The following is a 144,179-nucleotide window of genomic DNA, read 5'->3' as shown; positions in this document are numbered from 1 at the left end:
GATGCTACGCGGCAGTGACTGAGTGCCCGGCAGCAAGACAACAATGCTACCGTACTAATGGTCCTGATGCTGTGCTGCCTGCTGCCGATGATGATACTCCTCCAGTCAGCTCGCATGCACTGCACCGTCCGTGATGCCTCCCCTCCCCCTTTTCTGCCACCCTCCCTCTCTCTCCTCCTCTATTTCTCCTCCCTCTCTCTCTCCCTTTCTCTGCACACACGCACGCACACAACCAGTCAGTCACGCAGTCCTGTGCTCGGCAGCACAGGGGGGGATCCTGCTGCTCTTTCTACCTCTTCTGTTGCCTCGTCCTCTGCACACCCCGGCGTCGTTCCTTCTTCTTGGCTCCAAACGACGTCTCCCCCTTGCTGTCAGAAGAGCTACAGAACGCTAGCTGGTACGAGTACAATCTGATCGACGAAGGCACCTGCAGACTGCCTGTTTTCTTGCACGCCCTCCCCCCCCCTCCTGAGCATGCTTCTTTTCGCGGCTCAGCGCCCTACCCCACCCCGCCACCACCTCTAAAGAGAGAGAGAAGAGAACAGATGGAGGGGTATAGAAACAAGTGGCTGGTAGAAATAGAGGACTAATTATCTAACTAACATGAATCATCTAATCTTATACCAGGTTATTTCTGTGGTCATCAGAGAATGATTGTGGAGAAACGTGGCCGTGCAAGTCATGTCCCTCCCGACCGTCCACCTCTCCACCAGCCCCGCTTCCCTCACGTTTTACTGGCACAAGGCAATGAGGAGGAATACATCACAAACATGAATGCTTCATAAAAACTGCATGCCCCTCCCCGACACCAAATCTCTCTCCCTCCATCTCTCGCCATCCAACCATCCTTCTCTGTATTTCTCTCTCTCTTTACATCACTCTCCCTATAACCCCACATATCAAACCACGAGAGCGAGGAGAGCATGAACGGGTGATCTTTGGGGCAGCATTTTATAGAAAATGCTAACCATTTACCAATCTGGTAGGCTACTGTATGCTGGTTAATAGGACACAGAATATGAACACAAATACAACATCCTTGGCGTTCATTTAACTCCAAGATGTGTACAAAGGGAACTAAAACGGAGCTGGTCCGTTTGGTTACGTTTGTAGTTTGTACACACCTCAAAGTCAGGTAGTCAGTTTGGTATATTTTGGTTTATTTCATATAATTTGAATATTATGTAGAACATGTAGTTCCCGTCAAATTTCTCAAGGTTTGGTTGAGCTGCCGATCCACCATTGTCTGATTTGCTTACCGATATGGGTGGGAATTGTTTAGGATCTGTCCACGTCAACATGGTAAGCGGTGGTAGACTGTCTGTCGTCTGTGTCAGCGACGCGTCGGACATGAAAGTAACCTGTGTCAACATAAAGATTAAGGCTGTCACGATCGTTACATTTTAGTTGATAATAATAAACTGTCAAATAGCAATTAATGATTGATGTCGTTTTTTGAAAAAAATAATTTCCGTTTGGCTTCAGGCTTTGTACACAAACATTGCACAGGGCAGATACAGTATGACTGACACCATAACTTTGAACAAATTCTACTGAAAGAAACAAAGAAATTACTGATAATAACAATAAATGATGTAATTATGGTCAGATAAAAAACTTCCAATTTTCCAATAATAAAGAAAATAGCCAATCTAACAGACCAAAACTCATCACAAGAAGACTCATTGTGAGCTTGTAGATCTTCCATTTTCACCATTCTTTTGAAAATGTATGACAATCTTTCAACATTGCTTAAATTCTGTCCCTATATGTAAATCATGAATGCCAGGGTCAAAGTGGATAAAATAGTGTGGACAATGATGTGGAAATAAGGACGGAAATATGACGTTTCATCCAGCTGTTTTATATACAGCAGATGAAAGGAAAGAATCCTAAAAATTGTGCAAAAATAACTGTGATTATCTCAATTCATTGCGATCAGGCGATTATGTAATAACTGTGACATGACCTGACCTGACCAAGGGAGTAAGAATGTTGATTGTGGATACTCCACGGGTCATTTACATGTAAGTACACAGACAATGTGTCCATGGCAAACACTTGGTCTTGTCTGTGGAACATTTGAGATTATTTTTGAGCTATTAGTGTAGATTTTCGTCTTACACAACCATTAAATTCCCACTGACAATGAATGGAGAATTTACGTCATATGTGGACGAGCAAATCGACATGTTATGTCAAGATGTACGATGATAAGAGCACCCCTCACTTCACACCCTTCACTTCAGTTCACACGGGTGGGATTTTTTACACATCATTTAAATGTTCATATCATAATGACTCTTCGATGTCTCCCTTTTGACGGATACCTGTCCATTTAAATTCTAGACGGGCCCGCCCCAAAGCTATTAGTGCAGCCGCACCCGGTGGCCGGCAAAAACTAGAGTTCTTAACCCATTCTGACCTGAGATCAGATTCATACGAGGTTTCCACTGGACAACACACTGGTCTTGATTAACCCATTCTGACCTGAGATCAGATTCTAAAAAATGTCAGTAGCTCTTCGATTTTTCAAAAATAGCAGACCTACAAGCTCGTATCGCGCCACTCGGTGGCGCGATATGAGCTTGTAGATCTGCTATTTTTCAGTAGCTAAAGCACGACATGATGCTAACACCAAAATGGGTGCCCGGTCAGAATGGGTTAACAGGCCTGAAAATGAAGATCTTATCCCGCTTATGCCAAAGCGCCAGCGCTCGCCCAGCAGTCTGCTGTCACCCAGGCGGATGCGTGCGCGTGACCTCGCCCTTTAGGGTTCTCGCCCTCGGGCGTCTTACTGGTTATACGCTGGTTTATAAGGCGATGTGACGTCATTCTGTGACGTCATGCTGTCCTCCGTGGAAACAGTAGGCCTACTATACCAATAGTGGTTTCTCAAATGTTTTATTTGCATGGTTCCATTTGTTTGTACACTCAGTTACAGACCTCATTCAGGGCTCTCTCTTTGTGTTTCGGGTATTATTATTGTCCACTCATTTTGTATGGCTGTGTCAAAAATGGAATTTTAACAAAAAATGTCCAACCCCAAGCCAGCATGGCGATGACCCCGACACTGGCATAGGATGCCTCCATTAAAAGCCTCACCTGAAGATCTGCTGGTAGTCTAAATTCATTCCCTGGTCACTTTATTCCCAAGATCCAGACATTTCCTGTGAAGAAGAAAGACCATTATTAGAAGGTGCATTTTGAATGCATACCTAGTGTATACTTTATTATTATTTATTACAATTCTTTGAATAATTGACTACACTAGGACCCCAATGGAAACAAGCCTCTTCTTGGATTCATCCTTTTAGCAGACCTTGTGATGTACTGTACTTCCCTGCATGTGCCTGTTCATGCAAACTGTAAATAAATTATAAACAATAAAGTATTCAAAGTATTCGGTTTTGTATCAAAGTGGTTTGCGTTTACCCACACAATGCTACATTGGTATTTGGCGTAGGCCTACATACGCATATTTAATAATAATAATGTTACATGTAGGCTATCTCATGCAGCCACGAAACAATAAAAACAGGATGGCGACTTGCCTTCTTATTAATACACGATATATGAATGCGACATTATCAAAACCATAACCTTTAAATAGATATCTAAACAAATACTATAACGTTGTGTAGGGATGTGGTAGTGAAACTAGTTTGGAGATAGGCTATGGATGGTAAAAAAAAAGGTCTACGGTATCAGACCTCCACAGCTCCTATGTGGCTCGATCTGGACTTCTAGAGGCTAGGCTACGTCTTCTCCTCAATCTCCTGCAGTAGCTCTGGTCCGGACTCCCTTTGTTGATATTTAGGTATAGCAACTATAACACAAGTTAAAAAAGAACCTTACCTGGACTGGCTGGCCACATGCTGCTCTTGGTAGAGAGCAGAAAACAATCTTAATCCACTTTAAACGTCAGGCGCAACTTCAACCGCGCAAGCAGAGTGAACGTTACAAGGAAGTGGGCGGGGCTGACAGACAGGTGTTCATTTAGCCTATTGATTATGTTGCATGGCCTTTTAATATCACCCTGGAAGTCTCTACTAGTACTAAACTAACCATGTCACGCACTGACAGGAAATGCACGATTCCATAACTGCGACCTTAAAAACTGCAGCATAAAACAGCTGATAAAATAATCTTCCAGTTTATGCTCTTTCAGATTAAATTTGGTGATGCTTTTTAGGAGTTATCATCATTGCTGGAGCATGTGTTGCAAAATTAATTTCCAATATGAACAGACAACCTATCATCATCATTTTCCCAAATTTGACCTGATTAGCAAATAAATCTAAAATGGATCCATGAACACTGACAGCTCAAACTTTTAAGATTTAAGATTTTGTAAAACATAAATGGTGCATTTATATAACGCTTTTATCTAAAGCGCTTTACATATATTGTGCCATTCACATTGTGTCCTTCACAGTATTCACACACACACATTCATGGAGGAAACCATGCAAGGCACCTGACCAACTTGCTCATCGGGAGCAATTAGGGGTTCAGAGTCTTGCGCAAGGACACAAGGGGGGCACATATAACATCAAGCTTGTTTCTCATACTCAATATTTACTTCCGACAAAAATAGCAGCAGATCTACAAGCTCACAATGCTATTTTCAGTGGATGCAGCTAAGTTTAAAGCAGGCTTCAGTCATACATGACCATTGAATACTGAACGTGGTCGTCCTCTGTTGGGCTGACCGGTGCTTTCATCTTGTGCCTCCCATCCTGTGGCATCCTTTAGGTTTTCTGACCACAGGTTCACTGACCTCTGGTGGCTCCATCACAGTGTCATACAAGACCACGTTAGCAGTGTTGACCTGGGATATCATAATACAATATTGATTGATTGAAATGTATCCACTCACAGGTGCAGTTTTTTATATAGTAAATCACAGGTAAAACAGTTATTTAATTTGTCGGTTTATGTTCAGGATAACTGGTAAATAGTGCATTTATACTGTATAGCGCTTTTATCCAAATCACATGATTTTGCATTACACCCATTCACACATACATTCACACACAGCGATGGCGGAGGAAACCATGAAAGGCACCATGCAACATGCATTTTCTGATCATTATCTACTCCCGTCCCCATGTAAAAAGAAAAAAAAAAAAGTATTTCTTTAGACCAGAATGTCAGATTACAGATTACATGGGGAACACAAACCATGCTTCCTGCTGTGACAGTAAAAGGCAAACAGCACCACCAGCAGGAGGAGGATGGAACCAACAGAGACACCAAGGTACAGATGGGACTGTGGAATGGAATCTGAAGAATCTAAAAAAATAAAAACCATTAAGATGATAAATTGAAACAAATAATTAGGTGCATAGTGAACTTGTCCTTGGTAGACAAAATACTCATACTGTATTTCTATTACTATCAACTACTGTATTAGCCTGACAATCATGTCATTTGATTCACTTCATCATTCACATTTTTAATGGCCGTGGCTAGCGATTCAGGGGTGGGAGCCAGGATACTGTTGTGTTGTTTTCTATCCTAGAAATAACAAGTATAATTTCAAAGGTAACTGATAAAATCGTATAGCATGAGAATAAGGAACAACATTTCAGCGTCAAAATGTTAATCATTTGCAGCATGTGAGGTGCCTTGCAAATGTCCTTCATGAATATTGCTCCTACTTGTAGCTGTATGGCTAGTAGAAGCTGTATTTTTGCCTACACTGGAATTCCCAGACGTATTCATTCACTGAAAAATACATTAAAAACAAATGTCCATTGCTTACTCTTAGACATGATATATAAAATGAAAGCAAATTGTGGTTATTAAATTACCGCTGCACGTGTATTTCAAACATTTATTATTATTTGTATCTTCTTCAGTTGTGAGAATGTTAAAGGTATAGTTGGTTGAAGGCAATAGACGTTATATTAATTTGTAATGTTTATGAAAAATGAATACATGTCTGCAATAATGCACAACATACATAACATAGATGGAGATACATTTCCTGCAAAGGCTACAGTATGGCTTTATATCATTTGGGATCACATTGGTTAATGGCGCCCTTGGGACTTTATACAATTGTATTTTTCCAAGAAATTAACTATTTATGACATTTAATCATAGCAGCAAGCTCCAGTTTCTTTCCTTTCCCCCCCCCACATCTTAATATAAAATACTCAACATTTGCCTTACTTGTAGGGGTGGTCTTTGCATCTTTCTCATCTGAAAAGATACATCTGTTAATAAAACATCTACATGTATTCATTTATTAAGAAAAACTACAAATTAAGCCCTCGCCATTCATGGAAATAATGGCCTAATTTCACTCTGTCCACCGCTTCAACACATAGTTCCACTTCCACAGAAAATGGAAGCTGTGATGGAGTTACTGATCCGTTTCTTCATTTGGACTTCTTGGGAAACCCTCGTACCATCGTCACATGCAGTCACCATTTCTGAATTCACCACTTTTCAAGTGATGTGGTTGATTGTTCGTGTAAAAGTAACACGTGGTACTTTTTTGGTCTCACATCGCAGAGTGAAGAAACCGTCTGTTGTCTCCACATAGAACATTTACCAGTAGGTTTCCCAATGGGATCTGTGTGACAATTTAATGCAACAAAAAATGTTTAATATCCAAACAAAATCTCAAGAGTTCAGTTTACACATTTAATATCACTTAAAAAATGTGGTAATTTATCACTTCCTGGTACCACCAAAAGAAAGTTGCTTATAGGTTCACTTCTCTTTGATGTGATAGTTTCTCCATTTATGTCATGCATCGTGGTAGGCTATAATTAAAGATAAATGAATAAATAAAGATCTAACTTCTTCTGGTTCTGCTGAACCTTACCACTCCAATTTCATTTTTCTGCAAGATTTTCTCTTTTCTTTTTGGTTTAGCATCGTTGTCCTAAAATTCACATCCAATGAAATAAATTCTTGACACGCAACGCATTGTGATGCAGGGTGTAGCGATGTTGATGTAAGTCGGATCTATAATGATTTCTGGAGCTGGGACAGCATCTAGAAAGAATCAATTCATGAAGTTTGAAAATGTGCCTCGTTAAAATGTGTTAATTGAACAATATGTAAACTCAAATCTTAAATTTGTACAAATATACTGTATATACATTTTAAAGCAAACATTTTTTTTAACTCAAATCTTTGCTTATTGGGGTCTCTGGAACTAACTATTGATCGGTGGCCAAATAATTTACATATCACTTTGAGAATTTCAATTCTTCCTTTCAAGTGTCTTCCATAAACTGTGATCTGCTGCACTCCCAGTATTCTCTTCTAACCTAGCTAAACATCATCACATGGGAAATGGACAAGTGTTTATGCTCTGCCCGTCAATCTGAGTGTTTGATGTCATCGTTTATTTTTTTGTAGGGCGCCATTGAAAAAGAGACCCTGGTCTCAATTGGATTCCCCTGAAATAAAGGTTTCAATCAATCAAAACATCCATGATGTGAGAATGTCACTATACACTATAGCGAAGGCCACAAATTAAAACTGCTCATATCCCTTCAAAGATTAAAGTTTAATCTGAATGATACAGAATATCTTGGAATATAATGATGGAATTGCAAAATTAGTCTAGGTACAGACCATACAGAGGGAGGAATAGTATGCGTTATATTCTTTCCCATGCATTAAACTTTCACTCTCTGCTGAAAAGAAGGAGAAAATGCCGACTTCATGTGTATGGGAAGGCCCTTAATTGTCTTCTACGCCAATGTTTCCCAAACAGTGGGTCAGAACCCATTTGTGGGTCATGGACCATTTTGTTTAGGGCCGCAAATCAAGTAAAAAAGAAAAAAAGAATCTAAGAAATTCTATAAATTAAAAAAATATATATATAATTAAGAAGTAGTGAAGATAGCCGATCTACAAGCTTGCGTTGTGAGTAGTTTGAGTCCCAGGCAAATGTCTAATCTCTGGAGCTGATACATTTGGGAACCAGTCCTCAACAAACCAGTAGGGGGCAGCAGCGACAAGGACTACAGTACAAATGGCACTGGAAATTGGCAGAATGACTACAATATATTAAAAAAAGAAAATAAATCTCTAAACTAGACACTTGTAAGTTAAATAATCAAACATAAGGTATGACAAACAACAAATACGCTTGAGTGTTGAAGTGATTTTCAAACGTTTTAATTTCAAGGACCAAGCTCCATAAGTACAGTGTACAAATGGAGCCAAATTGACCTGTACTGGGGTCCATTTGGTTCCATTCGTACACTGAGTTATAGAGTCCATTTGGAACCCCTTGACAAAGTCTGTGGGCCCCATTTTGAGAGCGGGGGGGGGGGGGGGGGGGCTTGTTAGGAAAAGGCCCTGCCCAATGGTGCTATAATAGTTCTCGTCATTTGTGTGTCAAACAACAAGACGTTCTTGAGGAACTGCACAGAGGCTACATTTTGGAATTCAGGTAAGAATATCATGTAAACAGGGCGTTTTGGTAACAGACTTGGTATGCGGTATGAGGTATCAGTATAGGGCAGGGGTTCCAGCCCAAACTATTTAGAGACCGCAAAGACAAATTTGTCTCCCTGGGACCCAAACTAGTATAAATATCTTTAACCTCACAGCGTGCCATTATGTGATGTGTTGTGTCGCTATTTTCACAACTTCTCTAAAGTCTTTGATTTGTGTGTGTGGAATTGATTAGATTGTTTTGGCAAAATATTTGCCTTCTCCAGATGTTTTTTTTTTTTTTTACTTGTATATTTGTGACATTTGTATTGTGGTAGCCTCGGAAACCCAGATGTTTTTATGTAGTACTGTGGGGATGTTTCCTTTTTTTTAAACTAAGAAGAAAACTCATGCAAATGAGGAGCTTACTATAAGCCAAATCTATGAAGTGAGTGAATCAGAAATATATCAAATATGGAGTACGTTGCACTTCATTGACTGACCCGTCACAGTGCAATTGTTGTATTATATATAGCATGGTCTTTAAATTCAAAGTGTCGCAAATTCAAAATACAAATCATGGCTGATGGCCAGTCACTGTGTGAGAGACAGTCAAAATGTGTGAATCTTTGCACTCTCTCCCCAGGCTTGGCTTTTCCCTTCCAGTCATCATGACTATTAAAGCTATGTATAGAGTAGCTATTCTGGTAGCAGTGTTTGGAGCGGCCAGTTCGGATTGGACCAGGAGAGTCACTGTTAATATCAAGAATCATTGCACTTCCCATAAACTCATTAACTCATTAAATAGCAGATCTACAAGTGCACAATGCCACGCTTGGCTCATATCTCCTAGCTTAAAAAAAAAAAAGTATAATATTCTTTAAAAAAAAGTAAAAACAAATCCTTTGAGAGGCCTTTAAGTCATCAGGCTGAGGTAACTTGTGAGCCACTCTGCTACACTTAAGACATGATGGCTGCTTTTTTTGTAATTCTTGTCAAGACTGTCATCAATAGCTGACAACATTCAGGCGTATTGTCTTAAATACATCAGGCACACAGTATATGTACATGAATATCTTAGTTACGGTATGTAAATTCCGGCACAATTATTCAATGCACAGTTCCTACAATATTGGCCTGAAGTTAACTGTACTTCCTCCAGTAACTTGATGGGACAAAGGTACATCAATCCCTAAGTTTGTTAGTCTCTTTTTAGAAAGACTTTGCTTCCATTTTAACCACTTGACCACCTAGCATCCCTAACCTGTTAGACTGACGATAGGGTATTGGTTTACCTATGATCCTACATTACTATTTTGATGCATTTGATGAATTACCTTGTGTTATTGTTTACTGTAAGTCACTCTGTAGAGCGTCTGCTAAATGCCTAAACAGTAAATTGTATATTCTTGGGGGAACAAGACAAAAAAGCTGATCTACAAGCTCACAAATGTGTCGCGTCGCAACACACTGTGATCTTGTAGGTCAGCAATGTTACATAATACATCTTTGTGTGTGTGTGTGTGTGTGTGTGTGTGTGTGTGTGTGTGTGTGTGTGTGTGGGGGGGGGGGTAATGTTTTATCAATGTAACAATTCTGATCTCCAGTATTGCAATTACTTTGACCCTCAATGGTAAAAGTCATACATAAATGTACTTTTTTTTCTCAATGCAGCTGCATTGCATTGCTACTTCTCCATGTTACTGTTAAAATTAAAAAAGGGAAGTATTGTAATAAGGGCTGCATCTTCCTTGGAGAATAAAAGCATAAAAATTTGTAACTTGAAATTGTATGTGTGAATTGTATATTGTGTGCTTGTGTGCGTGTGTGCGTGTGTGTGTGTGTGTGTGTGTGTGTGTGTGTGACACACACACACACACACACACACTGTGTGTGTGTGTGTGTGTGTGTGTGTTAATCATTATTATTTTCATGAACCCTAAGGAAGCTTAACAAAACAAAATAAACTAGCTGCCCTGTCATTCTGCCCAGAACAGGTTTCACACTTAACTCACTCAGATTTGAATCAGCAGCTTGTTTACATGATGCAGACGCCATGAATCTCCAATGACATCTCTCTCTGGCCCTACAATGCCCTGTTGCACAAAAGAGTTATGTACGGTATGTTCACACAACGGCCACAGATATAAAGATAGGCCTATCTGTATCTTGGCAAAGTTTCACCATAAGAAACACGAACACACAGGTTTGGACAAGTCTTTCACAGCAAGGAAAGTACAGGCAGTGTGATACTGAACTCAGATACCCCTTGTATTGTTTACTCAGATGCAGAGCATGAGAGAGGCCATGTGTGCACAATAACACAATAGAAAGTATAGGCCACACTTGATTAAGTTGTGGCTATACGTCTTATAATAAAGTGTGGCCACAACTTAATTAAGTCATGGCCACGACTTTAAAAATAAATCTTCACCATATCCCTTTAGGGGCTCCGTAATATGCAGTACCTGGAAACATGGACACTTTTGGTTTCTACTATGGTTTTTAGAGACCCGTAAATAAATGCTTCCATCGTTACAATTCTATTCTCATCATTATAAATAATGTGGTCTGTGTGTTTGTATTTGCACCTGCATGTGCTTCACAGAATGCTTTGTTCTCGCTTAAACTCTAGATCGATTCCACATTTGATAAGGTGTGTGTGCGTCATTATCAGGGCCCCGCCTGCTCAGTTGCTTTAACAATATTTTCTCCATATACGAGTAACGTGATAACAATAGAAACAGTAGAAGCAATGCATCTTGTTCAGATTGAGGATTTCCTTGATGACAAACAGGGCTATGAAAAGGCCACGGTCATCAAAGTCATCAATTTTGATCAATGTCGTTGGATAGGCCTAATTGTAAGCCAAGTGACTAAAAATGCGTGCGTGCGTGACTGCATGCATGACATGTACTGTATGTACCGGTACATGTCTGCATGCTATATAGATTATATTGCTATATATAGATTATATATTTGCTATTATGTATACTGTATTTGTTTGTTTTCACAGTCAGATAGACAGAATAGGTCACACGTAACCTGGTGGAGATTTGCACTCTCCTTTCTAGTTGTGGTTGTTGAACATCTAAATCTATAATTTACTGAACAAGCTTGGCTCATTTCTAAACCCATCAGTCGCCTTGTCCCCTGCTGCCCTTGAGCATGACTTGCATTGTGTGCGAGCATGACGTTGGGAATCAGCCAGGCAGCCAGCTCTGCTGCTGCATCCCATTTACAGTCTATTGTGATGGCACTAAAATAATTAAGTACAGTACTTAAGTAAATGTCCCTAATTTGTCCCTATTCTGGGACATTTGGCAAAACATTTGGCAAAGAATAGACAATCTACATTCTACAAGCTAAGGTATTAAAGTGTACAGCGAAAGCATGAGGAGGGCTTTGTATAGAGCAGACAGGTGAAAGAAGCACTGCATGGTTTCTATATTTTGTAACGAACGCTCCTCTCAACCGGCCAGTCTCAATCATAACAGTACGTTACATAACATTGGGCGTCTCTATTACACGTTTCCTGGTCATGTGACCTGAGTAACCAATATATGACAGCAGCGTGTGTGGCAGCCAATCAGGACTAGGTCCTCAGTATGACTCATGTATGACTAGGTCTTCTACATCTCATGAGCTTTCACTAGTCAGGTCTTAGAGTATATATGAATAGAGAAGGCACCCAGAGGAAAAACGGAGGCGAAATGGACATAGTGGCCGAATGAAGGTATTGCAGTTGGCCCCAAACACATGGTCCGTTGACTGTCATTGTGCACGTTCACGACGGACGAACGCTCGTGTGCGTTCGTGCGCGTTCAACAGCAGCGCGTTCATGTGTTTGGGGCCACTCACTATTGCAATCCATCCCAGAATGCACTCTGTTCCTACCCAGAAGGAGGAGTGAAATCGCCTCATGCACTTTTGAGCAACTTAATGCAAGTGGATCTCTATTCATATATACTGTACTCTAAGAGTCAGGTTGCACCTGACAAAAAGGGAAGCAACCAGCATGTTGTCATTATTATCAATATCAATCAATAACAATAATGATTAAGCAGATACATATTTTCCAATTATTTCACAAACGGCTCCAAATAGAATCCAACTTTATATGATCATATTAGACAAACCATTATTCAATGATTACAAAAGTAGTGGTTTAATTGTCTCTTAGCTGCGCTTTCACACTTTAAACTGTAGATGGCAATAAAGTTCCAGTAGATGAACAAAGCAAGGCACTCTCATTCTAGGAGGTACTCTCTCTCAATTTCTCTGCATTGAGGGGGGCGATTCAGTGTGTCATTTGGTAGCTCAAAACTGCACTGCACCTATCCAGAAATAGAGTGAGAGGAAGAGCAGGAGAGTGAGTGAGTGAGTGAGCGCGTGTGTGCGTGATAGACAGAAAGTTGAGACAGTATAATGTGTGCATATTTAGAATAATTATATATCTCCACATTTTAGGAATTTAGTTCATGTTATTTAATTACACGTACAGTAGTTTAAATTTAAAGGTGAGAGCACAATCAAATTCTGATTTGCTCAGATTTGTTTTATTAATCATCCCAATCACCTATACAAACAATCATTGTGCAGCAAGCACTGAATTCCCATTAGCAAGTTAAACCTGATCTGGTCCACTTTGAAGTCACTCAGAAGTCAGATGTCACTGAAATCATATAGTTGTGTGTTTTAGCTTGTGTCAATACTATTATAGTTAATTGCACTCAGAATATCAAGACTCAAATGACTTGTCAAATGTTGCCACAGTTTGAGAAAGAAAACCCCAATGTGTGCAAATTTATGAAATCAGTGGTCATGTATCAGTATCACTTGGAACCTTTTAAACTGTCCCGTACGGCATTTCCCGTTTAAAAAATTCATACTGACAGAAGTTAATGTAACTTGTAAATAACTGTAAAACTAAGAATATGTTTTGTTTAAATTCAACATCAAATTTCTGTCATAAAAATCTCCAAGATGAATTATCCTTGTTCCAAGTGAAAAAAAAAAGCATTATCTGACCTGTCCTATCGTCTCTCAGTCCTGTCCATCCTCCATTTCTTCACATTGTTATTTTATGAAGTAAAAATGCCACAAACAGAAACTTTTAAATAAGTGACATTATCTTGAATGATAGATGGAGACGTCTGCATAAGGCATAAAAGCCTGTCAGTAATTTGAAGGATTTTATTGAAACAAGCCGTTACGTTAAAATTGTAAATAAATATATATTATATATATAATTTTCCAGGCTGAACTGAAATCTGAGATTGAATTAGACGAGACAAATATCTATGCAGTGTACTCTCTCGGAATGACCTTTAAAAGCACATTTAAAAAGCAAGTGGAAATGTAATTAAGGCTAATAAATTTATGCTTATCAAAAAGGCAAAAAATGGCTTCGGGGTCAAAGAAAATAATCTCTGTGTTCTTTTTCCAGTCCGATGTGGCACACTTGACCACTTGTCCATTAGTGAGCTATTGATCATTATAGAAGCAGGCATGCCACAGCCCACTCTGTGAAAATCAAAGTGCTGGGGGGCACAAAAAGCATTTGGCAGGAGGTCAGAAATTATCTCAGAGTCACCGCTGTGGGAGCCAAGACACCACAATACTGCAGAGCGGCTTCCTGTCAAAGGAGAAGAATAATGCAAACTTTCTCTCCATCCCGTCTGAAGTGCTGATGAGGGGACTAGCGCGTTTTTTGGAGATTCTGCATCATTTGTAATATGGTCTCCTTTTTCATCATCAAAGCCCTTTTAAAGAATGGCTGATGACGACCCCCAGCACACCCCATTGGTATACTGCAGGGCAGCATTGGAGTTTCTGCGAAGGCAATTTGCACAGGGAGAATTATGTATGAGCTGCTTTGAGAGGTGTCGATTAGAAATCCCATGCTCTCTCTCTCTCTCTCTCTCTAAACCCAGACCAATTCCACTCTGTCACTTTTTTTTTAGCTGCCTGCCTGCAGCCTCGCCTCATCCTCATCCTGCCAGGAAATCTGCTGACCTCTGAGGCTTAGATTACTCAGCAGCCTCTGACGGAGCAGGGCTCCGGAGCATTTGAGGACACGGCTTGCACCGGCCGGCACGATCAATGCACATCATCGACTGAGGCCCCACTTTTACAAGAGTTACATTACAGTAAATGTGTTTGCTTTGCAGTGGTTCTTGCTAAGAGCGACTGCAAACACACTGTTCTTTAGATTAGAGGAGGCGGTGCGGCACGGACGTCTGATCCCCTTCACCTGGCTGGCACTAATATATACCCACGGCATGACAATGCAGAAAATGACGACGATGACAATGTTGGAAGCTTATACTTTGGGTCGCTGTTCGTTGCCAAAAATAACACAACGTGCAGCCGGTGTGGTGTGATTTTGATTTGTAGGCCATTAGTCCTGCTGCAGGGGACATTCCGTTTCGGCTTTACCCAGCTGATGGTTGCTCAGATGGTCAAGAATAATGATGGGTGTTCATTCCTAAACCCTGGAATACCCTACCCGAGTTTATTTGGCAAGCTGATACTATCATATCCTTTAAATACCGGTAATCGCTTTTGAAAACATATACTGCATCTTGAGGAAAGCCTTTTTGTAAAGCCCCCGTCCATATTATGTAACCACCCTTTTCTCTTCATAGCCTAGTAATCCTCTAGTAATATTTTCATGTCGAATTTCTCTATCAGCTTTTACCCGTTGAATCTACAGTTGTTAATCTTCTATTAGCATTCTAAATTGTGACTTAGTTTTTGTACATGAAAAGGGTTGAAAACCACTGCACAAGCTATGGCTGCTATGTGGGGCGTTATGACATGCCATGACACAACATTGCATCGCATGGTTCGCATCGCATCACATTACACAACACAATAATAGTCCATGGCATAACATGCCATTGCGTGACAGTATACTGTATAGAATAACAGCTTAATAAAACATGGGACAGATTCATATTGATTAGATTCGACACTATACAATATACCCATGATTGTCCTCCTCTGTGGGAAAGCAAGCCCTTAACCATTCTTTTCTATAGACTACCGGCGTAGCACCTAGGCTGCAAATGCAGACTTGACAGCGTGTCACAGGTTCGAATCCCGATCCCCGACGACGACCTTTGTCACTCCCCATTTCTCTCCCCGTTTCCTGTCAGATTACTGCCCATAGTGTCCTATAGCAATAAAGGCAACAAAAGCCCAAGAGACCCAAGTCTTTAAACATGGAGTGCCGTGATGTTTGTATTTTTCCAGTTTTGCATGTGTTTATGAGGTGACAGTACTTCATTAGACCCCTTGGTGTGGTGTTATGTGCAATGATGTCTTCCCTTTGTATTTAGGGTTTCTTCCTGGAGGCTGAAACCTTGACGTGCCAATGAAAAAAAACAGTGATTGACATTACAATATCACCCCCTCCCCTAACCCCTCCCACTTTATCATACAACAACAGCTGTGGGTGCAGCTTCAGTTCAGGTGGATCACCACCCGTCACCACCCACCAAGCAAACCAGGCATACTTAATGAACTGGTGGGCGTGTCCACATAAAAACAACATTTTAACAAATACTGTACACGTTTTTGGAAAAAAATCACGGCACTCCATCTTTAAGACAACCATGAACGGAATGACTCGTACGATTAAGACCTCATGTGACCCGGGCTGGCAGAGGGCCATGCTGAACGAACCCACTGACCTACAAAAGACCGCAACCCAGAACATATAGCATTGCATAGCAACGGAAGAATATACTGCACTTAATACCACCGCGATGGTCCACCGTCCGTATATTGATGTGTCCCTCATGCGCTGTCATCGCTGCTCCTCCATTAGTCAGGAAGGAAAATGCATCCTGGGATATCAACACCATGTGCGGAAAAAGGAAATCTCTGAGCCATCCTGTCAAAGGTAATGGCGTGACTCTTTTCAGTCTTTCATTCCAATAATTATTAAATGTATACAATGTCGAGCGGGGGAAGTATAAATCAGGCTTAATGTCTACACTCTGCTATCCTGCAATCCAAGTCTTTTTCTTCCCTCCAGTTTCCATTGTGAACCAAATGGATTACACATGGATTTACATGTTATATACTGTATTATAGGGATGCACTTTTGTTGTTTTTATTTCCCCCTTTTGTGCCAGGGAAACAAATACATATTCAATACAAGAAATAACTGTTCAGAATCTACAGCTTGGTAGGCTGCAGATAACCAACACTCTAACATAGCCAACGCAAAATGTATGCTTATCGACGACAGATAAATATCGGCTAATGCCATCGGTCTGTCAGTTTTATTTACCGATACCGATACTGACTGATCGCTAACGGCAAATATCGGCCGATACCAATATGTGGCCAATACATATATATAAATAAATAAAGGGATGCTCCAATGTATCACACAATGACACAGCAACAACAATATCCTAATAACTATATTTGTATAGTATCGTATTTATTTTAGTTATCATATTGAAGAATCAATTTAGTTTTGGGTTTTTTTCTTTTGTTTATGGTGGAAAGCATTCTTGTCTCTTCTTATATTTTGATATTTTTTAATATGCACATTTAAATTAAAAAGGAAAAAATACAAATGCAGTGAAACTTAACCCACTCAAGAAAGCGAGTTCCTGGTTGAATACGTCAAATAGTGGCACGCGCACACACACACACACACACACACACACACACACACACACACACACACACACACACACACACACACAGCAGAGAGAGAGAGAGTTATAGTGAAACAAGGAGAGGGAGGGGCACAGGGAGGCATTTTTTGGAAAAGGGAGACTATGCAGTACTGCACCATCTGGGCGTTGGCTCAACATTAGGGTGGACACAGAGGGAGGGGGGATGAGACGGGAGCGGGGGAATTTGGGGGGGTAGGACCAGGAGGAGAATTGGAAGGAGGACCACCAGCAGCAGGAGGAGTATACAATGAATGAGAGGCCGGGAGAGGAGCAGGGAGATAAAAGTCTACTTGATTGAATCACTACCTTGACGAGGAGATTGTTCTTATGGACTAAAAGGACTTACAGTGCAATATGCCTTAAATGTTTGTATTTTATATAGAGTATTATGTCTTTTGTTTTAAATGCACTGAGCTGGATCGTTGTCTTGTACAATGACAATAAAGATATTCTGATTCTACCCTCTGACTGACATGGCCTCTGTCTGCAACATCTTCAGAGTCAGGAGGTGAAGCCAGTTCAGCAGCAGCTTGTGCACATCAGACAAAACCTGCTGACTGAACCCATCTTTCAAGAAATATACACTTAAGCACGGTATCTCACACACACACACACACACACACACACACACACACACACACACACACACACACACACACACACACACACACACACACACACACACACACACAATGATAGCTACCCCTACCACAATTGTTACTCTGAAATGCACACAGCATGAAACCTACCCCTACCGCAATTCTTACTCTATAAAGCGCACAAGGTGAACTTTAGTGCTCTATATTGCACAATTGCACTTTTCATGTTTTTATCGCTGGTCCGTGTACAAAATCTTGTGCTACTGCTGCTGCAGTAGGCTACACTATAATATATATGTTGTTAAATGATGTATCGCGTCCAGCACTGTTTCTCTTATTATTATCCAGCATGCTGGAGGTTCTGCTATACTGCTAAATAATGGTTACAACGAGTCAGTAAGTCACTGCTCTAGATTTGTACCATAATGCCTAATATTGCCTACAGCAGTTACAGTAACTGTTACAGTAACGGTTACAAACCACCACTGTACTATTAACTACCTATAACAATACTATAATATAGCAATACTGTAATCTTTTGAAAATAGCACATGTACAAGCTCACAATGTGTCGCATCATGATCTAGTATTTAAATTGGCAAAATGTATATACTTGTTCTTGCAGGGTTGGCACTGCACCACGGACCAAGGCCAATACAAACATGCATAAGATAGCAATAAAAAGATTATAGTAATACATAATAAATGTAGTGCTGAAATATAACACAATAACAACAATGCACAATGTAAGGTGTCTTTGTTAGGCGCTGTGTGCTTTGTTATACTGTGTATGGTGTGTGTTAGGTGCTGTATGTGCATGTTCTGCATTGTATGCGATTGTGCATGCACACGCGCGCGAGACAGGCACAGGCGAACATTGTTCATAAACCTCGTTGTCTGGTAGACAAAGGTGTACAGAAGCCTGCTATTCCAGGTCATCATTATTCCATGACTGTTGTGTCATCCACAAAACGAATCGCCAAGCTGTAGCTCTCTGTGGCAATGCAGTCATGGCTGTTGTACAGTCGGAGAGTAGGGGCTCAGGAGGACAGGAGGAGGCAGGTACCAGAATATAATGGTAGATGACTTGAAACAGAAGGGGACAGGGAAAGGGACAGGTTGATTATGTATACATGTCACAGTACAAGAGGAAAGTCCATGGCAATCTCGCTAGTAGTTGCTGGAGATATTTAGTTTGGTAGTAAATCACTGACAGATAGATGGACTAGGACATACAGTAGGTATGCTTATAGAGCCCTGCTGTTAGTAGTGGGGAAAACCTTTATGTATGCATGGTACTATGAACGTGGTGTTCTGAATCATTTAGTAGACCTACTACAAATGTTTCACAGTTGAGTAAGCCATCTCTTTGGATAAGGCCATAAAACACAAGGTCATGCAAATCTAGAGCACTGGTACTGACTGAGCCTGAGCCTATTTGATGAGACTGACACAACCTGCAGAGCATGGTTTCTGTTTGATGAGACTGACACAACCTGCAGAGCATGGTTTCTGTTTGATGAGACTGACACAACCTGCAGAGCATGGTTTCTGGCTGGATGTGTGTTTGATAAAAGGATGGAGTGGCAAGGCTATTACTTAGATCAGGAGTTCCGAAACTTTTCCATGCCCCCTTTTTCAAGGACCCCCAAATATAGTGAAATGGCTTTAAAATGAAAATGGCCAGAATAGAGAGTATGTGCACATGAGTGGCAAAGTGAGTGTAACGTTGTTAATGCAATCAGATAAGAAAAGAAAATATCTCACCTGCAAGCTTACATGGTATTGTGAGATCTGCTATTTTTGCTATAGTATCAAATCTTTTTGAAAATGTTTGAAAAACTTTGCCAATAAGAAAGAAGTTCGGAGAGGTTTATTGGCGGTATCAGCCGAGAAAGCGGCTATTCTCAATGTGGTACAATGGATTGCTGGGGTGGAGCAAAACACCGGGCCCCCACCTTTGAATCCCTGTAGCTTAGATAATCAAATGGACCAGGAATATACTACAAATTGAATTGTATTCTTTATTAAAGACATGAAGAATATAATTATCCAACCCCCAGTTTTTTGGCACAATAATCTGTCGTGTCACCTTTATTCATGAAGTGTTTAAATACAAAAACAGATTAATCACAAAAGTCAACCAAAAAATAAGAGTGAGGAATAAAAGTCTCCGGCTGCATTCCTTCTGAATGCTGAATGTCACGCCTACCAAATAAATGCATTTATATTATTTCTACACTGCCGTATTGATACTTTTTCTTAAGTACAAAATGTGAGTACTTTTCCAACCACTGAGAAATATATAGTCACACTTGAATTGATCTTCCCATTGGATTGTCCGACTCACATGCTGTAAAAAGAACAGCAAAGGATTGCCTCATCAATGCAGTAGCAGTTTCATCAGCATATACAATACTTTTAAGAAGTAGAAAAGAGGTGGGATGTTAAGAGATGTTCGACTATTCAGGTATGGCAAATCACCCTGGGTGCAAATAACAAGTAACAGTACTGCCATTTTTGTGTCAGCACTATTAGACTGTGTGTGTGTGTGTGTGTGTGTGTGTGTGTGTGTGTGTGTGTGTGTGTGTGTGTGTGTGTGTGTGTGTGTGTGTGTGTGTGTGTGTGTGCACATGCGTGCATGTGCATGCATGTGTGCGTGCGTGCACACATGCGCGAGTGGGCACGCTAGCTACATTTATGTATGTACATCCACAGCACACGGAAGAATGCATGCTCACACAATAGGTCTGCTTAGGTCTGCAGAGTGGTATCTGTGTTTAAGCTAGTGATTTAGTGCATGTGTCTATGTTACAGTGTGTGTAATATACAGTACTATATTTACTGTATGTGGCATTAGCATTTTCATTATGATGTTAACCTCAGGGCCAGAATGAAAAAGAGGTTAGCCTGGGATAGCTCATCAATATTTTAGGGCTGATGCACTCATACACTGAGGTTGGAGACAGCACTGTACTCAATGCATCAGCAACCCCAGCACTGTAGAAAAATCACATGCTGGGAGGCTTTATCTAGAATTGTATCAATTAATCTAGTGAATCTGAATCTATGAATCTGGTTTCTCATATTTCCCCATTAAAAAAAAAATCACACCCGTGTGAACTGAGTGTTGCAACTCCCCTCTCTCTCTACCCCCTTCCCCCCTCCTCTCTCTCTCTCTCTCTCTCATTAGCAGGCAACAGTGCAGCACTGTCTCTCTCTCTCTGTTTCTGGCAGCCCCTACTGGTACTCATACTGGTGCTCATTAACGTCACATAGGTGAACCAACACGGACATTGCTGTTCCTTGGAGTGGTTGCACGGTTTGCACCACTCAAAAAAAAAACACACCTCAACATTTAAGATTGCTAATGCAGTACCATCGCATCGCGTCACATTCGTGTATGTCATTCGCAGGTGACTTTGTCAGACTCAGCACGAATTTGCGTCCTTGCATTGACTTTACACGTAATTGTGCTGCGCACTGGTTCTATTGACACTGCACTTCCGCGGGCGTAAATACAAATAACAAGTTTGAAGGCGATTGGTTGAGTGGTTCTCATACGATGAGGACGGTGTCACCGACTGCACAATTAATCAAAAAATGATTGCGATCTAGATTTAGACACCTATGCAAACTCATTTCTAAATTTGAGCAAAAGTGCAGCATTGTTTGCCTGTCCAATTCATTTTAGTTACGCTTATGTTTTTGCTACAAGACAGAGCATTTAACCAATAACTTTCCGTGTAAGATTTCCGTGAAATTGTGCACGCACATTCCCACTAGGCAGAGGAAGAAATGCCACGTGAACATTTTCAACTCAGCCTCATGGTGGCGCTATAACTAGCCAAAAAGTGTTTTACCTATAACTGCACAGATCTGTGGATAACTTTGTATGCCAACTCCCTAGAGGCCAAGGAAAAACCTTTGCCTGGAATTTTTCACATCTGCTCTTTATAGCGCCACCAGGAAGTCGACATATGTAAAACACATTTTCTAATATTACTCCTTCAAATTTATCCAAATTTCATGCAAATCGGTACACATGCTCTCCATAGTCATGTGATCAAGACGCGTTTGTTTGATTTCTCATAACCCACCTTCATTGCCTACGATTGGCTTCTAAACCTTTCAGGAGTAGCCCGCTTTGTACAAATTGCCACAACTACTCAACGCAGCTTCCGATTGCGGTGAAACTGCATGCATATTCCCACTAGGCTGAGGAAGAAATGCCACTTGACAGTTTTCAAATCAGCCTCATGGTGGCGCTACAACAGGCCAAGCCGTGTCACAACAGGCCAAGCTGTGTCACACACACTCGTGCACGCACACGCACGCATGCACACACGCACGCACGCACGCACACACACACACACACACACACACACCAATGTCTTCATCGTTATGCTAACGTGCTGTCTTCATCAGTGTACTGTATAGTATGTCAACCCCACAGATGTTACAGTTAATTTCCAAAGTGATCAAATTATTTTGTGCAATTAAATGGTCAGCTCTATAATGATACAAAGTTGAGTATGTGAATACCAATGATAGTAGGCCTACCGATTCAGGATATTGTTTACTAATTAATTACATTGTTTCGGTACTTTGGTGTTTAAACTTTAGAATTCCCATACTTCATCTAGTGTGAACTCTAAACAACTATATCTCCTCTCTCTCAATTCAATGCAATTTAAATTAAAAACTAAAATGCACTAAACCGCGGCGAGTTCTCCGGATACCATAGGAGCTATGGCACAACATAACTGAAGTTAAGCCAAGCAGATCCTCTAATAGAGGGGCTAGCCTCTGGAGGTGGAGACATAGCGTAAAAATGTACAAAACAAATAAATCGGTGAGAAGTTGACAAGACAGGATCCAATCATGTTCTGGATTTCTGGCTTCATGTGGCCAGTCGATGACATCATAGTCACTTATGACATGAGTATAGGCCTGCTGGCAGCACGGACCGTACACTTTGGCGGTGATTGGTCCAGCGGTTTGTGACATTAGAAAGACTGCACCAACTCACACAGACCCTGTTCTAAATCATTAAGACCTGAGGCATGCATATTCTAAAAAATAATCTTCTGAAACACCTATGTTTCTCTATCACTAGTTCATGTCAAGGACCCCAAAAATGTATGCAATTGGCCGCCAACCCCCAAAATAGTTTGTTCTAGGGACCCCCCAGAAGCAAAGATATGAGTTAAAAACATTCACTGTGAAATTATATATTTAAAAATTAGCAAAAGTTCTCGTGATTTTTCAGAAATAGCAGATCTACAAGCTCACTCTGTGCTGTGCCATGAGCTTGTATATCTGCTATTTTTCAACAGCTTAAGTTTAAAATAATGGTTAAAGTGGTTAAAAGCTACGGTGACAGATACGTTCCAGGTCTTGCGTTCCTTCAGGAGAACCTAGTGGTAAAAAGGTAATGATATGGCATGTCAAAGTGCAGGAATGGATATCTACTACCGGCAAAGTTGAACTGCAACGGACCGCCTCCAAACTGCACTCTGGCCTTTCCCTCGACCAATGTGAAAGTGACCTGCATGATAACGGACTCTATGGAATAGGCACTGCTCCAGCCCTCCTTTGTGAGGAGCTCCATGCACAGGGCGTCTCTTTTAATGACGTAGTTTCCATAAAGCACAGGCGAAACTACCCGCAACACTGGCGGATCAAAGGGGAAGTTATCTTTAAACGAGACGTTTAGTAGGATGTAATCCTTTCCCTCCTGCTCCTTGAGGACTTGCAGGTCCCGGTGTAAAGGGCTGTCTGGGTCCACCGTCCTCAGCTTGACGTTCCACTCGTAGAGGCTGTCATCGACGAGCTCCACGGAATAGACGCCCGCCTTGTGACTCGGGGACCTGTAGATGTCTCTGAGCTCCTTTATGAGCCGGTCAGAGGCCTGCACCGAACCGGACACGGTTCCGCTCAGGTGATCTCGCCTCCGGTTCATGCGGAGCCGCTCCAGGATCGCGAGGTTCTCCTTTTCGATGCCGTCGTCTTCCGAATTCTTCTCGCCATCCATTGGCTCCTCCCCATCCTCCTCTTTTGAATTATAGTCGTCCGGGTCAAAGTCCAGGTTCAGATCCAGATCATCCAGGTCCAGGTCTTCTATGTCTGTAGATCGGTTCTCCTGCTTGTCCTCCCCCTCCTCCTCCTCCTCCTCCTCCTCCTCCTCGGATGTGACCTCATAGGCGGTCGAAGGCCCTCGTTCCTGTCCTCCGGGGCCCGCTGCAGGTAGGGGCTCGTCCAACAACTTCACATCGCGGTGCTGGGGAAGGTCGTACAACTGACAGAGGTCACAGATGAGGTTCTTCAGCTGATGCACGAGCAGGGTGTTGACACTTTTCACATCTTCCAAACGCTCCAAGACTTGCGCCAGGTTTGGGTCATCGGAGTCCACGAACCACACCGGAGGCATGGAGGGGTAGGATTCCGTTATGTTGCAATGGATGATCAACGGTTTCTCTCTGGTCAGGTTGAACTGGCATCTCAGCTCGTCGGGCTTCCAGTCGATGATCCTGAAGCATTCGTGGTTCGGATTAAAAATAGACTCCAGGAACTTCAGTTCCGCCTTCAGCCCCGACACAGACATCTTCAGCGCGAGCCGTACGAAGGGGGGAGATTGTCAAAGAACGGGATGTGGACTTTGACGTCAGGGACTGCTGGTCCTCACAAAACACTGTCTAGTAACAAAATGTTTATTGAGCAGAATAGCTAGCCAAATGGCTAGCAAAAGTACACAGACTAGTTAGGAAATTAAAGTACCCTTTTTATAAGCACTTACTGTACTTGGTCTAGTTTGGTTGGCTTGTGTTCTCTTTTTCTTTGACTGTACGGCCGACTGTGACTTTTATAAAAGAACCAAATTACGTAACACTGTGTTGTCACTGCTACATCACCGAGGGCAACCTAGAGAAACCTACTCTATGGCTACATTATATGTTTTGAGAAATAAATGAATATTCCATTCAAACTGATGAGCTTTTGAAGCTACATATTGTTGCTGTCGGGAGAAACCACCCAACTCCATTTTGGAGCAGATATATGTACAGTAACTTTCAGTAACTTTCATCCTGAACAATTTCCAACAAGGGCCATTTAAAATATTCCCCAAATGAACATTGGCTAAACCAACCTAAAGGGACGTCAGTAGGCCTGCACACAGGCTGGTCACCGACGGCACGGGTGGGCGGCCATGGGCCCCAAATGCCTCTGGGCCCAAACGCAATTGCTAGTTACACCCCTACAACGAAAAATATTGTAGTGCAAAAATAGAAACAAAAGTTTCAGTCTGATATGATCTCAAAGTTTAAGCTTAAGCTGAAAAAGAGAAAAATATTAAAACGGAATATAAAACAATTTGGAAATGGAACACAGATTGTTACACATAAAAAATAAATCTAAAAATTCACATTAACGTTACATGAATCCAACTGTACATATTATTGGCAAAGATGTTTGTAAACAACATATCATTCATACACTGATGATATGCTGTCAAATTAATCTATGAAGCCATCAAAGCTGCAGCATGTTACTTCCCTTGCATAAATCTAGTGCTGCACAATTAATCGAAAAAAGATCGCAATCTAGATTCAGACACCTATATGAGATCTAATTTCTAGCAAGAATCCTGTAGCACTAGTTGTCTGTCCAATTCATTCGAGTTACTCTTATGTTTACAATAGAGACTTTAAGACAGGTTTAAGTCAAGCACTTTAATATTGTCTCTTTAAAGGCTTCACCACATTTTGAATGTAGTAATGTTCAGCAACTACAGACTAAAGTAAAGACAATAAATATTTTCATTGAAAAAAATCAAATCGTGTGAGAATCGTGATCTCAATTCTTGTGGGGGCAAATAGATTCACATTTGAGCAAGAATCGTGCAGCATTAGCTTGAACTCTTGTTTTGTTCTACTCATTCTCTCTCTGTCTGTCTATCTATCTGCTCGTCTGTAGCCGCCTCTGTCCCATTCCTTGGGATTCGTTAAACATTGTCTTTTTCTCCCGTTTCCCTCCCTGAAACACAAACACAGCTCTCCTCCCTGTATAGCTAAAGATCTGCACTGTTATCAATTACTCCCCAGTCTCCTCCTGCACCAAATAACCTCCATGCACACACAGCACATTTCCCTGGCCCAGAGAGAGAGAGGAGAGAGAGGAGAGAGAGAGAGGAGAGAGGAGAGAGAGAGAGAGAGAGAGGGAGAAGGGTGTGAGACAGGTGAAAGAGGGAAGAGCGACATAGTATACAATAAAATAGAGAAATATTGAGAAAGACGGACCAGCGGGAACGCCACAGGTATGAAGAGATAGAGGGAGAGTTACGCAGAGAGAGAGAAAAGAGAGAAAATGAAGAAAGAGAGAGAGTGGAATGCAATGGGGAGAGAGAGAGAGAGAGAGATCACTGTCTTACATCATTAAATGCTCTCTTCTCTGAGTCATGGTGGAACAGGTTATGATATTAGCTAATATGACACATTATTGCCTCGTTTATGCTCTGGCGCGCAACAGTGTCGCACGGCGAAAATACTGTAGCAGACCTAGAAGCTGTGATTCAGGCTTTATGCCTTCAGACTTGATAGCGCTGTAAAACACCATGGTAGACGGGGACTGCATTCCCTGGCCTAGTGTGTGTGTGTGTGTGTGTGTGTGTGTGTCCTCATCTGACCTTGTCGTTCACTTACATACAGGAAAGAGAACACACAGATATGCACATCATCGACAAATGATTTGTCTACTCTGTGTCGAAACCTTTGGGGATGTGTGTGTGAGTGAGTGTGTAACACCCGGGAATCGAACCTGGGTCATGGAAAGCCAACATTTAACCAACTAGAACTGCACTCTGCCGAGTGCATACTTGCTTGTTGCACACTAGTAGGCCACTAGTGCGCAAGCAGAGCGTGCAAGTACTTTCGACCGCTACAAACCGCTACAAACTGTCAAATCTCAGTTTCTGCCTCTATGTATATGTCATTTGTAAGTTGATTAGCGGTATACTGTGGTTACTTTGCGCCCTATGCACCGTCCCAGCCTTTTCGATGCGTATGCACCGTCCCAGCAATGACTAATGACTAGACATACGTATACATATACATATACTATATAGAGTATGTAGTTGTAATTTGATTAGCAGTATACTGTGGTTACTTGGTGCCAAAAAGTGACAGCCATCTTTTTCAACCGTTTTGATGTGTATGCAAATCTGTGCCTGGTTTGCTGGGACCAGATTACACATTACGTTATCGTTGAGAGCTGGGACCAGAGTACATGGTGTGTATATGTATGACTAGCTCTCAGTGATGACGTAAGAGAAATGGTCATCTGTGTAATCTGGTCCCAGCAAACCAGGCACAGATTTGCATACACATAAAAACGGTTGAAAAAGACGGCTGTCACTTTGAAGAGGCCGAGCGAAATTATTACTTGCGCGCTCTGCTTGTGCAAGTAATAACCACTGAGCCAAAGGTAATTGCATATAGGGATGCTGTGGGCCGCTGTGGGCCACTTTGCTACACGTGTGTGCGTGCAAAGTCACTCCTTTTTTCAGCGACTTGTCTTCTACATTTTTTTGTGTAAAATTATTATTTAATTCCCTTCCCTGCATGGCTTTTTAATTCTAAAAGTTCTCATCTGTCCTCAAAAAATTGCCTCCTTCCAAGCAAGGTTTCCTGGAACGCATGCATTACTGTCTATTTAACTGATTTGTCTCCTTGCTCTGTTTCCGCCATACACTGAAGTCCTCATACTGTCTATAAATAACTATTGCACAATTTCTTCTTCCCAGCTGATTGTCAGAATCACTGTAATCCCTGCAGTAGAAAAATGAACAGGAGTGTATGAGAGTGTCACTGGTTCAGAGATGTACTGACATAATATATTAAATATTACACAGTCAAATGTTGAACAACTCAGCTGCATACTATATACTGTACAGTGCAAACAAAGGACAAGTCTCTAGTATACACTATATGCACTATACTGTATGCATATCACTTACTTACTGCATAATATGAATTCAAGACTTTAGTTGTTAAACAGCGTACCATAGATTATGCTTACAACTCTAGAGAGAAGCATGGTGAGTCACCAATACACAGTACATATAAGTTCTCAATTATCAAGTTATAATTAAAATAATTATAGGCATACAATCAGTGATGTGTGCATGATTTGTTGTAGAACAAGGCCGACTGTACAGTACCTAAAGTCCCTTATGGGGAACTGCAAATAGCTGTGTAACATATAACAGTTTTACACAGCTGTCTGATGTTTCTGCGACAAAATACCTTCACACATAACTATTTAAAATTAGTTACGTAGCTGCACCGTGCTTACACTAATTTAGTTTAGCCCACTTACCCCGAAAGGTTAATCATCCACTATGAAATGATAGAAAAAATGTACGGTTGTAGAACTAATTATTGTTAAACCAATCGATAACTGCTTAGTGGCGACAGTCACTTTGAAGAACAAAATGAGTTCAACTGCTAGTTGTGAAAATGTAGCATTGCACGCAAACACGCGCACACAGAAAAGACATGGGAGAGAGATGCGCATTGCATTGTAACTCACATTCATTAGGGAGAGATTACATCCAGCCAATAATGAATGGAACCTCCCACTGCTGATATGACATTTATTTCATGCTGCAGCAACAGATACTGTATACTCTACTCTATACTGTAGGCCTACTGTACACTTATGTAACAACACCTCCTCTACCTCCCCCTCCCATCTTAACAACACCTCCTCTACCTCCCCCTCCCCCTCCCATCTTCTACAACTATCCTCTAACTTGTCCTTCAACGTTTCCTATAGTCACCAGTTGTGGACTGTCCCCTTGAGAATTTCACATGCGCCACATCATGGCGTGTTGAGCTTGTAGAATACATGTATGACATTAACTTTTGGCTGCTTTCAGTATTATTTTGATGCCAATACTTTTGTACTTTCCCTACCATTAAAGTACGTTTTGAGTGTAGGCCTTTTCAAAGTAATTGTGTCTATTCATACTGTGTGGTATTGCTACATTACTTAAAAATATCTTCTACCATTGTCTCTCTCCTCCTGTCTCTGTATATATCTACTATATCTTCGCTCTCTATGGTCTGTATCCCTCCCTCTCCATCTCTCTGTCTCCATCAATGCATTTATTACTCTCTCCCACCATCTCCCTTTATTCTCTCTCTCTCTCCCTCCATCCATCTCTTCCGTTCTCCCTCTTTCTCACCGCCCCATTAATCTCTTCCTCACTCTCCCCTTTCTCCAGTGGTGGAAAGTAACTAAGCATTTACTTTGTCAATTTTGATCATTACTACAAAACATATATTAACAACTTCAACCATAAATACATTTTTGGCTTGTAGATCGTCTATTTTCAAAAGACTTTAATGCATTTGAAAACTTGAAACGAGACATTCTGCAGAATGTGCACTTTTACTTTAAGTACATTTTTATGACAAAGTACATTTTGAATTCAGGACTTCTGAATTTCAGCATTGATTTAATACTTTTACTTAAGTAAAACAATTGAGTATTTTTTCCACCACTGCCCCCTCTCTCCCGTATTCCAGCTGTACCATGACTCGGCAGCCCAGCCTCTTTGCAGCAGAGCTGGACGGACAGCCTCCTGGTCTCTCCCACACAGTAAGTCCAGAGGGTGTTGTTAGCTAAACTCGGGTCCATTTTTACGCTTTGCAGTGCTCTCAATCTGTCTCTCTAACATCTCTTGTTATCTCTTGTGCTCGGTTTATTCACTGTCACATGCTAGCTATCACAATGGTTTATGGTAGCTGTAGTAAAGAAATACATATAGTATATAATAATAAAGGACAGAACCTGCTGTCTTACATTGAGCAACTGGAGAAGCCTAACAAAATTAAGAGTTAGTAAGCAATGCGTCACAAAAGGCCGTTTCAGATGGGGAGTGATTGACGTAGGCGTTCTGCTCGTGAGGGCTGCAGGACGCATAGCTTGAAAGAAAAGATCACCACAATCCAGGTCTAGTCGCCCGCAAGTGCGTGCACAAACGAGCACAAACGAGCACGTGAGTGACAATTTCACAGGACCACGCTCGCTTGTGTCAACGCCCCTCAACTTCTCTGCCTGTCCAACATAATCACCTCTCATTGAAAATGAATTACAAAGGTGCGTCAGTCGCACATGGTGGCACAGCAGTATAGCACTGGCGCCTCACAGCAACAATGTTGTGGGTTTGAAGTTGAACCCTTTCACCCTCCATTTGCATGTTGTTCCTGTGTGTAGTTTCCTCTTACGGTGTGCTTTCCCGTTTCCTCCCCCACCAACAGACATGCTATAGGTACATACTCCTGCCATTGACCTTGACCACGGTACTGGCATTACAACTGGAGTTGGTACCTGGGCTCAGCACTAGATGAGATGATTCAAATGCAGAGGATGAACTTGAAATTTCCCCAAGGGATAATAAAGTAGAACTTCATTCACACATGAAAAAAATACTTGTTTAGCAGTCTTACCTCATCCTGGGGGAGGAAACAATGTGTCGGTCTGCTTGTGCTGGCTTTGATACTCTGATACCCGAGGGCAACAGTATATGAACAGACTGTTATGGGGGGGTGAGGGTGGGGTCCTTGATGATCCATTCCTCAGGCAGCGCTGGGTGTACCTTTAAAGTGAAAGACAAGAAAATGGACCAACTTTATGAGATTTTACTCAATCTTCTATATCAGGGGTTCTCAACCTTTTTGGCTGGGGAGCCCCGGAAATTCCTTTGACGGCTACAATAACCTTAGTAATAGAGAAAATACATAACTACTGAAACCAGATATAATCGTTAAGGAAAGTTTACGCATGTACAGTACACATACACACACACACACACACACACACACACACACACACACACACACCCACACCCTTGCCTTTCTTAATAATATTACAAGAAGTACATAGACGTAGAGTAAGCACATACCCACACATACTGCATGGCTGCATACTGCAACTGCACACATCTCTCTATAGTCTATTAGTATACAGTATGCAGTGTGCAGTTCCTTCCCCTGGAGAACCAAGCTGAAACAGGCTGTTGCAGAAATAGATCTCATTTCCCTCCGGAGGAGATCATCAGCTCTTTCTAAAACAAACTCTCAGAAAGGTCTAATGGCAGCAGTCTAAACAAATCCATATCACAGCTGTAGAGGTGCTTTATTGCAGTCTCAGTAGAAAACAAAGACACATTGGAGGTGTTCCGTTAAAGGACCATATGCCACCGGTCTGTCATGTCTAACTCAACATCATTTTCCAAAGCAGAATTCGTTGCTGTTTGGCAGAAACCAGCTAACTCAACTTATTTATATTTTATTTTGTCATAGCCAGAGATTTGAAGGTTCGTAGGGGTTGACAGTACTTGCGCACTCTGCTTGCGCACTAGTAGGTCATTTATGGCCTACTTGTGTGCAAAGCGCAAGTAGGCACTCGACAGAGTGCAGTTCTAGTTTATTTATATTGTCAGATACTTGCATGACTCTGAGAGGGGTGGTGGAGTTGGCTCCACTCCAATACATGCCTTTGATGAGGCAGTATGTCTTTGTTTTAAAAATAAATGATTTTCTTCATTTCCTGAAAACATTTTGGAGTTTCTGCCCGACATCAGAGATATACTGTATGCTGATGGTGTATGCAAAATCAGTGACAGTGTTTACACCGACTCAGTCAGCTTGTTAGCCCTGGATGATCTACGAGCTCAAGCTTCATGCAAGACATATGCTTTGGGAAATAGGGCTGCAATCGAACATGTAAATGTCTAAAAATGGTGTGGATCTCAGGATTAGGGTGGGAAAAGTGTGTCTCAGATGTGGATCTTGAAATTTGGGCAAGGTTAGACTCCAGCACAGCCATCGCGTAAGTCAATAATTAGCGAACACACACACACACACACACACACACACACACTTCTTCCATTTTCACTGAATGTTTGCCTAACATGACAGGCCTAGAATGAGGTTTTAGTATTTAAGTTCTAACTAGGATTTAACACATGCAACATATAGGCTACTAATGTGTGATTTCTTTCCCCCCTGTTGTGGGAGTGTTACTGTGTGAGGTGTCACCCTATACAGCGCTAAACACACGGTCAAAGTGAGTGTTTCTGTGTGAGGTGTCACCATATACAGCGCTAAACACAAGGTCAAAGTGTTTCTGTGTGAGGTGTCACCATATACAGCGCTAAACACAAGGTCAAAGTGAGTGTTTCTGTGTGAGGTGTCACCCTATACAGCGCTAAACAGAAGGTCAAAGTGTTACTGTGTGAGGTGTCACCATATACAGCGCTAAACACAAGGTCAAAGTGAGTGTTTCTGTGTGGTGTCATACAGCGCTAAACACAAGGTCAAATTGTTTCTGTGTGAGATGTCACCATATACAGCGCTAAACACAAGGTCAAATCTGGCAATCTGGCAACCCATTTGGTAAAAAAGAGATACAGTAATAGGCCTACTCAAAGTAGCCTGAAGATCTGTTTGACTGAAATCTGTTCTTTTCAGAATTTTGTCAAGTATAACGCGCGCGCGAGCGTATTTTGCCTGCTATGACATTCAGGCATGTCATAGTAGGCAAAATACAGAAGATTTCACAATTGTAACAAAAAAAATTAAATTGCTGAAATAGGTGATTTATTTCCAAGAAGGTGTATATACGGAGCCGGGGGAGAGAGAAAGTAACAACTTTATTAGGAAACAAAGAAATTGATAAAAGAGAGTTGATACAGGGTCAACTCAGAAAGGCAGTTGTGAACAGATGGGTTTTCAGGGCTGTTTTGAAGGTATAGTCCCCAAGGGCTCTATATTAAGCCCTCTCCTGCTGTCGCTATACACTAAACATCTTCACTGAAAATAGCTGATTTACAAGCTCACAAGTCACAACGCATTGCGCAATGTTGCGATGTTTTGTAAGCTTATAGATCTGCTATTGTCGCCAAATGTTCGACCGAAATAATAGGGACACTACTGGTTTCTACTGTCCTTAGTTGGGATGTCCTTCAATGCCCATTTATTATACACTGTAAAGGACTGACTGGACTTGGTAAATTGCTGTGTATGAGTGCTATGCATTTCAAGATTTACAGTGACATTGCAGAGCTTGTAACGATGTTACAAGCTCCTCAGAGACTTTTTTTGTTTTGTTTTTAATCAAGAGATATAGAAAAATGGTTCAAGGTAATCTGTTTTAGGACATAACTGATGATTCACCGAGCACCTTTTTTTGAAGCCAATAAAAGTGATGAGAGAAGGGAGATAAATAAAATGGGAGATAAAATGAAGCAAAAAAATGCTAGTGTCAAGGTGGAGAAGAGTGTGGGCGGGTTGGATGATTGTAGAGGAGAGGAGAGGAGAGGAGAGGAGAGGAGAGGAGAGGAGAGGAGAGGAGAGGAGAGGAGAGGAGAGGAGAGGAGAGGAGAGGAGAGGATGAGTGACTCTGCAGATTAGAACTATGATGTCACAACACTGGCAATGTTCCAGCATACTGGCAACAATAAGAGAGCAGAGAGACAGATACGAGAGGGAGACAGATACGAGAGAGAGAGAGAGAGAGAGAGACAGAGAGAGAGAGACAGAATTTTAATGCAGGATTTTTACTTGTAACAGAGTATTATATTGTGGTATTATTTATTTTCTTACTTATCCGACTATAAATGCACCAAGTCTGTGTGTGTACACACGTTTGTAATACATGTAACTCGAGAACCGTTCGCCCCACCGACCAAAATCGACACGCTTTCCACCCCACCACAGGGGGTGCAGTGCCCGGTGTCGAGTCGGTCGGACCCACTGTTGTCCAGAACCGCCCCAAAAAGACCTCTGCCCGAGCTCTGGACAGGGCCCCTCCTTGCCCAGTGTCCATATATACAGTATGGAGCTGGCCTGTTCCGACATCATTCAGACGTCTATTAAAATTGTCTTAAGGGAAGACCACATCTTCTATGACTCAGCTACAACCAGTGCAGCTACGCCCCAAATATGGAGGGTGCCGTCTATCCTGAATGTGTTGTCATGGCATCAGGCGCAAACAGTTCTATATATGGGCACAAAAGGCATAAAACATAAAAGGTCTGATAGATAAGAGATCGCTATATTATGAACATATTGGTTGTATTGGCCGTGTGAAACAGCCGCGTATAGCCGTTCAAATTATAGTAAGTAAAATAATTATTCTTCCTCCACTAAGACAAAAATTTAATTAACACTGGGATCATGAAAATCGTCAGTGTTAATGCTGAGAAGTTGTGTGTGCATGCGTGTGTGCGTGCGTGCGTGTACGCACATGTGTGTGGGCTTGCATGCGTGACTGGTTGTACAGTATGTGTGCATGTGCCGTGTGTGCAACGTCCTTGCATTTACATTATGCATGTCCAGACTGACCTTGGAACATAAACACTAACAGAGATTTCTTGCAGAGCTAGTGGAAAACAGACAGTGGAAGAGAAATGAGAAACAATTTACACAGAATACAATAAATGTACAAAAACTGGCCTTGCCGACATCGGCTAGGGACATTATTAACAGCTTACATTGTGTATAATACATGCTGATGGTCATGGTATAGGCAGGGACAAAAGAACTCCACATACAATGCAGTGTGGATTATATATATATATAACACAGTACATAAATCCATGATAAGCATGATGTACAGTATTCTCACTGCTTTAGACTAAGGGAGTATTGCAGTTACCAAGGTGTATTGATTGTGTGTATCATGAGGAAGCTATATGTGACATATTGTTGTGAGCTTGAATATCTGCTATCTTCGCTAGTGTGCTATTTAGTACTCAACAGAAATCAACAGAAATCAAACGATGGCTCTACCAACCAAGACAAGTGGCTCAGATGTCGTTGTTTCAAATCGCTGATGCATGCTCACAGTTTCACAGATTCGAAAACGGTTGTAAATATTCTTGTTGGTAGCCTATGTGACGAACCAATCGTTATAGACCGATGTATACTTACTATAGTTGTGTGTTGTGTGCTGAAAATAGCAAAACTACAAGGTCACAATGTGTCGTGATGTCTCGCAGTGTGACCAATGACCATGACCAGATTTGTAACACCGCCACGCAAATAACGTATAATGGTGGGGCTTTTACCCTCCTGTGTTTAGTTGCCCTAAAGCAAGGCACTTTGACCCCAACTGCCCCAGTGGAGCCGCTTAGTGGCCAATTGTAGGAAACAGTTTTACTGTGCAACTCCCCTGTGTGAGTGTGTGTGACTGGAGAAATGTGAAGCTAGACAGTGCTACAGAAATAGAATAGTGCGTGCATGCTCAGCAAAATCCTCGGCATAAGCAAAATTAGGCTTGGAAACAGGCAAACAGGGCCAGATCTCAGACGCATGGGTCCATTGGCCCATGGACCCGTCTCAGCCGCAAACCGGAAGCCTAATACCTACGTATGCGATCAGGTATTATAGTTACCTGCCATGTGCCTGTGCCATCAACAACCAATTGTTCTCATGTAGAGTATATATAAGGCCCAGGGGCCATGGTCAACCAGAAAGGACAGCAAAACTGAAAGTTTTGCCTTTAGGCAATTCTTGTGACTGTTGAGACACTGAGCAGAAAATTCCATGGGGAACTGATTTCAAAGGTGTACTCACTGTCAGCCAGGGCTCGACAGTGCGAGCAGGTACTCCCATTTGCTAATAAAAATAGTATAGTGCGAAATGTGAAATGCAATTTGTAGACTACAGAATTTGACCGTTCAATTAGAGTTCAAATCCACTAGATGCCCGCAGCACCTGGCGCCATGGTTCAATTGTTATACTGAGTGATTGTGAGAGTACGCATTTATAGTCGCCCAAAAAAGGATTTATGTAACTCACATTGACTGTTAATGTTCCATTTTCTAATATTATAGCAAAAGGCCGATGCATACCTCAAAAGGCTGGTGACAGGTGCGTAGGGCAATAGAGAATATAATGAAAAGTGTATCTTTGAAAGACAAAGAAGAGGTCACAGACACTTGCCAAAAAAAATTGTCAATAACAATTGTCTGTCCTGATGAAGGTCTAAGCGACCGAAACGTCAACCTAATAAAGAGCAACCTTTTTTGGCAAGTGTCTGACCTAGCTCTTCTTTGTCTTTCGATGTTCCATTTCCACCATGCCATTGCTAATGGAATCCATGGGTGAGTAAACATCTCTGAATCTGAAGTAGCAGCTCCCATTTCCTCTGAAGTGACGCGGTTATATCCAATATTGTCTCCATTTGCAAATTATGCAACTCTTTCATCATTAACATCATTTAACAGTCCCGAACAGGTTTATGACAACTGTCAACTTGGCTGTAATCTAGTAGGCTGCCTTTCAAACCCAGATACATAGCATGCGTTATGTGTGTCACAGACGGTGTCCAAAATAACAGACATACAAGCCCATCAATGCACCGCTCATGGCGTGTCGACAGCTTACAGATTGCCACTGAGGTGCAAGGTGCTTAACCCCAATGTTTTACCGTTGAGCAACCCGGCCAACCTTTTATGTCACAACAAATTAATCAGAACAACTTGGTCAGCACAGTCCATCATGATATATAGGCTGCTAAGAATTTGCAGGGAAATGTGCTTTTTGCAGGATATTATGCAACACTGGTTCTCTTATTTTTCTGAGCTCCCCGCCCGGTGCTGCTAGCAATTTAATCTAATTCAAACGTAATTATTTTCTTTCTTTTGTTGTTTCACTGTCCAAGGAAATGTTCTGTGTGGACTCCAGGAAGATTAGTTGTTATGCACCAGCTAATGGGGATCGGGGATCCAAATAAACTCTAAACTATATAGCACAATATGCTCAAAATATATATTTTTAACAATCCTCAAGGACCACCCCAGCCCACCTTCCTTCAACAATATGAGGCGTGTAAGAAACATAACAGGACCGTGACTCAAAAGTAACAGGACTGTGATTCAATGCTAACCCTAACCCTTCCATTACGACCCGGAAACCAGCAGTGGAAGACCACAATTTGAGTCAGATCCAAGAATGTCCAAATCGAACATCAAGGTGATGCTGATCGCTGGTTGACATCCTCAGGGTCAGTCAACCAGCACTTCTACCAGCAAGTCCTCAATCGCCTGACCGGGTTGGGTGCGGAAGGCGGGCTGTTAAGACAAAAGTCGTGGCTGCTAAACCACGACAACTTGCCCGGAGCACACACACCGCACTCACTGCAGGCTCTATTTTCGTCCATGCTAAACCCCTTATCCCTAAACTACTTTGCCTTTTTTTACTATTTTGAAAAAGATTTTTGATAGCCAATCTACATCGACACGTTGTGAGCTTGTAGATTGGCAATTAACTATTCAAAAATGTTTTTCAAAATAGTAAAACAAAAGAAAAGGCAAAGAAGTTTAGGGATAAGAGGCCTCTGTCTCTTGGCCTCTATATTCGTCCATGCTAAACTACACCTAAACTACAGTAGTAGTAGTAGTAGTAGTAAACACCAAAAGTTTTCTTAAATGTAATGGACAATAAAATTTTCTTTTTTATTTACAATAAAAAGAGGAATATTCCCTGACCACCTGTAATTATGCCTGTAATGGCAACAACACAATAAAATTGTGTAGAAGACGGTAGCAGTTCTATAAACGTTTAGGGTAACCTTATAGCCTATAGCGGCCGCAGTGGCTCAGGAGTAGAGTGGCCGGCGGAACGGCCGGATGAGAAACTCGTGAGGTTCCAGTTCAATACCAGGCTCCCCCAGAGTTGGTGTCGAAGTGTCCTGGAGCAAAGATGCTGAACCAGTAATTGCTCACAATGAGCAGTTTGGTGCCTTGCATGGTTTCCTCCACCATCGATGGGTGAATGTAATGCACAATCTACGTAAAGCGCCTTGGCGCTGTATAAAATACATGCACCATTTAGAAAGGTATGGGGAAATTGTAATTATGCACATTTAATTGTGTGTAGAAACTAGAGAGCACAACACAGCAGATGTTACACACTGACACCAGTGGATGGTTATAGCTGCACCACCATAGAGTAATACGAGTGCACGCATTGGTGCATTTGTTGTTGGCCACAGTTGAAATCGGAGCCCCAGACCTGTGGTGTTACAGTTGTTCTGTGATCATGGCATCCAACTGTACAAAACCAACTGCAGCCCCTCTTTACGAGAAGAACTTCAAGTAGCTGTCCCATTTTCTTTATTTGTTTTTCTCCCACCGGTTCTCAGAGCAACAGTCATCCATTTCCCTTTCTTTTAGTCGTTATTGCCTCTGGGGGGGTGCATTAGGTAGCGAATGTGGAACAGTATTATTTGTGCGGATCCTATATAGAGCTCAATTCTCTCTACAAAGCACATTGCATCTAATGTTAGCTACAGATGCAGAGAGATGGAGAGAGAGAGAGAGAGAGAGAGAGGTACTGATGCATTGCAGATAAAACTGCAGATCCTGGTGTAACCCCTCCCTTATTCACCCATGGCCTCGATCCTTCGATCCTCCTTTCCTCAACCCTAAAAGTCTGTGACATCATCCCCGTCTCCCTACCACCACCACCACCATCATCATTATCCTATCCTCCTCATCATCAACATCACCCCATGATGCAGCTACTGTAAAGCCTTCCTTCATGCTCCCCTCACACCCAACCCATTCACCAGAGAAGAAATGTTGCTGTTGTACATTTCCAGTGGAGGAAAGTAAATAAGTACTGTACTTAAGTACAATTTTGAGGTATTTGTACTTTACTTGAGGATTTATTTTACTCCACGACATTTATTTGAAAACTTGAGAATAAGTACAACTGCATTATTGGATTATGCGTGACTGCTGCTTTTGCTTTATCCAATTGTTTGTATTGCAAATGTTGAAAGGATAGTCTACTCTGCTGGCTTGTTGTTGATTCAGTCTTGTTTCTTTTTTTTCTTCTTTTCTTTTTTGTGTGTATGCGTCTTTGTAATGTGTTTGTATATATTTTTTTTTAAACCAATACAAATATTTAAAAGAAAATCGTTACTATAGTTACATTTTAATATTGCAAAAAATTATATTACATTGACCACTTCAGAAATCTATATTTCTGCATTTTGAGCATGTATCTGCTATTTTCAAAATAATGTTATACATTTGAAATGAGACATTCTGTATAATGACTACTTTAACTTTTTGTACTTTTAAGTACATTTTGATGTCAATACGTTTGTACTTTTGCTCAAGTACATTTTGATGTCAATATGTTTGTAGTTTTACTCAAGTACATTTTTAATTCCTGACTTTTACTTGTAACAAAGTATTTCTATATTGCCGTATCGATACTTTTACTTGTAAAACATGCGAGTACTGATTATACATTTCTGAAAAACCACCAATCTCAACGTTTCGACAGGCTTGATTGAGCCACGAGAGACAGATAGGGCACCGGCGGAAAACGTGAAGTAGTAGGAATACCACAATATAGAAAAAGTACTCTGTGACAACTTAAGTAAAAGTATTCAAAAGCTGACCTACAAGCTTTTTTCACAATTTCCGAAAGATTTCGTTCCATTTCCTGAAAAGTAACGGTTTTGGAGATACAAGATTTGCGCCCGACGGCAACGTACTTGTGAAGCAAACAATCTAAATGTGCATCCACCTTCTATGCATATGTTGTTGTGGTTTGCAGAATGCCAACGTATCACATCGCACCCATTATAAACCTTTGTAAAAGTGTGTGTCTGTGTGACTGTGGAGCAGGGCATAGAACGCCCTGATATGACGTCACTCGCTCATCCCCTGGTTCATGGAGGTTTTTCTCTATGGAGAATAACATGCGTCCTCTTAAAATCGTCTCATATAAGAATCGTGGTCCAAAAATAAACAAACTCTCTGCAATATTGTCGGGGAGGTGTCTCTGTATCGTTTACGACCGTCAGACAGTCAGTCATATTTGGTACAGTCTGTTTCTAGCGAAAATGTAACTAATTCAGCAGCAGTAATATTAGCGTTTTCTCTGTAAGTTGATTCTCCATATCCATATGAATGAGACGGCCTGAATTATTTGTTTATTTTTTAAACACGGTTCTTATATGACACGATCTAAAATTCCCCTATGGGGATTACAATGCAAATAAAAACTACATGAACCTGTGGACTTGGCGCCCTCTACCGATAATGACTTCAGACTTCGGTGCTCTATTGGTGAGAAAAAGAGCATTCATGCTTAGCGAACCTCCCCTGGATGAATAAAGGGTACAAAAAGAAAGATCTTGAAGTGTCAATAGCCAAACATTAGGTTGAATCTGTTTGACTCTGCCTTCAGTACTAAACCTATTTTTCTCCACATTTCTGACCCGGTTCAACCCACCTGCAGTGGAGAGCAAGAAAAACATACAAATATAGAGTACCACCAAACCAAAGCCCTATATGACCATCATCACACGATGACATTTCAAACACAACATGTTGCTTTGCAAAAAGTGCTGTGAGCTTATAGGGTATTTGTGTTATTTCGGCTTTAGAACATCCATTTAATTGTTTTACTATTTCTGCATTGTGGTGCACGGTGTGAGCTTGTAGATCTGCTATTTGTTAGATTTGAGAAATACAAAAATATGTTTTAGAAAATGTGCCTAAAATAGGAATGCACTTTATGTAATTAAATGCATTGTATAAAATGTGGCATCAGGGTATATGTATTATTGTATGAATATTGCATCAAATCACATGGTATCACTGTATACCATTGATGGCATACTGCAATACACCCATTGGTGGAGAAAGTACTTGCATGTTTTACTTAAGTAAAAGTATCAATACTGCAATATAGAAATACTCTGTTACAAGTAAAAGTCAGGAATTTGACATTTACTTAAAAGTGCAAAGATATTGGCCTCAAAATGTACTTTAACGTCTTTAAGTACCAAAAGTAGAGTTTTCAAATGAATAAATAAAATCTTTTGAAAATAGCCATTTTCAAATGGCCAAAATGCATATAGGGCTGAAATGTTTTGTAAAATTTTGAGTAAATGTTACTTTACACCACTGCATAGTATCATTGATGAGATACTGCAATACACCCAAGTGTGATATTCCTGAAAGGATTTCATTGTGGAATTGGTGCAGAGAACTCCACATCATGCAAAAGTAATGCAATGTGAATTCAGATTTTTGCAGTTGCTAATACAGTAGGCTATATAATATCTGGAAACAATACATCTCACACTCTCACAAATATAGGGTTAGAGTATAGTATATAATAAATTGTCCCATCCCAGCAGTCGTACTGTAACAACTCTCACAATAATCGTTTTTGCCCATTACCGTTCTTTGACTAATCACTTTTTTTAAGTCTTGATTAGTAAGTATTTTTTTTGTTTTTCCTTTTAGTTCTTTTTGTAGTTGCTGGGTTGATTATTGTATTGACAAAGTTTCCTGTAACAGCAGATCAATCATAATGCATTGAGTTTTTAGTAGAAGTGAGATTTCATTTAAGTGTGGGAATGATTGAGTGTGAAAGTTTCTTACAGTGCATAATTTGTCCTCGCAATCCTTACAGGATACATAACATTATAATTAGTTCAGCTCAAACCCTAGATTCTAGAATGTATTCATTTGATCATGATCCAAGATTTGAGCTGAGTTAGTCTCGTGTAGCCAGACAACTATTCCACAATCTCCAAATGCAAGTTGCACAGGTCCCCTGCCCGGGCTCTGGACAGGGCTCTGGACAGGGCTCTGGACAGGGCCCCTGCCCGGGCTCTGGACAGGGCTCTGGACAGGGCTCTGGACAGGGCTCTGGACAGGGCCCCTGCCCGAGCTCTGGACAGGGCTCTGGACAGGCCCCTGAAGCTGTGCCACAGTGCAATGTAAACACAACCTGTATAGAGGCTCCAACAGGCACCGCTCTAGTTAGTTAAGAGTGTCTGCTTACTCTGCTAAATGCCTAAATTGTAAATTGTAGTTACTGTAGGATACATTTGCGCAACTGTAAAGATGAAACGTAAGTGGGGTAACTATATCACTTACTTATGATAGACCTTCCGTTGCTCCAGACTGTATGACGGAACCATTTGAAAATTGCGAGAGGCAACAGTCTGGCAACACGAGACTAGAGCCGAGGTTACCTCTCAGACAGTGGTGGAAAAAGTACTCGCAATCTTTACTTAAAAATGTATAAATACTGCAATATTGAAATACTCTGTTCCGGACTGTTACGAGTAAAAGTCCGGAATTCAAAATGTACTTGAATAAAAGTACAAAAGTATTGGCATCAAATTGTACTTAAAGTCATTATGCTGAATCAATGTCCCATTCAAGTTTTCAAAATGTATAAAATACATTTTGAAAATAGCCAATATATTGACTGATTTTTATTTCACAGTATACAGAATGGTACAAAAACTGTAACTTTGTGGACAAACTATGATTAAACATTACACTTGTTTGCAGTGTCCACCTTTTTCAATTAATCAGAACATTTAAAGACAAATATACACTTCTATAACAAACAAACAAAAAATAGGAAATATATAAAACTTGCTTAATGTGCTTAATGTATGTTTAGTAATACTAGTAGTAAAGTACAATATTTTCCTCAGAGATGTAAGTACTCAACTAATGTAAAGAATACCTCAAAATTGTACTTAAGTACAGTACTTAAGTAAATGTACTCTACAACACTGCTCTCAAATAGTGTTTTACAATATTGTCTATACGTTTTTCTGCACTGAAGTTAAGTACTGTAAGCTTTGCTTGTACAATTTTAGTACAAATAGACCTCATTATTCCACTATCTAGTATCGGCGTTTCAGAAAGCCCTTAGGGACAACTGACAATTAGTGTATAGGGAGAATAGAACCGAGCTGATGATGCAATTATCTACTGTACTGTACATCCACGTGTACATACTGTACTGTACTGTATGAGTAGGCATGGACACAGGGAACGAGCTATGGGTGGAGACTTGCCCAAAATTAACTAATACCAGTGGCCATGATATTTGCTATGACTTCAGTTAAAACTACAGTTAAAGTAAATAAGGACACAGAGTGTCAGAAATATGATAAAGCCATAAGCCAGACACCCTCCGCGAGTGTAATATTGCGATTATACAAGAGCTACCATCAAAATAATCAAACAATCAAAATGTATTCATATTGCGGGACATTTCTCTCTCAAAAGAACCTTCCTGCGAGTGTTACTTTCTGGAGTCAGTCTGACAGACAGACCCTGACAGCCACCGACAGACATTTTAGTGCTACCACCGTGCCAACATTTCTCAGACTGAACACAGACAGACACCTCCACCCACAACTAATTATAATGGTATGTACTGTATCCTGTAAGGATTGCAATCCTCGCAATCCTGTAGACAGATGCACTGTAATAATCTTTCAATCATTTCCACACTCAAAAGTATATCTCCTCACCCCCAGTGGTCTTTGCGGGGTTCAAGGGGTTCCCCAACAAAACGCACTCACTGGTCTGCATCGTTGAGAGTGTACAAATGGAAGATCCTTGTGTATTTGCATTCTCTGTGAAAACACTGAGGATTCTACCGTGTGGACTGGGGATCAAAGAGATACATGCTGTTGTATCAAATGGGGGTCCATGGCCTAATGCGTATCAAACTGACCAGGGTCCATGAAATGAAAAGGGCTCATAATGACCTGCTGACCTGCTGATCGTGGTGTCGCCCATGAAGGACATCTCAGCATCACTGGAGAGGAGCTGACAGCTTACATGGCCAGAATAACAGATGGATGTGGGATGCTGTGTCAGAGAGGCCGGCGCACGCACAAGAGAACACAGTGGATACGCCGGGCACTGTCGGAGGGCTGGAGCCAAGAGAGCCTGACAGAGAGAGATATACAGTAGAGGGCGGGGGAGAGGGGACAGGGGAGACACAAAGAACAGGACAGAGGACACCCAATTGTGTGAAATGAGGGGGATGGGAGAAGATGAAAAGGACAGAGAGAGAGCATGAGCGAGAGAGTGAAAGAGAAGGACATAAAAATAAAATGTAATTGTGACAAAAGGGAGACTGAAGTCTGATTCATACTTCATCGTGCAATGGTGGCGCAAACAGAAAATAGCTGATCTACAAGCTCACAGAAGCTAGTATATCTAGCTATTGTTGGCGTGCCACATGCAATACGATTACATAAATTGGGCTTTAAAATTGGGCTGGAGAACGAGATGGAGACAATGATGGAGGGCGGGAGGGGGACAACACTCCAGCTGGCGTTCTTGTTGACCTATTATTTATTGTTGCGTGTGTCGTCTGACTGAGACCGTCTGGCCAGGCTGGCCAGCTGCATCATCAGCCCACTGCTGTCCTCCACCATGCATGCGTTGTTCTATGTTCCTTCCAGCACCTTTGAGAGTGAACGTGCACTCAGAAGCCATCTGGAAGTGTAAGTTATTACTTTAACTGAAGTAATTGTTTTTGGAGTCCGCTTTAGTTTTGGCAAAAGTTAAAAACACAATCCAATTGGATTGTATTGTATTGGATCTGCTTTTTAGGTACTCAGATCAAGCGCATCAGTCCCAGTCATAGGGACTCCGAAACCCCCATTCCTAAACAGCAGATCCAAAACGACAGGTGGTAGCTGGGGTGGAGGTGGGTGAGCACTGAGCAGCACGTTTGTATACAGCAGCACGCAGATACAGCAGCAGCAAGCAAGCAGGAGGAGGAATGCAAACCTCCGGTTAAAGTAGCCGGTATGAAGATGGAGTGAGTGTGTGATTGGCTGAGTGAATCATGTGAGAGAGCGTGATGCTGAGGCGGCCCAATTAACGGCTGGCAGCAACCGTCAGGTTCCCTGACTGAACTTGCTCTGTGCATGTCTACGACAGGCACAAATGCTCATTTGGTGCCTTGCAGATCTACAATCTATGTAGAGCGCTTTGGATGTGTAGTCAATAGTAATAGTCATTTCTGATGAAGGGTTGGAAGGCTGCAGGGAGTCCCTCTTTTGTGTGGGGAGGCTAATGTATATTGCTGTCAGAGACCCCAATGTGATGTTAGTGCAACAATAATAAGAAAGTCATATCACTTTCCCAGTAATATCTTCACACTGGCTCAATTCAACCTTTTGTCACATACAGCTCTTAAAACCATTTTTATGTAAAATGGGGCATTGTGGTCGTCTGTTGTACAGTATGCTTCCACCAACCAGACAGACAGTTAAGTGAAGAATGAAGACATGTCCCATCAAATCAAAAGTCAACCCATTTCTCCCCCAGCCTTTAACAACTTAAGACCCATTGAAATTAGTTACAAATAAACAAAAACTAATTGACTGATCTACAAGCTTGCAGATAGCAGTTTAAACGCATGCACACACGGCATAACGCGCCATAACTAAAGCGTGATACTTGATTTCCTCAGACGAAAGACAGGAACAGATTAATTATGATTCTCCCCCCCTCTCTCTCTCTCTCTCTCTCTCTGAATATTGACGGGAAGAAACGTGCGTGCACTGCAGCCAAAGCCTTTCTTAACTCAAATTATTTGTCTTAACATTTCTGACAAAGAGGAATGCTGACCATGACCAGCAGCAGTGCTATTTGCTGCATACTTTAAATGCTTAGTATGCGGTATAGTACCAGTACAGCAGCCTTGTGTTCATACAACAGAAAGATTGGGTATTGGGTAAGACTGAAACGTTATGTATCTTTCAGGACCTTTCACTGCTTCGTCTCAACCATTACTATGGCTCTGGTCTCAGCCACCACGGTGTATTTTTTGACATTCCGTTAGTAAAAAGCAGGTAAAAGAGTAATGCAGACTAACATCAGTCACTTTCCCTCAGGAATTACGTTGTTCCCGTCTCGGAATGTCGGAATGTGTCTATAAGGGTCCATTTGGTTACAAACTCTCTATCATTTAACTGAGGATGACCAGGCATTGCTTCAAGGACCACTGGTGATCCCCAGACCACTGGTTGAAAAAAAAAACCACTGGACTAGGTGTATTCACTCCACATCCAAGTAAATATTATATTATTGTATCACATGAGCCAAAAATAAAAGTCATCATATATTCTCTTTGTTGGCTTATCCCATGCTCTCATTCCGTTCACTCAGAATGCAGATAAATAGTTTTAAAAGATCCATGAATCTACAGCATGCTGACCAAGTAGTAGTTTAAACATTTACCATAGCTTAGCTACAGTAAATGACAATAAAACACATGGTTTAATTCTTGATTTAGTTGTGTTTCTCTTGTTTTGGTTGCAATTCTTCTTTAAAAGACAAGTCAGGTGCAGTCTCAAGGTGCAACATAGGCTAGCCCCTCTCGGAACCCCCTGGGTCAGCCCAATCCGAACCGAACCGGGCTGACCCGTAGGGTTCCTGGTCAAGCTAAGATTTTTCAATGCGATTGTTGGGACGCGGATATACACGAACTCATCGTTTAGTCCATCGGCGCGGAATTAGGACGCTTTTTATTGTGTTTGTTTACGGATGTGCGAACTATAAGTACCTTACATACCTCTGATAAAATCTCCTGTGTCGCGGAAGCCGTTAAGTATTTTTAATCCATGTTTGATTAAAAATGTCGCTTTGATTTCTTCTTGTTTATTTACCGTTTATTGTACCGCCTCTCGATGTGCGGTTGGCTTTGCGGGCTATGTCCCTTCCTCTGATCTGCTCCGTCATAGCTGTAGCACCACTAGCTAGCCAGATAGGCGGTACAATGAGGTGTCAATAAACAAGGTAGGAAGAAGCGACATTTTTAATCAATCATGGATTAAAAATACTTAACGGCTTCCGCGACACAGGAGATGTGTCGGTATGGTATGTAAGGTACTTATAGTTCGCACATTCGTAAGTCAATACATGAATAACCATGGTAAAAGCGCGCAGAAGTCCGTCTCATGGAGTGTTTACATTGTATTTGTTTGTGCGTAACTGGCGACAGCCCCACGTGAAGCAGGACCCAATGCAGTAAAGTCTTAAAAGTGTCAGAAACTTTACTACATTCGGGTTCTGCTTGCGGGGCTAAACATAGGCCTATACTTACTTAGACACAAACACTACTGTACTGTACTGTACTGTCACAGTGTACTGCTAGTTACCAGTAAACACAATACACAACAGGTAGCCTACAAGCTAGGCTACAGCACCACAGTGTTCAACTAAAACAATGTATCACCATAACAAAAACAAATAAGCAGCCTGTGCCAAAACAAACCCATAATTAATTGCAGCACTGTGTCAAACAGGGAAATACCTTATAATTTGCATGACAGCAGTTTCAATAGAACAGTTGTTCCTCAGTCCAGTGTTCTTTGATTCTTTGGTACAGACTAGACAGCCCTTTGGTCCAAAAAGAGTAGGGTGCTGATGCACTGCTGCCGATATTTGTAATTAGTAGCCTAGCCTGTCATTGGCAACACTTGTGTTATTTTATGTCAAGATTGGTGGTGCCCATACTATAGCCCGTTTATGAAAGCATGTCCTGTAATGTAATACAAATGGTTAAGGGTATAGGGTAGGGTATAGGTAGCTAGGCTATTGTAGCCAGGCCTAGCACTGATCCATAGCTCTATGCCTTCGTAAAGGGCATTAGGGCTATGGACCAGATCGAGCTATAAAGCCAGCCAGGCCTAATTTGAAGTTGGCTGACATGAAAAAGATCTATTATCCAATAATTTAAACAAAACCAGCTAAGAAAAATAGTCAAAGTTCCATTTCGTACCTTTAGTTGTCTTCTTTCATGACATCTCCAGTCATACGTCATCATCATCAGTCAACTGTTTCAGTTTCACGACTTCTGAAGCCTAATAAATCAATAACTCGTTTTTTACTCCAAACACCCAGTGGCTTCCTTTGAAGAAAATGTTGAAATAAAACATTTAAAATGAAATCCCCCAAATTATTCTTTCATAATATTTTCTTTTGAAAGAATGCACCACTCATACAGAGATATCTCCGCACCAAACAACAACATGACCGCCATAATCAGCCAGCTGTATCTGATTGGACAAATGGACAAACCGCATGTGACGTCTCAGATTAATTTTTATGCAATGAAAATACAATTATAAATAAATGTAAAAATATATAATAATATAATTTTAAAAAGCCATAGGCCTAGTATAAGTCCATATGAAATGGCTGGGTAAAACATGCTATCAAATTGTATTCCCTTATTGTCTCTGCCAGGCCCTTTATTGTATTTGTACCTTTTTTTATTCTCCCAATTTTTCTGCCAAATATTGCAGTTCTGGATTAACCATGCGGCCAAAGGGAGGTGCTATAGCCATCATTTGAAAATGAAAACTTTTAACATAACTCATGCCTTGTTGTTTTGCCAAAAGCCATGCATAGATCTTGTTTACACATGTGTCTTGACTCATGTGGAAAACTATGTCACTTTGTAAGTAAATAAGCTCCGCCCTAAAAAAATCCACCATTTTGAGCAGTTTGAAAAACGCTTGCACCTAATTTTCTGCCAGGATTTTTGAGCAATCTGAAATCCCATTTGAAGAGAAGTTTGTACATGAACAGCCTACACGCATAACACAATAAACTCATGCCTCGTTTGGCCAAAAGCCATGGAATTTGATTAAACATGTGCCTTGACTCATGCAGAACACATCTGTCACTTTGTACGTGAAGAATGTTGTAAAAACATTATATATAAGGTACGCTTCAAGGTAGGTATAAGATCAATAAGGGGTCTAAAGGATTTAGAACAGCAGTTGTAATAGACATTAGTTAGTAGCTCTGCTTGCGCACATAAGTAGGCCATGCATGTATGGCCTGCTTGTGTGCAAGGCGCAAGTTGGCACCTTGACAGAGTGATTACTGGTTATTGTATGCATCTAAAAGCCTGGAGTATGGTAGCACATGAACTGCCTCAGTTACCATGGTAGGTGACGCATTCCCAAGGTTACCTGAGGATAAGATCGCATGCTGTAGAAGCAATAAATACTTCCACTACAGCCCATTGATCGTGTGTGTGTGTGTGTGTGTGTGTGTGTGTGTGTGTGTGTGTGTGTGTGTGTGTGTGTGTCTGTGCGTGCGTGCGTGCATGCGTGCGTGCGTGCGTGTGGTCTAGGTGTGGCCACTCTGTCTTTGGACTCTGTCCAAAAAAAAGGATAGTAAATTGTCTGGACGGACACACACATGCACTCGCACTCACAGTCACACATGCAGTTTGTAAGCTCCCTCATTGTTAGTGTAAATCTCTGTAAGTAGTGTGACATATTTTCTTCCTGCTCATGAATTTGAATAAGCCATAGGATAAAGGGAGTCTCTCTATAGCTTGTTGATGAGGATTCTTATACTATACTGTAGATTCTTAATGATATACTGACTCAGCAGTTCTTTTGTTATTTACTAGTGATTTCATTTATCCTTTTGGTGTATTTATTTTTGGTGACCATAGCAGGCAACAGGTCCTCCAAGTATTACTATAAAGCGTTAAACACATCAGCTCTATTAGTGCCCCTCTTTCCAAAATATTATAATGTTGATAATAGGAGGCATTACACTGTGCTACAGTCAAAGTAAGAATAATATTTCCTCTATAATGATAGAAAAGGATCATATCACTATAGCATCAATTCATGCCCACACCCTGTGAGGGGCTGACTCTGCAGCCATACACATTAGTCAAAGCTGGAGGACATCATGGGAGGAGCTGTGAGGGCTGCGGCACAGAATTAGAAATGATAGAAAGGGGTGCACAGACAGGTTGGTTGGTTGATTGACACCATTACATCGTTACTTATTTACATTATTACTAGAATTAGATTAATAGATCAAGAATCATTCATTCAAATGGAAATACCTGCCATCACTGTAGTGTACTGTATGCATGCATGGTCATGGGCACTGGCCAGGGGCTGATATACTGGGACTGATACTGGGGCTGATACTGGGGCTGATATACTGGGGCTGATACTGGGGCTGATATACTGGGACTGGGCTGGGGCTGGGCTGGGCTAGGCTTCGCTGCTCCACTCCTCATTGCTAGAGAGCCTGTTTCTGCTGCAGTGGCACTTGAAAGGACTCCAACCAACCCTTCTGCAGTGTGTTGGACGCCAGAACTGAATTTAAACAACACTGTTCACTTATCCCCCCCCCCCATCCCCCCTCCTCCTTCATAACACACACACACACACACACACACACACACACACACACACACACACACACACACACACAATCACACACACTCAACCGAGGGCAGACAAAAGCACCTTGAGGTTCCTGAACAAACAGCTTGCTGTACCCGGGCCGTCGGGTGATTTACACATCTACAAGCCTGCAGGAGGCAGGCGGGCATCTACGGAGAGATGCCACTGGAACGCTGGTCGAGGACATTGGAAAATCACCTAGCAAGGATATTGGAGCTGCAGCTGTTAGACATAAAGCACACACACTCACACGCACGCACGCACGCACGCATGCACGCATGCACGTCTGTCTCTGTTTCACTTATCTGTCTGTCTTTCCCTATGTATCTGCATCGATCCTTCTCTCTCAGGAGTAATCTAAAATTGGCCATGCAGGCCCATGCTTGATGCATTAGCCGTTTCTAACCGCTGTTGTGGGAAAACAATGAGGGAGATAACCAAATAGAGATCGGTGACTAATGACATAATGTCTAATTCTGTCTCAGAAAGCGGAAAAACTTACTCTTGTGCTTGAGGCATTAAATATAGGCTTTCAATGGTGACTGGTGCCTCAGAATAAGATATTGCAATTGATATTGATTCATATTTTGCAGTAGCCTACCAAAAAATGTACAAAGTGAAAGTACTAGAGAGCATTTGGCAGCTAACAGTTGACAATTAACACAATTAACACAATAAATGACAGGGATTACGATTATACGATACGATTATACGATCCACAACAAAGACAATACAACATATTTATCTTTACTTAACTCTGGAACTCTTTGCCCACAAGAGATGATTGGGAATGTTTTTAACAGAGGACTCACATTTAGATTCAAATCAAAACAATAGAACTCACATGAATAGATTTAGGCTGTTATATAATTGTTCTTACCATGTTGTCTCTGTAGCTTATGTGATCCTTTGGACAAGTGTATTACATTAGCACTTAATTCTCAGCAATCCATCTGGTCTGTCCAATGCGACTGTGATGTCAAATAAACATAAATCAATAAAACAAATCAAAGGCACATTCAGTATTCAGTCGCTGTATACAGAGCAAAATCTGGAACGATGGACGATGTATAGGAGTCCTGTGAGGGTCGAATTCTGTTCAGTTTTACTGTGTATAGGCACAGGATTAAATAATGGTTATGTTATGTTAAACATACTGTATGTATACATATACCAGAAAACCACTACTCAGCCCTTCTGTCGCATTACCTTCAACAAGTGTGGGCAATAGGTTTGCACTGACCTGTGTGACCTGGGATTATAGCGAAGTAGCAGTACTGATGGAAGATCAATAGGACCGTCTGTGTGAGGCCTTTAGCCAAGCACACAGCAAAATGCTCAGTTCATTCAACCCCAGAGAGCGTACAAATGGAACCAAATGGGCCTGAACGGGTCAATTTTGGTTCCATTTGTACACTCCCCATGGTTATACATTACGGCTGAGCACCGTGTTATGTGGACTGGCAGCCCACGCTGCACCTTCAATCATCAAGGGAAACAAGTAAAGGGATGGATGACACATCAACCCTGGAATCCCATGTGGCATGTCGCACAAGACACAACGTCACACCAGATGGCTCCTCGATGCTGATCTTTCTTGTTACATTCTCGCCTTGCTTCTTGCATTATGACGGCATTATACTCGTAACTATATGAAGCCCCTCCTATTGATTGAGCACTGATATTAAAACATACTCTTCATGAAAGATTCTCATGCATTTTTCTTGATTGTGTGTCATTGATGGGGCAAATCGTCTTCACCCTGAAGACGATTTAGGGCCTATACATTTTCTTTGGACCACGTTGGCTATTTAAAGTAGTGTAAGCGAAGGGAAAACAATTACTTCTGCTTCTCATTTGCATTTATCAGAGACACAGCTGTATGCATTACACAGGGATTCTACTAGGCACAGGCTGTGTTTTTAGGAGATCTTTATTCATTGAAATGGAAGAAAGAAATATGATCTGATGAGTGAGATGCATTTTGAGAAACCGGCATCACTCATTTTACAAACGCAGCCTGTCTGTCTGAAACTTGACTTAAAGATTCTGCATTATGATGGATGAATTAACTATATAGCCAGCTTTCTTATGATGCAAACATCTCCCTATAATTGTATGCTATAGGCCTATATCATGCACAGTGGGAGAGCTCATGTTTATCCATTTCCAATTCCCCAAAGTAATTTGTATAGCCCATTGTAGGCGATTCTGTAATCTTTCCATGTGCTTTGATGAATATTAGATGAATTATTTATTGTGTGTGTGTGTGTGTGTGTGTGTGTGTGTGTGTGTGTGTGTGTGTGTGCGCGCGCACTGCTCTCTGACTATAGGCTGTCTGTTGTGAGAGTTCACAGAAATCCAAAATGTTAGCATTATTGAGCCTCTTTCTGACTGTGAGGCTCTACTCTGCGATGACAGGATTACATGCCCGTATACCAGAGAGAGAGAGAGAGAGAGAGAGAGAGAGAGACTGGTGGGTCACTCGGGGTAAATGTCATCGATTGCATTCATTACAAGACGCGGTGTCAGCAGATTGCCTGTAAATAGCAAACAAGAAGACCCTTCACCCATGCTGTGTAGGCCTATAGGCCTACATTATTAAGACGTGATCGGAAACCTATAAATAAATAAATACAGCACAACTCTATTTTATTTATTTGATGTATATAAACAATACCCAATTTAGCCTATAAAGCTATCCCAATCTGCAGCATAATGGAGTTCCATGGTCGCTGTCCGTGGTGCTAGCTGACTAACAGCGGCGGTGTGACAGGAGCTATCCGCGGTGCTGAAATGGTTCAATGAAGTGTGCATGCATTATGGATTTTTGCGTTCTGTGTCTTGTTGGGGAGGGGCATGGAATGGAATGGTGCTTTGGAATATATAGGCCAACAACAAGCAAGGGTTAATAAATTCAGGGAAAATGAAATCAATTGAAATGGCCAATTCTGAGTTCTTTCACATTTAAAGCTTACATCTTCCAGATGACAACTGTAGCTGAAATTGTCATAGTTGTTGACGTGGCTGTAACGAACACACACACACACACACACACACACACACACACACACACACACACACACACACACACACACACACACACACACACACACACACACACACACACACACACACACACACACACACACACACGTGACACATGTGTATAATTATGTGACATTGGAAATTAAAGTTATCTAAACTCAGATTAGACATATAGCCTATTTCTTAAAGCTATACACTTTCACTGAAGCCAAAACTGCAGTCAAACTTAGTATAGCCTTCTGTAAGCCGTGGAAACATGCTGTAATGAAAATTAGGCTACAATTTTAATTTAATGATTTATTCCTGGCTGTCAGTGAGTGTCTTATAGTTTTTTTTGTCCTCCTCTCAGACATAAGGCACCCACGTGGCCGCTCCATCCCACGTGGTGTGGGTCGAGCGAGACCCCGTGGACCAGTGACGGACCAGCCCGGGGGGATGCTCCCTCCCCTCCGCTCCGATCAATGGGCCAGCAGCAGCAAAACCGCCTCAGCTCTGCCTTGTTAGCGGCAGAGCGTCGGATATATAAAGACCGGCGGTGGTGCTTCAGTCGATGTGAGAGCCATACACCTGCACACTCATACACACACACTCACACACACACTCACACACAGTCCCACACACACGCTCTCACCAGCCACACGCCTCCCACAACAGTCATCCCCCACTTTTAGTTTGCACCCGCACCTCCCTTACACAGTAGGCCTACTGACCGGATGAGTTACCCGGTCGACACGACGACAGGGAGTCCATTTAGAAGAACCATGGATAGTAGAACAAGTTACGGCTACGGCCGCTCCAGTGGCGGCACCCCGTCCAGCGGCTTTCGTTCCCAGTCATGGTCCAGACCAAGCCCCGGCGGCTCCACGATGACCACCTCTTACAAGAGGAGCGTCAACGCCATGCCCGTGTCCCGAGCCTACGGCTCCCAGGTGCACGGCTCCGCCGACAGCGTTGACTACAGCCACCTGAACGGAGATTACAACAAGCGCGGCTCCAACGAGAAGGAGCAACTCCAGGGGCTCAACGACCGCTTCGCCGGCTACATCGACAAGGTGCACTACCTGGAGCAGCAGAACCGGCAGATCGAGGAAGAGATCCAGGCGCTGCGGCAGAAACAGGTGTCCCGCTCCCAGCTGGGCGACCTGTACGACGGCGAGCTGCAGGAGCTGCGCGCCGTGCTGGAGCAGATCCACCACGACAAGGCACAGATCCAGCTCGACACGGAGCACATCGAGGAGGACATCCAGCGGCTCCGCGACCGCTTCGACGAGGAAGCCCGCATCCGCGAGGAGGCGGAGGCCATCGTCCGCTGCCTGAGGAAGGACATCGGCGACTCGGAGCTGGTCAAGTCCGAGATGGAGAAGAAGGTGCAGTCGCTGCAGGACGAGATCGCCTTCATCCGCGGCAACCACGAGGAGGAGGTGAGCGAGCTGCTGGCGCAGATCGAGGAGTCGCAGGTGACCGTAGAGAGGAAGGACTTCCAGAAGACCGACATCACCGAGGCGCTGCGGGAGATCCGCTCCGAGCTGGAGGGCCACTCCGTGCAGAACCTGCAGCAGGTGGAGAACTGGTTCATGTGCCGCTACGCCAAGGTGACCGAGGCGGCCGAGCAGAACAAGGACGCCATCAAGTCCGCCCGCGACGAGATCTCCGACTACCGCCGCCAGCTGCAGTCCAAGACCGTGGAGCTGGAGTCTGTGCGCGGCACACGCGAGTCTCTGGAGAGGCAGCTCAACGACATCGAGGACAGACACAACGGCGACCTGTCCAGCTTGCAGGTAACTAGTAAAATATAAATCATGTATTTTTTTATTATTTTTTATTATTATTATTTTGTCTGTGCGCGAAGATCCACTGGTGGATAATTTTCAAGTTTGTTTTTTATTATTATTATTATTATTATTATTATTTATTTTTGTAAAACACAACATGAGCAAAATCACAATACAACTTAAACCTGTTACCTATATATATATATATATATATATATGATAACACATCAAAGCGTAATGTAATTTCCAATGTGGTCCTGCATTCCAAGTTTGCACTGCAGCCTTAATTATTATGTTATACTTTTTGTGTGTGTTTTTTTTTCAAGTATTGTTAATTGTTACCAGTCAATACTATATACCGGTAGGCCTAGTCTATTATTATAGACTATATAGCCTATTGTTTCAGATTTAAATGATGATCATCCTCATTTATTCGACAGAAAAGAAAACAACAACTGAGCTTATTATGTGGATATTTTAACGTCATCATATTCACAGCAGGCGAGTCTGTCTGCGTTGTTTAAAACTATTTCTGCTGCGTAATGCTGTACCCGCAGTACTGCGACCGCAACCGTGGCTAAATGGTGACACCTTCTGGCCTGGTGTGGTATAGGAAGTACAGGAGTGGGACAGTGGGTTAAATGAGGACGCACTGCAGCAATCTCTCTCTCTCTCCCCCCTCTCTCGCTGAGTCAGAGATGCAGGTCGCATCCATTAGCGGTGTCCTTGCATCACACCAACTGCAGGGTGCCTTTTGAAGAAGTGCAGAGACTGCCCTTGAAACGACAGCATCCATCCTTATAGTCTAGAATACTGAGTGGCATCAGAATTTCATCACAGAAAGGCAAAAATGCTGCAGTGGAGCTCACAACGTTGAACTTGGGAACAAATATTATAGCGTTGGTTAGGTTGACTTTTTTTCATTTTCAGTGTGTTTAAATGAAAACAAAATTGTTTCAGTTTATTAGTATTATTAGAATAAATGCAACTAAGACGTTGAAAACTCCCTCACAAATAGCTGATCTTCAAGCTGATCTATACGAGCTTTTGGATTAGCTATTGTCGTTTGATATAGAAGTGATTTTAAAGGTCTTGAATGTACTCAAGAGTAGGGTGTGTGTGTTTCTTCAGGAGACCATCCATCAGCTGGACAATGAGCTCAAGAGCACCAAGTGGGAGATGGCACGTCACCTGCGTGAGTACCAGGACCTGCTCAATGTCAAGATGGCCCTGGACATCGAGATCGCTGCATACAGGTGCATACTTTTACTTCTACTCCACTACATCTCAGAGGCAAATATTGTAGGCCTACTTTTACTTCAACTTTAGTTACTAGTTACTTTGTAGATTTTGTTTATTATTAGAAAACATACATTAACCACTTCAGCCCTATACATTTCGGCCATTTGAAAATAGCCGATCTACAAGCTAGATATCATATCTTGTAGATCTGCCATTTTCAAAAGATTACTGTATTATGTGAAAACTTTAAATTGGACATTCTGTACAATTAGTACTTTTACTTTTGGTACTTACATACATTTTGAAGCCAATACTTTTGTACTTTTACTCAAGTAAATGGTGCATTCCAGACTTTCACTTGTAACAGAGTGTTTCTATTGCCGTATAGATAATTTTACTCATTTTCAACCACTGTGCAGCACCAACTTTTACAACATATTCCTTAGATCTGATAAATTACCTGCTAATAGCACTTCGGAGCAAAACAAGTTTGGTAAAAGGTTGGTTAAGCAACCTTTTACAAAACTTTTACTAAATATATGTTAAGGAAACAAAAAGAAAGACAAATGAAAAATGTATCAAAAAAACAACTAACATGATTATGTTTTCACATTGATTGGCCGCCCACAGGAAACTTCTGGAGGGAGAAGAGACACACTTCAACACTTTCCCTTATCGCCAGGCCGTCACCTCCAAGTCTAAGTCTTCTAAATCTGACGCTCCCAAGTTGAAGGTGCAGCACAAGTTTGTGGAGGAGATCATCGAGGAGAGCAGCGTTCACGAGGATGAAATGGACGAAGCCCTGGCAGAGATCGCACAAGAGCTGTCCGCCAAGCTAGGAGCTGCACCAGATGGCGAGGATGAGGGAGAACAAGAGGAAGAAGATGAAGGCGGAGAGGGAGATGACGCCGAGGCCGAGGAGGGAGACGACGGCGAAGGTGAGGAGGTAGAGGAGGAAGCCGTGACTGCCGCCGAAGCCAAAGTTAGCGCTAGCGCACCCACCGAGGAGGAAGAGGGAGATGACGGAAAGGGTGATGAGGAAGAAGAGGGCGAGGGAGAAGGTGGAGAGGAGGGAGAGAAAGGTGAAGAGGGCGACGCCGAGGGAGAGGACGAGGGAGAAAAGGGGGACGATGCAGAGGGCGGCGATGAGGGAGAGGAAGAGGAGGAAGAGGAGGAGGAAGTTGAGGAGACCGTCTTGTGCTCCAAAGCCCCAGAGTCAAAGGCCTCTCCTGACAAAGAGAAGGCTGGAGACAAGGATGGCAGCGGAGGAGAAGAAGAGACAGTGGAAGGTGAGGGTGCTGAAGAGGAGGCTGGTGACGCTAAGGACAAAGACGTAAGTAGTGACAAAGGATCCAAAAGCGGAGATGAGAAGGAGGATGAGGGAAAAGAGGAAACGGAACAGGACAAGATGGTAGAAGGTGAAAAAGATGAGAAGGAGGAAAAGGATGAGAAAGCAGAGGACAAGGACAAGGCAGCTGTGACCAAGACAGATGCTCCCAAAACAGATGCACCCAAGGGTGAAGCTGCTAAACCTGAGGCCAAGAAGGAAGAGGAGGCCAAGGCGGCGGAAAAACCAGTTTCTCTTAAGCCTGCGTCCCCCAAGTCTGAATCCCCTAAACCAGAATCTCCCAAATCTGAATCTCCCAAGCCTTCATCTCCTAAATCCGAGTCTCCCAAGCCTTCATCCCCTAAGTCTGAATCTCCGAAGCCTTCATCCCCTAAGTCTGAGTCACCAAAGGCTGGCTCTCCTAAGTCTGAAAAGCCCACTTCCCTAAAAACCGAATCTCCAAAAGCTGGCTCTCCTAAGCCTTCATCCCCTAAGTCAGAGTCTCCCAAGCCTTCATCCCCTAAGTCTGAATCTCCCAAGCCTTCATCCCCTAAGTCTGAGTCACCAAAGGCTGGCTCTCCTAAGTCTGAAAAGCCCACTTCCCTAAAAGCTGAATCTCCAAAAGCAGGCTCTCCTAAGTCTGAAAAGCCCACTTCCCTAAAAGCCGAATCTCCAAAAGTTGGCTCTCCTAAGCCTGCATCCCCTAAGTCAGAGTCTCCCAAGCCTTCATCCCCTAAGTCTGCATCTCCCAAGCCTTCATCCCCTAAGTCTGAGTCACCAAAGGCTGGCTCTCCTAAGTCTGAAAAGCCCACTTCCCTAAAAGTTGAATCTCCAAAAGCAGAATCCACAAAAGCTGAGTCCCCAAAGAGCGAGACTGCCAAGCCCGAAGCCCCCAAGACAGAGGATCCTAAGGCTGCTGAGGAGAAAGCAGAAAAGAAGAGTGATTCAGAGGAGAAAAATGTGGAGAAGAAAGATGTTGCCATGAATGGAGAGGTAGAGAAGACCGACGACATGGGCAAGAAAGAAGAGGAAACCAAAGAGGATGATGTAGTCATTAATGGGGTCGACGAGAGCCCCTGCAAGGAAGACAGCCACAAGGTTGTAATCACCAAGACAGTGGAGACCATCACCACTGGAGAAGACGGCTCCCAGCAAGTCACCAAATCTGTCACCGTTACCGAGACAACGCAGGAGGCAGAGGAGACAGTGATGGAGAAGACGGTCGCCACCAAGAAAACCGAGAAGCTCTCCACCCAATCCATCACGCAGGTGACGCAGGCTGAGTGAGCATGCTCCCATCAGCTATGAGCCTATAGAGGAGAATGGACGGGGCTGCCAGAGTAGAGGACACACCAACAAGCAATCAACCCACAACTAACATAACGATACAGCTAGAGCGATGTAACAATGTTAACCACTCTCAACCATACAAAACAACGCATAGAAAGAAAACCAAAACGATGCAAATGAAAAATCCTGAAAAATATCCAAAAATGCATGTCGAGTGAAAGCTTTTCAACAAGCTTTGCAGCAGAGATGGTGGAGAGTGAGCGAGTGTGACATTTTCTTTCTTTCTGCAGTTCACAGGGAGATTATGGATGAGTGTATGGGGTGGGGGGATGTGTGGTGGCAACTGCATGCTAGCTCAGGGGAGGAGAGACCCTTCCTCTCTAATCTGTATGTGTGTGTATGGAAGGGATACACTGTGTGCACAGAGTAAATGTATAATAGAAATATATAAGACATGGGTGGATGGGAGAGCGAGAGATTGCTGGAGATGTATGAGGTATTTTGAGTTAGAGAATATGGACTCATGGCCACTTGGTCTACTGAAGAAGCCTTAAGCAAGATTTATACTTGGTTGCGTGCCAGTATCGTGCAGCAAAAAGTAGCCGATCTATAAGACCACAAGACACCGCGCTGTGATGTATCGTGGGCTTGTAAATCTGCCATTTTCAGTGTGCGACGCCGCCGTGCAATCAAGTATGAATCGAGCGTTACCTGATATGTGAAGATAACTGAGCCAAAAGTGAATCTTATAACAAATACACAACGTACAGTGAAGAAAGAGAAAGGCAACGGTATGATGAACTCATGATGCATAATACATTCAGTACCTGAAGCAATTAAAAGCTTAACGAACCCGAAGAAACTCCTAGCCTTAAACATGCTTTTTATCAGTGTCTGTTATGTTTACCCGATGAGTGCAATAGAAAAGAAATCTGTAAATGCGCACATACATTCTTGTATGCCTAGGATGGACTTGAATTTAAATACTGAACTTGAAATGAGGTGCTACTGTTTGCAATCCCATGCCTTTATCATCATGAGCGATTTCCCAGCAGCATTTGCTCAATAAATGTCATAATGAAGTTAAAGGTTATGGTCTTGTGTCGTTTCTATTATTATTATACAAATTAATTAAGATTTTGTTGGACATGTAATTGTGAGAGACAAATATATCTGCTTTCTCAAATATAACAGAATTTGACTATCCAGTTGGTTCATGTTTCAGATACAGTATCATATCACAAACATTTGCCTGTCTAGCTGTTGAAAAGGCTCAAATGAGTTACACATTATCTCATGATATTCCTATCTAACTGTTTTGACACAGATCTGTGAAAATAAGTAGATTCTTTATACATGCCATTTGATTAAAACGTATCCAGTATTCAGTACTACTCACACTAAACTTTTTTAAACAATTTATTTGACATTCAGCCCTTAGTAATAGTTTGGAAACAAACGGTACAGACTTAAAAGAAGGGGTATTAGTGTGTGCGCCACACAGGCATATAATCATAATTGAAATGCCAATTGGAACCATCTCATGAGTCATGACAAGTCATGTCATGTCACATTTATCACTGCCAAGCCGCGTTCTTACTTTTCTCTCTCTCTATGGTTAGATTTAGTTAATCAGAGATGCCTTAAAGTAATTTTTAAGCAACTTCAAAGATTACCATATACCCAATAATATACTTTGTACAGTATGTCAACGATCAAAAATAACTGATCTACTCACTTCTGTCATTGCCGAATGTAATGTAATGCAATGTTTTTCCACACATTCACATATGACAGTGGTTCTCAACATGTGGGTCAGGCCCCCCATGGCAGTCGCCACATGCTTTTGAGGTGGTCCCCATATGACAGTAAAGTGACAATTAATGGAAAGAATACTGCATCAAAAGTAATCAACAAACTATAAGAACATTGGCCAAATTGTCAAATAATATAAGAAAGAGACAAAAACTGTCATTTCGAAAACCACAGGACATGATATTAAATATCCAAAGGGCCTATAGGGACTCTGCCAGACAGTGGCGTTCTACTCCCTGAGCCAGGCTTACACAGTTACACTTGACTGCATACCTACAAATCTACGATCTAATAGTTGATCTCTACTCTAAGCTCTGATCTACAGAGCTTATCGATCAACTATTTTCACAATGCCTGTGCTTGTCAGGTGCTTGTCAGGGTGGGTGGTCCTCAGTTCAAATATATGATCATTTTGGGGGGTTGCTGACTAAAAATGTTGAGAAGCACTGACATTATTGTAATGTGACATTAACGATTGATTCTGGTTTTATGACGTGTCCAGATTCAGGAATCAGGACGTTCACGTGGTTAAAAATGATTTGATATCTTGGAACAGTTTTGTCAACTCTTGTCAAATGGTATACCACTAAGATGTTTGTTACGGTATGAGAATGACTGAACCCAATATGCAAGCCACAAAACAGGAAGGTTCAAAATTAAAGTATTTATTTATATCCAAGGCTGTAACAAACAAAAAGTAGCATCTCCAAAACTCCAAAATACAAAAAGAACTACGAAGTCCAAAAAGGCAAAACTCGAGTATAAGGCAGTAAATCAATCAAGTCCAAAACTCAAACCTTTCAAGAAGACAACGATCAAGAACCAGGAACCTCGGGGTAGAATGACAATGTTCTGACAGGGAATGTTTGTAAAGAGTCCAGTTACGTAGTGAGCAGGTAAATTGTCAAAGTGTTCACAGGTGGCCCGGTGGGCTGACGAGGCAGTTGGAGACAGGTGAGTGAAGGGACTGAGTGAGTGGAAAGGAAAATGGGAGTGGCCAGGGCTGACATGGTCTGTGGGGAGACAGACCCTAACAATGTTCTAATCAAAGCAGCAGATTATTAAAAATAAATCCTGCTCAGCTATCCCAAAAATGTAACTAAACTTAATAACTTGTATCTGTAACTGTGAACTGCTGATGTAAGAACTTTTATAATTTCATCAGTTAATGACTTAATATCGTATAATATGTTTTGTGCCATAAATCATTTTTGACACATCCAATAAATGGATAATTAAAAGAGAAATGCGATTCCAATCCCCAGCCATGTAGGCCTATCATTCCTTTTTATATTGTGCTGTGCTGTGTGTGTGTGTGTGTGTGTGTGTGTGTGTGTGTGTGTGTGTGTGTGTGTGTGTGTGTGTGTGTGTGTGTGTGTGTGTGTCTGAGAAAGATTTCACGTGAATTGCATGCTGCAATCTGGAGGAGTAATATAAAAAGAATGTGTTTTAGAAAAGCTATAACAGGCCGTTCTGGAAGATTTGGGGCATCCAGAGAGTGTGTGTGCAAAATTTGGCATCGACCGGGTTAACGGTGCCGGAGATTAGCTGGTAACAGACGGACAGATGCACACACAATCCTGCAAACTTTGAAAGCCAATGTTAGCCAAATAGGATGGAATATGAAATATCGGACAGATCCGTCTTGAACACATGAATATAGACGCATGACGTTACTGTGTAACAATTTGCGGGATTTTTGAACAGAATTTGGAAAAGTAATATAAAAAAATATGTTTTACAAAAGTCGGCCTCCTGGTGGCATCGTTGGCATCCAGGTGTGTGCACAATTTGGCATTGACCGGGTTAACGTGCCGGAGATTAGCTGTTAACAGACGGACGGACACACACACTGACACACACACGGACGGAGTGCAAAACATACTCTCTCCCCATGCCATCGGCTTGGTGGAGACAATTAACAAAAATACATGTCATCAACAAATACAATCACTATTATGTACAAAAGAGATGGGAACATTATATTTGAATCCTCCTCTTGTGGTCTCCTGATTTTTCAGGCCAATTTTGAAAGAAACCAGTGTTACACAATACATATCCTTGGATGGATGGTGTCAGGGCATTCCACATTTTGGGCAGAGAGTGGTAGAATGAGAATTGTCCCATGATTGTTCTGGGTGGTACTGTACCAGATCATGCAGGTTACTCCCTCTAGTGTTGCTGAGAATTACTTAGTGAGGTATGAGGTCATTGAGGGAATTGTCCCTTTGACTAATTTAAATAATGCCAGTCCCAACACCAGTTGATATTTGCTTAATCCTGTCTTCAGCCTTGAGCCATCCCAATCTAGCTAAATTAGTTGGAATTAGGTGGATCATCATGGGTTTGTGTGTGTGTGTGTGTGTGTGTGTGTGTGTGTGTGTGTGTGCGTGTGTGTGTGTGTGTGTGTGTGTGTTAAATTATGTATGATCTATTTTTTTAGTACTGAAAAATGTAATACCGTATATCAATTATTACAATGAATAACAGGTGTCATGTCAGTATACAGTATGTTGGCGTGGTTCTTACAGTAGATCTGAAAGTGTGTATTCATTAAACCTCACTCCATTTGAAAAGGTGGCATAAATAATATATTCCGAGCAAAATATTCTGACATGGTTGGATAGAAAGTTTAATAAATTATTTAAATTTCTGAAGAAAAAACCAAGTCACAGTTATTTGTCATTCAGCAATATTTTTTATTTGACCACACGCACAATTTTCAATATCAGACACAAGATCACATACACACACAGTATCTCAGGAATTGTGCTACCAGACCCTTTTCTTGACTGCTGAGTATTCTCCAGCAATTGATTGTGCACCATGGTAACATTTAGCAAATTTATGCTTAATTCATGCTCCATCATACACCGGTGTCACGCACCAAAAAAAACAATTTATGATCTATTGTGGACTTGCAAATTGCCTATTTTTGGCGAGTGACAGCATTGTACGATAAAGTAGCAATCATGCTTTAGGAGTTTTATGTTATTGCTTCTAGTCTGTATCAAGCTGAGTTGTGTAATTTGACAGTCTTTGGATTAATGGCTGATGTGACTTACGGCTGTTTTATACTCATAAGACAAGATGACAAAAATGACATACTTTCAGTATAAAACATGTCATTTCTGGCGTTAAATTAACACTGGGGATTTTACTGCAAAATGTACCTTCACTTCTTAGCCTTTGTTTTGTCTGACTCATCTTTCTTTGCCTCTGCAGGCTTGTCGCTCTTGGCCTCAGGTTTAGCTGCCTTTGCCTCACCCGCCGCTTCTTTGGGATCGGCTTTGTCATCCTTCTTCTCTTCCTTGTCATCCTTCTTTTTGTCAGCATTCGTCACGTCGGCCTTGTCACTCTTTTGGTCGTCGTCTTTTTCATCTTTTGTTTCTGCCTCCTCCTCTTGTTTCTCTTCACTCTTTCCTCCCTCTTCCTTGTCATCAGACTCTTCCTTCTTTGCGTCTCCTGCAGCTTTGTCATCTTTGTCATCTTTGTCATCTTTGTCATCGGACCCCTCTTTCTCCTCTGCCTGGTCCTTGGTGTCCGTCTCTCCTCCTTCACCATCGTCACCTTTCTCCCCTTCGGTTTCAGCTGTTTCGGTAGTCTCGTCGTCACCACCTTAAATATTAATTAAAGAGAAACATGTGGATTGTATTATTTGTTATTGCCCTGGCATTTCAAACGTTTTGTTTTTATTAGCTTGTGTTCCGGGATTGTTTTTGTCGGCTTATTGATTTGTTTCGTCACTTCTAATTTCACTTGTGTGTCTTGTCTTGATTGGATGAAATTGGTATAGGCCTACCGACCTGTAAATGTATTTTCTGTTTACAAAAGAGATGGGCAGACCCCTGTTACTGAACAAACTATAGCAATGATTACTACCAGACAATAGAGCTATAACAACTATTTCACAAAGCAACAGTACCGTTAACTTTATTTATGTGTTTGTTTGTTTGTTTATTCATTCATTTACTTATTGAATTATTTAATTATAGATTAATACATTATTTGTCAAGGGAGAATAATCAGGGATTATTATCTCACAATTCTTCCCTGACAAATCGGCCTATAAAGCCCATTGTCAGAGAAAAGGCAAAATGTGAAGCCGTGCTCTAACCTTCCTCTCCTTTAGCATCCTCTTCCTTCTCCTCTCCCTCTGCTTTCTCCTCTCCTTCTTCCTCTCCCTTCTCTTCCGTTTCCTCTCCGGCTTCCTCCTCCTTCTCCTCTTCTTCCTTCTCTTCCTCTTCCTCCTTTGCCTCCTCCTCTTCCTCCTTCTCTTCCTCTTCCTCCTTTGCCTCCTCCTCTTCCTCCTTTGCCTCCTCTTCCTCCTCCTCTTCTTCAGGTGCGGAGGCCTCTGCCTGCTGGGCCTGCCTTGCAGAGACATAGTCGTCGGTAAAGGTGGAGCTGAGGAGACGTGTCGACGTCATCATGTAGGGGGCGCTAGAGCTGAAGCTGGAGAAGACGGGGCGGTAAGAGGGTGTGGCCGACAGGGTGTGGCCGTACATAGTGGCCATTCCTCCGGCTCCGCCCACACTGAAGCGACACTCCTCCCCTTCCAGGAGCTTCCTATAGAGAAGACATGGAAAAGACAATTTTAACTATTTTGTTCTTCAGTGGTCAGATTGTACAGTAAAATAATCATATCAAATCACTGTCAGAATGAACTAAATTGATACTCAATATAAATAATATAGGTTTTCCTTTAGCATTTAAAAACATAGCCAGAATTTATTTTAAACAAGAATGACTCAGTCATAACTGCCAGGTGCAGAAAGCTCTCATTTATGAACATTTAATCAGTGTGTGTGCCGCAGCCGCTGCCTCAGCTCACGGCTTCACTTTGCAGCATTCAGAGTATGGGTTTTATGCCGTTCAGACTATGGGTTTCATGCATGGGTATACGTCTCCCATTGGCTTAGAGGCAGCCTAGAGACGAGGCAGCATGAAAAGGTCGCTACTAGAGGTGGTAGCAAATGTAGTCCAGGCAAAAATAACTCTTGTGTGAAGTGATGGGTGCCTGCTGTTTGTTTAGTGCTGTAAACAAACTTTAATTGTCCATAGTCTTGGCTGCCATATGATGTCATTCCAAAAGCGGCCTAGCGCCCCTCAAAAAAGATTGATAAAGATAACATTAGCACCTTAACTTCAGCCAACACCGAATATGATTATTATAAAAAAAATTAACTCTTACCTGTATGCAGCAATCTCAATGTCCAAGGCCATCTTTACATTGAGAAGGTCCTGGTATTCCTTCATATAACGGGCCATCTCCTGCTTGGTGCCCCTAAGCTCATTCTCCAGCTCTCCAATGGTGTCCTATACGTAAGCAAGGACATTCACATTCATAAATAAAGTGTAGGTACTTTGCTAGAACATTGCATTGTAACATACCGGTAGGTTTTCCTAATCAAAATAATGTTCTTTCCCTTTCCCTTCCAACATTGGAAGTGTTATCAACATCATACAGTTTATAATAATCCTACAACTGACCTGCATGCTGTTAATCTCATCATTCTGCTTGTCATCCATTTCATGCAGCTGTTTTTCCAGGGACTCGTTGAGGCCTCTGCCGGCATCGATCTCCAGCAGGCGGGACTGCAGCTGGCGCCTCAGTTCTCCCGCTTCGTCCTTGGAGCTCCTGACGGCGTCTGTGTGCTGCGCCACGCTCTCCGTTAAGGTGCCCACCTTCCCCCGGAACCAATCCTCGGCGGACTGCATGTTCCTGGAGGCCACCCTCTCGTACTGGGAGCGGATCTCCCTCAGGGCCCCGGAGAGGTCCGGCGTGGCGGCCTCAGTCTCCACCGCCACCTGCACGCCCAGCTGGGCCTGCGCCTGGAGCTCGGCCACCTCGCCCTCCTGGACCCTCTTGAGGAAGGCCAGCTCCTCCAGCAGGCTCTCCACCCTCTTCTCCAGCTCGGCCCGGCCCAGGATGGCCTGGTCGGAGGCGCTGCGCGTGTCCATCAGCCTCCCCTCTGCGTCCTCCCGGGCCAGCACCTCCTCCTCGTAGCGGGCCTGCAGGGCGCTCAGTGTCTGCTCCAGGCGCTCCCGCTGGCCCAGGGCCGCCTGCTGCTCCGCGCGGGCCTCATCCACGGCCGCCCGCAGCGCGCGGGCCTCCTGCTCGTAGAGTGCCCGCAGGCGGGACGGCTCGCTGTGCCTCTGCCTCAGCAGCAGCAGCTCCGCCTCCAGCGCCCGGTTCTGCTGCTCCAGCTCGTGCACACGCTCAATGAAGCCCGCAAAGCGGTCATTGAGGTCCTGCAGCTGCACACGCTCCTGTGTGCGCACAGTGCGGAAGTCGGAGCTGATCTGGGCCGCCTGGCTGAGCTCCAGCTCCAGCGTGGAGGAGGAGGGGGGAGCCAGCCGGCTGGGGGAGGAGTACTGCAGCCGGGACGAAGAGTACGGGGTGGCGTGGGAGGTGTAGACGGAGTGAGACCTCCCCCTGGTCACCGGCCGGGGAGCAGGGTCGGCGTACCAGCGACGGTACGAAGAGCCGCCGGAGGAGTAGAAGGGGTCATAGCCGAGGCTACTCATGGCTGAGTGTGCTTGGAGGGCAAGGCTTGCTCTCCTTCTGCTCTGTGTGCGTGTGTGTGCGTGTGGATATGTGTGTGTGTGTGTGTGTGTGTGTGTGTGTGTGTGTGTGTGTGTGTGTGTGTGTGTGTGTGTGTGTGTGTGTGTGTGTGTGTGTGTAGGGGGTGTGTAGGTCTGTGGAGGAGGTGTGTGAAGTGGTTTAAGCCTCGACTGCTTTGCTGCTGCAGAGCCTCTGGGCTTTATAGTGGGATGGGGAACTCTGACGCACGCGCTTTAACCAAACTCTGACAACGCAGGATCGATAGGCTTACACTGCAAGAGAGAGAGAGAGAGAGAGAGAGAGAGAGAGAGAGAGAGAGAGAGAGAGAGAGAGAGAGATGGAGAGAGAGAAAAGGATGGCGATGGGAGGGGTAATGCACAGGAGGAACAGCTAAGGGAAGACGGAGATGCTGGTAAAAATAGAAGTTAGGTTGCTTTACGTTTGTCGTGCTAGTCATTTGGCATCTGTATTATTATTATTAACCTTCAATTCAAGGTAAGTCTGTCATATTTTATGAAGTGCTTCTGAAAGTTGATCGTCAGAAGTGCTTTGTATGACGGCAGAGCAATTGTGTATGTGCGCATGTCATATAGGTGCATGCAATAGTCGATATAATATTCGGCATTCTAAATGGGTTTTTATTCAGGCACGCTCTGTCATCTTCCCTGCAGAGAAGACGCAGTACATAAACACAGACCTAAACTGTATGCATACATAATAGTGAACTCAGCTTAACCGTGACACAGCATGTCCCCCTGTGGCAGAGTGGAACACTACACCCATGACCTCAGAAGCCCTGCAATGATAAATGTGCACTGTACACAAACAAAAAGTAAGCTGGTCGCATGTCGGAAGGTCTAATGTCTAATTATGTTTCATACATGGACAGACAAACCGAAATGTAGATGTAGATCAGATTGACAGATGGACAGACAGTAGTGACTATACAGTTAGGCTATAAGTGCCGGTAAGTACAGGTGATTATTTTTCCAAGTGTGGAATCACGCGTCGAGGGCATTGAACAGCCTTGCATACCATCTGTTTCGAATTTGCACATAATGCAGGAGGCAGCAGCACGACCCGTTAATAAAAACGAGTGCTTCCAAACTCCAGCACAAAAATATCACGGCACGGAATTTCTTAAAGTAGTAGCAGAAAGTAGTTCATAGCATGTCTAGTGGATTTTTGACAAAAAATATAGACACAAATTATACCAAGTAAAAATAACTAAATACAAAATATCTTATTACTTTACCTAACCTGCTGGACTTTGTTGGAAGACAAAATGGAAATGGAAATGTGTTTCTCATAACTGATTCTATTTCATTTGCCACACAATGGTAATTATTTTTATGAAACAAATGCTTTACAGATTGAAAGAGAATAATTCAAGCTTACCCTACAGCTGCAATGTTGGTGAGTTTAATGTTGTTTAATACAAGCAGATCAGAAAATTCTATTTGGATCATGGCTGCCAATGGAGGGTATTGCAACTCTAGATTCATCCCATTATAAAACATTATAGTGTTGCAAATTGCAGCTACTTCTTCAGATCTCAAAGTTTTCCAGACCCACTACTCTGCAGTTTCTGATTCTGGTTTAGTATTGGCCTTAAAAACGTTCACAAACTGATACCTCAAATGGAACCCCCGGTGCCTCACTTCCTGTACTTTTATAGACGTTCCTGGTACCTCACTTCCTGGAACTATTGGTGACATGCTTTTTCCCCACAGCTCCCCCTTTTACCAAACCTTGTCAACATAAAATTAATGACGTATTATTTTTCAAACTACACTACATTTCAGGATTACATTTTCATCCATATTTTAACCAATGTATTCCCTTGTTATCACCCAGTATGTTATGTTTCATTTTCTTTCAATACTCATACCAGGACAGAAAATACATTTCTTCACACATTTATGTGACACAACTGCAGAGCTTGTAGACCCCCCCCCCCCCCCCCCCCCGGCCCGCTTGGGGGGTGTGGGCAGTGCATGCAATCATACAGAGATGTTCACTTAAATAATGAATTCTTACATTGCTTCAGTCATCAAATATGTTTTTCAATGCTACTAAAGCAAGCCTGATAAAAGTATCAAACTTCCAAAATTCACCAGAACACAGGAAATTGCATCTATTAGTGTGTGTGGACTGGAGACTGTGAACTGGATTGGACACACGCAGGCAGGCAGGCAGGCAGGCAGGCAGGCAGTATTTATTTTGAGTGAGTGCTGACTGTCATGTCTATGCCTCTGCAATAAAACCACCAAGACATTGACTTAACACTTATAACTGCCCAATCCAAAAAGTATGTTCTTGTATTGTTATCTTAATGTTTATAAATGTATTGATGTTTATTTACTGATGTGTAAATGTGTGATCAAATTTTACTACTCATTTTGGAAAGAGTGAAAAGTACTTAATGGAGAACACTTTTTAATTACCATTGTGTGCAAATTAAATAGAATTATGAGAAACACATTTCCACAGTCTTCCACAAAGTCCAGCAGGTTAGGTAAAGTAATAGATATTTTAGTAGATATTATATAATATATATATATATATATATATATATATATATATATATATATAGTAGATATTTTAATTTGTATTGTTTTAAATTTATTTAAATTTATTTTTATTTTTATTTATTTTTGTATAATTTGTGTCTATATATTAAAAAAAGGAATAAAATAAAATCCCATTTTTTTGTGCCCTGTCATGGTGTTCTTTTAATTCATGAACGAGAAGCAGTCGTCTCCTCTTTCCTCTGCAGTACAGACACCATGGCAGCTCAATTACATTTGGATGCTGACGTGCACTTCTTTCTGTTTGACTGTGTGTGTGTGTGTGTGTGTGTGTGTGTGTGTGTGTGTGTGTGTGTGTGTGTGTGTGTGTGTGTGTGTGTGTGTGTGTGTGCGTGTGCGTGATGCGTGCATGCATGCATTAAGTGACTATAATTCGCCAATGCTGCAAAGCCCCCCATGTTTGGGGACAGCCCCAGTACTCAGTCTAACCCAAAGGAACCAGGCAGTATTGTGCTGCAGGCTGAGTCATCCTTACTGTTGTGCTCACACAAATCCCCTGGGTGGGTACTCATATCTCAACCCTAATGGTGGACTGGTAATCCGGAGCACCACGGCAGCTCCCAGTGGACCAGGGAAACCACAGAGAGCAGCATGCGTGCATATCTTATCAAAGCTGAATCCAAGAAGAATCCTTTGAGGAGAACTTGGCCACTGACAATAAACCTGCATGCACACCACTCTGGGGCATACTGTTCTTTCACAAGTGCAGGGCTATCAAAGGCAAGCTATAAAACCCTGGTCTTCTTTTATGATAGTAGAATAAAGCGTTGTGTCTTGTGTCTCATGCACAAGGGTACAAAACAAACCATATCACCTATAGATAGTCTGTGCAGTGTGCAGTCGCTACAGCTACTGTAGTCAATATACCCCTGTAGCTGCATCTACTCTACTGTAGGTGAAAAAAAATCCCCATCATTTTCATCCATGCACACAAAACATATTCTATTCTTTTCACTTTGCTTTTTACATCGGATAGTGGATACACAGATTTTTTTTCAGCTTAGATTTATCCATTTGTAACATTTGTGTACGAATGGGACCTTATACATCCATTTGGTCTATACAACTTTATGTTTAGGGTGACACCCTCACAATAGGCATAGCTGTAATGATTGACAAATTGATTTAATTGATGAAAGTCCCACACAATGCTGTTGTTTGTTTTCTCATTGGAATTATTAGATTAATAAGAATGGGGAGGATTGTGAGAAACCATGTTTAACATATTTTCCCAAAGGCAATTTCAAGCTGTAATGCAATTGCCTCATAGATCCTCCGCTGGCTGCCACAGGAACATTGACCTCAAACAGGTCCAGACACTGAGCAGCTTTGGGGTCAATGTTGAGGGGTGTGAGTCTGTGATGATGCAGATTTTATAGGCTACAGTACATGGAGATAATTAAGATAGGTTGAACTGTTCGTGAAATAGAACAGTAACATAATTATATGGAACATAGAACTTGTGCAGATGTGAGATATCATTAGCAGCATTATAGGGTAAGTATAGGGTAGGCAGCCTTGTGTTGTCTGGACATATTTGCCTACAGTATAATGTACCTATAATTTATCCTGGTGCAGTATATGCTTCTGTCACAAAGGGTTGTGTGATGTGTCAATCAACGAAAGTACAGTTCTTTCAACTGGAAAAAGTGTTGACGGCGCATCACATTATTTTCGTTTAGCCACAACTAGGACACATTTCTTTCATCAAAGCATAAATAAGTTGCACATATTTATGGCATTTAGCCCACAATGCCAATTATCTTAAAGGGGGTGTCAGAGTGTTGTGTATCCTGTGAGTTCTCGCACTGAAAAAGTAATTTTCTGTTTACTAAAGAGAAGGACAGACAGGCTGACCCCTGTTACCCAAAACACTCAATAATTATTATTATGACAATGTAGAGCTTTGACGTTTTAACACTTAGGGCTGTATTTTGCATGTCTTAAGTACCAGGTCTTATTACCTAACTTGAGTAAACTAAAGACCTGGAGGCGTGATCAATGCTCTTTGGACACTCAGAATAGCCAAATGGCATTGATCACGCCTCCAGGTCTTTAGTTTACTCAAGTTAGGGAATAAGACCTGGTACTTAAGACACGCAAAATACAGCCCTTAGGCTCAGGGACGTGCACACATAGACATCAAAGGGGGCTTCAGCCTTCAGCCTTAGGTCTGTGTTACAGACCTAAGGATTGTAATATAGAGCCTAGCTAGGGACAGACAGTAGGCTGACAGGAAATGGGGGAGAGAGATGGGGGGGTGACATGCAATAAAGGCCGTCGGGATCGGGAGTCGAACCCGCGCCACACTACCAGACTGTAAATAGCTGATAAACGCATAATCATATACATGATTCATATACATGATTCATATAAAATACCTGTTAACATAGAAACTATTACTACATCATGTCTAGCATTCATAACTATTCAATGTTAACAACAGCACCATCTTGTGGACAGATAGATAAAACCAGTTGTGCATTTTATTCTATCAATGACCCATTATATTTGAACAAATTCTTATTTTCTACTATCATAGATTAATAAAAAAAATGAAACCTATTCAAATGCCTTAATGATTTACATAAAGCACTTGTATACACATCATTTAAATTGCCTTGTTGTTGAAATGTGCGATATAAATCAACTTGCATTACAAGCTACATGCTTTGACCATAATGTAGACCTAGTGTCCTTGAGCTGCAGGATTATTACATTACAATTAAAGGCTCTAATTTAATATTTATGTATTTGGAGATGAATGAATGAATGCAGACCAAGATTTCTTATCGCAACATGTTCCAGTCCCTGCTTCTCTACAGTACAATAGCATAATGCCATGAACATAAGTTGCGGGTTGGTGTTATGCCTGGAGTGCCATTAATATTGCATTTAAGGACTATTGTATTTCTCTTTTGTCAATACAGGTATCATAATGTAATGTCTTTGACATTTATACCTTAATCTCTGTTTTGGGACAATGGGACGTATGTCACTTTTCACGAGTCAAATTCAATACATGAGGCATGGAGGGGCCTCCCTCAACTCCTATAGAAATCTGACAGTACATCCACACGGATTGTTTATTGAGTTGGATTTAATGTTATGCTACTATTGTTATGCTACTATCCATGATTTCAAACATTTCAACCAATCTGTATTGGTAATGTAAGTTAATACAATGTAACTGCAACTGCTAACACATCTGTTATGGCTAGAAGTGCATGGTCTCCTTACTCTTTCTACCCTGGTGTGTCAGGTAGGACACCTGCTGGTTGACAATGTTAATAAAGTAATTTGAAGCAGATGTCACACTGGACTTGACAATAGAGACACCGCCATCTTTACTGTAGTCCGGTCATTTGCTGCAGTAGATGTGTGAATGTGTCTATGAATAATATAATGCACACATAAAGCGCCTTGGATAAAGGACCTATATGAAAACACGTGTTATCATTTCAGATTTCTAGATTGGTCTAAATCTGATTATTGGGTCAGCAATTTCTAGCTATCAAGTAAAGTTCTACTATTATAGGATGTGTATTCATATTTCTTATATTTCTCTTTATTACTATGGCATTACTACTATCTCACTTTTGTTATTATAGTAGCAGGAAGCAGTGGTAGTCTCAATAATGTGGAAATACACTCTTTGGAATTTTGGCAAGAGGAGTAGCTCATGCTGAAGTGCCACCATTAAGGAGTTTGTTTACAAAAAAAGTCAGAATAAATTAATTCTATAAGAAATCCATCTACAAATCTCCTTCCTGTTCTGACCCTCTGCAGCCAACTCTGATCTTTACACTTTTATTCCACAAGTGCTCGGTTTAAAAGTCATGTTGCTATTTTTGGCTCGATCCACGACCTCTGCCCTTCCCAGCCAGGACACTAGCCGACTGGACACCACCAGAGGTGGGAACTCATTGGCCGAACCTGGTTGTCCGTCACACGATAAGGGATCCTCACTGGAGGAAGCTCCCAGAGACGCGTCCGGCGGGCGGGCACAGTCACATTCCAGCCAGGCCACTATAAAAAGAACATGGTATGTGGGGCTCAGTGCTCACTGTTGGTCAGGGAGTGTGTGCGTGTGCCTCTTTGTGTTCGGTTCAGGGTAAAAAACGCTGTGAAACATGGCTGCCGCCCACCGTCTGGTTATTGTACGCCACGGCGAGAGCTGCTGGAACCAGGAGAACCGCTTCTGCGGCTGGTTCGACGCCGACCTCAGCGAGAAGGGCCTGGAAGAGGCCAAGCGCGGCGCCCTGGCCATCAAGGAGGCCGGCATGAAGTTCGACGTGTGCTACACGTCCGTGCTGAAGCGCGCCGTCAAGACCCTGTGGACCATCATGGAGGGTACGGACCAGATGTGGCTGCCCGTGCACCGCACCTGGCGCCTCAACGAGCGCCACTATGGCGGCCTGACCGGCCTCAACAAGGCCGAGACAGCCGAGAAGCACGGCGAGGAGCAGGTGAAGATCTGGCGCCGCTCCTTCGACACCCCCCCTCCCCCCATGGACGAGGGACACAACTACCACAAGATCATCGGCCAGGTGAGTCAGTGAACCCATTGAGACCTGAGAGACCAGATTCTAACAAAATGTCTTCTAAATACTGACAGTTTTCTGAAAAACCTGTGTTTATATGTCAGTGGTGCGCAAACCTTTTCATGTCAAGGACCGCCAAAATGATGTACTGATGGACCCCCATCTTAAAATATGTTGTTCCAGGGACCCCCCAGAAGCAAACTTTTCAAAAATAGCACATCTACTTGTAAGCTTATAGCACGGCGCGCTATGAGCTTGTAGATCTATTTTTCAACAGCTAAAGTTTTATATAAAAAGGCAGATAGATGCACACCTCAACAGGTATATTAAAAAGGGTATCTTTGGCCTGGGCCATGGCTCAGTGGTCCAGGCACCTTGGCTGGCAATGATGACATCCCCCCAAAAAGAGACGCCACAGATAAAGTGTTTAACTGGAAACAAGGGAAAAGACATTCCAAACTTCATTAGAATGTGTGATTCATAGGATTAGATCAATTGCACACCTGACCTAAATGTCTGAACGTTCACAGGATGAAAAATGACTTGTCCGATGGGCGATTAATTGTTCATTATATAACACCCATGTCTAACAACTAAATGACACTATTTATTATGCAAAAACTAATTTGGAATTTGGAATTCTTTGTTGAAAGATCCAGTCCAGTTAGCCATCTCATTCATCACAATAAAGTGCCACACAACCCATTTGCTCGCTATAGTGTTGATTTCGTAGACGAAAACTATGACGAAAAATGTTTGTCGACTACCTTTTTTCACTGAAAAAAGTAACTAAGAACTAAGAACTAAGCTATGACGAATAAAACTATGACAAAATATATTGTCAATTTCGTCAACAAATACAAATAAAAACTAAAATGTTAAGGAGGGCCTGGAGAAGAGAGAACTAAGTCATTTTATACTTGGTTGCATGCTGATAGCAGATCTACAAGCTCACAATGCAGCGCACTGCAACGCGTTTCAGCAGCAGTTTTCAGCATACATTTCAGTCCACTAAATCAACTGCAGATTCAGTCAACTAAAATCGTATATTTAGTCAACTAAAACCAGACTAACACGAACACATTTCAGTTGACTAAAATTAAACTAAATGAAAATGTATTCAAAAGACTGACTAAAACCAAATCAAACTTTGCTGTCAAAATCAACACTATACACACAACAGGTGGGTTACGTAATGTTTGCAGCTGTCACTGTATTGCAGTGACCATTCAATGTGCTTCTGTTCTCTCTCTGCTCCCATGCACCAGTCGAGGCGTTACAAGGACCTGAAGGCCGGTGAACTGCCCACATGTGAGTCATTGAAGGACACCATCGCCCGCGCTCTGCCGTTCTGGAACGACGTCATCGCACCACAGATCAAGGCCGGCAAGAACGTCATCATCGCTGCCCACGGCAACAGTCTCCGTGGCATCGTCAAGCACTTGGAGGGTGAGCACTACTGTCAATATGCACTTTTACCTCTGCTTCACTAGATCTAGGATCCAAATATTGTACTTTTACTCCACTACAATTATTTGAAAACTTTGGTTACTAGTTACTTTGTAGATGAAACATGCATTAGCCACTTCATTCCGGCCATTTGAAAGTAGCATATCTACAAGCTCACAGCTACAAGCTCACAACTTTTGTACTTTTACTCAAGATGTCATGTTTCAAGAGGCATAGGCTATCCTGTCCCGTGCTCCAGGAATGTTCACATACAGTACGACAGACATGATAAGACACACGCACGCGGTGCCGTGCATGCATGCGCGCGCGACACACACACACACACACACACACACACACACACACACACACACACACACACACACACACACACACACACACACACACACACACACACACACACACACACACACACACACACACAGTTTACACAGAATCTAAAAATAGCATGGTGACTCGTCCCAAGCTCACAGACAGTGGAGAAGGCCATGACCTTGGCTCCTGTTTCAGTCACGACCTTTCTGCAGAAAGGTTATAGGCAAATGTCTGCACTGTATGCCTGACTGTATGCTCAGTCTCAGAGTTACAAAAGGATAGCCTGGCATGGCCAGACAAAATCACTGCGTAGACTAGACATTAGTCTGGAACTTCAGACTAATATTATTGCGTAGATATTAGTCTGGAATTTCGGTGTGCAAGATTTATTTCCAAGGGGCGGTCGCCGGTTACAAACAGATTCCACGTCACAACATAAAAGTCTCACTTTGAATAGTGGGCTCTGATTGGTCACCCACAGTAGAGGCTAAGGAGAGCTCTAAAAACAACTCAACACCTCGAAAGAGGAATAGTAACAGACAGTGATTCAAAATGATGTGTGACAGGCTCAGTTGTAGGACAGACATAGAACTTAAAGTTCTCTTTATTTCCACGTGACCACACACACTGCTTGCCATGCCTTTGAAGTACCGGTAATGTAGTTAGTAGATAGACGCAAGCCAAGGAAGCAAGTAACAGGAAATGTCTGATACAGGACCTGTAATGACAGAGCCAGTCTCTGCCTGTGACTACATGTGTGGTGATGACTGATTTATTCTGTGTGCATTAACCCAATGCACAACAACAGGTAGTCACACCTGACTCCAATTAGGTATCCCGCAGCATGTACATCCATTTGTGATGCTAGCTGTCCATGACACGTGACTAGGGGTGTAACGATACATTCCAGTCTAATTCCAGTGGTGGAAATTAACTAATTAGTAATTAGTTAAAAAGAAAAACAATCTAAAATACAGTACTAAGGTAAATGTGATTAGTAGGCTAATTACATTTACTTTAGTACTGTATTTTAGATTTTTTTTTCTTTTTACATTACTTGAGTATTTCCAATACTTTTACTTCTACCCCACTACATCTTTGATCAAAATATTGTACTTTTACTCCAGTACATGTATTTGAAAACTTTAGCTTTAGTTACTTTGTAGATTTAGATTATTACAAAACATACATTATACACTTTAGCCCTATATTCATTTCGGCCATATGAAAATAGCTGACCTACAAGCTCACAATGAGCTTGTAGATCTGCCATTTTCAAAAGATTTTGAAAATTTGTGAAATGGGACATTCTGCAAAATGCACACTTTCTACTTTTGGTACTTTAAGTACATTTTTATACCAATACATTTGTACTTTAACTCAAGTAAATGCTGAATTCAGGACTTTTTGTATTTCTTCTTTGCAGTAATTTTACTTAGCCAAATTTTTTAATATATATTTTTTTAAACGAGTAAACGTTTAAAAAACGCAAAACGCGGGAAGCGAGCGCAGCTCGTACATATTTGGGTTTTGGACGTATAGCTGCTTTGGACGTATAGCGGACGTATAGCGTTCGCAAATAATCGACCATGCCAATATATAATATATATTTCCCCTAAAATATCTTAGTTTTACCAACATTGTTCATGTGAAAGAGAATGGCCATGTAGCGCCTGGTCTGGGTGGAGTTAAATCCAGCAGCAGCAGGAGGCAGCAGCCCTCGCTCACACCGCTGGCCTACTGGCTTACCTCCCGCAGGGTGCATGTGTTTCACAGCAGCAGACCGCCGGGGAGAACTCGGGGGAGGGGAGGGATCAGAAAGAACCTTGGATCCCCCACCAAATCTCCTGGGTGGTTACCGACCGTACATTAATATCGTTCATGTGAAGTGTTTTTTCTGGTGCTTATTTGTTGAAATGGTGGAAGTCGCTATGGTGAGACCACCGTCGGATGACCTGCCTATGCCTGCCTGGCGGGGTGTAGATCAGATCATTATAGCGATTTTGATCATTACAATGAATAAGCGTGGACAAATTAGTTCACTGTCCAGCTGTATGTACAGTACATGCAGTGTGTGTCCGATTCTAAGCAGAGCTTTCTCTCTTCCTGCTTGTCTCTTGTCTGTCTGGTCTCTCCAGGTATGTCCGACGCAGCCATCATGGAGCTGAACCTGCCCACAGGAATCCCCATCGTGTACGAGCTGGACGCAGACCTGAAGCCCATCAAGCCCATGGCGTTCCTGGGCGACGAGGAGACGGTGAAGAAGGCCATGGAGGCCGTGGCCGCCCAGGGCAAAGCAAAGAAGTAAAGAAAAACAAAGAAAAAACAAAAAACTAGAGACTGTGTAGCTCCCACTTCCCTGAACACGTCCATCTTGTCTATCCCCAATCCTGTCCATCTGCTCCCTACACACGGCAAAGTCAGGAGGGTTGTTTTTTACTCTTGCGAGAGTACAAAATGCATCCGAAAAGGGTTCATTTTTGGACCCGAGCTCCTCCCACGCTGGAACCAAAAAGGACCCCCAAACAAAGGGTTAAAAAGAGTTAAACTTAACACTGGTTTGTGCTGTGTGCACTCTAGTACACATCCCTCACCAGCGGTCCATTCCATCCTAGGTCATTGTGGATGACAAAAAAGGCCAACTGCAGCTACTTTAGGCTAGCTAGCCTCCTGTTTTGATGAAATGACAGAGTAACGCTGTTCCATGTGTGGGATAGAATGAATGACCTGTCGGTTCAAACAGACGCCCTATAGCACTACCTCTCTCGCTCTTACACCTAAACACAAACACTCACTTACAGCCCGTGCAAACAGGCTGTGCCCTGATTTGAGGATGCCATCACTCTGATACAACCAATAAAGAAACAATTTTTTTGCCTATTTCTGATTGTCTATTTCTCTCCCTATGCGCTTACTGTAATTGTACATACCTTAGTTTGTCTTTCTGTGTGTTAAATTGTAATGTCATCCTTATCACTTTAGTCTATAACCTTTTCTTATCTGTTCAGCAAATCCTAAATGTATTAGATACAAAGCAGATCATCATATTTTTTTGTTTTGATAACATGATATTTTACTCTGAAGCATGCCTCGTGTTTTAAAATGATGCATAATCTTAGAGCAGTGTGGTTCTGGATGTGTGGACGTTTGCCCAGGATCCAAACTACAAGCTCACAACGCGTCGCCTCGTGCCATTGTGAGCTTGTAGATCAGCTATTTGCACTACTTCCTAAGCCTGTCTCCAGTATGAGACTTAAACTGTCTCCATTGAGTCAAATTATTGGCTTAGGAATGTGATAAAAACAAATGCTATGGTGTGTGTGTGGTTGTTTTTTGTCTGTCTAATTTGCTAGCTAAGAGCAGAGGGATGCTGTGTAATCACGTCAAGATAGGCAGACAGAGAGAAACACTAAGGTGTGAGAGAGAGGGGGGGGTCATTGGGTTCGACATGGCACTCTTCCTGTGGTGCAGTCAATGTGGAAAGCCATGGTAATGCTAGAAGGTGCAGAGGCCCAACTGACTGTGCAAAGCCCTCCAGTACAGACAGAGGGCGCAGTGTATTATATGGCGCAGGGCCAAGTCTATGCTTAACCAATCTGAGAACCCATCGTCCAAAAAGAATCCAAACAGCACTCTCTTTTCCAGTCTCAAGAGACTAACGCTCTACTAATGCTTAGCTAATGCCAGTGTGTTTGCTTACTGCTTACAGGGAAACCCCGCCCACGCCGCTCAGCAGCCCTGATGACCCAGGAAAACCCAAACCCGATCACAGTAGCAAAAAACGTCTGTACATTGATCCATTTAAGAACATTAATCCATTTGACTTCTAAAAAAAGACGCCAGTCTTTTAGGCCAATTAATAAATGATATGCCACCCACATACAAATTATGGAGAATACATTATTGATGGTCTTCATAGTTTCTCTTCTGGCTTGATTGCATCCTCCTGTTAATTATCAAACATTTGTTTGTATTATTTACACTGGAAAAAGGAGTGTAAACGTGGATATTTTGTCTGACACACACACACACACACACACACACACACACACACACACACACACACACACACACACACACACACACACACACACACACACACACACACACACACACACACACACACACACACACACACACACACACACACACACACACACACACACACACACACACACACACACACACACACACACACACACACACACACACACACGAATCATGTATAGTAATTACTTAAATACCATTATCTTTTAACATTTTGGACCAAATGGACAATTTTACATAAACTCTTCCTCAGAGCCCATCCTCTCAGAAGTCACCACTGTGGAGTGAGAAAACAATGACCTTCAGCTCGGAAAGGTTTTGCTGTGTAATTCCATTCGACAGACATGCCACGTGCAATAGAATCACATTAGCCATTCTGTTACTATTCTGAGCACTTTTGTCCGCACATGATTGCATCAAAAGGACATAAAAATGATTGGTTGCATTGGACACTAAAAGCCAGTGTTGGGGAGTTAGTAATATATTACTGTAATATTTTACTTTACCCAATAACGAGTAGTGTAAGGTATTACTCTGCCTAAATAGTGATACTATACCATATTCATTTCTAAAAAAAAATAGCACATATTACATATTACTCAGGATTTGTTGGCTACCGTTTGGAAACATTTAATTTAAAAGGTCTAGATTGCTGCTTTATTTTATAGCCTTTTTGGATGATTGCCAGGTGACTCTTCTTATTATTCAAAACAATTGGATTCAGTTCTAAAAGAAGCTGACAAAACAGATTGCGTTGTAGGATCCGTTTTTTTTGCGTGTGGTGGTGCAAAAGAAATATGTAATAATTATATATGAATTACATATTACTCTTTGTTACAAGCATAATATATTACATTTTTAAGGAGTAATATGTAATAGTTCTACAACCACCTAAAATAAAGTGACCTAGATGCACTCCATAACAAGGCACTCACACACAGTGAAACTCTAGAGAGATGCCCCCTCAGCCATCTGGCCCTGGAACTCCGGGCACAAACACAAACAGAGCCACGAGATAGAAAACCCATTGGACTAAACCAAATTATAAAACAGCAAAAGGAAAACTATCTGACACATTGGAAAGAAGCAACACAAAAGCAGAGTAAACTAGAATGCTATCTGGCCCTAAACAGAGAATACACAGTGGCAGAATACCTGAGCACTGTGACTGACCCAAAACAAAGAAAAATCTTAACTAGGTACAGACTCAGTGAGCACAATCTCGCAATCGAGAAAGGCCGTCATAGGCAGACCTGTATCCCGAGAGAAGACAGACTATGCACCCACTGCACACAAAATGAAGTGGAAACCGAGCTACACTTCCTAACCATCTGTCCATTGTACCAAGACATCAGAGACACATACTTCCCACAGATTACAACCACACACAGAGATTTTGAAAACATGACCAATGACAAAAAACTCCCATATCTGCTGGGCGAAGTACAACAATGTGCAAACACAGCAGCAAGATTTGTGAGCTGCTGCGATAGGAGAAGGATATGGTACACAAACACCTTAAAGACTAATCATTGTGTATATTCCTGCACTATACCTGCATTGAGTGACCTTGGTACATAGAATTTGATCTATTGAAGATTCTGACCTTCAAATGTACATCATTTTTGTTTTGATTGTATTGCTGCATTGTTGTATTGTTCTTTCTGCTTTGGCAATGTAAACGTATGTTTTCTCATGCCAATAAAGCCCTTTGAATTGAATTGAATTAATAAGTAACATATTACGCTCTTGAGATGCCATACACGGCATTGGACACTATAACAGCATAAACAGACATTTGGATGCTTCGGGGAAAAAAAGTCCAGAGAAAGATCTTGATATCAATTTTAAACTATTGAAGGTTAATCCCTCTTGCAGGGTTTCATTTAAGCAGGAGCCAGATATAGTCTATCTCTCTCGCACGCCCTCTCTCTCTCTAGTCGAGTCTAGTATTGACACACAAATCCATGTAGCCTATACACTTCGTTGACTACTAAAGTCCCCTCCTTTCTTTCCTCTATAACAAATCTCCCGATCTACAAGCTCATAACACATCACTGTTGCGATTTCGTTGTGAGCTTGTAGATCGGCTATTTTGCCTACATGCCCAGAATAGGGATGGTGTGGTAGAGAAAACCCTTCATCCCGTTATTAGGCTACAGAGAAGCCAGTCTACCTCATTTGTTACAATGACAAATTTATTTGTTACGATGACAAATGAAAATACCTCACCCTCACATTATTTTCTTTATTTTCAACATTGGAAATGGCATCACAATGTACAAGTAAGGCCTGAAGCCTGATAACGGTGGCAGCACCAAAAGTAGCAGTACAGATCAAACTCACAAGGGAGCTTGTAAATGGTCTATATTTGGATGTGCGACACCATCACACGACGGAGTATACTGTAGAACTAAACTTAACATATAGCTTGATTCACAATAGACAAGTGACGTCATCTCTTGTGGAGCTGCACTGTAGAAAACCTTTTTTGGTGCAAAATCCGCAATGCAGAATTTGACAGACAATATTTCTCTAAGCCGATTGTTTGAAATATTATTAGACCAATATGCTATTGGGAACGGTGGAGCATATCAACTGGTCAGTATTGGATACTTTATGACACCTCCTTGACTTGATGGGTTCATTAAGTTTGTAAGTTTTTTGCATGGAACACCTGACTGGGTTACCCTTTAGTCCGACACCCTAAACCTAACCTCAGGAAGCCATTTGTTAGTTCTAACCTGTCACGGGTTAGTTTTAACCTGCCACGCAAGTCGGGAGCCACAGTGAGTTGTAACCGGCCACAGGTTAGTTGTAGTTAGGTTAGGTCATATTCACACCTGGAATACATAAACATAAACCAATTTAAAACTAGAGTTAAAAAATATATTCTTGATAGATACAAATGGCATTACAAAAGGGGAACTATGATGTAGTGTACTATATAATTATAGTAAACCATATCGTATATTATTAGTAGAACATTATTAGTAAACCATAACACATATTATGTACTATATAAACCATATCATATATATTATTATTATTAACTACAATTGTTATTATTATTTTCATTGGTGAACCGTGGTGCATATTGTGTACTATATAAGAATAGTAAACCATACCATATATATACAATAGTATGTGGTGCGGTGTTGCGCATCAGCGTCGTGTACGACAACAACAACGAGCTGATTGGCCAGCGGTCGGATCCTGCCACTGGATGGCCTGCAGCTTGGATACCGACCCTGACGATTGAGGGCAACAACCTCTATCTCTGTCTCACCGTCAGATCATCCTCAGAGGTAAGCAGAGAGAGAGAGATTCTAAGTCTATTAAGTAGTATGCAATATAATGCATGGAAAAGTCACTGTTTACAAGCACCGTCATGGTCACTCTAGCAAAGCGATTGATGTGTGTATGTTTGTCTATAGGACTCATTGTGATGATAGACAGTAGTAATTGTTGCTATAGTTTGTTCAGTATCAGCCTCTGGGATTTCTTTGTCTCTCCACTCCAGTTCAAAATAACTGCTGTTGTGCTGCTACACTATTAAAAGTGCTGCTGTCACATCTAGTAGCCTACTACTGCTACTAGAAGTACTACTAGTACTGTTGCTACTTGCTCATGATTATATTTGTTTCTTTTCTAGTATTCCAGGTGTTGGCAGTCTGTCCAGATCGGCAATTGTGACTGCAGACAGAAATGGCATCTCGTTTCGCTTGTCTGGAAGAGCAGCTCACCTGTCCTGTGTGCCACGACACCTTTAAACATCCTGTCGTGCTGGCGTACAGCCACAGCTTCTGCATAGACTGTCTGCAGGAGTGGTGGACGCAAAGACTGATGCAGGAGTGTCCCGTCTGTAAGAAGAGGACAAAGACCTCCACCAGCGAACCACTGGCCACTAACCTGGTGTTGAAGAACCTGTGTGAGAAGTATCTGGAGGGGAAACGCAGAAGTGCCTCGCCGGTGAGCTCGGAGGACCTCTGTGCACAGGGAAAAGCTCAGGCTCTTCTGCCGGGACGACGAACAGCTGGCGTGTTTCATGTGTGTGTGATTCGTAAAAACACGCCGGACACAAGTTCTCGTACGTAGACAAAGCGTCGGGGCGATTCAAGGAGCAAGTGCAGGACTCCTTGAAGTCTCTAAGGGAGAAACTGGAGGAGGTCTTTAATAAAGTGAAAACAGAATGTGACCAAACGGGAGGTCACATCAAGCTTCAGGCCCAGAATACGGAGACACGGATAAAGGCACAGTTTGAGGCATTACGTCAGTTCCTGAAAAATGAAGAGTCGGCCAGGATCTTTGCTCTGAGGCAAGAGGAGGCACAGAAGAGTCGGAAGATAACGGAGAGGATTGAGGAGCTGAACAAGACGTCCCTCTAAGATGCAGAGACATCCGAGGACTTTCTGAGAGCTGGCGACAACGTCTCGTACAAGACGACGATGGAACGAGTACGTTTCACCCTGCCGGACCCCCAGCCTCTCTCAGGAAGTGCGCTGATAGACGAGGCCCAACACCTGGGCAACCTGGCCTTCAGTGTCTTGGACAAGATGAAGAAGATCGTGTCCTACACCCCTGTCATCTTGACTTTACTAGATTCTATGCAGTCCACTCCTTGGGTTCTACTCATGACATGTGATGCGAACCAACCTGAAGGCCATGTGTATCTCCTCCCATGGGGTAACTATATGGAATGATTTAGACAAGGACCTCAAGTACAGTAGAAATATAAAACAATATTTGAAAGGTACAGATTAGAGGAGGCTGTACAGAATGTATGAATATGGTAAAATACACGTTACGTGTACTGTATGTACTGTATGTATACGTATATATAGTAATGATGTGAACGGTAATGACAGTGATGTAGTATATTATAGTATGTACTATATTGTGACATTATATATATATATATATTATTATAACTATGTAAAACGGTAATAACAGTGATGTAGTATATTATAGTATGTACTATATTGTGACATTATATATATATTATTATAACGATGTAAAACGGTAATAACAGTGATGTAGTATATTATAGTATGTACTATATTGTGACATTATATATATATTATTATAACGATGTAAAACGGTAATAACAGTGATGTAGGCCTACTATATTGTATAGTATATAAAAATATGGTGACATGGTATATATAATATGGGGGATTGTGTACTGTGATTTATGTTGAATTTTTTCAAGTTAATTGCTATGTTAGCAGCATTCTGCTTCTCCCTGACCCCTGACTCTGTCCATTGACTCTCACACTGAAGCATAATCCCCAGAGGATCAGAGTCAGGCTGGATTGGGGCGGAGGAACTCTGTCTCTCCTTTATTTGCTGCAGATTGAATTCACACCTGCACCAAATCGAAATCATGTGCGATTGGAAGTGAAGCGAAACCCCCGTAGAATGCGGGTTCTTTGATGCGCATTAGGATTCGAATGAGGCTTCACAAACATGTGCAGCAGGATTCATTTTAATCGCAGTAAAGCTTTCTGGTGTGAATATGACCTTAGTATGTCTAACCAACGTATGCACTGCAATCTGCAGTGGGAACCCAAACCATGGGTCGCCTACTGCACCCCATTACAGTTTTCACAGCACAGCATTTCCACAAGTCAGTCAGTGTTATTCTTGCTTTGTTCATCATCACAGCTGCTCAATTTTACAAGGAGTGTTTCTAAAAAAACATTATATTAAACTCAGACAAAATGACGAAATATACAGTAATGAACACATTTGGCATTGTATTCTATAAGTAGCCAACACAAATGAAAGGTGGGAAGAAATGTACTCCTCTTACAAAAAGAGACAAGAGACACTATTAAGAGACAAGATTAAAAGACAAGATACACAAATACAACTCACTACAGTAACAAGTCAAAGCAACATAAAAGCTAATAAGGCACTATGTGGATAACGGATATTCAAGTTTGTTTTACATTCGGTGTGCAAGTTTAGCTTGGCATCGCCAAGCCAGAGCAAATGGAATTTCATCTGGCAGATTCCTGCACTAGCAGGCTCACACTCTGTTTTGAGAAGAAAAAATATCAGGAACTACATTGTCAGGGTTTCAGCACCATCTTCTGGTAGATAATTGATATTGTCACCATTTAAAATCCCTTGTGTCTTCTTTTAGTTAGTCAAGATGAGACTACAACCAGGTATGGAGCTGCCCAAGATGACAGCTGTGATATTATATCAGATAATTGCTCAAGTTATATAATATTGTATAATTCAATACCTTTACAAAGGCATGCAGTAATTTTTTGTTCCATTAGAAGTTTTGTGCTGGATAATTTTGGCACAACAGGCCCAAAAGTGTTAGATTGTAGTTACCTCTGTTTGAGGTTGGTGGGTTTAGGCCTTGGGAAGGCCCACAGACAACCCGACCGCTAGAGCGATTACAGCGAGCAGGACCACAACCACTAGGGCAATTATGACATGCTTCTGCCGAGAGACAAACAACACAAACCGTTAGAATTTGGCATGTTGTGTATGAACACAACATGCTGATAATGTTATTGTATGTAACCACAGAACACATATTAGTACACGCATTCACATCACATTCTGCTTTGACAGCAAAATGTTTAACATTTCAATGCAAAAAGATGAAAGAAGAGGCAGTTAAGTCCAGTCCTTTTGTTTTCACAGTAATAACACTTTTTAGGGAAGAGCCTTCAAGGCACTTCGACCGCTCATTAGTCCGACACATTACTAACCCTAACCCCAAACTTTAACCCTAACCCTAACCGCACGCCACGGGGTGAGTCTTTCTTAACCTGCCATGTAGTCGGACTAACAGGATGTTGGACTAATGTGCACTAGTCCCCCTCGCTCACCAAGTAGACTGCACATGCGCTCTCATTATATTTGATACTTAATTTGCTATGTCAGAGGGCTGCTGATCAGGGGCTGTAGTAGCGGGGCTGTGGAACAACTTGAAGAAGCCGAGGTTGAAGCTTACCCTGCGCGCCCGTTTCTGGTAGACCACCGCTTTCTTGGTCTCTCCTTTGGCCTGGTCCACGTAGTCCACAGCAGTGCTCACGTTCTTCTCAATGTTATTTATGACGTCTCCCTGAAAGAGTGCACAGATTAGAATAGATTAGAATTCAGATTTGATTAACAGACAGTCAGAATTGTGGAACAATTTGTTTAGCATTGCCCTAACTGAGGCTTAATATGACTCATTCCTTATACAACCCCAGAGCTGATACCATGTCCTCCTCTTCTTGGTCCTATAATTACTGACCTTCAACCAGGGCAAATAAAGGCTGGGTATATATAATAAAGATATAGATACACAGCCTCTGGAACTAAATTCCTAATTTCGGCCTGTGGCCAATAAAACAATAAATACAAAGATTGTGACCATAACATTGGTGTGCTCACCTCAGCGAGCCCACAATAATGCCCAATTTATACTTGTAGCAGCATGGCAGGTTGTGAGCCTGTGGGGTGTCAAACTGGCGATCCGCAGGCCGTCCAATGCGGCCCGCGACACGATTATAATAATGTAAATGAACACCTCTAACGACACCAATTTGTATATGAATGACATACAGAAGGGATTCTCTCAAAGTAGGTAATGTGGCACCTTAGGCCGGGTGCCTTGACGAAGTCCAGGGGTGCCTCAGAATGCTTTGATAATATTTGGAATTCATCAACGTTACCACTTAACCCTCTATACTTAGTACAACGGACCCGAGTTGAACTGTACTTGGTGTGTTCTTTTTCAGCCCAGCAAGTCTCACATAGAAGATATACAAGCTCACAACGTGACACATCAGCTATTTTAGGCGAATGTTCCCCCCAGAATCGGAATGCTGGGCTTTAAGAGGTTAAACGCCAAGCATAAAAGTGATTTCTTCAAGTCTGCCCCAATGAAAACCAATATTCTGTTTTCCTCGTGACATACTATGTCTTTGGGGAAATTATTTACATATTCACATACTGTTAATATGACAAAAAGGTGCTTATGAAGTAACATTGTAAAATCAGGTGGTGCAAGTGGATGAAAAGCCATTTACAGGGACCTGAGCCAAAAATGTTCGAGAGCCACCGACATGCATGCAGGGAGTCACGTCTTACTTGAGTCTCTACCAACACGGCAATGTCCACAAACATCTCCTGCAGCTCTCTGATGTTAGTCTCCAGAAGGATGATGTCCTGGTGACGACACTCGATCTCACTCAAGGCCTGCCGTGTGGTTTGTGAGTCCGACACCATCTGCACAGAGACATGCATCGTGGGCTGTGGTGTGTTCTTCTTGGAACCTTTTTATGTTAGCATTGAATAGGCTATTACTGATCTCGTATCTGTCAACAGTAGTACAGAAATGTATAATATCCAGGGGTCATCATTGCCATGCTGGCTTGTGGTGGACATTTATGTCAAAGATTCTATTTTTGCCATGGATATACAAAATGAGTATACAGAACATATGGAGAGCTAACCCTAATTTACAATTACAGATCTGTAGCTCTGAGAGCGTACAAATGGAACCTGGTCAATTATGGTGGTCCTTGAAAAAAAAAGAAATTTACTGTCCTAGAATGTGCCAAACATCATAGTATATCAGTGTCATACATATTGAGTCAACATAAGAATATTATAATGGTGTTTAAAAACAAACAATCGGTCATACAGTATTGATGACCCCTGATAATATAACATCCGAGGATTAAACAATTATCAACAGGTTGATGGTCTGTGGTGTAGAAAATCCAACTGACATCAGCTGTGAAGACAGCAGGATTTCCACTGTGCAATAACTCCTCCAACTCTTCATCCGTGGTGATTTTACCAGCTGAATTTACATGGGGTTAGAGAAATGTGTAAATGAGCAGGTTTTTTTCTTTTTCCTCTATATTCATATACAGATTTAACGGAAACTTAACAACGGTAGGTTTAAAATTAGTAGGATTCATGAATTCATTGTGTTAATTTTAAACATTAGCATTTAATATGTTTCAACAATCCAAGCATAAAGCAGTATGTACAAAAGGCAAAAAGAATTAGAGGGACATGCATGCCGGAATTAAGCTTAGATATTTCAAATTCTTACATGTAAGGACATTTCAGAAGGACTGTATTCAATGTAACTTTTAAACTGAATATTCATCACTGACCAATCGTCATATTAACCACTATTGCTGCACCTTTCTCAACTACCCTAGCAACAGTTGCCATAGAAACGCTAACACACACACACACACCCACCTACGCACCCACAGGTGTATCCTTTTGCAAGCAAGCTCATATTTCTCAAAGAGGGGCAACCTCCAGAGCAAACACTATGAAAGGATGCAGATGTACACAACAAAAGAAACAGATGGTAGATTTAACTGACGCTTAACTGCAAGTGAACAATGGGTGCGCGTGTGTGCGTGCGCTCGCGTGCATGTGTGTGCGTGTATTGAGGTTGTATTTTCGGACTTACTTATTTCCAGTTGCCTCCGAATTCGTGCTTTACACTTTTCTCTGAAGGTGATTTGTGCATTGTTGTAAATTGTCATGACCTCCAAAAATGACCGGGTCAGATCTGAGTGCTTGAAGGGGCAGAGAATGTATAGTTAGCCAATACATTTAATTGGTTTTATTGTATTGTAGCATTAAACTAGACATAACACTGCAGTTGTCTACCTCCAACAACCAGTGAAGACTTTGAAGGAATTTAATAGGTGATTTTTGTGAGCACGTGGCCTTGACCTTTAACTTTAACCACCTACTTGAGGTCCTAGTGGAAAAGTGTGATAAGGCGTTCAAGGCGTTCCTGAGATATCACATTGATTGATTGATTGAAAATTGTGAGAGACAGACAGATCCTGACTGTCCAGCCGAACAAAAGAGATTTTTTTCTAATTATTCGTTCAGCCTAAAATAATTGCGTTTATAGATCCATCTACCAGGGCCCAGGAAATTATTCCCTGTTCATTTTCCTCATAGACATTTTAAAAAGTATTCATTTAAAGACCTTTTTAAGCCTCGTACAAAGCCAAATCGAGTTGTGACAAACACAGTTTTTCGGGCAGAACAAATAATTAGAAAGAAGAAAACGGCAGGTTACAACACTTTTTTCCTTGTTTTTCTTCTTTGTAATTATTTGTTTGGTCCAAAATATTATGTTTATTGTCATGATTTGTCACAACTCGAGTTGGCTTTGTACGACGCTTAAAAGGTCTTTAAATAAAAACTTTTTTAAATGTCTATGGGAAAAATGCATTGGGAATTATTTCCTGGGCCTGGCGTCGTCATGAAAGGGGGCGGGACTGCGACGCTCTATGGTCATGATTTGTCAGGAGTGGCCGGGCCGGGTTGGATTTGTCAGAGGCTTAAAGGTCTTTAAATAAATACTTTCTAAAACATGTAGGGAAAAATGAATGGGAAATTCTCTTCCGGTGCCCTCGTCGTTCTGAAAGTGGGCGGTACTGTGGCGCTCTATTTTTGACGAATGTTCACCCTATAACAGGGGTTCATGTGGTTAAGTGAAATAATGATCAAACCAGTAGGTTGTTACCACCTGGCTGGTACATGACAGCAGAGCGAACACAGTAAAATGGAATGTCAGACCTGGTTCTTCTGAATACGCTGGTCTGCCGAGGAATTGTTTCCATTCTCATACATAGGCAAGCTCTCATGCATAGCTGAAGAAGAAAAAAACAATGTAAAAATATGTTTTAATGGCGTCACGCACACGCGTGCACGCTCCTACACGCACAGAACAGCAGACAGCTGACAGTGAGTCAACTCATGACAAGACCAGCATTAGAAAATATCTTCTTAATGAACTTAAAATTGATTAATATTATAGTTTAGTGTTGTATAAATAGTAGGAAACTTTAGGAACTTTTATAATTCGTCTCAAGGAATGCCTTGAATTAAAAGGTGTGTAGGCCACTAGGCCATAATAAAAAGAAAAACGACGTCAACACACTGCACATGTATAATTGGATAAGGTTAAACAAAAACAATGTTTTTCTAGCTCTAGTCTTGATTGCATTTACGTCTGCTGCTGGAGGTGTAGGAGGCGCGGCTGCAGTAGCATAACTAAAAAGTTTGCTTTGAAGGAATCTTTTCTTACTCGGTGGAGGACGAGTAATGGAGTAAATGCAGTGTATGAGGACATTTATAGTAAACAAATGCTAATGATTTGGGGTACTCGTACTTGACACGGTGTGAATCTGGGGGCAGGTGTTGGCCGGGGGGACACTCACTGCCAGCTAGAAACCTGTTATGCAGTGTGCTGCGGGTTCAACTCCCGATCCCGACGGCCTTTACTGCATGTCTTCCCCCCCATCTCTCTCCCCATTTCCTGTCAGCCTACTGTCTGTCCCTCCATAAAAAATATAAAATAAAGGCGAAAGCCAAAAAAAAAGTTGTATTAAAAAAAATGTATTGGTACCACGGCATGGATGTCTCCCTTGCTGATAGTGAAAGATATAAGTACAGGTAATTTAATTTAACCCAGGAACTGACTGTCTAGTTTTGTCTACGTCAAAATAACATAACAGCAGCTTCGCCTCTTCAGCACATGATTTGCAAGTGAAAGTGCGGTGTGCCATGAACCCCACACACACTGCAGGAAGAATACAAAGACAGGTACAGCGAGGACACTTCCTCCTTTTTACAGGCTTTGAAAGTGCAGTATGAACAACAAGGGACAACTTCCCGTTTCCAGTGTTCTGTGTTAAATGTATTAAGCCATGCACCTCAAACTGTGGTTCGTGCTGCTGTTTTCATATATTCGTCTCACGTTTCTTTTGTAAAGGAATGCCCTACTTCGTCGGGTGACAGTCTTGCTGAAAAAAAATAATAATCTAAAAGCCGATCTACAAGCTTACAACACGTGTAGATCTTCTATTTAAGAAGATTGTTTTCAGTTCACATTCTGAAAGTGGTCTTTTAGTGCAGTGGTTTTCAACTAGTGGTCTGGGGACCACCAGTGTGGTCCTTGAGGGAGCGTCAAACTCTCGGGAGCGTCAAATGAAACCTATTGTTAAACATCTGCATAACTTAATTTACAAGAAGTCTACACAATTGCATGTAGAATAATTGTTATTTTGATCAATGTTTGCCTGTTCTCTCTCCTATGGTACAAACATCAATACAGCATGGAATTGTGGACATATTGTCCAACGACAACAAAATATTCAGTGTTGGGTCTGAGAGGCTAAATCGCAACAAATGGTACGTAGTCGGTGGCTCAAATGCCAATGACGACCTTTGCTGCATACATCTCTCCCTGTCTCTTTCCTGTCCGTCTTCACTGTAACTACAGGCACAAAAGCCAAAAAAACTAATCTAAAAAAAAAATGTTATCACTACTGACCTACAGACAAAAACAATGTCGAGAAAACACGATTTAAATGAGTTCTTGATTGAAAGACAATTATCTGCACATACATTTCAGCTTGGCCTGGACTGTGCTAGCGTTCTTCTTGATGTCATTATTCAGCTGCTCCAGTTCAGCTTTAGTTCCTGAAAGAAAGATTAGTAGAAAGGGTGTAAGTTTGTTTTATTATTATTCAAGTGTTACATAGGCTATTCAAAATAATTAAATGGACAAATCCATCTGATTTTCTGATCACCAAAAGCATGTCGTTTCTTTAGATGACAACCTGTTGTACTGTGTCTGTCATCTGCAATTAGGTCTTGTCTTGACAACTTTTCACACCACCACAGTCAAAATCCTCAGTGCTCATCTATCCATTTGTAACTACTAGACCTGTACGCGCCCGTCGCAGTCGGCCACTGGCCTACTTGGGAACGATGCAACTTGGGAACCTAATGATATACGTTGTCATATCACCCGTTTTAACTGTCAGCTGGTGTCCCACATGGAGATCTGTGTATAGTGCCTGTGTGTGTGAGAAGACTGCAAACTGAAAAGTGTACTTGGCAATCAATTCGGCCCACTGGCAGAGCCTGATTGGTTGAGACTTAATTTCGCTGAGGCAGAGGCTGGACAGGTGAAAGGAGTTGGCCTCATTAGTCCCACTGGCAGAGCCTGACCCAGGTGAAAGAAGTTGGCCTCATTAGGCCCACTGGCAGAGCCTGACCAGAGCCTTTTGTTGTGGTTCTGGAGAACCGTGGGTCCGACCGACTCGATACCTGGCACTGCACTCCCTGTGGGGGTGTGGAATGCGTGTGTCTAATGTGAAGTCGGTGGGTGAAACGGTTCTCGCGTTACGTGCACGCACACAGAGACGTGCCGCATTTATAGTAGGATCATGAATGTACACAATATAACACCTCAAAGTGTGTCCACTAAGGAATGTAGGCTTTCTAATTACACAACCCGTCTTTGTATTGGTGAGTAGGTAAAACATTATTTTAATTTTCGCTACAGAGGAGAGGCTGGTCTGCATTTCATGCGAGGCAGGAAGCCAGTCCAGAACAGTGGCTCTACTCACTCTGTCCTGGGTTTGGCGCAGAGAGGATGACACTGTGTGATCTCTCCACCTCATCCACCTGAGAGGAAATCTTCTCAATGATGCTTCTCACTTCTCTCACCTTCATATGGTGGAATACATAGAATAACCATCAATCATGTTCATTTCATAATTCAATCCTGATTTGAACATTAAATGTGTGACACACACACACACACACACACACACTGTCTCTCACACTCTCACACACACACACACACACACAATGTACCTTAATGAAAAACTCTTTCGTGTAGACATTGGGTGCCATCGTAAAGGTGACGTCATCCACTATGTTGCTTATCTAAATTAAAACATAATTAAACGGTATACAGTAGATTAGGCTACCTAAATGATGTTTTCCCTCTCCAAAAAGTCATCAATGAGCTGAAGGCCTAATCTACAGTGAATAAATAAGACATCGAACGGGTGTCTGCTACGGGATTGTATCTATAACGGACGGTTTAACATATTTGAAGTGGCAGAGTGGCGTCTATTTTCGTTTAATACACGACTGCATAAGAACAGCGAGGATAAGAATAGGCTTAGGCTATATAATTAAACATACAACGATTGGGGAAGTATAGGCTCCGCTCTAGTCAGATGAAAAGGCATCAGGGCTTCATTTGTCTCCTCGAAAGAACTCTACTCACGGCTAGAAGTTCTGCCAATCGATCCTTCATAACAAATCCATGATCCGACTGAGGGCCTGTGTCCATCAACATGGAAAGGTATAATCAGTCAGCGAGTTCAAAACTATAACTAAAAGTCGCTTTCATTTGTGGCGCTCGGCTAAACACAAAGCGTGCTACAATACACATGAGTCTCTGCTCTGCAGTCTCCCCACATCAGCGATAAGGCGACCTCACCTGTAGATGGCGAGGAGCGCACGTCGAACGCACATCGAACGTGAAGACACGCCCCGTCGCCCCCCAAACCATCCAGACATGTTGGCAGTGGCACTGACCATCATGTATTCTTTGCCACGTTTGACTGTCAAGCTTTCCGCCTCCAGGAAGAAACCCTAAATCAAAGGGAAGACATCATTGCACATAACAACCACACCAAGCCAATAATGAAGTACTACTAGTACTAGTACTCTTGATGAATTGAACATGGTGGACCCTCTTGTAAACAAGTGTAATGCTTAATTGGGTCGTCCACTCGCAGTTAACAGTATTTGTATTGAGTTTTTGCTTGAAATGTACTGTAATTCTGCAAACTGTTAATAAATATTTCAATCAATCTGACACCTCAAACACATGAAAAACTGAAAAAAATAAATAACAGCACTCCATCTTTAAGTTCAAGAAGAAATCGTCACAAATCTGGGTAACGTGAAAGTATCTGTGCCAAAACATGTATACATTTGTAAATGTAATCATTATGTATGGTACAAAAATAATACTGTTTTTTTCTACTGTTACAGTGGCCACCAGCAGGAGGAGCTCTTGCCCACCCTTTCTGGTTGCTGTCATGGCAAACATCATGAAGTAACCTTCTACAGTCTACTCTACACCTTAGTAACAGTCAGATCTGAGAATCAAAAGAGCTTTTACAATGTGAGGTTTTACAATAACCTTACCTATTTTAAATTCTGTTTGTGGAGTGTCAGTGTCAATGTGTTCTCTGGGGAAGTATTGTTGCCAACTGTAATTATGACCAACATACTTGATTCTCCACTTGTATTTTCACTGTGCACTGTGCAGATAGCACTAGGCCTATGTAACCCGCAAAAAGCTACACTCTTGACTGTACAATGAAATCAAATGTTGGTTTCATAGTACACACAAGTTAAATTATTGTTAAACATCTGCATTACTTTATTTACAAGAAGTCGACACGATTAGTGGAGGAGGATACTCAGGATAGTTGTTATTTTGATCAATGCCTGTTGTCTCTCCTATGGTAGTAGCATCAATACAGCATGGAATTGTGAACAAAAGATTATCAAATGAAAAAAATATATATATTGTTTCCATGTCAGAGGCTAAATCTCATCAAATGGTGGTCCGTGACTCAAATACATAATGGTTGAAAACCCCCCATCCTCCATAATTTACTTAAGGTCTTTATTCATCAATTGGTTTACACATTTATTTATTTGTTTTATATTTAGTTTGCTCAATTCACTCGTCTGTCATTTTGATTCATCAGTGTTTTAGTTGGAGATGTTTCCATAGGTGACCGACCGTTGCCTCGTGTAGATTTCAACATTCCCACCACTTCGTTTTGAAATTAAAATATACATATATATTCTTTTGCAATGATGATCAAGGTTTTTCTAAATGTCACCATATAAACAAGAATGCTGCAATGGTCACTAAAATAACACTAGTCCAAAATGTATATCAACACCTCAAAGCATTCTAAAAAACCTACCAAGAAACTTAACCACAAATTTCACGACCTAGTGCAATTAGTATTAGTCAACCTTTTCCTCGCAATAGTTGAATACAAAATGAAATGATAGGCAACCAAATAGAAACACCACTTAAGTCTGCGACACCAACCTGTAGACAATTCATTCCAGGGCTGGGCAATTAACTGAAAATATATAGAAAACTATAGAATCGATAACAGACTTAATCTTGTTCATGCTCAAATAATGGAGTTGTTTTTTCAGGGGAGGTTTTGTAATCGATATATAAATCCACAAATTGACATTCTATTTTTTTTGAATAGACTTAATTAGTATGATTAATCGCTTAACCATGTATTATACTTTAGGCCTACTGTACAATGGTGGCGCACAAAAATAGCAGTCATTTCACCTAGGCCTAATCTCAGGGGTTCATTCACAAATTTGGTTGTAGTAGAGCAATACAGCATGTGTATCGAGTTCTGTGAAATTAATTTATTGAATTTGACAACCTGTGTGGCGTTCTCTGACCTCTCCCATACCCCTGATTTGTACTTGGTCGTGTGCTGAAAACAGATCGATCTACAGGCGCACAAAACAACGCCTTGACACATTGGGAGCTTGTAGATCTGCAATTTTAAGTGCACGGCACTGGCACAACGGTCAGGCCTTTTACTTGACTGACTCTACATCGGTGGTTCTCAGAGTGGGGTCCAGGGACCCCCAGGGGACCAGACCTAGAGTGGTTTCCAGGGGGTCCCCGGCAAAATGATTGATAGTTTGGAACCAAATCATCGGGACACCTCCGAGTTTTATAACTATAACTACGGTGTACAAAGGGAAGGTCCGTGGCCAAGTGGCCTATTGCATACCAAACCCCAGGTGAGAACCACCACTTTACACAGTCACGCATAACTAACTACCAACTTGCCTTCAGCAGCGGTACCAGCCCAAACATCACCATTCTGTAATGGTCAACTTCACACACACAAATAAATAAAGAATTTAACTGCAAAATTCAGATTATAGAAAACACACTAAATGTATGAAAAATGCAGTTACACAAGTCTGTTTGACCTTTTTCCTCATGTCACCATGGATACTGGTACTTTTTTTTAAAAGGGGGATAATAGAAACCACAAACAAGGCTGACGCTGGATATGTCTCGCAGCGCAGCGCGACCAAGAGGCGAAACGGAAAACGTCAACACCTCCCAGACATCATACACATACACACGGAAAATGTAATCCATTAGTCTCGCTGAATCAAGGGCGAGACGAGGATATGTCCTTGGAACAAATTGTCATGTCCGTAAGCAGTTATTTAAAATTTACATAATCTGGAAGATGCTTTTTCTGGTAAAAATAAGATTTGTTTAAAAATAAACATATTTTAACGAGGATTTATATTTTTTGTTATGTAAGCCTATGATAGAGAACACGACTGTTGAGAAGCTTGAGAACCGTTTCTGTAAAGAAAGAAAAAACTAGTACAGTGCCGTTTCTCACATCACGTACTGAAATTACTTTTTCTATTCTGATACACTCAACTGCGGAGCATGTGAGCAAGCATAACGTAGTGTGATGAATTTTTTTGCAAGTTACATGCCAACTACATGGGATATAATAACTACACCCTGGTTTACTGTTAATAAGGTATTTTACCTTTCTTTGCATTAAAATTCTCCCATGTTGATTCTACACAAAGATCTTCATGAATGACTAACAACGCAGTTGTAAAACAACACCCCCCCCCCCCCCCCCCAAAACAAAAAACAAACCGAAAATGATAATTTCATCCTGCATAATACAAATCAGTTATGTTAAGGCATTTCTGCTTTCTCTGACTGAGCAGAAACAAAGCTGTAGGGGGTAAGCGTCTATTCCGTCAAACGATATTCGACAAACATTCACGAGTTCAATTTCAGTCCATGAGTATGGTGGTCTTCCCAACGGAGCCACCGGGACACATCCTAATCTCAGTTCTCGTTTGCCTCGGCACGTCGCCTTGAGTGTCCGCCCGGGGTACAACACGTCCCTGTCGTGATCCTCAATGCAACAAAGTAAATAATACCACGTCCAGTGTCACCCAATGAGATCCAGACTTCAAACCAGGTAACAATCACAAAGTCGGTTGGTTGAAGTTTTGGGAGGGTTCTTGGGCTAAAAACAAAAACAGACACTCTGATTTGGAAGAGAAGCTCTTCTTAAAATCAAGGCCCAAAGAGGCCTTATTTTTAATAAAGATCAAACGCATCCTTACATCCATGAATAACTTTTTCCCCTCTCGGAGGACAACAAGCCTGAGATTATCATTCCACTTTTCCAAATTTATAATACCACTGGTTTCCTACTGCTGGGTGGCAGTAGAGAGCCAGAGAGCCAGGCCTAGCAGTTGATGGAAGCACAGTCTGTTTTAGCCTTCCCCGCCGAGCTGATGATCCTCATGAGGCAGTGTCCAAACTCCTCCAGGATCAGCCGCTCCGCCTCGGCCTCTGGCTGCTGGTTGGTTTCTGCCTTCTTGGCCTGCTCCAGCAGACACTCGCATGTCGCCTCAAGCACCTCCTTCGTCACAAATGTGTAGGGCAGCCTGTGGGAGGAAAGGAAACAGCAAGATTGATTACAAGATATTCAATGTGTTTTTTGTGTGTAAATTAACAACCCTACTTGATCATATTATTACAAATTACAGTGTCACACAAAAGTATAAAAACTAGCAGATCCGCAAGCTCATTTATTTGTGGCATTACTATGAAAAAAAGAACTATTTCATGCATGCATGCATCTCTTCCATCTTCATAATTCTTTCTAAAATAGCTTTTGCTTGTAAATGCCTTTTCGGATGGTTTGTTCTCCACCCTCCCAGTGTGTAAGGACATCCATGCTTTAATTTAATGGATTAAATTGCCTTCATCAATACTGCTTGTTATTGATGAAATGTCTGCCACCTTTCTTGAGTGAGGCATATGAAAAATACAAAACATTTACTTCTGATTTTGATTTTACCCATTCAATCCAAGAAAGCAGCCTTGTCATTTTAAAATTTGCCATGTATAAGCAATATATCATTGCTGTTGGGCAGAAACCTCACATCTCCATATTGTAACAATATTTTGTATTTTATTAAAATAAATTGCGTAAATTAACGCCCTTGATCACACTACAACGTCACACAAAAGTATCAAGCTCGAAACGTGTCGCGAGCACGTCGATCTGCTACTAATCAGCCGTTTTGTACATATGAGGTTTCCAACTGAGAGATGGAAACCGGTTTGAGAAAACAGGATTTAGAAGTTTCTGCCTCGGGTCGAAACGGGTTAATGAACAGTTTATTTGGACAACAATGCACCAGTGGTTCAGAGCGCAGTCGTGGTATAGAGATAAGATCTACAAGCTCATACATTCAGCACATGTAAATTGAATAGAATCCAGCTTTAAACGCATGTTAGCAGAAATAAATATTACCTGTCACAAAGTTGACGAGTTTGACATTTTCATATAAATAATTGCAATTAATGATTTAATTGTATTTTATCCCACGATTTTGTAACCCATTTTTCACCCCTGTGTCAATCATCTAATGTGATCCTGGGCTCTACACACCCTCCACCAACCTAGTCCCTATATATGGGGGACAAGGGGAGAGCAACGGACTTGAACTCATGCTTCCTTCATGCCTGAGTGTCCAAGTTGCTCCTTTACACCTGACAGGGGGGAGTTTCCCTGGTTGGACATAGCGTGGAAGGAACACGTTATTCCAACCAGTTCCTTTCCCCTCCATCAGGCGCCCCGGCTGGCCAGGTGGAGGCAGTTTAGTGAGGCAGTTTAGTTCAGTTTTGTGAGGGTACCTACCCTAGGGGACACGGGGAGAACATGCAAACTCCACACAGAAAGGAGCGCAATCCAGGTAAGATGTGTAAACAATTTAACATGATGGAAACAATTGACAATTATCTCAAATAATTGCGATTAGGCGATTCACGGTGACGGGGCCTACCGTCCGCCTCCACTTGCGATGACAGGCGCGGTCCTGAGCAGCAGGTCGGAGATCTGCGAGGACAGCTTGGTCTTGGCGGCCGTCTGCTGCAGCACGCGGACCTCGGCCGCGTCCGCCAGGTGCATCAGCGTCTTCCTCTCCGGACTCTCCTCAAAGTTCTTACAGCCGACGCACTTGCAGATCGACGAACACATGATCTTTGCCTTGTGAGTGGGTGGATGGGTGGCGGGAAAGAGAGGAAAGGGTCAGGTTTTATCAGTCTGTAGACCATGGGTCCCCCCCCAAAGAAAATCATATCTGTAGGAGTTGAGGTATTGCATTTAGTTTGACTTGGTTCCACAGATAAAAATGGTGGAAATAGCTGATCGTTCAGATCAGCTATTTTTCACTGTCATTTGGGGACCCCCCAAATTATGTGGGGACCCCCGATCCACAGGTTGAGAATGTGCGACATGGATTTCAAAACAAATTCTTTCAACGCAAAATGTTGTGTTCAACTTCGGGAGAGTTGGGAAAAAGGCAATTCTCCTGAAAGCTGCCATCGGGTAGGCCTATGGCATGGAAAATGGGCATTTGCATTTCTTTCACCATAGTAAATGCAGCATTCATGGCCTGGAGAGGGTAGTTTTCTACAGACGGGTAAAAGGGTAGGGGCTTTGTTGTCTATGTGCACTGCCTGAAATGGACCAACTTTATGAGGGTTGGATTGGGGTGGACTCAGGGCTCACCTCGTAGCACTCGCAGTAGTTCTTCAGACAGCCTGATCGTTTGCAGTTGCAGCCTTTGCTGTGTCTGCGGTCTGATTCTCCCTGTTTGCCTTTACCGATTTTAGGCTTGAAGGCCTCTGGATTTCGGTCTAGACAGGTCTATAAAAAAATAAAAATAAAAATCACATTGACATCATCATGAAGCAATTTGGTCTGTTACAACAAAATTAAGTGGTGGAAAGTAGATTTACTCAAGTACTGTGCTTAAGTTTGATTCTGAGGTACTTTTACTTTACTTGAGTATTTCCATTTCTCAATACTTTACTTCTAACTTCTACACATCTCAGAGGCAAACATTGTACATTTTTTTACTCCACTACAAATACTTTAAAACTTGACATGTATATATAAAGTAAATATAAATTGTTATTACAAAACATACATTAAGCCCCTATTTTATATTTTATCGATAGATACAGTAGTCTGAAAGAAAATGGGGAGAGAGAGATGGAGAATGCAACGCAGCAAAGGTCGTCAGGATCGGGAGTCGAACCTTGATGGCTTTAAGTCGTTCCGTTTCGTGTTCCAAGTTGTTGAAGCAGTTATTGCAGTTACAGTTGCTGCAGAACTCTCCATTCGCAAAGCAGTCACAGTATCTGCAAAGAAAACAGTGGGTGTCATGTCCCCCACCCCCTTAGATAGCAATTCTAGTAGTCATAGCACGTCATAGTACATATGTGTAGCATAGTAGTATAGATGTATAGCTTATATGTATAGTTTCATTATAGATATTCCACTGTTACTTTCTTAGCTACGCATGTTTCATGATAAATGTCTTTATGTGATGTATTCCCATGCTTTTGTTCTTGCTTAATGTAAGTCGCTCTGGATTAAGAGCGTCTGCTAAATGCCTAAATTGTAAATTGTAATTGTATGTCATACTGTATATTACACAATTCCATTGTCATTTATTACAATACTAAGCATAGATTGGTATTTCTCATTGTGGAGGTCCAGAGATCTTCAGGGTTAATTGGGGGGGTTCCAAATGGTTTGGTAAGCACTCAAAGTTAAGTGGGCCCTTGAAATGAAATGTTAGAGAGCAGGGGTCTTCAATATTTTTCAGCCCAAGGACCAAGACTTAGCTGAGAGAGATGAAGCAGGGACCCCTACTATAATATACTGTATAACATTTGTGTGATTTAACTAACTTTTACATAGATTTCATAGCTTGTTTGACAGCACTATCATGTTGGATTTGTGTGTATTTTCAAACATTTAACCACTTAAACTGTCAATACTTTCACTCGACCTTTCACACCAAAACGCTTTGCCAGAAATAGCCATTCTACAAGCTCACAGCGCCTTGTGAACTTGTAGATCGGCTATTTTTGGCTAAATGGATGCAGGGTTGCTAGGATTCAAGTGGTAAAATTATCCTATCACAAAAAAGTGAGGTGCGGACCCCTCCACTAGGAGTCCCGGGGTCCCTGTTGAAGCCCCCTGCGTTACAGAACCACACCCATAGATATTTCCACTTCAGTGTATATAGGCTGTATTTATAAACATGTCGTTTGTACTTACAGTTTGAGACACTGCGACTTGGTGCAGTTGCATGGTTTTCTTGGTCTCGACGTCGTATCTGCCGCTGACAACCTGAACGAAATGACATGCTTTGAGATGACGCTTGCATAAAAAAGCGTGATGCAACAGGACTACTTTACGCATGTCAAGATAGTAAAAAAACAAAAGAAGGCAGACATTCAAACCCGGGTGTGCCTAGCATGCAAAACACATACCCATTGAGTGGCAGCCTGGCCTGAGTCTGGATGCTGGTCGGGGTGGAGAAAGCAGAACTGCTGGCCATGGAAACAAACGGTGACTGCTGGATCTGTGTGAGACAAAAACATGGTTATATCATTACATCACACTTAAATATGTTACAGTACAGTACAGTACAGTACAAGTGAAAAAAAGGAGTGCTCATTTTCTTTGAGTTCACCTCCCCCCAGTCACAGAAAGAAAAGACGTCGCAGAGGTACCGAGACTACGGGGGACGATGATTTACGATTCTGTCCCTATCAGAACATAACTCGGAGGTCGACTGAAGGTAACTTTGCTCAAGTCACCATCCGTATGCAAAACACAGTGCACCTTTTTCAATATGACTGGCTTTCCAATCGTACTGTGACATTATATGTCACAGTTTCCCCCGTAAATTAACACCCTACTTAATCACACTACACGTCACACAAAAACATCAAAATTAGCAGATCAGCTCAGAAAGCAATGAGTTTCCAGCTTGTAGATCTGCCACTTTAGCTTTTCTTTTTTTTAAGTAACAGTTTTGCATATAGGGTTTCCACCCAACAGAGACTACCGGTGTGTATGTATGTATGTATATATATATATATATATACATAAACATATATATATATATATATATATATTAAACAAACATAGAATACATGTTGTATGGCGGTATTGTGAGGCACAAACACTAACTTGCGTGACATATTGCGCTGGCACAACCGCATAGCCCACGTTGCCTCCACCGGGAGCCGGCGCCAGGACGGTGCCCGGAGGGAGGTTGGTGAAGTTGGGTTGGATCTGGGGCAGCGGCGTGGCGGGCATGATCAGGCGCTGGGGCGTCTGGGTAGTGGTCAGTAACTGGGCTGCTGACGTTAAGGGCTTGGTGACCACCTGAGGACGAGGAGGAAAAACACTGACATGAATTTCAATTTTATGAATGACACTGATTGAAAGCTTAGTAGAAAGAGAATGCCTATATTGGTGATTCTCAACATCGGCTATTTTCAGCATGCAACAAAGTGTAAAATCTGCCATTACGACGCCATCGAGGTCCGCCGAAATAATCTTTTGTTGACCAAATCAACTGTATATTTAGTCGACTAAAACTAGACTCAAACGAAAACATTTCAGATGACTAAAATGTGACTAAAACTAAATGTTACCGTTACTGTTTTATTCAAAAGACTCAAAATCAACACCGCTGCTAACCTGTTTCATGGTCTGTGCCGAGACGATTGGGACAGACATCCGTACTGCGCCGGCATTGACCACCATGGGTTTAGCTGTGGGACAGAAGCATAGCATCACTATAACATTGACCACCGTGATGTTTAGTTGTGGGACAGAAGCATAGCATCACAACAAACTGCAACTTCAACACTGAACATTATTTAGCACACCGGTCAGTAACATTAGCCGACTAAAACCTGAGCCAGATTCCACAAATGCTGTATAGATCAGTAGTTCTCACACTCTCATGATTTCTCAAAACATAAAAAAATAAAAAATAGCATATGTACAATCTCGCAGTGTGCATAGGTTAGCCCACTAGTGATTCCATCTAGGGCTACAACTGTCCATTATTGTCTTAGTAATTGATCTATCGAGTACTTTTACTGAATTCCCTCAATAACCAGGTAGCGTGTTTTAGTTTTATTCATAAATAGCGGCCAATATATACACAGTATGACTCACGATGCACTCACTTGTACATCTGCTATTTTTTGTTTTATTGCATTTGTGAAAGTATTTAAAAAATGTTGAATAATTGTGTTACCTGAATGTTTGTTCCTTTTTGGTGTGTGCCAATAAAGAAATGGAAATGTGGGTACTTTGTCCGCCATTTATTTAAAAGTTTGGATATGCTACCTTTTTGGAATTTTAATTCCTACTTTTTGGTGTGTGCCAATAAAGAAATTGACACACACCTGTTTGGAATTTAAATTCCTACTTAACCCAAGTTTTAAATTGTGTTACCTGTTTGCATAGAGCTGGTGCTGGGACTGCACGTTTGTCCAGTAATGCTGGTCGTGGCTGTGACCAGGCGGACGTAGTGGAAGCGACTGCCCGGCACCTGGATCTGTTGCACGTTGGACTGGGTGTTCAGAGGGATGATGGTCTTGTAATGTCCGCCTGGAGTGGATGTCACCGTGTGCATCGTTTTTATAGTCTGGTAAAAGTTCAGAGAAAAGAGAAGACATGGATTCAAGCAAAATACAACTTCACGGATGAAGAATGGTGTTGGGCCAAGTCCTAATCTCTGATTTGTTTGAAACAATGTGAAAGCCACACTAGCAATGTTGCCTAATAAACCAGGGGTCTTTAGCTGGGTTTTTTTCCAGGCCAACGACCCCTTGGCTGAGAGAGAGATGAAGTAGAGACACACTCTACATACTTATTACAGTATAGAATAGTTTGCAGATTAAACTTTTTCATAGATTTCATAGATCGAAACGGCGTTAGGTGATGCATTACTTCAAACTAATTTTAGTCTTTGTCTTAAATGACCATGCCAACAGACCTAACCCGGAAAACAAGAGGTGACCGTGCTTTTGCGGTTGCGGCCCCAGAGTTATGGAACAACCTTCCCCCACACATTAGAACTGCCCAATCCATAGAGACTTTTAAATCCCTTCTCAAAACCCACCTTTTCTCTCTCACCTTTAATGTTGTCTGACCTAGATAGTTACTTATTTGTTCTTGATTCTAATGATTATGTTATGCTGTTATGCTATTCTAGTACTTTCTCGATGTAATTATTTCACCATGCTCTTATACTATGTTTTTATACTCTGTCATTATACTTTGTCTACTGTGAAGCACTTTGGTCAATTTCGGTTGTGTAAATGTGCTATATAAATAAACGTTGATCGATTGATTAGAATGAACTTGAAGTGCTTAACATACTTGTGTTGCAGACTGACTGGAGACCACCTTGGCTGGGGAAGTGGAGGTAGACTGCTGCACTGTCAGGATCTGCTGGCCCAGGGCCATGTTGACAGGCAATGTCATAGACTTCTGAGAGGCGTTGGGGGTCTGGGAGGAGGCCACGGACACAACAGTCAACTGGAACAAACAAACAAGGCTGTGCTCAAAACTCTATACGGCACTATGTTATATCATACTCTGTGTCTATACACATATCGATGCAGACAGAAAGGCTACTGCATCGCTACGGCAAGAAAACGCTGTGTTGATGCAAAATAAACATTAGTTTACTAGTATGGTAATGTGACTCAGACATGAGTTGCAACAAAAGACTAAAAATACATGAATTATAAATAAGAACTCTGGGACTACAAACATAGTGTTATTTTAATTCTAAAATCTCAGCCAGGTTGCTGCTCAGTAGGAGACCCAATTGAGCAGACTCCGCCGGTCATCAAATTATTGGATTTTGCGGTCATGAGATGAAAGATTTGGGATCCATTTACTGTACTCATTTAGGGTGACAGCCAGCGCAGGAATAATATAGCATTTACCCACTTACTGTAACCATTGAGCCATTTGACCACAAAAGTATAAATAATTAAAAAACAAAAATTACTCAGTCATAACGGCCAGGTGCAGCAAGCTCTCGTTTATGAACATCTACAGTCAGTTTGTGTGCCGCAGCCTTTGCCTCAGTTAGCTCACGGCTTCACGTGGCAGTGTTCAGAGTATAGGTTTTATGCCGTTCAGACTATGATTTTACAGGTAAGTCTCCCATTGGCTTGGCGTAGAGGCAGCCAATCATGAAAAAGTGTAGTGCAGTCTCACCTGGCAAAAACTGAAAATCTTTCTTACAAGCCCACAATGCATCACAGCACAATGCATTGTAGATCTGCTGTTTTTGAAACTTCCAGTGCATACAGAACCCAAGTATCTCCTGTGCATCAGGCTCTGCGGCTGGCCAGTGGCCACATCAGTGCAGTGTAAAGACAGCCGTGTTGACAAGCAAGTTCCAGGATCCCAGGCGGGTAAATATTGAACTTACTTTGCTGGGACTCTTGAGGGGTGAGATGGCAATCTTTTTGTTGGCCAGACTTTGTAGACTGGTGTTGAGGGGCTCCGAGATGGTTATAGTCCTTGGAGTCATCATTGGGGTGCTCTGGGTTAGGACCCGGCCTAAGACAAGAAGTCAAAGATGGGGATACATGGGGTTGACACACTAACCGTTACCCAATTGCCCGTGGCACTGGCAGGTAAATAAACTGCCACTAGGCAGTTCTTTATTTCAACAAGCACAAATTTTACCTATCATTCTAAAATATATTTTTCAATAACAAGTAAACATAAAACATAAAACTATAGATCTGTCTTAATTCACTTTAAAGCGCAGAAAATGGGACATCAGTGTGACTGTAAATTAATTAACAAACATTCAGAAAGAATCACATACTGTATCAGAATGAAATCCAACATAATTACCGGCAATGACAGGAGATACCGATGTGGTAGCAGTCAGCCCTTTGCTGTTCACCGTTTTAGTGATGATGAACTTGATTGGTGCTGTAGACGTAACCTGTTTTTTCTGGGCAATCTGTAGAGGGATTATACAAGACAACTTGAAAGGATGTTTCTATAGCTGATGTTTGAGAGTGTGATGGAAGAGATCCACATCGGCATTGCTTGTTTGGCTATTTCCTATGAATTGAATATTAAGGACCCCAATGGAAACAAGCCATAGGCTTTCTTGGGTTATAAATCCTCTTAGAAGACCTTGTATTGAACTGCACTTTTTTCCTGCAAAGTGTTAAAAGTATTCAATCAATCAATCAAAACCAGACTCAAGTGGTTAGTTGCTTAGTCTGTAAATTAAGTGAATTAAGCCGGTACCTGCACAGTCTTCAGCTGCTGGGCCTGTAGCGTGGGCATCGGGTTTGTTGTGTTCCCCATAACAGGCTTCAGCTCAGACCTTCCTCCAATTGTCACCACCTTAAACTGGGGGCCCTGGGGCTTGCCGTCTCCCAAGACCTGGCCCAAGCCAGGCTTGCTGCTCGCGTGGGGCAACTGGAGCACAATAGGTTGCCCAGACTTTCCTATGGCTGTGACCAACAGTTTTTGCCCGTCCTGCTTGATAAATTGGGTCGCTGTGCCCAGAGACTTTGTCGCCTCTGTGGCTTGAGACGACGCCACCTTGTTGAGGATGATCTGGTGGTTCGCCGCGGAGATGGTGAAAGGGACCGAGAGCTTCTGCAGGCCACTCGTGGTGGTGACACTGGTCCCGGTAAAGCCGTCTGTCGTTTTGGTGGTTGCCGCGGCAGAGATGGTCATGGCCGGTCTGAGGGTGAGCGGCAACGAACAGCCACTAGAGGGGGTGAGAAGGAGCTGGCTCCCAGTGCCGGCGGTGCCGAGCGTGGACGTGGAGTCCGTCGTGGTGGAGGTGGTCTGGGCCAGCGTGGATTGAGTCGTGGGGCTAGCTTCCAAGCGGAGGCTCAAGTTGTCCATGGAAGTGTCTGTGTCCATTGGGACCGGTGCGTCGTCAGGCTCTGAAGCGCCGGCTTGTGGTGGAGGGACCTCGTCCATGGTGATGGCCTCTGTGTCCATGATCTCATCGGGAAGAAGACTGTTGAGCTCTGGCGACACCACGTCCATGATGCTTTCAAAAAGTGGACCTCTTAGTTACTGTTGAAAGACAGATTTTTGTTCAGAAATATATTCTCTAAAACACAAATTATTTGATTGAAAATATGTAGTGTTTGTTCAGTAACAGGAGTCTCTATGTCTCTCATCCAGCTCTGTAAATGTATTTTCTGTTTATTAAAGAGCAGGGAAGACAGAGAGACCCCTGTGACCAGGGGTGAGCTGACGGTAGGGCGTTCCAGGGCACCGCCCTGGTAGTTTGGAGATGCACGCAAGCCTGCACACGCACAGCCATTCAGTTTTCGCACCTCACTAACAAAACCTGCCGATTGACACGGAGTGTCACAGCTTGAAACACTAGGAATGACCCACCAAAGCGACCATAGATGCTGTCCATTGTGTCAACCTGCTAAGTACCTTACTAGTACTACTGTAGGTGTGCTGTCTCAAGCAGTCTAAAGAGTTGGATAACAGTGGCTGGATTCACGAAATAATTAAATTACAGAGGTGACATTTGCAAGGTAAATACATAAATGACGAAAATAAGGTCTGCACACTGGACTAAGCTCCAAAGCACAAATATAACACTTTGGTGTAAGGAAACCTTCAATAAATATTTGAGCTTTGGAGCTTAGTCCACTGTGCACCGCACGGACCTTTATATTTTCTTTTCTATTATTTGCCTAGTGTAAATATCAGATCTACACTTTCACATCACTTTACTGTGTTGTGAGCTAAATTAGCTATTTTTGGCGAGTGTAGAGTTTTAAAAAAATCACTCGTGTGAGGGGCGCTCTTTTCACATTGCGGCCAATCACTTTTGCTGTCCTCACTTTTTATCCTCACATTCCGTGCTCAGCCAATCAAAGAATCGCAATGGGGTACACAGAAACACACAAAGCTGGGCATAGGAGCACCCCTCAAAAATAGGAGGGGGCCTGCCTAGAATAGAGCACTTGTGAATCCGGTCAACTGAGTATAGGATTTAAGTGGTTAAACACAATTGTTTAAAGCTGTTTTTAAATTCCTGGATTTCCCTTATGCAATTGTATATGTTGGCTATTTCTATAATTGTATAATTAATTGTCAACTTAAATGTGTAATCATGACAGCACTAATAATTACTAGTCTAGTACTATAAATAAATGTCCTGCACTATATAGCCTAATAATATGCATCATACACTTGTTTCATGACACACACACACACACACACACACACTTTACAATTTAGGCCTTTAGCAGACGCTTAATCCAGAGCGATTTACATTAAGCAAGAACAATAAAACATAGCAATACATCATATACATGAATATACAGCAAGACACACACACACACACACACACACACACACACACACACACACACACTTTACAATTTAGGCCTTTAGCAGACGCTTAATCCAGAGCGATTTACATTAAGCAAGAACAATAAAACATAGCAATACATCATATACATGAATATACAGCAAGACACACACACACACACACACACACACACACACACATAAAAAGGTACAATCAATCCCCTGGATAAGTAATTGACATATGCCTACTTTCTTGTATGCCTACTTTCAGGCTTCCTCTGCCTGAAAAGAGTTAAAAGTAGTCTGTTAAGAGTTAATAACTATGTTATCTGAACTACCATGTAGAGTGATTATTATGAGCACGGCAGACAAGTAGCTTTGCCTTTAACAACAACATTACAAACTCTTAAAATGTTCAGCTAGTTCACTCACTGTGCTATCTATGGAATCCCATGCACCAACTTGCAAGAATAGAATATCTATGATTTCATCAAAACAGACATGATTCTATCTACGTGGTTTCCTTAGTCCTGACTGCAGACCTACGTCTCTCTCAGTCAACGTCGACACCTTCTTCAATTGAATATAAATTACCTTATTTTGTTAGAAACACACGGAACAAAAATAGATCTACAAGCTGACACGTTGCTAGCTTGTAGATCCATTCTTTGAGGGAATAGGCAAGCACCGTCGCACTAGGCAATGTAAATCGAGGCTTTAAAAATGAAGCCCTTTGGCCTCTCAAAGCCAGGATAACCCGGAGAGGAACAAACCTAGCTTTAAATCGGGGTTTCCTCCACTTTTGTTACTGACGCACATTATTTATTTATAAAGCCGCACACAATCCAACAGTAGGTAGTTTGACTATTAAAGCAACAAAATAACGAGACAAAACACAGGGTGTGTTGTAAACATGGGCAACACTGTTACTATTTTCAGGGCCGGGGTTTGGATTTCGAAAGATCCGCCATTTTTCCATCGTCATCACGGCTAGTCCAGCTAATAGTTCAGTAGTACTACCGCACCATGATGAATAATAAAAAATAAGAATACACATTTAAATAAATGCACCAGTGTGTTGTTAAGCGGCAGCTTTCGGTGTTTTGGGGGGCAGTAGCTTAGGAGCTTATACGGAGCTAAAGCTACCGGCTGAACTACATTTCCCAAGTAGCTTTATGTTTACTAGCTTGACACTTTCAGAATGATGTAGCTTCCATCCCAAAGTAGTTCGGCTATTTGTTTTCACCGACCAAAGGCTACATTCTTCACATGCACCATATTTTAGTGGCACGTTTGACGCAACATAACACAACAGATGAGTTCTGAGTGCAGTTTGAGCATCACATTAAAGAGAGGATCCTCCATCCTCAACCTCCAGCAAGAATTAATTTGTATGTCAGACTCGTAAATCCACCTTAATAAAATCCTCAGCAACAATACCAACAAGACAAAGTATTCTATGTAGTAGAATCAGATAATATACTTTGTAGTGTAAGTTGTAGTGTAGCTACTTATTTTGAGAGAGATTCTAGTACATTTTTATGAATAGTTTTTAGAGTACTTTAACTGTGTGACCAACCAAAGCTGTTTATTATACAGGGCTATTAAAGACATTTTAAAGGATACACTCCTATCACTGCATGCCCACACCATATTTACGCCTTTAATACGTTTAGTTTACAGATATGTCATAACATGATATGCTGGGTCTGGGGCAGTTCATTAGTATGGTAGCATGTAGACCTAGAATGCCTGTGATAATACATATCTGGAAGAATACTGTATATACTGTATGAACCACAACAAGAGCCATTCTAGGGCTAGGTAGCATGATGATGACCTTCTTATCACCGTCAAATCATCAATATTCTTCCAGATGCAGTCAAATAAAAATATGTATCTCGTGCAATGAAGGAGCCGTTGTTTATAATTTTGAGATCTATACAAAGGGTACTTTAAGTACCATGTCCCATTTGGCAATAGCTTATCTTACCAATGAGTATACGGGGTTATTATTAATTATAACAATATGCCCGGTTAATGTCGTACGACTGCATGGCTCACAGAATGTAGCCGATTTACAAACCCAGAGCTTAGATCCGCAATTTTCTTCCACTGTTCTTGTAATTCGCTATTTTCACCTATTTTTCCTCGCAGTTCTGTTATTTTCAGTTGGATTTCTTGCGTTCCGGTTATTTAACAGTTAAATTCCCAGTAGTTCTGTTGTATTTCGTCTATTTTCTTCGACGACCCATGCACCACCATACTGACTGTACCCTCCTCCAACTGTATATACTTTACCCCTTTTCAACCGTTTTTATGATATTTTTGACACTTGCTTGTATGTTTTCTCATGCTCATTTGAATTGAATTGAATTGAATCGACTAGAACGTCCAGCAGCAGCGATGACAACAAACCTAACCAGCGGTCCAGCAGCAGTTTGTGTACGACTCTCTCTCTCTGACTCTGAGCCGCGGCAGCCACAGCCTGAGCCGAGCAGTGAACTTGATGAAAGCTCCGCTAACATTAGCACCGCTAGCCTAACGTTGGGTACAACAACAACAACACGTTTCAAAAAGCCTCCCGTCCCCGGCGTGTCTTACTTTGCCCCGCTCGCCGTCTTTTCGGCTCTCCAAGGTCTCAGCACACGCGCCGGCGACGAGGATCGGATGCGATGCGGCGTCCTTGGTGCACAAAAAATGTCCCAAAAAGAAGAAGACACGATTGTTTCAAAATACCGCGCCGAGCGCCATTTCTGCCTGACATCTCACACGGCTGGCACGCCCTCCTCGCCGCACGTCACCGTACTTTCTTCTTCTTCTCCTTCTTTTGGACGAGCCACTGCCAGCGGTGCGTTGCTGCCCCCCACTAGCCTAAGATTAGACTAGGCTAGGGGCGCGTTCGGAAATACCGCACCGGAGCGCACGACTCTTCTATTAGTTTGCATTGCACAGTGACAGTGTGCTCAGTGCGCTATTTCCGAACGCGCCCAAAATGTATGTCCTTTACACATGGAAATAGCCGGGTAAAACATTTTTAAGCAGCCTCCTGTATTCTAATCTGAGTCTCCAGAAGTTTTATTTTTCGCCACTGTATTCTCTCTCTCTCTCTCAGACATACACACACACAGACACAATGTATTACCCACCATTTCAATCCATTTCCTTGGCTTTTTACATTCTAATCCATTACACAACCAATATATGTACCGGTATTACCCAATATTTATCATTTGAGCTATTTTAAATATCTATTCACATATACTTCCATGATCCATGTATGATCTACAGAGTTGGGTGTAACGAGTAACGGAAAATATCGTTACTGTAACGACACTACTTTGGTCGGTAGCGAGTAATATAACGACACTACTCCTCCAAAATTGATAATCACACTACAGTTACTGGTCGCTTTAGCGCTGCCGTTACTCGCTACTTGCATCATGTGGCTGCTTTCAGCAGTGTTGCTTTAGAGAATAATGCACACAACGGAGATGAGTTGAACATGAACACTATATGGTGCGCTGGCAACGCAGTACGCAGTACGGACTAGAACATGTCAAACCGGTGTCAGATCATCAGCAGCACAGCATTTTTCGTTACTGTCGTGGACTCGTAGGGTGGCCAGACGTCCGGTTTTAGACCCACCTTTCCTCCTCCCAACTCAACCTCTGGCCGGACACATCATTGTCCGTTTTTTTGTGATATAGCCTACAGTGCTTGTGTCATAACTGTCATTTAAGTCGTCTCTGTATTAAAATCTCCGTAGCACTTTTCCGCTGCACAGAAAGCTCCCAGTCTCCCCACTGTCACAGAGAGAGAGCAGGCGTTGGGGTGTTGCCATGTCCACTTATTACAAGCGACTTTGGGCTTGTTTTATGATAGCCCAGTCAGGCTTCTTTTGGGCTGTTTTCATAGACATGGCTGCTTGTTTCTCTTCTAAAACCTGGCAACACGGCCAATGGGAGGGTCTGTTTGTTTGTTGTAGAACGTGTGCTTTCACAATCACTAGTTAGTTAATGTAGAGATAAATAAACCAAATATGCCGAAATGAAAAACTACATTTAATGAGCAATGGAGCAGGGGACTCCACATCATAAAGACAGGGATCCTAAAGCACTGTGAACATAATTATAGTCTACTGATTTATCTCAGTCTCATTATTTTATTTGAATATATATTGTTGGGAAAGTTAATATTTGCCTAGAACCACGTGGTACAGTGGTTTTCAACCATTTTCATATCAAGGTCCAGTATGTATTCTGCATTTTAGCCATGGACCACCATTTGATGAGATTTGGCCTCACAGACCCCAAACTAAATATTATATTGTTGTGTGGCAGTTCAGTGCAAATTATTTGACAATGCATCTCAGGCGATTTTATGGAGTAACGCAAAAGTAATGTAACGAGTAATGTAACTAGTTACTTTCTCCAGGGAGTAATAAAGTAATGTAAGGCATTACTTTTTTCAAAAGTAATATGTAATATGTAGTGCCTTACTTTTATGAGTAACGGACCCCAACTCTGATGATCTATATATTTTTTTATTTATTTATGGCATAATCGTTGACATAACAGTTTTGGCCACAAGGGAGAACCGGTTAAATCTGCCGGAAATACACAAAGGAACAAGAAGAAGAAGTTGTTGATACTCAACGGTCAAAATGGCGACTGATGTGCGACAGGAGCTGGCTGGGTTGATGAACTCCACTGGATCTCACAAAGATCTAGCCGCAAAGTACGTATTCACGTAACAAAAAACATTCAAATGTTTACGGTTTGTGATATTATACACACTTGGGGCTATTTACTGAGAGAATATCTAAACGAGATAACGCGTTAGCTAGCTATTAGCATTGCAATTAGCTCTCCCCTGGCTGCCAATAGTAATGTATAAATCTTTGATTTGGGTTCCTCAACAGTTGTAGCTGCAATAACACGGTAACAAAGCAATAATCTAAATGTTATGATGAATTGAACATGGTGGACCCTATTGTAAACAAGTGTAATGCTTATGGTTTTGTCCACAGTTAACAGTTTTGTATTGAGTTGTGCTTGAAATGTACTGTAATTCTCCAATCTGTTAATAATTACTTCAATCAATAGTAAAGTTTTTGTATTGACTTGTGTTTTCGTTTGAAATGTACCCATTCTGTATACTGTGAATACAAATATCAATCAATCAAAGATGGCGTGCACAACAATAATAAATATAAAGGTATAATAAATAAATATAAGGCCATAGAAGCCAAGGGCAATATGTGGTGTGGAAAGCAGCTTGGTTACTTGGTGTCTGTATTTATTATAGAATTAGCCAGTTTTATTGCATACATGTAATGTACATGGCCATATAGATCACTCCCATGTCAACATCTTATGACAGAGCATAGCTTAAATCCGGCTTAAATATTGGATATCTATTAAATTCTGTTTCAGGTACCGACAAATCTTGGAGAAGGCCATTCAATTCACAGATGCAGATCAACTGGAATCATTAAAGGCATTTGTTGAAGCAAGTATGTGATGTCGGCTTCACGTCACTTTGCATTTAATACTTTATTTTGAATTAACCACTTATTGTTTAGCCTTTCACAATTATCACATAATCGTCTAATAGCAATTATTTGAGATAATCGCAATTATTTTGTCATAATCGTTTCCATGTTGAAAATGTTTCATACTACAAACCTACGTTACACTGTGCCGCGTTGTAAGCTTGTAGATCAGCTATTTCCGCTTCAGTATAAAATGTCAGTCATTTTTATATTTCAGTTATTTTTGTCATATCTGCCCTTTTTTTAATTACCAGGCAACAGGAATGTAGTTTTTCGGAACGGACAGGACCTATGGACAGTAAAAAAACATATAAAAAGAAAAGAAAAAAATGAAAATGTAAATGAAAAATGTTGGAATCTGTGTGCAATGTATGAATGATGTCCTCCTTCCGAAAATAAACCGAACTGAACTGAACTGAACATGTTCCAATGTTCAATGCCACAAAACATACTTGCCCTCTATAACTAAAATTAAAAACACTTTAAATATTTTTTTATCATAAATGGAGAATCTTTCACTCAATAGGAACTGCTCCTGTCGCAAGTTGATGTCATATGTCTGTGTGGTCCAGCCCTATGAAATGCACATGCTAATAAAAAGTATTGGACACATGGACATATGACATCATCAACTTGCGACAGGAGCAGCTCCTATTGAGTGAAAGATTATCTATTTATGAAAAAATACAATATCAAGTGTTTTTTATTTTTAATACTGTTTTTATTAGGCATTTTGTATATGACATAACTTCAGAATATCATTGACAGATAATGAGTAATTAAGTTGTATAAAATAAAATAATAGTGACAGGTAGTGTAAATGTTCCAAATACAATACATAATAAAAAAGGTATATACATGTGATAAACAAGAAATAACTAAACGGTTAAACAGTGACAAACAAAGACAACAGGACAGACACTCTTGCTCTCAAACCTTTTTTTAGTTGTAGAGGGCAAGTATAATGTTTTAAGACATATTTGTCTTTCCAGGGATCCTTTTAATTTCAATTGTGTGACAATGAATCGTCAACCTAAATTTGTAATCGTGCGTGACATCCCTAATCTGTGATATTTAATCTGTTCTCTCTTACAGTGGTCAATGAAAATGTCAGTCTTGTCATTTCTAGACAACTGCTCACTGATTTCTGCACTCACCTCCCCACCTTGCCGGACGTTACAGCCAAGGCTGTGTACCACTTCACCTTGGAAAAGATTCAGCCCAGGGTGATCTCTTTTGAGGAGCAAGTAAGTAGAGCTGCAGCTCTCTCAGTGATCTTCTCCTTGGCATTTATTCTGTGGAGTACTTTGTCACTCGCTACTCAGTCTGGCCAGCAGACAGCAGACTCGCTTTTCATAACGTCACCTGTTATGTAGCCACGTTGCTGATAAGTCATCAGCGAGCGCCACTCTATCCATGCTTTTCTCACTCGAGACTCTAGAGTAAAACCTATGGTAAAAAGTAAACATGAATTTGATTCAGTAGTCCACTATGTCGTGTTTTTTCCCCAACCGATTTCACCTGTCCCTCCTACCAGGGAGATGGAACCATGTCCAGACTGAGTAGCGAGTAACAAAACAAATTCACGGAACGCAGCGAAGCAGGCTGGAAGTTTTGGAACCCAGGCTAATCAAATATCATTTTTGGGTCTCAAACTAAAACGTTTGCTTAGGGAACAACTGGACTAGAATTCAGAAGAAAATCAGGAATTAGCATTGCCCCCGTCACCTTAACAACCGTGTGAACTGAGTGGTGCAACTCCCCTCTCCCCCTTCTCTCTCTCTCTCTCTCTCATTAGCAGCCAACAGTGCAGCACTATCTCTCTCTCTGTTTCTGGCACTACAGCGCCCCTACTGGTACTAATGCTCATACTGGTGCTCATTAACGTCACATAGGCGGACACATAGGTGAACACGGACATTGCTGTTCCTTGGAGTGGTTGCATCACAGATATTAGTGTGGTGTAACCAGTTAATTTATTTACATTTTGCTCTTAATTATAAAGTGTTCAATCTATTCATGAAATGGTAACTTTAACAACCTTACTGTAGAACTGCAGACTCACTCCCAATCTTCCGCTGTAGTCTTCAGACTCCACCTTGCCGTAGCACTTGCCCTAGCCTCGACTTTCCTGGCGTATGCAAAGGATAAAATTACAGATGCCAGGTCATTATTGGCATCCTATAGTGTTGTTGTACAGATTATTGATTTTCTTTGTCACAGGGCAACTGTTAAACTGATGTGTTCTTGGTTTACTTATGATCCTAGATGACTATTTCTATCCATTTGATGTACGTATTACCTTGTGTTGTCCTTGCTTACTGTAAATCGCTCTGCATCTGCTAAATGCCTTAATTGTAAATGGCAATGTGTTTTTCAGGTTGCCTCCATCCGGCAGCACTTGGCAACCATTTATGAAAAGGAGGGGGACTGGAGAAATGCTGCTCAGGTTCTGGTCGGCATTCCCCTGGAAACGGGACAAAAGTAAGTTACCAGTTCACTTACTGGATCTCACATCTATAAAGGTGTTTCTACACTGGTGCGTTTTCTTCCCCCGGACGAATATCTGAGTGAATTTCGGAGGGCGTAAAAAAGAAACATTGTCATCTAATCTTACATAAGCTACTGTGTTCATTTTCTTTAAGGAAACCGATCACAGTTTGGGACAAAGCGGTTCAGTCATGAGATATTATTTTTGCTTTATTCCATGCACCTGTCTTTTTCTCAGGCAGTACAATGTAGACTATAAGTTGGACACGTACCTGAAAATTGCTCGTCTCTACTTGGAGGATGACGATCCCGTTCAGGCGGAAGCTTACATCAACAGAGCCTCCTTGCTTCAGAATGAGTCATCTAATGAACAGCTGCAGATACACTATAAGGTAATATTCAACCTGCTGTCTTTATAGCAGTGCTGCTCAGACCCTTTAATGTCACAGAAGTCCAGTTTGATATCCATTATTAGGTCACGGACCCCCATTTGTTACCATATTCTGCCTCTGGGGACCCCAATCTACACCGTAAAATCCCAACTCTGAGAGTGTGCAAATGGAACCAAATGTCCTCTTGTGCCACACTGTTAAGGTTCTACATCTGCTACTTTTTAACATAAAAAAAAAACCCACATCTATTCAGTCAGCCTTACCGTTAAGCTGCTAGGGACAGTAAAAAACCCGTACTGAACACATTAATCTGTCCCTGCTCATGCTTCCTTCTATGCATGAGTAGTCCAAGCTGCTTCTTTTCACCTGCCAGGGGGAGTTTCCCTGGCCGGACGTAGCACGTGGAAGGAACACGTTATTCCGACCAGTTCCTTTCCCCTCCATTAGGCGCCCCAGCTGACCAGCGGGAGGTAGTTTAGAGACCAGGATTACTACATGTTTTTTGTGAGGGTACCTACCCTAGGGGACACCGGGAGAACATGCAAACTCCACACAGAAAGGCCCTTTCGCCAACACTTTCGCCCGCGTCATGGGCACTGATGATGCGGAGGAGAGAACACACCTAGAAACGCAAGGTAGTCCCATGCGTTTCTGGTTCAAATCTGCTGCAGATTTGAACCAGAAACGCATGGGACTACCTTCTCATCTGTTTCCAGTTCAAATGTGCTCCCGAGCAACCGAACCGAAACGGGTATGCCGGCATCTTCTGGAAACCTGAGACTTAACAGTTATGCGCAGAGCCTGTTGTATTCATAATGGCCTTACAAAGGGCCATAACAATTTAACTTGTTGAAACCTGCAGAAACCCTGATTATGTATTCAAATATAGATTTGATTTACAAAACTGCAACGACGTGTGACGTGTAGACTTACATGCTGTGTTTATGCCCAGGTTTGCTATGCCAGAGTCCTAGACTTCAGGAGGAAGTTTATTGAAGCTGCACAAAGGTACAACGAGCTGTCCTACAAATCCATTGTCCACGAGACTGAGCGTCTAGAAGCCCTGAAGCATGCACTGAACTGCACCATACTGGCCTCTGCAGGTAAACCACTGAACTGCACCATACTGGCCTCTGTGTGTAAACCCCACTGAATCTATGAACATTACTGTTTTGACTGACTGATGAGTACAGTACAGTCAAACACTTGGTCTAAAAGGATAACACCAAAAAAAGTCCTTCCGGTCTTGTTTCAATTCGGGTCCTATGTATTCAACTCATACAATGTCAAAGAGAGATTGATTTGGTATGAGTTCCAGCAGTTGCTCCCCAGCTAAATGATTCCGAGGGTTGGTAACCAAATCAAATGGACCCTTGTTAGATCTATACCTCTTGAGAGTGTACATTTGGTTTCACTTTACGCTCTCAAGAGTTAAATAATTGTTAAATATCTGTATAAGATGTCTACACAATTAAAGAATGTTATAATTGTTATTTTGATCAATGCCTTCCTCTCTCTGCCCTGCAGGCCAGCAGCGCTCCCGTATGCTGGCCACTCTGTTCAAGGACGAGCGCTGTCAGCAGCTGGCCGCCTATGGCATCTTGGAGAAGATGTACCTGGATCGCATCATCAGGGGCAACCAGCTGCAGGAGTTTGCTGCCATGCTCATGCCGCATCAGAAGGCCACCATGGCAGATGGTAAGGTCGAGAGTACTGGCACACAGCAGGGCTTCACAAACCTTAATGACGCATTGGAAGGCCACCATGGCAGGTGATGAGGTCGAGAACATCTGGCACACAGCAGGGCTTCACAATTCTTATCATTCTATTCTATTCTATCAAGACCTAAAAGACATTTGGTGTCTCTCTAAAGTTCTGACCCGAACTTTAATATTAAAAAATATTTGTTTTGGGGAAATATTTTGGAAATCATGTTTTTAAAATGTAAGCGAAAAAGGGGATATTTAAAATGGGTGCGTGACCTCTTTTAAACAAGGTTTAAGGATGCGTAGATACAAGGCCAGTATGGAATATAGGGATTTAATTAAATTTCTCTTCTCCTAAATCTTTCTATCTGTGCTCTCTCTCTTCCAGGTTCCAGCATCCTGGACAGAGCGGTCATAGAACACAACCTGCTGTCTGCCAGTAAACTGTACAACAACATCACTTTTGAAGAGCTTGGGGCCTTGTTGGAAATTCCTCCGGCAAAAGTGAGACAATATGCTCTATGCACACGGGCCTGCCTTTTTCGCAGAGCTTTTGCCCAGGTGGGCGTGGTTTTGAGGTTATTATTCTGTTGTGTTGGGTTTTTGGTTTAAGGGCTTTAGTTTCTGTGAGATTATGGTTAAAATTAAGGTTAGGTTTAGGCATATAACCACGCCCATCTGGGCGAAAGCTCTCTCCCTATGCACACAGAATAAATCTTTCTACTTCCGGACCCCTTCCCTACTTCCTTCACAGGTGTTAGTAATGATACTACCAGTAATTAAGGCTCTGTTCCATTTAGTGTACAATGGTTCTCAAACGTTTTAATTTCATGGACCCCAAGTCTGAGAGAGTACAAATGTACACTCACAGTTACACACCCATACGGGGCAGTTTGGGACCCACTTGTGTAGTGTTTCCAGTAAGCCAACATGCAGAGTCGGGTATCGGCAAGCAAAATATTTGGGTATCGACAAGCAAAATATAAAGACTGCAACTGATACAGAACGCTGCTTGCAAGGATTTTTACGCATACCAAGAGAAGTGAGCATATCACACTAGTGACTAGTCCTTCACTAAGGTTACAATGCCTGAGAGTTTTAGAATTACCGGTAATTGTATCATTAATTTGACATTTCTGGGGGTGGCATTAAAGCAAAGTCCATGAGATTGTTATGATTTACTGTACGGGCATTGTAATTAATACTATTTCTTCTAACATTATTTGATTTTGTGCTTTATTCTCAGGCTGAAAAAATCGCCTCCCAGATGATAACGGAGGGTCGCATGAATGGCTTCATTGACCAGATAGATAGTATTGTCCACTTTGAGAGTAAGTGACAGTGACTTTTACTTATTTTAACTTTTGCTAGAACATAGAAAACCTGGCATAGCTGAAGCCCTAGTGGGTTAGTTTGTTGGTTCAATGTACATTGAATCGCCGACCCACTTCGTTGTTTTTGTGTCTTTTTTTTTCAGCCCGTGAGCCACTTCCCACCTGGGACAAACAGATCCAATCGCTTTGTTTCCAAGTCAACAACCTCCTAGAAAAGATCCGAGCAGCTGCTCCGGAATGGGCCAATACACAGGCCATGGAAACGCAAATGACCCACTGAACGTCAACTAAAAGCTCCCCTAAACCAAATGACCCAGTTAACGGTAACCAAACGCTCCCCAAAACCAGTGGTTCTCAACCCTTTCAGTTTCAGGTTGCCGCATAACTCTGAGAGTCTTCAAATGAAACCAAATGAACCCATGAGGGTCCATTTGGTTTGATTTGTAGACTCTCAGAGTTACAGACCTGTAAGGGTCCATTTGGAATCCCACCACCTGAGAAAACAATGTTGTACATGAAGCTGATACTCTGGGGACCCTCCCAAATAATTTGAGGACCCCCGGTTTGGGAACCACTGGTCTAATAATCGACAGGCAACAATTGAAGATATCTCACCTATTTAGAGTTATATCATCATCAGACAACACAGTGGTGTGTTGAAATCTACAAGCTCGGCTGTAGATCAGCTATTTTCAGCATGTGACACTGAAATATACTCGCCACTTGAGGACATCAGGCATATAATGGAAGCATAGGGGAATATTCACTAAAACATCTTACAGGGAACTGTTTTTGTATTCTTTTTGCCAAAACTGTAAAACGAAACACTTATTTGAGTGGTATGGTTTTGAGTGGTCGAACTAAGCTCGACGGTGCTAGAAGTACAAATCTTCTCCACATAATACAATAGCCGTTAATGTTACATTCTGTCCTAAAGTGGCTCGATAGACCCGATATCATCTTCCACTGTACAAAGAGATTAATTAAATGTGAATTTGAATTCAACTCGTTTGTCCTCATTTTGATATTTCTGAATGTTCAGTGGTTTATAAAAATTTTCACATTTAAAGTAAGGTGGATGAAATTCTTAGTTCAGTCAGCTTATGGCTTATAGTTATAAGTATTTATAAACCATGATTAATTATCAGTGACTAACTTTTTTTTAATCAATTTTATTTTATTTTATTCATCACAGAAACAATACAATTATATGAAGTCAAAATATATAAATTTTTGTCTAAATCAACTGTAGTATTAGTCGAGTAAACTAGACTAAAACCTAAATGTTTAAGATGACTAAACCACTAGACTACATGCAATGTTATTTAAAAGAGTAAATAAATAAATAAATTAAATAATAAATGAATAAATCTAATGAATGGGCGGGACCCCATGTTGCATGTTTACATTTATTTCATTATGTTAATTATTCATTTATGGAAGAAAAAAAAAACAGCAATAATATATTGTAACTTGTAAGTCAGTGGTTCTCAACCTTTTCTAAAACGGCATTTGCAGCCCATACCCATCTGTAAGTGGTCACATACATTAATGATTGTGTTCTGGCTTAGATCAATATCCTTTAAGTTCCTACTTCACTTATCATTAAAAGTTATTTCATCCAGATTTGAAACAAGATACACAATACTTGTTTTCTCGGTTTTTACTTTACTTTTATTTTCCTATTGTTTAATATCAATGCATGACACAGCAATTACAGCTCTCCTTGAAAACTTGGTAATTGGTGCATATCTGCAGGTGGGTGATTCCATTGTCGCAGTTGTAGTAGGAGTGCTTGTCGTTGACGTTGCGATAGAGGCCATTGGGCTTCCCTCCGCAGAAGCCCGTCGCAGCAGAGGCCAGAGGCCAGTCGCAGCATTTACAGCTGTCGCTGTACACGAGTCCAACGGGGCATGCCTGGAGGTAGGTGAACCCGTTGTGGCAGTTATGGAAGGAGTTGGCGTCTATGGCGTTCGTGTAGAGGCCATTAGCCTTCCCTCTGCAGAAGCCAAGGTCAGTTGACACAGTGTTGGTGGCGGTGGCAGTATCAGTGGTGATGGCAGCCGGGTTATCCATGGTGATGATGGCATTCGGGTTAGGGATCTGAGTGGAATCTGAGAAATGAGGATGGGGATGATATGAAAGTTACACAAAATAAGTGATTAACTATAGTATTACCATAATAAAATGTGCTTAAGGCATAAAATTACACTTTTTTTTAACCCCCAGTATCCCTTTTCTGTGGGAAACATTCAAAGAAAGTAGCTGATCTACAAGCTCACTGTAGATGTGCTATTTTCTTGGATCAATAACAGACTGCTGTCTAATCAAAGGTTCAGAGCACCTGATTTTTGCCGTACCCAACATGGTACTGTAGCTACAAACGCACGTTTTTGAACATTTGAAGCGAGAAATACACAATGCAAAAACGGAAAATGTCTACTATTTTGATCAACCTTTCCTGGTTTCCGAGGCGACACGTTGCACTGGACACACCGTGACCTGGCATATATTGATGAAATACTAACGTATACGCAATCACGCAATGACACCTTCATTGTTACTTTGGGTCTATGTATTCATCATTTCTTTATTACTGTTATTACCTGCTTATTCTTGTGTAATAAGAAGAATATTAGGATCCCCTATTTGGATATTAGGATCCCCTTCGGAATCTTATCAATTATCTCTTGCATGTTTCAACATAAATTATGGAGATTACATGATTTTCCACCCGAGAGTGACGATATGAACGCAGGTTTTGTTTACCTGAATCTAGTAGAGCTCTCAGGTGGCTGATGAGGGGGTATCTGCCCTGGCCACACATTTCTCCAGTAAAGTCATCCAGGTCCATGGCCCATACCAAGGCTCCTCCAAAACCACTCGTCTTCAAGTACTTCACCTGTGGAGATTGTCATTTATTTATCGTGAAATTCTCCTCTGTCATACATTCATTATTTGTTGAGCTGCTATACAAATTCAGTACCGCTTGGACCCTCTACTGATAAAAACAGACCTGTAAAGAGTATTGCATGTATTTCACTGATTCAGTGAAATACATGCCAAAATAGCAGATCTACAAGCTCACAACACGCTGTGAGCTTGTAGATCTGCTATTTTTGATGAATGTTCCCCCAGAATAGGGATGCTGGCGGTTAAAGAGTCCCATTTTTTAACTAACCCTAGTCCCCATGTTTTAAGCATATTGTGATTATTGCAATACATATGTTTGTGTGGTTTTAATTTGTTAAAAATGAACACATCCATGTTATTGACTGATATCTTTAGTTTTTTAGATTGGATCGTAAAGCTGCTGTATATTACCTTGTGTGCAAAACTATCAATGTTATCAAATGCCAGCCATTCTTTGCCTTTGGTGGCATAAGGCACGATTTGCTCATCAATCCAGTGGACAGAGGCCCCGCGGAGGAAGCTACAAACCTGTTGGAAGGACAACAATGTATGTATCTTAAAATCAAAAAGACTTGACATTATTATCCATATACTGGTATGATGCCATATTGTGGGTTTTAGAGCTTGTGACTAAATAACTACAATGATCCATTGGAACATCTTTTTTCCCCCCTACTTCATAAAAAGTAACACATTTGGACATACAAGGTTTTCCACCCAACCGCAACATAGTATAAGCTTCAATGGTCACTCACCTCAAAGTAAGCCAGGATTCCTGCCTCTCCTGTATAGAGTCCAGCAGAGCCAGCACTGCTAGTCGGAGAGCCAACGGCACCATCTGCTGACCATGTACGGAACGTGCGTCCAAATGTTGCGAAACCAAGCAGGAGTTTTTCAGCAGGTGCTCCTTGATCTCTCCAGTAATTCATGGCAAAGTCCTGGTTGCAAAAATACACACTCAATCAGTTGCCACGTGCATCAGTGATTCTCAACCTCCTTAATGTCAAGGTACCCCCAGTTTGATATGCCCTAGACCAGGGGTCCTTAACGTTTTTCAGACCCACAAAGGAGTAAGGACCCCTTAGCTATTTTTGCCGGATGCTAGGATTCAAGTGAAAATAAAAACACGTTCAAATAGCACACCAAGATTTGCCGCCCTCCTCTAGTAACTCTGAGGACCCCCTACAGGTGCTAGACCCCTTGTTGAAGACCATGCATTGATTAGAGTACCATGGAGTACTCCCATTTGATACTTTACTTTTATACACTCTTAAAATGTGATGGTTTCCTCTGATGTGTGATGGACATTTATATTATTTAGCCATTTTATCAGGAGAGAAAAGCATTTGTACACTTGTACATGCTTATGGGGGTCCTTGAAATAGGCTCTATGCCTCTTCCTTACTTCTTTCACAGGTTTTACCAGTGATACTAATTGAGGCTCTGTTCCATTCTAGTCAAACAGAGTCAGAGTGCATGTTGGCTCACTGGAAACACTGCTGCCTACACCAGTGGGTCTCGAGGTGTGGTCCAGGGACCCTCATGGTTCCTTGACGGGGTTCCAAATGGACCATTGTGTGCATATGGAATCTAATTAATTTGGTTCTATTTGTACACTCAGAGTTACACAGCTGTAAGGGTCCATTTGTTTCCATTTGTACACACTCAGAGTTATGGGGGTACTTGAAATGTAAACAGTTTGAGGACCTTTTATAGCTACACACAAAAAAACTGTCTTAATTAGTATCGTGGCAAAACCTGTTAAGGAAGTAAATAATAGGCCCACTTTCCTTACAATTTGGCTGCTGTGTATAAAATGTGTTTTGTTCCACTGCTGTGTATAAAAAGTGTTTTATTCCACAACTGGTAATAAAATGTGTATGTGAGTTGTGAGATTTCTACTCACCACATTGTTTGTATCTTGTGAAGTGAGAGGGCTGTTGTGGCCGGTGGTTTTCTCCCATGCTCCGTGGAAGTCATACGTCATGACATTAATAAAGTCCAGGGACCTGTTGTTATGCACATACACACAGTTCTGGATGTCAAGTACAATGTTGCATCGTCGGAATGAGAGGCCTGTTATAAAATGCGGCAGAACTTTATAAGTATGATTATAATCTGCTCACAAGTAGGTCGGATAGGTTTATTGTTGGTATCAGCCGGGTTCCGGGAGTCTATTCCAGTTTTGCAGTGTGCTAGCTAGACCCCTGGGAGATGGATTGCTGAGGTGGAGCACCCGCAACACCAACCATCAGCTCCCAGTACTTACTGGAGTTACCGCAAAACTTGCAACACCCAAGCCGTGCTAATACGCTGAGTTGGCAGTGCCTGGGATCGAACCCATGACCTTGTGGTCAAGAGGTGGGTACTGAGATACCCGGACACTGTAAAGTTATGCTTATGCTCTTAAATACTAATTATGCTGTATTTAACATGAATAATAACACATAACACCTTTTCTTATAAGCAGTAGACTAAGTAAGTTTACAATGCATTATGTCTTGGGGATACACAGTAAGTCTTAGTGAAAAGGCCTTGAACTCACCTAGCGATCTGGGCGACCTCATAACCATTGTCAATGTTTTCCTTCCCAGCAGCTACTGCAGCTGTGAGCAGCAGTCTGGGTCTTCTGTTCAGATGTCCTTCCTGCTCGAAGGCAGAGCGTAACTCCTACATCCAAACACATGAATGATATGGCATATGGGTCATATAATGATAGCAGTGAGTGAATAGTGCAGTGGTTCTCAAAACTCTTTGATTTCAGGGAGCCAGTGTTAACTTTATCGACTAAAACTGTGAAGACAAATGTCAACTACGTACCATTTTTCACTGGTGAAAACGATATAATTACTAACTAAGCTATATGATGACTAGAACTATGACAAATGACAGAAAGTATAATGGCAATTCCGTCAACTAAATTAAAACTATGGTCGACTTAAAGGGAGGAGGGACTAGTGGAGAAGCAGGTTAGTGGAGATGTTGTCCAGTAGACCAATTGGTTGTCGTGGCTCGAAAGTAGCAGATCTACAGGCGGGTTGTGAGATTATGATTTTAAAAAGAATGTGTATTTTCCCCTAAAATAGTACATTAAAATCAATAATTAAATCTATACAAAAAAAGAAGAAAAAACTAAACCATACATGAATAAGTAGTGGAAATATAGTAGATCTACAAGCACACAGTGTCACATTATGTCATATGAGCTTGTAGATCTGCTATTTTGGGTCCAGAGTAAACGTCTAATTACTCGTTTTGGGTCTTGAGTTAAGAACCAGGGACACACAAGTCACACATTGCTGTCTATAGTAGCCCCAGTATGTTCCCTCAGCACTACGCTCATTCTGTAGCTCCTCAACTCGGAGCTACAGAATGAGCGTAGGGACTTACAGTCTATGGTAGGGACTAGGGAGAGGGCACATATGGGGCTATGTCTATAGGTGCTCGGACGGACGGACAGACCCAGCCAGGGTCACACATTACATTGTTGTCTATACTAGTGGCTGTCTAGCACCACTCAAACAGTTTGGGAATGACAGTTTTATTTACCTGACAGAGCAGTGTGAACCTGTGTTTGTCCTCTGAGGGGCTCCCTCGCGCTCCTGGATAATACCAGTCCAGATCCAGTCCGTCGAAGCCATGCTGTCTCAACAGGTTAATGGCTGACGTGATGAAGGTCTGGCGGCTGAAGGCTGATGACACCATTATGCTGAATCTAAACGACACGGACACCTCAAATGTTTATGATTGACTGCCAGCTACAAAAATGGTGTTAGTTACTGTTTATCTAACAATAGACTCATGATAAGTAATGAACTGACTAGTAAACAGAAACACTGCTATTGAACTCACTGTGTAGATGCGGTGTTCCAACCGCCAACAGCCAGCAGAGTTTTCAGTCCAGGGTTGCTGCAAAGTAGACATGGAAAGATTATGAATGACAGAATTATGTCTGTGAGACTGTGACTGTGTGCTGTTGCTGACTTAAATGACTTAGCCTATAGCTGTAGGCTACAGCTAGTAGCCTAAGTAAATAAAATATGACATACCCATCTCTGGCACAGACAGCCTGTAGCTGTGCCATATTTTATTACTTATATTTATCTGAAAAAGTGAAAATTGTTCATGTATTTTTATATTTTTGGGTAACAAACTGTATTTTGTATTTTTGTGGTCTGTTGTAGAGCAGCAGATATATCATGAGACCCTACTCACAGAGATTACATTCACCTGTTTGGTTTGGGCATCTTGTCAGAGGTACAGAGAAGAAAGGAGCTCATCATGTCAGAGACATAAGGCGCAAACGGTATGTCATCTCACCTGTATACCTACCTGCATTATAGCAACAATAATCCTCAACATTTTTCATTGCAAGGTTGCAAAGTTTGATGTGCACTAGGCCACGGACGCCCACTCAATTAGCACTTTTATTAATGAGACCGCAATTTACAGTGTAAAGGCCTCTACAAAACTTATCTGTTTACTTTTCAGGATTAAAATTCAAAGCTTAACTGTACCGTGCTTTGTGGTCTGTTGTGGAGCAGAGCAAAAAACAGTTAAGTTTTGAGGCAAAGCTTAACTGTTTTTTTTTTTACTTTTCAGGATTCTAATTAAAAAATAGCAAAAAATAGACTCTATAAGCTCCACAAAATCCACATTTGAGCTTGTATATGTTCTACTTTTGATGCTTTTGTGTGACACTGTATGATTAAGTATAGGCCTATGGTATGTATTTAATAAATGTACATAAAAATAATATGGAGTCTTGGAGATAAGATAAGAAGCTTCTGCAACCTGACAGCCACGATATAAACCTGGGAAATGAAAAGGACACAACTCACCTATGCTTGAGTCCATTGAAGTCCTTGTAGAGAGCCTGGTCGTTCCATTCATAGGTGTCCAGCTGGTTGTGTTGGTTGACGACAGAGAAGGCGTAGATCAGATGGGTGCACAGGTTGGGGTCAATGTTAGCAGGCAGAAATTTGCCAGAACCCGGTCTGTATTGGGCCCAGTTGCTGAAGTAGCACAGCAGTGGTTTGGAGGAAGACACTGTAGGAAGGAAGGAAGGAATTATTGAATGAACGCATGAATTATGATAAACGAGTGAAATTGGAAGTGATGAAACATGGAAGTGAGCAGAACCAAATTGGAACTGGATTGGAACACTCAAATAAATGTGTATTCTCTCTCTCTCTCTCTCTCTCTCTCTCTCTCTCTCTCTCTCTCTCTCTCTCTCTCTCTCTCTCTCTCAGAACAACAACTTTAACCTTTTAAGCCCCCCCCCCCCCCCTTACACCATTTTAGTGATTTAAACAGAATGCATAAATAGATACATACCCTCTTGAAGACTTAGTAAAAGGGTTAGACCTGGAAACAGAAAATAAATGTTAATATCTGCACTTTTAACACATTATACTGTTAAAGTAACATTAATAATCTGACTTCAACAATGATTTCAACCTACCAGCCAAGATGGTTAGTGCGGCCATGGTGTATTACTGCAGGACTATCCTATCCTTTGTAGTGGCCTGAAATGATGACAAGTGTTTATTATTCATAGAGGTTTCATTTAAAGCAGTGGTTCATATTTGATGACCAGCAGTGGTTCCCATTGGAGACATAAAGAGTCTCCATTGTTTCTCCATAGGGAACCACGACTGGCCATCAAATTATTACGTGTATACATACATTACATATGAGGTTTCCATCCGACAGACACAATTTATAACTAAAATCTAAAATGACACAATGCTTTTCCCGCTTTTTAATGGGTTAAATGAAAGGAGCCACGACTTACCTGTTTCTTAGTGAGGGACTGAAAGACTGGTGTGACACAACTGGGATCATCTGTGGTGGTTTATATAAGGCTGGAATTCCAGCTACAGTAGGATCCAGGACCAATCCAGGACCAGACAACACATCACAGCGTTTGTGTTAGGGGTGTGTGTGTGTGTGTGTGTGTGTGTGTGTGTGTGTGTGTGTGTGTGTTTGGTATTAGGTAGCAGTGAGGAGTGGCCCATCCAAAGATACAGACCAGCTTTGTAATCTCATGTATCATCAGGTGTTTGTTTATGTAAACTATGCCTCTGTCTTGTACAGTGTCAGTGACCCCCAACATTTTGTTGTTGCAGTCTCCCCCCCCCCCCTTTCATCTGACACACACATTTTAACAATTAGGCTTACATCCACAAAATCATGGCACAACCTGTCTTCATGATACAATATGTCATGTCACTCAGTTACTCTATGCCATGGGTATAACAGTGCCTCCGCCATATGTGGTGGCTGCCAATTTTTGCAGAGACGCCACAATACTTTACCAGCCTTTTTGCCTCCTTTAGGCATCCCAAGTTGCACACACGCACACAATAGCAGACAAGCTTGTGGCTCGGCTGTTTTCATGTGACCAATTTTCAACGAATGTTCACATACGGCATGCATATGTAAGTGCCACATGACGGGTTTCATGTGGCACTTACAATCGGATGACGGATGAATACATGATTTTAACACTTATTTTTTAAACTAGCTATCTCTCCCACTGTGTTACTGATAGACAGACCCTCTCAGTTTCTGCTGAAAACTCATTGAAACTTTTTATTTTTTAATATACTTTTTTCATTTATGTTTAATATTTTTTGGGGGAAATTAAAAGCACCAGGGAGAGAAAATAATTTAAAAAAAATTTAATTATTAAAAATAAATAAATAAAAACACGGGCACCTCACATATTGGGAGGGCAGTGTCACTCACCCTAAAAAAGGACCAGTGTTTTTGTTGAATCTATCATGGTTAAAATGGAGTTTGGTTTGTATAAGAAGGGAGCTGGGCAGCTAATATGAATATGAAATATCTAAATACTGAATCAAGAACCTTAAAAACTCTATGGTGGTTCACGTAGGTTTTTTGAAAGTGAAATATCCCTTTAACTTAACTGTAATTATTTAAGTAAATCAGACACACTTAAACCGTACACGTTTTATTGTTATTTTACATTACACTTGAATCCTAGCATCACTATTCTGGGGGGAATATTTGCCATAAACAGCATATCTACATTCTTGTAGATCTGCTATTTTTGAGTGGTGCAACCACTCCAAGGAACAGCAATGTCCGTGTTCACCTATGTTTCCGTTCACCTATGTAACCGCCCGTTCACCTATGTGTCCGCCCGTTCACCTATGTGTTCACATGTGACGAGTACCAGTAGGGGCGCTGTTTGCCAGAAACAGAGAAAGGGATAGAGCTGCACTGTTGCCTGCTAATGAGAGAGAGAGAGAGAGAGAGAGAGGTGGGGGGGAGTTGCACCAAACTCTTTTCCAAAGAGGTTTGGCTTGCAAGTAGCATGCAGGCTATATTGCATCAGTGGCCTGATGAACTAGATTGTTTTTGTCTATGTACACAGTAAGCTGTTTCTTTTGTTCATTTAGCTGTATGATGTGTGGATGAAGTAGAATTAAGGTTTGTGTTGTGACTGTGTGTTGTAAGCTCTTGAGACAATGACAGTGTGTGGTTTGGTGCATGCGGAGAGCCAAGGGCGGCACTCTCAATCTGAGAATCCCATCTGCAAATAAAGGAAAAACACTGCCTTCTTAACGCGTACACAGACTGACTTGTTATAGTCAACATCGGTGGTTCCCAAACCAGGTGTCGGGACCCCAGATGATTAGCTCAGTGATATTCCAATGTATGTTTGTGCAAGATGTTTCAGAAATCAAAGTCTATTTTTGTTGAGAAGCTGTGCTTTTATACCTCAGGGTATATATATATACTGTACCTTCACAGACCACTGGTGGTCCGTGAAGGTATTGCATGTTGTCCCTGACCATGCATTTAGTATGTTTTTTTATCGACCACTAGTTAGTTACTGTTACCAACTACTGGCTGTTGTGTTAAGGGCTTGATTTAATTCACCTCAAATTAACAGATTAAACCAAGCCCTTAACTGTCAATATTTATTTTCCGGCTTTCCCCCCCACACCACGCCCATATCCCCCCACCAAACACAACAGTGGTCCCCAGGTTGATTCTTAGTCAGGGTGGTGGTCCCTGGTTCATAATCAGTTGAAAACCCCTGATCTAGATGAACTAAATTTAGATGATTGCAAGAAAATGTAGATAGTGGTGAAAAAGTTTTCTGCTGTATCATTCCAAATTACATCAATATAACGTTGGTAGGGGAGTATAGGCCTCAGCATTGAGCACAAAGGACATTTCGAACAAACCCATGTAGAGCTTGTATAGTTAACTCCACAGTGACTCTTCACGCTCTTCACCTCCCCGTGGCTACCGTCGGACTGCCATATATGGAAGAATTCAAAATGTACTTGAGTGAAAGTTACAAAGATGGTAAGATGGAGATGAAGTGGTAAATTAATATATAAATATTGTTATGGGTATCTGGCGTAGGGTTTGACATCTGCTATAACAGCGCTATCCCTAAGCAAACAATGCAGAAGTTGATTTAAAGTCCATTTTGATTAATCATATTCTAAATAAATAAATGGACCATGCACCAATAGATTACCAACAACCACTTTTATTCACATTCAAACCTTAGTGCACTTTCATCCTTTGGGTATTGTAGAGACCTTTTGTCCTTGTGGTGGTTGACTGAGAGTACCTTTTTCTAACTGACTGGCTTTGTGCAGCAAACTTAACCAAAAAAGGGAAATGAGGAATGTCCAGACGTAGAGTTGAAGTTGAACTCAAAAGGTTTATTTGATCCAAGTTGAAAACAAAAAATAAGATACTTTTAGCATATAACTGTAACAGAGAATAGAAGGAGGTATAGAACAAAAACCAGACGTAAAAAACTGTGAACCTCCAATCAACAACACCTGGCCCTCTGATGGCCAGGTAATTTATGTCCTCTCTGCCATGTCTGTAGGGGGTGACAAAGCACACTAACAGGAATGTTAGACATGGCATGATGGCACATACATGATGTTATGGCCTATAGTAGATCGGCTCCTACACACCGGCCCCAATTGTATGGCGTGTATAACTAAATACAATTATCAATACAAAATAATGAATGGAGCTGTTTAGTTATATTCAACACATTCTTCATATTGTGTCAAAAATAGAAAATGACTTAACTTAAAAATGTCTACTGGGGACAGGAGTTGTCTTCAAGCAGCAGACATAGTTTTGTGATGGGTCGTTCAAGAACACTGGTTTGGGTCTTGATCTTTACAGAACGAACTAGGCCTTTGGCGTCTGGCATGGTTTCCATCACTCTTCCCAGAATCCATGACCCTCGGGGTGCTGTCGAGTCGACAATCATAACAATGTCACCCATCTGAATATTTTTCTTCTTACTTGACCATTTTTGTCGCTCCTGCAACAATGGCAAGTATTCTTGGGTCCACCTTTTCCAAAACAAGTCAGCCATGTACTGAGCTTGTCTCCATCGGCGTTTGAGGTACATGTCAGACTTTTGAAAGACCCCCGGTGGTAGAATGGGTTTAGACCTCAAGGTCAGGATGTGGCTGGGTGTCAGTGCCTCCAGATCGTGTGGGTCAGATGACATGGTGGTGATGGGCCGACTGTTGAGAATCGCTTCTACCTCACACAGGATGGTAAACAGGCCTTCATCATCGAGCACTTGCTGGTGTAAAACTGATAATAGGACTTTTCTCACCATTCTGATGAGCCTTTCCCACACTCCACCGTGGTGTGATGCTGATGGGGGGTTGAAAGTCCACTTGATGCCATCTTTCAATAAATAATTCCTCAGTTTGTCCTGGTTCAGATTCATTAGGGCTTCACGTAGTTCTTTATTTGCACCAACCAGATTAGTGCCATTGTCTGAACGGATGTGAGATACTTGACCTCTCCGACATATGAATCTCCGAATGGCATGTACACAAGAGTCTGTGTCTAAGGAGTATGCCATCTCTAAATGCACTGCCCTACTGGTCATACAGGTAAAGATCACTCCATACCGCTTGACAAGGCTTCTTGCTCTTTTTACTTGGATTGGTCCAAAGTAATCCATTCCAACATTTGTAAAGGGTGGCAGATCAGGGATTAGTCGTTCTTGGGGCAGGTCTGCCATTTTCTGCACTTTGGTCCTTCCTGCTACACGTCTGCACACAGTGCACTTGGTGATCACCTTTCTTGCTGCTGAGTTTGCATTTGTGATCCAGTACTTCTTACGAAGCTCGGACATCATGTGATTTCTTCCACTGTGGCCTGTGCGCTCGTGTATGTGACGTAGTATCAGAGTAGATATTGGGTGATTTTTGTGCAGGATGATGGGATGTTTTACCTGTTGGGGCATGGCTGCACGGTTGAGACGTCCACCAACTCTTAATAAGCCATTATCCAACACTGGATCCAACTTGAATATGCAGCTTGTTTTTTGCACACAAGATGGCGCCATTTGCAACTTTGCCAATTCTTCAGGGAATGTTTGACTCTGGCTAATTCCAATGATGACTTTTTCAGCCTCTTCCATGTCATCTACAGTGATGTTCTGACCGCTCACAATGGAGTTGAATGGGTGCATTTTTGAAGCAACATTTTTGCTTTGGCAACGTGTAGTTACACCAATTTCCTTGAGTTCCATTTCCTTTCTCTTTCTTGCAAGTTTTCTCAGAACATCTTTAAACTTCAAGTACCAAACCACTGCCTTCTTGAGTCTCAGCCAGTCTGAGAAGTGAGATAGCAGCTGGTCTGTTGGGCTTTGTGTGTTTTGAACATTGGTTGTATATGAGACAACCTTTCTTTTGACCTCTTGGTCATCCACTGGGTTAAACTGTAAATCAACGTAGTTAGCTGGCCAGTCATTTTCAGAATTCATGAGAAACGTTGGACCTTGTATCCAACCTGCTATACAATACGATTGTATTTCTCACCAATGGCTGTGATGCTTTGCTGCTTGTTCAAACATTTTCATTGCTGTTGTCCATATGTCACTCCAAACTGAGTCACACTCTTCTCCAATCCAGAAATCAATCCGTCCAAACTCCATGAATCCATGTTGTCCAATTAGTCCAGTACTCCAGAAAGGTAGTTTTTTACAATTGTAGAGACCTTTTGTCCTTGTGGTGGTTGACTGAGAGTACCTTTTTGGAGTACAGGACTAATTGGACAACATGGATTCATGGAGTTTGGACATTTCCGGACCCCTTCCCTACTTCCTTCACAGGTGTTAGTAATGATACTACCAGTAATTAAGGCTCTGTTCCATTTAGTGTACAATGGTTCTCAAACGTTTTAATTTCATGGACCCCAAGTCTGAGAGAGTACAAATGTACACTCACAGTTACACACCCATACGGGGCAGTTTGGGACCCACTTGTGTAGTGTTTCCAGTAAGCCAACATGCAGAGTCGGGTATCGGCAAGCAAAATATGTGGGTATCGACAAGCAAAATATAAAGACTGCAACTGATACAGAACGCTGCTTGCAAGGATTTTTACGCATACCAAGAGAAGTGAGCATATCACACTAGTGACTAGTCCTTCACTAAGGTTACAATGCCTGAGAGTTTTAGAATTACCGGTAATTGTATCATTAATTTGACATTTCTGGGGGTGGCATTAAAGCAAAGTCCATGAGATTGTTATGATTTACTGTACGGGCATTGTAATTAATACTATTTCTTCTAACATTATTTGATTTTGTGCTTTATTCTCAGGCTGAAAAAATCGCCTCCCAGATGATAACGGAGGGTCGCATGAATGGCTTCATTGACCAGATAGATAGTATTGTCCACTTTGAGAGTAAGTGACAGTGACTTTTACTTATTTTAACTTTTTCTAGAACATAGAAAACCTGGCATAGCTGAAGCCCTAGTGGGTTAGTTTGTTGGTTCAATGTACATTGAATCGCCGACCCACTTCGTTGTTTTTGTGTCTTTTTTTTTCAGCCCGTGAGCCACTTCCCACCTGGGACAAACAGATCCAATCGCTTTGTTTCCAAGTCAACAACCTCCTAGAAAATATCCGAGCAGCTGCTCCGGAATGGGCCAATACACAGGCCATGGAAACGCAAATGACCCACTGAACGTCAACTAAAAGCTCCCCTAAACCAAATGACCCAGTTAACGGTAACCAAACGCTCCCCAAAACCAGTGGTTCTCAACCCTTTCAGTTTCAGGTTGCCGCATAACTCTGAGAGTCTTCAAATGAAACCAAATGGACCCATGAGGGTCCATTTGGTTTGATTTGTAGACTCTCAGAGTTACAGACCTGTAAGGGTCCATTTGGAATCCCACCACCTGAGAAAACAATGTTGTACATGAAGCTGATACTCTGGGGACCCTCCCAAATAATTTGAGGACCCCCGGTTTGGGAACCACTGGTCTAATAATCGACAGGCAACAATTGAAGATATCTCACCTATTTAGAGTTATATCATCATCAGACAACACAGTGGTGTGTTGAAATCTACAAGCTCGGCTGTAGATCAGCTATTTTCAGCATGTGACACTGAAATATACTCGCCACTTGAGGACATCAGGCATATAATGGAAGCATAGGGGAATATTCACTAAAACATCTTACAGGGAACTGCTTTTGTATTCTTTTTGCCAAAACTGTAAAACGAAACACTTATTTGAGTGGTATGGTTTTGAGTGGTCGAACTAAGCTCGACGGTGCTAAGTACAAATCTTCTCCACATAATACAATAGCCGTTAATGTTACATTCTGTCCTAAAGTGGCTCGATAGACCCGATATCATCTTCCACTGTACAAAGAGATTAATTAAATGTGAATTTGAATTCAACTCGTTTGTCCTCATTTCTGAATGTTCAGTGGTTTATTAAAATTTTCACATTTAAAGTAAGGTGGATGAAATTCTTAGTTCAGTCAGCTTATGGCTTATAGTTATAAGTATTTATAAACCATGATTAATTATCAGTGACTAACTTTTTTTGAATCAATTTTATTTTATTTTATTCATCACAGAAACAATACAATTATATGAAGTCAAAATATATAATTTTTTGTCTAAATCAACTGTAGTATTAGTCGAGTAAACTAGACTAAAACCTAAATGTTTAAGATGACTAAACCACTAGACTACATGCAATGTTATTTAAAAGAGTAAATAAATAAATAAATGAAATAATAAATGAATAAATCTAATGAATGGGCGGGACCCCATGTTGCATGTTTACATTTATTTCATTATGTTAATTATTCATTTATGGAAGAAAAAAAACAGCAATAATATATTGTAACTTGTAAGTCAGTGGTTCTCAACCTTTTCTAAAACGGCATTTGCAGCCCATACCCATCTGTAAGTGGTCACATACATTAATGATTGTGTTCTGGCTTAGATCAATATCCTTTAAGTTCCTACTTCACTTATCATTAAAAGTTATTTCATCCAGATTTGAAACAAGATACACAATACTTGTTTTCTCGGTTTTTACTTTACTTTTATTTTCCTATTGTTTAATATCAATGCATGACACAGCAATTACAGCTCTCCTTGAAAACTTGGTAATTGGTGCATATCTGCAGGTGGGTGATTCCATTGTCGCAGTTGTAGTAGGAGTGCTTGTCGTTGACGTTCCTATAGAGGCCATTGGGCTTCCCTCCGCAGAAGCCCGTTGCAGCAGAGGCCAGAGGCCAGTCGCAGCATTTACAGCTGTCGCTGTACACGAGTCCAACGGGGCATGCCTGGAGGTAGGTGAACCCGTTGTGGCAGTTATGGAAGGAGTTGGCGTCTATGGCGTTCGTGTAGAGGCCATTAGCCTTCCCTCTGCAGAAGCCAAGGTCAGTTGACACAGTGTTGGTGGCGGTGGCAGTATCAGTGGTGATGGCAGCCGGGTTATCCATGGTGATGATGGCATTCGGGTTAGGGATCTGAGTGGAATCTGAGAAATGAGGATGGGGATGATATGAAAGTTACACAAAATAAGTGATTAACTATAGTATTACCATAATAAAATGTGCTTAAGGCATAAAATTACACTTTTTTTTAACCCCCAGTATCCCTTTTCTGTGGGAAACATTCAAAGAAAGTAGCTGATCTACAAGCTCACTGTAGATGTGCTATTTTCTTGGATCAATAACAGACTGCTGTCTAATCAAAGGTTCAGAGCACCTGATTTTTGCCGTACCCAACATGGTACTGTAGCTACAAACGCACGTTTTTGAACATTTGAAGCGAGAAATACACAATGCAAAAACGGAAAATGTCTACTATTTTGATCAACCTTTCCTGGTTTCCGAGGCGACACGTTGCACTGGACACACCGTGACCTGGCATATATTGATGAAATACTAACGTATACGCAATCACGCAATGACACCTTCATTGTTACTTTGGGTCTATGTATTCATCATTTCTTTATTACTGTTATTACCTGCTTATTCTTGTGTAATAAGAAGAATATTAGGATCCCCTATTTGGATATTAGGATCCCCTTCGGAATCTTATCAATTATCTCTTGCATGTTTCAACATAAATTATGGAGATTACATGATTTTCCACCCGAGAGTGACGATATGAACGCAGGTTTTGTTTACCTGAATCTAGTAGAGCTCTCAGGTGGCTGATGAGGGGGTATCTGCCCTGGCCACACATTTCTCCAGTAAAGTCATCCAGGTCCATGGCCCATACCAAGGCTCCTCCAAAACCACTCGTCTTCAAGTACTTCACCTGTGGAGATTGTCATTTATTTATCGTGAAATTCTCCTCTGTCATACATTCATTATTTGTTGAGCTGCTATACAAATTCAGTACCGCTTGGACCCTCTACTGATAAAAACAGACCTGTAAAGAGTATTGCATGTATTTCACTGATTCAGTGAAATACATGCCAAAATAGCAGATCTACAAGCTCACAACACGCTGTGAGCTTGTAGATCTGCTATTTTTGATGAATGTTCCCCCAGAATAGGGATGCTGGCGGTTAAAGAGTCCCATTTTTTAACTAACCCTAGTCCCCATGTTTTAAGCATATTGTGATTATTGCAATACATATGTTTGTGTGGTTTTAATTTGTTAAAAATGAACACATCCATGTTATTGACTGATATCTTTAGTTTTTTAGATTGGATCGTAAAGCTGCTGTATATTACCTTGTGTGCAAAACTATCAATGTTATCAAATGCCAGCCATTCTTTGCCTTTGGTGGCATAAGGCACGATTTGCTCATCAATCCAGTGGACAGAGGCCCCGCGGAGGAAGCTACAAACCTGTTGGAAGGACAACAATGTATGTATCTTAAAATCAAAAAGACTTGACATTATTATCCATATACTGGTATGATGCCATATTGTGGGTTTTAGAGCTTGTGACTAAATAACTACAATGATCCATTGGAACATCTTTTTTCCCCCCTACTTCATAAAAAGTAACACATTTGGACATACAAGGTTTTCCACCCAACCGCAACATAGTATAAGCTTCAATGGTCACTCACCTCAAAGTAAGCCAGGATTCCTGCCTCTCCTGTATAGAGTCCAGCAGAGCCAGCACTGCTAGTCGGAGAGCCAACGGCACCATCTGCTGACCATGTACGGAACGTGCGTCCAAATGTTGCGAAACCAAGCAGGAGTTTTTCAGCAGGTGCTCCTTGATCTCTCCAGTAATTCATGGCAAAGTCCTGGTTGCAAAAATACACACTCAATCAGTTGCCACGTGCATCAGTGATTCTCAACCTCCTTAATGTCAAGGTACCCCCAGTTTGATATGCCCTAGACCAGGGGTCCTTAACGTTTTTCAGACCCACAAAGGAGTAAGGACCCCTTAGCTATTTTTGCCGGATGCTAGGATTCAAGTGAAAATAAAAACACGTTCAAATAGCACACCAAGATTTGCCGCCCTCCTCTAGTAACTCTGAGGACCCCCTACAGGTGCTAGACCCCTTGTTGAAGACCATGCATTGATTAGAGTACCATGGAGTACTCCCATTTGATACTTTACTTTTATACACTCTTAAAATGTGATGGTTTCCTCTGATGTGTGATGGACATTTATATTATTTAGCCATTTTATCAGGAGAGAAAAGCATTTGTACACTTGTACATGCTTATGGGGGTCCTTGAAATAGGCTCTATGCCTCTTCCTTACTTCTTTCACAGGTTTTACCAGTGATACTAATTGAGGCTCTGTTCCATTCTAGTCAAACAGAGTCAGAGTGCATGTTGGCTCACTGGAAACACTGCTGCCTACACCAGTGGGTCTCGAGGTGTGGTCCAGGGACCCTCATGGTTCCTTGACGGGGTTCCAAATGGACCATTGTGTGCATATGGAATCTAATTAATTTGGTTCTATTTGTACACTCAGAGTTACACAGCTGTAAGGGTCCATTTGTTTCCATTTGTACACACTCAGAGTTATGGGGGTACTTGAAATGTAAACAGTTTGAGGACCTTTTATAGCTACACACAAAAAAACTGTCTTAATTAGTATCGTGGCAAAACCTGTTAAGGAAGTAAATAATAGGCCCACTTTCCTTACAATTTGGCTGCTGTGTATAAAATGTGTTTTGTTCCACTGCTGTGTATAAAAAGTGTTTTATTCCACAACTGGTAATAAAATGTGTATGTGAGTTGTGAGATTTCTACTCACCACATTGTTTGTATCTTGTGAAGTGAGAGGGCTGTTGTGGCCGGTGGTTTTCTCCCATGCTCCGTGGAAGTCATACGTCATGACATTAATAAAGTCCAGGGACCTGTTGTTATGCACATACACACAGTTCTGGATGTCAAGTACAATGTTGCATCGTCGGAATGAGAGGCCTGTTATAAAATGCGGCAGAACTTTATAAGTATGATTATAATCTGCTCACAAGTAGGTCGGATAGGTTTATTGTTGGTATCAGCCGGGTTCCGGGAGTCTATTCCAGTTTTGCAGTGTGCTAGCTAGACCCCTGGGAGATGGATTGCTGAGGTGGAGCACCCGCAACACCAACCATCAGCTCCCAGTACTTACTGGAGTTACCGCAAAACTTGCAACACCCAAGCCGTGCTAATACGCTGAGTTGGCAGTGCCTGGGATCGAACCCATGACCTTGTGGTCAAGAGGTGGGTACTGAGATACCCGGACACTGTAAAGTTATGCTTATGCTCTTAAATACTAATTATGCTGTATTTAACATGAATAATAACACATAACACCTTTTCTTATAAGCAGTAGACTAAGTAAGTTTACAATGCATTATGTCTTGGGGATACACAGTAAGTCTTAGTGAAAAGGCCTTGAACTCACCTAGCGATCTGGGCGACCTCATAACCATTGTCAATGTTTTCCTTCCCAGCAGCTACTGCAGCTGTGAGCAGCAGTCTGGGTCTTCTGTTCAGATGTCCTTCCTGCTCGAAGGCAGAGCGTAACTCCTACATCCAAACACATGAATGATATGGCATATGGGTCATATAATGATAGCAGTGAGTGAATAGTGCAGTGGTTCTCAAAACTCTTTGATTTCAGGGAGCCAGTGTTAACTTTATCGACTAAAACTGTGAAGACAAATGTCAACTACGTACCATTTTTCACTGGTGAAAACGATATAATTACTAACTAAGCTATATGATGACTAGAACTATGACAAATGACAGAAAGTATAATGGCAATTCCGTCAACTAAATTAAAACTATGGTCGACTTAAAGGGAGGAGGGACTAGTGGAGAAGCAGGTTAGTGGAGATGTTGTCCAGTAGACCAATTGGTTGTCACGGCTCGAAAGTAGCAGATCTACAGGCGGGTTGTGAGATTATGATTTTAAAAAGAATGTGTATTTTCCCCTAAAATAGTACATTAAAATCAATAATTAAATCTATACAAAAAAAGAAGAAAAAACTAAACCATACATGAATAAGTAGTGGAAATAGTAGATCTACAAGCTCACAGTGTCACATTATGTCATATGAGCTTGTAGATCTGCTATTTTGGGTCCAGAGTAAACGTCTAATTACTCGTTTTGGGTCTTGAGTTAAGAACCAGGGACACACAAGTCACACATTGCTGTCTATAGTAGCCCCAGTATGTTCCCTCAGCACTACGCTCATTCTGTAGCTCCTCAACTCGGAGCTACAGAATGAGCGTAGGGACTTACAGTCTATGGTAGGGACTAGGGAGAGGGCACATATGGGGCTATGTCTATAGGTGCTCGGACGGACGGACAGACCCAGCCAGGGTCACACATTACATTGTTGTCTATACTAGTGGCTGTCTAGCACCACTCAAACAGTTTGGGAATGACAGTTTTATTTACCTGACAGAGCAGTGTGAACCTGTGTTTGTCCTCTGAGGGGCTCCCTCGCGCTCCTGGATAATACCAGTCCAGATCCAGTCCGTCGAAGCCATGCTGTCTCAACAGGTTAATGGCTGACGTGATGAAGGTCTGGCGGCTGACGGCTGATGACACCATTCTGCTGAATCTAAACGACACGGACACCTCAACTGTTTATGATTGACTGCCAGCTACAAAAATGGTGTTAGTTACTGTTTATCTAACAATAGACTCATGATAAGTAATGAACTGACTAGTAAACAGAAACACTGCTATTGAACTCACTGTGTAGATGCGGTGTTCCAACCGCCAACAGCCAGCAGAGTTTTCAGTCCAGGGTTGCTGCAAAGTAGACATGGAAAGATTATGAATGACAGAATTATGTCTGTGAGACTGTGACTGTGTGCTGTTGCTGACTTAAATGACTTAGCCTATAGGCTATAGCTGTAGGCTACAGCTAGTAGCCTAAGTAAATAAAATATGACAATACCCATCTCTGGCACAGACAGCCTGTAGCTGTGCCATATTTTATTTTATTACTTATATTTATCTGAAAAAGTGTAAATTGTTCATGTATTTTTATATTTTTGGGTAACAAACTGTATTTTGTATTTTTGTGGTCTGTTGTAGAGCAGCAGATATATCATGAGACCCTACTCACAGAGATTACATTCACCTGTTTGGTTTGGGCATCTTGTCAGAGGTACAGAGAAGAAAGGAGCTCATCATGTCAGAGACATAAGGCGCAAACGGTATGTCATCTCACCTGTATACCTACCTGCATTATAGCAACAATAATCCTCAACATTTTTCATTGCAAGGTTGCAAAGTTTGATGTGCACTAGGCCACGGACGCCCACTCAATTAGCACTTCAATTAGCACTAACAAATTAGCAATTTACAGTGTAAAGGCCTCTACAAAACTTATCTGTTTACTTTTCAGGATTAAAATTCAAAGCTTAACTGTACCATGCTTTGTGGTCTGTTGTGGAGCAGAGCAAAAAACAGTTAAGTTTTGAGGCAAAGCTTAAATGTTTTTTTTTTTTTACTTTTCAGGATTCTAATTAAAAAATAGCAAAAAATAGACTCTATAAGCTCCACAAAATCCACATTTGAGCTTGTATATGTTCTACTTTTGATGCTTTTGTGTGACACTGTATGATTAAGTATAGGCCTATGGTATGTATTTAATAAATGTACATAAAAATAATATGGAGTCTTGGAGATAAGATAAGAAGCTTCTGCCACCTGACAGCCACGATATAAACCTGGGAAATGAAAAGGACACAACTCACCTATGCTTGAGTCCATTGAAGTCCTTGTAGAGAGCCTGGTCGTTCCATTCATAGGTGTCCAGCTGGTTGTGTTGGTTGACGACAGAGAAGGCGTAGATCAGATGGGTGCACAGGTTGGGGTCAATGTTAGCAGGCAGAAATTTGCCAGAACCCGGTCTGTATTGGGCCCAGTTGCTGAAGTAGCACAGCAGTGGTTTGGAGGAAGACACTGTGGAAGGAAGGAAGGAATTATTGAATGAACGCATGAATTATGATAAACGAGTGAAATTGGAAGTGATGAAACATGGAAGTGAGCAGAACCAAATTGGAACTGGATTGGAACACTCAAATAAATGTGTATTCTCTCTCTCTCTCTCTCTCTCTCTCTCTCTCTCTCAGAACAACAACTTTAACCTTTTAAGCCCCCCCCCCTTACACCATTTTAGTGATTTAAACAGAATGCATAAATAGATACATACCCTCTTGAAGACTTAGTAAAAGGGTTAGACCTGGAAACAGAAAATAAATGTTAATACACATACATACATACACTTTTAACACATTATACTGTTAAAGTAACATTAATAATCTGACTTCAACAATGATTTCAACCTACCAGCCAAGATGGTTAGTGCGGCCATGGTGTATTACTGCAGGACTATCCTATCCTTTGTAGTGGCCTGAAATGATGACAAGTGTTTATTATTCATAGAGGTTTCATTTAAAGCAGTGGTTCATATTTGATGACCAGCAGTGGTTCCCATTGGAGACATAAAGAGTCTCCATTGTTTCTCCATAGGGAACCACGACTGGCCATCAAATTATTGTACATACATACATTACATATGAGGTTTCCATCCGACAGACACAATTTATAACTAAAATCTAAAATGACACAATGCTTTTCCCGCTTTTTAATGGGTTAAATGAAAGGAGCCACGACTTACCTGTTTCTTAGTGAGGGACTGAAAGACTGGTGTGACACAACTGGGATCATCTGTGGTGGTTTATATAAGGCTGGAATTCCAGCTACAGTAGGATCCAGGACCAATCCAGGACCAGACAACACATCACAGCGTTTGTGTTAGGGGTGTGTGTGTGTGTGTGTGTGTGTGTGTGTGTGTGTGTGTGTGTGTGTGTGTGTGTGTGTGTGTGTGTGTGTGTGTGTTTGGTATTAGGTAGCAGTGAGGAGTGGCCCATCCAAAGATACAGACCAGCTTTGTAATCTCATGTATCATCAGGTGTTTG

At 41.7% G+C, this 144,179-nt stretch overlaps 9 protein-coding genes across 11 annotated transcripts; 3 read left to right on the top strand and 6 right to left on the bottom strand.

Annotated features, from left to right (window-relative positions):
* Positions 1-23,129: 23,129 nt before the first annotated feature.
* On the bottom strand, positions 23,130-24,326 carry LOC308309648 (ubiquitin-conjugating enzyme E2 Q2-like; the record flags this gene model as incomplete). The annotated part of the gene is made up of 1 exon (XM_080755558.1): positions 23,130-24,326. One exon carries the CDS (start codon positions 24,324-24,326, stop codon positions 23,130-23,132), a length of 1,197 nt encoding a protein of 398 aa, XP_080611684.1.
* A 29,275-nt stretch (positions 24,327-53,601) lies between these two features.
* Positions 53,602-58,723, top strand: nefma (neurofilament medium chain a; the record flags this gene model as incomplete). Its single annotated transcript, XM_080756044.1, has 3 exons — positions 53,602-54,666; positions 55,792-55,916; positions 56,533-58,723. The coding sequence occupies 3 exons, from the start codon at positions 53,602-53,604 to the stop codon at positions 58,514-58,516; spliced, it is 3,174 nt and encodes a 1,057-aa protein (XP_080612170.1). The 3' UTR covers positions 58,517-58,723.
* Positions 58,724-63,392: 4,669 nt separating this feature from the next.
* Positions 63,393-66,862, bottom strand: LOC308310010 (neurofilament light polypeptide-like; the record flags this gene model as incomplete). Its single annotated transcript, XM_080756031.1, has 4 exons — positions 63,393-63,952; positions 64,452-64,900; positions 65,526-65,650; positions 65,825-66,862. The coding sequence occupies 4 exons, from the start codon at positions 66,860-66,862 to the stop codon at positions 63,510-63,512; spliced, it is 2,055 nt and encodes a 684-aa protein (XP_080612157.1). The 3' UTR covers positions 63,393-63,509.
* Positions 66,863-67,106: 244 nt separating this feature from the next.
* LOC308310318 (syntaxin-2-like) lies at positions 67,107-94,098 on the bottom strand. Of its 2 annotated transcripts, none has more exons than XM_080756619.1 (10): positions 93,968-94,098; positions 93,547-93,618; positions 93,297-93,396; positions 92,287-92,361; positions 90,454-90,527; positions 89,324-89,432; positions 88,617-88,690; positions 87,973-88,110; positions 86,849-86,959; positions 67,107-67,171 (listed from the first exon to the last, which is right to left on the bottom strand). In XM_080756619.1, exons 1-10 carry the CDS (start codon positions 94,037-94,039, stop codon positions 67,133-67,135), a joined length of 864 nt encoding a protein of 287 aa, XP_080612745.1. In that variant the 5' UTR covers positions 94,040-94,098; the 3' UTR covers positions 67,107-67,132. The 2 variants fall into 2 exon arrangements, with proteins under 2 accessions (XP_080612745.1, XP_080612744.1); XM_080756618.1 differs by lacking the exon at positions 67,107-67,171 and adding an exon at positions 85,156-86,328.
* pgam2 (phosphoglycerate mutase 2 (muscle)) lies at positions 73,564-78,699 on the top strand. The gene is made up of 3 exons (XM_080756643.1): positions 73,564-74,040; positions 75,303-75,483; positions 77,958-78,699. The coding sequence occupies exons 1-3, from the start codon at positions 73,624-73,626 to the stop codon at positions 78,125-78,127; spliced, it is 768 nt and encodes a 255-aa protein (XP_080612769.1). The 5' UTR covers positions 73,564-73,623; the 3' UTR covers positions 78,128-78,699.
* A 1,071-nt stretch (positions 94,099-95,169) lies between the features above and the next one.
* Positions 95,170-111,815, bottom strand: lin54 (lin-54 DREAM MuvB core complex component). Its single transcript, XM_080755464.1, has 14 exons — positions 111,666-111,815; positions 107,010-107,798; positions 106,602-106,713; positions 106,168-106,298; positions 105,099-105,257; positions 104,169-104,361; positions 103,401-103,474; positions 102,885-103,082; positions 102,179-102,270; positions 101,964-102,035; positions 100,933-101,035; positions 100,401-100,538; positions 99,673-99,875; positions 95,170-98,265 (listed from the first exon to the last, which is right to left on the bottom strand). Exons 2-14 carry the CDS (start codon positions 107,766-107,768, stop codon positions 98,064-98,066), a joined length of 2,436 nt encoding a protein of 811 aa, XP_080611590.1. The 5' UTR covers positions 107,769-107,798; positions 111,666-111,815; the 3' UTR covers positions 95,170-98,063.
* A 1,858-nt stretch (positions 111,816-113,673) lies between these two features.
* On the top strand, positions 113,674-121,545 carry cops4 (COP9 constitutive photomorphogenic homolog subunit 4 (Arabidopsis)). 2 transcript variants are annotated; one of them, XR_013963482.1, is made up of 11 exons: positions 113,674-113,801; positions 114,500-114,579; positions 115,714-115,865; positions 116,999-117,102; positions 117,347-117,500; positions 118,453-118,603; positions 119,028-119,198; positions 119,595-119,710; positions 120,453-120,537; positions 120,684-120,913; positions 120,996-121,545. XR_013963482.1 is itself a non-coding variant. In XM_080756602.1 (10 exons), the coding sequence occupies exons 1-10, from the start codon at positions 113,728-113,730 to the stop codon at positions 120,818-120,820; spliced, it is 1,224 nt and encodes a 407-aa protein (XP_080612728.1). In that variant the 5' UTR covers positions 113,674-113,727; the 3' UTR covers positions 120,821-121,545. The 2 variants fall into 2 exon arrangements, 1 of the variants encoding a protein (XP_080612728.1); XM_080756602.1 differs by having other exon boundaries at positions 120,684-121,545.
* Positions 121,546-122,235: 690 nt separating this feature from the next.
* On the bottom strand, positions 122,236-128,942 carry LOC308309646 (chitotriosidase-1-like; the record flags this gene model as incomplete). The annotated part of the gene is made up of 8 exons (XM_080755556.1): positions 122,236-122,654; positions 123,310-123,442; positions 125,360-125,462; positions 125,999-126,123; positions 127,003-127,168; positions 127,306-127,362; positions 128,295-128,502; positions 128,918-128,942. The coding sequence occupies 8 exons, from the start codon at positions 128,940-128,942 to the stop codon at positions 122,236-122,238; spliced, it is 1,236 nt and encodes a 411-aa protein (XP_080611682.1).
* A 7,932-nt stretch (positions 128,943-136,874) lies between these two features.
* LOC308309645 (acidic mammalian chitinase-like) lies at positions 136,875-143,572 on the bottom strand (the record flags this gene model as incomplete). Its single annotated transcript, XM_080755555.1, has 10 exons — positions 136,875-137,293; positions 137,949-138,081; positions 138,504-138,620; positions 138,848-139,030; positions 139,999-140,101; positions 140,638-140,762; positions 141,640-141,805; positions 141,943-141,999; positions 142,953-143,160; positions 143,548-143,572. 10 exons carry the CDS (start codon positions 143,570-143,572, stop codon positions 136,875-136,877), a joined length of 1,536 nt encoding a protein of 511 aa, XP_080611681.1.
* Between the last annotated feature and the right edge of the window lie 607 nt (positions 143,573-144,179).

The sequence above is a fragment of the Protomyctophum bolini genome (genome assembly GCF_963924005.1).
Source record: "Protomyctophum bolini genome assembly, chromosome: 22".
In the NCBI taxonomy this organism is placed as follows: domain Eukaryota; kingdom Metazoa; phylum Chordata; class Actinopteri; order Myctophiformes; family Myctophidae; genus Protomyctophum; species Protomyctophum bolini.
This window is presented reverse-complemented; position numbering and strand designations above follow the sequence as displayed.

Bases quoted from the DNA above. Each gene is read 5' to 3' on its own strand.
- pgam2 (XM_080756643.1), top strand. From the start codon at position 73,624: ATGGCTGCCGCCCACCGTCTGGTTATTGTACGCCACGGCGAGAGCTGC. The intron at 74,041-75,302 runs GTGAGTCAGTGA...CCCATGCACCAG, and splicing joins ACCACAAGATCATCGGCCAG to TCGAGGCGTTACAAGGACCT. The intron at 75,484-77,957 runs GTGAGCACTACT...TGGTCTCTCCAG, and splicing joins CATCGTCAAGCACTTGGAGG to GTATGTCCGACGCAGCCATC.
- LOC308310318 (XM_080756618.1), bottom strand. From the start codon at position 94,039: ATGTTGATGGACACAGGCCCTCAGTCGGATCATGGATTTGTTATGAAG. The intron at 93,397-93,546 runs GTACATTGTGTG...CACCATATGAAG, and splicing joins CGAAAGAGTTTTTCATTAAG to GTGAGAGAAGTGAGAAGCAT. The intron at 88,111-88,616 runs GTCAGTTGGATT...GTCTCTGTGCAG, and splicing joins CTGCTGTCTTCACAGCTGAT to ATGGTGTCGGACTCACAAAC.
- lin54 (XM_080755464.1), bottom strand. From the start codon at position 107,768: ATGGACGTGGTGTCGCCAGAGCTCAACAGTCTTCTTCCCGATGAGATC. The intron at 103,083-103,400 runs GTTAGCAGCGGT...CCTCGTCCTCAG, and splicing joins CGGCACAGACCATGAAACAG to GTGGTCACCAAGCCCTTAAC. The intron at 101,036-101,963 runs GTAAGTACAAAC...TTTTCTTTGCAG, and splicing joins AAGTCGCAGTGTCTCAAACT to ATACTGTGACTGCTTTGCGA.
- cops4 (XM_080756602.1), top strand. From the start codon at position 113,728: ATGGCGACTGATGTGCGACAGGAGCTGGCTGGGTTGATGAACTCCACT. The intron at 117,103-117,346 runs GTAAGTTACCAG...TCTTTTTCTCAG, and splicing joins CCCCTGGAAACGGGACAAAA to GCAGTACAATGTAGACTATA. The intron at 118,604-119,027 runs GTAAACCACTGA...TCTGCCCTGCAG, and splicing joins CACCATACTGGCCTCTGCAG to GCCAGCAGCGCTCCCGTATG.